This window comes from Peromyscus maniculatus, chromosome 1 (assembly GCF_049852395.1).
Source record: "Peromyscus maniculatus bairdii isolate BWxNUB_F1_BW_parent chromosome 1, HU_Pman_BW_mat_3.1, whole genome shotgun sequence".
Lineage (NCBI taxonomy): Eukaryota > Metazoa > Chordata > Mammalia > Rodentia > Cricetidae > Peromyscus > Peromyscus maniculatus.
Genome location: NC_134852.1, coordinates 164,591,607 through 164,698,541, shown reverse-complemented (window position 1 = coordinate 164,698,541; position 106,935 = coordinate 164,591,607). Strand labels below are relative to the sequence as shown.

The 106,935-nt window shown below is 41.0% G+C and overlaps 5 protein-coding genes and 2 long non-coding RNA genes across 18 annotated transcripts; 3 read left to right on the top strand and 4 right to left on the bottom strand.

Annotated features, from left to right (window-relative positions):
* Window positions 1-21,940: 21,940 nt before the first annotated feature.
* On the bottom strand, window positions 21,941-35,784 carry LOC102923488 (glycine N-acyltransferase). Of its 5 annotated transcripts, none has more exons than XM_042261222.2 (7): window positions 35,645-35,782; window positions 33,746-33,807; window positions 30,758-30,852; window positions 27,518-27,625; window positions 26,149-26,275; window positions 23,232-23,403; window positions 21,941-22,453 (listed from the first exon to the last, which is right to left on the bottom strand). In XM_042261222.2, the coding sequence occupies exons 3-7, from the start codon at window positions 30,836-30,838 to the stop codon at window positions 22,051-22,053; spliced, it is 891 nt and encodes a 296-aa protein (XP_042117156.1). In that variant the 5' UTR covers window positions 30,839-30,852; window positions 33,746-33,807; window positions 35,645-35,782; the 3' UTR covers window positions 21,941-22,050. The 5 variants fall into 5 exon arrangements, with proteins under 5 accessions (XP_042117156.1, XP_042117147.1, XP_042117150.1 ...); XM_042261213.2 differs by lacking the exon at window positions 33,746-33,807 and adding an exon at window positions 33,148-33,224; XM_042261216.2 differs by lacking the exon at window positions 33,746-33,807 and adding an exon at window positions 30,948-31,138 and having other exon boundaries at window positions 35,645-35,781.
* A 140-nt stretch (window positions 35,785-35,924) lies between these two features.
* On the top strand, window positions 35,925-38,839 carry LOC143270466 (uncharacterized). The gene is made up of 3 exons (XR_013047637.1): window positions 35,925-36,025; window positions 37,013-37,099; window positions 38,396-38,839. It is a non-coding gene; the product is annotated as an uncharacterized LOC143270466 (long non-coding RNA).
* Window positions 38,840-39,488: 649 nt separating this feature from the next.
* LOC102923175 (glycine N-acyltransferase-like protein) lies at window positions 39,489-68,135 on the bottom strand. 3 transcript variants are annotated; one of them, XM_015990079.3, is made up of 6 exons: window positions 67,985-68,135; window positions 55,070-55,165; window positions 51,080-51,187; window positions 46,340-46,466; window positions 45,178-45,352; window positions 39,489-40,396 (listed from the first exon to the last, which is right to left on the bottom strand). In XM_015990079.3, the coding sequence occupies exons 2-6, from the start codon at window positions 55,145-55,147 to the stop codon at window positions 39,994-39,996; spliced, it is 891 nt and encodes a 296-aa protein (XP_015845565.1). In that variant the 5' UTR covers window positions 55,148-55,165; window positions 67,985-68,135; the 3' UTR covers window positions 39,489-39,993. The 3 variants fall into 3 exon arrangements, with proteins under 3 accessions (XP_015845565.1, XP_006996815.1, XP_015845563.3); XM_006996753.4 differs by having other exon boundaries at window positions 67,930-68,102; XM_015990077.3 differs by lacking the exon at window positions 67,985-68,135 and adding an exon at window positions 63,989-64,412.
* LOC107400015 (uncharacterized) lies at window positions 64,523-67,304 on the top strand. Its single transcript, XR_006063672.2, has 2 exons — window positions 64,523-64,956; window positions 65,458-67,304. It is a non-coding gene; the product is annotated as an uncharacterized LOC107400015 (long non-coding RNA).
* Window positions 68,136-69,715: 1,580 nt separating the features above from the next.
* Dtx4 (deltex E3 ubiquitin ligase 4) lies at window positions 69,716-72,588 on the bottom strand. Its single transcript, XM_076563265.1, has 3 exons — window positions 72,418-72,588; window positions 71,484-72,199; window positions 69,716-70,227 (listed from the first exon to the last, which is right to left on the bottom strand). The coding sequence occupies exons 1-3, from the start codon at window positions 72,586-72,588 to the stop codon at window positions 70,113-70,115; spliced, it is 1,002 nt and encodes a 333-aa protein (XP_076419380.1). The 3' UTR covers window positions 69,716-70,112.
* Window positions 72,589-78,963: 6,375 nt separating this feature from the next.
* LOC102922666 (serine protease FAM111A-like) lies at window positions 78,964-88,662 on the bottom strand. Of its 6 annotated transcripts, none has more exons than XM_042261262.2 (4): window positions 88,435-88,662; window positions 84,937-85,017; window positions 84,312-84,422; window positions 78,964-81,843 (listed from the first exon to the last, which is right to left on the bottom strand). In XM_042261262.2, the coding sequence occupies exons 1-4, from the start codon at window positions 88,513-88,515 to the stop codon at window positions 80,092-80,094; spliced, it is 2,025 nt and encodes a 674-aa protein (XP_042117196.2). In that variant the 5' UTR covers window positions 88,516-88,662; the 3' UTR covers window positions 78,964-80,091. The 6 variants fall into 6 exon arrangements, with proteins under 6 accessions (XP_042117196.2, XP_076416538.1, XP_076416542.1 ...); XM_076560423.1 differs by having other exon boundaries at window positions 84,312-84,520; window positions 88,435-88,480; XM_076560427.1 differs by lacking the exon at window positions 88,435-88,662 and adding an exon at window positions 87,432-88,427.
* LOC143271173 (uncharacterized) lies at window positions 88,581-101,391 on the top strand. Its single transcript, XM_076563260.1, has 4 exons — window positions 88,581-88,588; window positions 88,621-88,850; window positions 99,609-99,691; window positions 100,116-101,391. Exons 1-4 carry the CDS (start codon window positions 88,581-88,583, stop codon window positions 100,137-100,139), a joined length of 345 nt encoding a protein of 114 aa, XP_076419375.1. The 3' UTR covers window positions 100,140-101,391.
* The last annotated feature ends 5,544 nt before the right edge of the window (window positions 101,392-106,935 follow it).

Below are 106,935 nucleotides of genomic sequence, written 5' to 3'. Positions count from 1 at the left end.
TGGGAGCAGCAAGCTAGGAGGAAAGATTAGCTACTTGCTTTTCAGCCTCTCTGAGCCAGCAGAATTGCACCGCAACCTTTGAATCCTGAGTTCTAGAGAGGGGTAACGAACTGGCCTTGAGAGAGCTGGTGCCTGAGGGAACAGAATTCCCAGCGACTGCGGTCCGGTCCTTGAGGCCACCCGCTGCTGGTAGCTGAGGAGTTGCAGTTGCTGATTAGGACAGCAGTCGCTTAAGGGGCAGCCACTGTATGTGATGGAAAATGGCAGGGGAGAATTGCATTCCAGTCTTAACTTTCAGCCCAAGGACCACTGGCCCTAGCCCAACTCTCCCAAGCCAGATTTTCCATATCTACAAAATAAAGATGATAATGTATTCAATGCTGAGGTATTGTTGTCTAAATTAAATAAGACATGTATTTTCTAAGTGAAGAAAACACTGATGTCTGGCAGAGTTGCGTGATTCGTAGCCATGTTGCCATCAGCAGCAGCAGCAGCAGGTATTAGAACGGAACTTTTGCTCTTCTTGAGAGCTGAGGAAAATTTGTAGTAATATGTAGGGCATCAGGTGTGGATAAGTGATGAACTCTCTTTTCTACACAATCAGTCCAGTGTTTTCCTTATGTGATCCCCAGGATTTGTATTCCAAATGAGCCACTCTTTTTTTTAAATATCTTCTTGCATATCTGTATTTCAGCTTGAGTACATTGTCTTTCTCTTGCTTAGGGTTGCCATGACTTGGTTGAAACACAAACATCATCAAAAGTTGAAAGGTCATAGATTGTTTAAGTTCATGGCTTGTTTTAGTGAAAAATCTATGTTTGAAGTTTTTATTTGAATCTTTTCTAATATGAACACAATACTTTTAAATATTTTTCTTTGAATTTCAAGCTCTTAGAGATGTTTCTAACCTCTACCAACTTCGGCTTCTTATTGTTCATCTCCTCCTCTTTTCAGCAGCTCACCTGACAAGCCTAGCTGCATGTAAGACTTAATAGCACAATCACTTTCTAAATATATTAGATGCTACAACACATAATAAGGAACTGGTATGTGTGTAACTTGTGAGCATATAAGTGTGGTAGTATATGTATAAAATAGATAATAGCATTCCTTACTTACGATTAAGACAATTGATAATCTATGAAATTAAGTAGTATCTCTACAGCTGTTATAAAGTGTCAGGATTCAATATTAAAACCAGTTTCATCCTATTTACTTTTACTTATATGGATAGTCTATGAATAAATGTCTGCACATAAGGGAAAATAAAATTATGGCATTAAGGAAAAACTTTTAAAATTAAGGTCAGGACTTTTGCTTATTTATTTATAATGTTTTAAAATTAAAAGTTAATCATTTTACCTTACTCTTTTGATGTCCACCATAAAGTTGGTACTGGAGAGATGTTTCAGTGGTTAAGAGCACTGAGTACTCTTTCAAATGACCTAAGTATAAATTCCATCACTCACATGACAGCTCATAGTCATCTGTAACTCCAGTTCTATTAGGTCCAATGACTTTCTCTGGCCTAGACCAGCACTTTACACATGTGTACACAGACATAAGTACAGGCAAACTATCCATATACATAAAAATAAATAAATCTCCAAAAATAAGTCTCCAATGAGAAGTCAACATTATAACAAATAAAATCAAATCCCTACCTGGCCAGCCAGTGCCTCATCTCTGTTTCACTAGGACTCTTAGAAAGCAGGGCACTGATAGCTCATAACCACCATTCAGCTCTCCAGTGACAGAATTTTAATGTTTGCAAGACACACCTAACCCTGTGTTTTAGAAAAGGGTTCAGGCTCTTGAACTCTGTGTCAAATGACTCATAGGGGTTCTGCTAATACTACTTTTGTATGAGCTGGACTTTTCACTAAAAGTGGATGATGAATATAGAAGCTTACCTTGCTCCTTGAAGAAGACTGACAGTCAGTTCTAAACAGCGTGTTTGCAATGAGAAGTCCTTCCATGGAGTAACACATGGGTATCATCAGAGGGGCTCTCTGGCACGGAATAAGCAAAAGGTGATGAACTTTCTAAAGCAGCAAAAACCAGAGAAAAGACACTCAAACACTCCAGCCATGAGATTACCATGCATTCCCTGTGTCCATAGAGGGCTCTCTCACTTCCTCTGTACTTGTGAAAGAAAGATTATAGCATTGCCTCTCCCATATAATACACAGAGTTGTGTCTGCAGAGCACAAGTGGAAGAAGGCAGACAGAAGAGCTTGCTAACTGGTCACTTCTCTGAGCCTGTTCAGTCTAGTTTTTATCTTGGGTGTTTTTCTCAACCATGGTCATAGATTCCTAGGCAATCTCTGGGTCAGAAGACAGCCAGTGTGTATGTGTGAACACCAACATTCAGATGACTGAATGATGACCAAAGGTGGCTAGTGTGCAGTCTGGTCTTCTAAACTAATGTTGGACTTCAGAGAACAATGTATGTAAACTAGTTGGGCATTATTGATTCACTGAACTCTCTGGGGATGTTCTCCATGAGGATATCTGTAGGTCCTCATTTCACTGTTCTAAGAAAGAAATACACTCCCAGCTGGGACCAAGCTAGAGGATTTAAATGTGTCTATACATGTATTTCACCCATTATTTCTTCTTTTTTTAATTAATGTATAATTTATAAACAGCAATAAACTTTTTAGTATATAGTGTATACAATTTGGTGAAAGGTATGTTCATATAATCCTACCATGATTATCCTTATTACATGTTTTCAAAGTTGTCATGCTCTTCCCCCTGCTTGCCCTGGAAAATACTAAACTCTTTGTCCACACAGTTTAATCTTTGTTACGATGGCTTTACCTAGACCCTGGGAAATGTAATCATTAGTTCTAGTCCTATAGTCCTTTCACTTAGAATTTTATATTTGTGGTCTGTTTGTATATTGCCTTATCGGTGGATAAATCTTTTTGTAATGAAGTTATATTTCATAATATACATTTTACACATTGTTCCTTCCATTCATCAGTTGTTTTCAACTGATGTGTGTGTGTTGGTTGTTTTTATTGTGGGGTGTGTGTGTGTGTGTGTGTGTGTGTGTGTGTGTGTGTGTGTTATGACATAGTCTTTCTATAGCCCAGACCATCATTAGCCTTCTGGGTGCTGGAATTGCAGACAGGCACTACCTTTTTTTTTTTTAATCTGTTTCCTCTGTTTGCTGATTGCAAATGAAGCTAGCCAAACTTTACATTTTCCTAAAGCTTTTTCTTATGAACACAGACACTACTAAGAAATCCTTCCTCACTCATTATGTGAAGCCAGCATTTCCTGAAACCCACTCCAGTCAAAAATGTCAGGGAAATAAAATTAGAGAATATCTCTATTTAATGTACATTTATCAATACAAAACAATAAAAGAAATTCATCAGTGCTTAAACATAATTTCTGTGGTAGTTTGAATGATAATGGTCCCCATAGGCTCCTATATTTTAATGCTTAGTCATCAAGTAGGGAAACTGGAAAGGATTAAGAAGTGTGGCCTTGATATAGGAGGTTTGTCACTGGGAGTGGGCTTTGAGGTTTCAAAAGCCCAAGCCAGGTCCAGTCTCTCTCTCTTCTCTTCTCTTCTCTTCTCTTCTCTTCTCTTCTCTTCTCTTCTCTTCTCTTCTCTTCTCTTCTCTCTCTCTCTCTCTCTCTCTCTCTCTCTCTTTCTCTCTCTCTCTCTTTCTCTCTCTCTGTGTCTCTCTCTGTCTCTGTCTCTCTCTCTCTCTCTGTCTTTCTCTCTCCCTGTTGCCTGAAAATCAGGATGTAATGCTCTCAGCTACTACTCAAGCACCATACCTGTCTATATCCTACTATGATGATCAGAGACTTACCCTCTAAAACTATATGTCTTTAAGTAAATGCTTTGTCTTATCAGTGTTCCCTTGGTCATGATGTGTCTTCACAACAATAAAACAGTAACTAAGACTGTAAGAAACAATATTTTATTCCAAGAAATTTATAGGTGCTTCAATATGTAAAAGTCAATCATGTAAAAAAATGAATTAATATAACGTAGAGAAAAGAAAAACTGAGTAATCTTATTAATGTATGATAAATGTAAGCTGTGTCAATGTTTTCTTTCATGATAAAGTTGGTTAGATAACTAGTAACAGATGTGACTTTCACAAACTATAAAACAACTATTAAATCTCGTAGTTAATGTTATACTCATGAGAGACCTTGGGTCTTCAGCAAGTGAAAAATGTGCTGTTAGCCACCGGCCATCTCTCTAACCCCATTTGCAAAATTTAATGAATTAATGAATTACCAAGTGTGACATTTCTGAAACTAGAAAAGGGGAAAGGAGGAAAGTCTGTTATCTAAGTTTACCCACAAGATAAGTGTTCTTGTTTTTATCTGTTCTGCTCAAAATTGTTCTTGAAGCATCTACCCCCTCCAAAAAAACCTTAAAAGACAATTAAGAAGGAAGTAATAAAACTACAGCTATTTTTAGATTACATGATTTTTTACTCATTTTTGTTGTTGAGAATTCCATACGTCTTGTTTTCATCAAATGCAGCCCATTTGCTGCCTGATTTCTCTCCTTTCCCCTCCACCACTTTCCCCTATCAACTTCATGTGTTTTTGTTTTTGTTGTTGTTGTAGTTGTTGCTGAACCCACTGAGTCCTCTCAGTGCTGCCTGTACAACATGGGTGTGGTGATATTGTGTTCTCCAATATATTGTGCATCCTAATCAACTTATCTGGGGTCAGAGAACAGAACAGCCACTGGATATAGAGGCCAGAAAATGGTGGCACACACACCTTTAATCCTAGCATTCTGAAGGCAGAGATCCGTCTGTATCTCTATGAGTTCAAAGCCACAATGGAAACAGCCAGGCATAGTGACACACGCCTTTAATCCCAAGAAGTGATGGCAGGAAGCAGAAAGGTATGTAAGGTGTAAGGACCAGGAACTAGAGCCTGGTTAAGCTTTTAGGCTTTTAGCAGCAGTTCAGCTGAGATCCCTTCAGATGAGGACACAGAGGCTTCCAGTTAGAGGAAGCGAGATCAGCTGAGGCATTGGCAAGGTGAGGTTAGCTGTGGCTTGTTTTCTCCAGTTTCTCCAGTGGAGAAACAAAAGAGTTTTCTCCAGTCCTGCCTGGCCCATGGTCAGGACAAATCTCTCTCACTTGCCAGTCCCACAGCCACTTAGAACCAACCAAGTAAACACACAGAGACTTACATTGTTTACAAACTGTATGGCCGTGACAGGATTCTTGTTATCTAGTTCTTCTATCTTAAATTAACCCATATCTATTAGTCTATAAGTTGCCATGTGGCTTGTGGCTTACTGGTACCTTACATCTTGCTGTTCATGGCGGCCGCTGGCAGCATCTCTCTGCCTCAGCCTTCCTGTTCCCAAAATTCTCCTCTCTCCTTGTCCTGCCTATACTTTCTGCCTGGCTACTGGCCAATCGGTGTTTTATTTATTAACCAATCATAGCAACACATTTAACATACAAAACATCCCACAGCATTGTTCTGTCCTGATATTTCAGTGTTTACCCCAGGTTTATTTTTATTTAATAAGGCTGTTTAGAGATTTGTGCTACACATGGGTAGAAGGCTACCTGCTGGAGTATAGTTAGCTTCTCCAGGCCATGCCCCTGAGGATAATTGACATTCATCTCTCCATCAGCAGCCATCAGCTACCAATAGCTCCTCAGCTCCTCTCCCTTCAGGGCTGGCATTCTGGCTGGCTTAATTTTGTGCACGTAGTCACAGCTGCTATGAGTCACTGTGTGCAATGGTGTTAGTATATCCTGCAAATACTGTTTTGCTTGCAGACATCAACTACTCTGGCTCTTACAGTCTTCTGACCCAACTTAGGCGATGTTCCCTGAGCCTTAGGGAACAACAAATGTATATTGAATTGCAATGGGAACTTACGAGCCCAAATAATTTGAAATAAGAGTAACACAGGGTGGTTCACACTTTCCAGTTTCATAAACTATTATGAAGCTAAAGTAATCATGACAGTATGCCATCCAGACTAAAAACAAAGAAATAGAAAACTAAGCAGAACTATAAAAAAAATAAGAATCCATGCACGGTGGACTACTTAATTTTTTATCTTTAATTTTTAATTTACATAGTATACAAAGGCAGCAAAAATAAAAACGGAAAGAAGAAATCTAATAGGGAGATACTTGTATTAACGTTACATTAAAATAAAAAATAGGCTGGAGACAAAGCTCAGTTGGTGAACTGCTAACAGTGCAAACACAAGGATCTGAGTTCAATTTCCAGCACCAACTTAAACAAAAAGACAGGCTTATAGTGGTCCATGCTTTTCACACCTGCACTGAGAAGGTAAAATCTGACGCATCCCTGTAGCTATGTGTTAGTCATCCTAGCCTAATCAGTAAGTTCCAGGCCAGTGAGAAACCATGTTTCAAAAAACAATGTGAGTAGTGTAATGAGGCACAACATTCAAGGTGGAACTTTGTCCCTCATGCATGCTTACACAACAGCTCACATGTGTATACACACAAGTACCCATATGTGTATTGTACATATACAAATATACAAAAACAGTAAAATGAAACAAAAAGCATAAATTTCAATATGTCAAAAATATTTCATTCATTCAAATGTTTCCATTACTCTGGTTGACAAAATTATACATTTTGAAATAATATATAATAGAATTGTCAAGGATTACTATTTTGTTGTGCAGCTTTAGGTGTTTCTTTTAACTGTCTATTCCTTTTATTTTATTTTTGAGATTATAATGAAACCACATCATTTCTCCCTCCCCTTTCCTCCCTCCAAGCCCTCCCATATATTCCCGCCTTGATCTCTTTCAAATTCATGACCTCTTTTTCCATCAGTTGTTGTTACATGCACATATGTACATGAACATACATATACATTTTTAAATATTTCCTGCTAAGTCATTGTAATATTACTTGTGTGTTCATTTTCAGTGATGAGCATTTAGTATTGGATAACCCCTAGTGTGCTCTTCCCTGTGATGACTGTTTCTCCCACTCTCAGCAATCCTTAGTTGCCTGTAGTTCTTTGTGTACGATTGAGGCTTTGTGGTCTCTACTGGCATGTTTATTATTGTTGTTCTTGCTTAGCTACTGTTTAGACAGTCACGTTGGTGAGACTTTTATGAATGAAGCTTCTGATATTACTAGAAGACACAACCTCATGGCAAATCCCCTGGTCCTGGCCTTGGACTGCTGGCAGTGGTCCAGAGGGTGCCTGGTCTGGTCTACTCTGGTGACCGGTCTAGCAAATACCCTAACTGTCATCATGGAGCCTTTGTCCAGTGACTGATGGAGGCAGGCGCAGAGATCCATGGCCAGGCACCAGGCTGAGCTCCAGCAATCCAATCGATTGAGAGAGGTGGGATTCTGCAGGTGGGGGACGTGGAGATCATGATAGGAAGACATGCAGAGATGACCGGCCACACTAGAGGAAGCCAATGAACTGTAGACTAGGGGCTGTGGAGCCCGCATGGGACTGGACTAGGGCCCCTGAATACGGAAGATGGTTGTTTGGCTCGCACTGTTTGGGGTCGCCCAGGCAGGGGGATCAGGATTCATCCCTGGTGCATGGGCAGGCTTTTGGGAATCTGGTGCCTGTGGTGTGACGCCTTGTGAAGCCTTGGTGCAGTGGGAAGGGGCTTGGACTTGCCTTGGCTGAGTGTGCTGGGCTCTGCTGGCTCCCCATGGGAGACCTTGATTTAGGAGATGTGGGGTGGCTTGGGAGAGAGGGCTGGGGGTGGGAGGAGGGAGAAGGTGGGATCTGTGGGTGATATGTAGAGTGAGTAGAAAATTTCTTAATAAAGAAAAATGAAAAAAAAAATCCCCTGGTCCTCTGAATCTTACGATCTTTCTACCACTTCTTCTGCAATGTTCCCAAAGCCTTTAGGAGTAGGGATTGTTTGTAGATGTGTTTTCTGGAACTGAGATCCATAACTGTATTTTGATTGGTTGCAGTGTTCTGAATTGGTCTTATCTGTGGCAAAAAGAACTTAACGAGGCAAAAGAACTCTACTTATACCTGAAACTCTGGAGCTAGGAGCCTCCAATGAGCGATAAAATGTGACATTTGTCTTTCAGGATCTGGGTCACCCCACTCAAAACTACTTTTTTCTAGTTCCAGCCATTTACCTGCAAAGATAATGATTTCATTTTCATTTACACCTGATCAGTATTCCATAGTGTATATGTACTACAGTTCCATTATATATTCCTTACTTGATTCCATTTCCTAGCTATTGTGATTAGAGCAGCAATGAACACGGCTGAGCATCTGTGGAGTAGGATGTGGAGTCTTTTGGGCATTCTCAAGGAATGGAATAGCTGAATCACACAGAAGATTTAGTTTTAGTTTTTCTAGAATTCTTCACACCTGTTTCCATAGTGGCACCAGTTGGCAATCCCACCAACAGTGAACTTTTTCCTATACCCTTCTCAGCATTTGTTTTCAGTTGTTTTGTTGAGCTTTACCCTTCTGAATGGAGTAAGGTGAAATCTCAAAATTGTTTTGATTTTTATTTCCTTAATGTCTAGGGGAAATGAGGGTTGTTTTTTTTTTGCGTTGTTTATCTTTTTTCCATGTTTAGACTGTTTAGACTACCTTTATTTACTACATTCTTCATATGTTTTATTTTTTTTATTTGAAAAAATATTCTTTTCATACAACATATTCTGATTACAGTTACCCTCTCCCAAATACTGCCAGATTCTCCCCACCTCCCCACCCACTCAAATCCATACCCTTTCATGTTCTCTCTCCTCAGTAAACAAACAAGCATCTAAAAAAGAAAAAATAACAATGAAAACAAGCAAACTTAAATAGAACAAAACAAACCTGCAAACAGAAAAAATGGAGAGCCAGAGAAAATGCACAAGAAAGACATATAGACATAGAGACACACACATTAGCATGCACAGAAAGCCCTTAAGAACACAAAATCAGAAACTATAATGCATAAGCAAAGGATCGTACGTTAGAAAAAAGAGAGAAAGAAAAAAAATATCCAAGGCAATTAAGGAAAAAAAAAACTCAAAAATGCCATTGAGTTACTTTTGTGTTGGAAATCTACTGCTGGTCATAGGGCCTGGCCTTAAAATGGATTTGAATGGTTTGTGAGACTTCATTAGATAAAACTAATCTTTCATTTGTGAGGTGGTTATCAATAGGAGACAGCTTCTGGGCTAGGAATGTGGGTTTGTGTCCATGTCCACTTTTTGGAAATGGATCCCCACCAGGCCAAAACCAGTGCCAACCCTGTGCATGCTGCGTCAGTCTCTGTGAATTCATTCGAGCTTTGATAATGTTGATTTAGAGGGCCTTGTTTTCTTGATGTCCTTCAAGACCTTCTGGCTCTTACACTCTTTCTGTTTCCTCTTCCACAAGTTCCATGAGCCCTAAAGGGAGGGAATTGGTGAAGATATGACATTTAGTATGTTCTAGGATCTCTCATTCTTTCTTTGCACAAAGTCCACTTGTGAGTCTCTGCATTTATTATCATTAGGTCGTTAGTCCCACAAGCTTTGTGTCACTATTGTGCTAGCGCATCTTGTAGATCAAAGATTTTGTAGCTGGTTGGTATTTATCTTTCTCCTTTAGTGACATGCCTTTAGGACCATGAACACTACTAGTCAGTAGGAACTAAGGCTCTAGGTTAGCAATAGCTTGGCTTCTCCATGTTCAATGAGTTATGTAGGTGTTGTCTTCAGCAATATGGCCTTGCCATCAATTTGTGGAGAGCAACCAGTTGGCAGCCCAAGTTGTTTAGGGGTTTCCATGAGACTCCTTTGGCCAATAACTTGATTAGCTGTAACCCATTCCTGGAACCGGTAGCTTCATTTAGTGGTGAGAGATGCCTACTTGAGGCTCTGTCTTCCCTGTTATTTGATGATTTCATGTAGATCACCTTCATATATGCATATGTTTTAAGATGCTTCTACTGTATTAGGTTTCCATATGAACCCTAAAATAGCCCTTAGTTTTAACTGTCCTTCCATATGACCCCTAAAATAGCCCTTAGTTTTAGCTGTGCCTCCCCATATTCTCTCCCTCACTCCTCTTCCTTTCCCCCATGTTTGATCCTCCCATTTCAGTCCTCCACCATCAACCCATAATTATGTGTTTAATTTCCTCTTCCTAGATTAGTGCAATCCTTCTCTTAGTCCTTTACTCTATGCCTAACTCCTCTCCTTAGAAATCTGCTGGTCACATTGGCCAGAGAACCAGGTAGGCAACTTTCACTCTCCTTTTGTTCTCCAATTCCAATTCCACAGTCTCATCCCCTACCTTGTAGCAGATCACCTTTAGGGGCCTATCTTCCCTCTCTTCCACCATTCCCTGTGGATTCCACAGATCCTCGTGGCAGACTCAACTTTCCTCCCTCCTGTGGACCCTCTTGCCCCACACCCTGCTAGCCCATTCACATTCTTGCATGTCAACTTCCAACATAGAACCAAGTTCTATCTGGGACCTCCTCCAGTGGTCACACCTGGCAAGGAATCAGAGGCATCCCTACCAAATAACCCACAGGCATCACATGATCCTAAGATCCAGGGAGGGCAACAAACTAACAACCACAAAAATCCACCCAAAAAGGCAAGGCCAGTGACAACATAGAGAATTACAATTATCACAAACATTTAGAAATCCTAGATGTGTAAGAGCCAGCATAAAATCACAGTCAATAATAGTCAGGACAATATGTCTCCACTAGAGCCTAGCAACTACAGTACACCATGAAAATGTAATATGAATGAAACACAAAAGAAGGACTTCAAAATAGCTATTATGAATGCACTCAAGGACCTTAAAGAGAATATTAATTAGTCCATTAATGACATCTATAAAAACACAAACAAACAGTGGAGTGAAATGAAAATTGTTCAAGACATGAAAGTCAAAATGGAATCAATGATGAAAACCCAAACTGAGGGAAAACTGGAAATGAAAAAATTAGGAGCTCCTCACCAACAGAATACAAGGGATGGCAGAGATACAACTACTGAAAACAAGACAGAAGAAATGGATACCTAAGTTAAGGAAAATGTTAAATCTAGCCGGGCGGTGGTGGTGCCCACCTTTAATCCCAGCAGTCGGGAGGCAGAGCCAGGCGGATCTCTGTGAGTTCAAGGCCAGCCTGTACTACCAAGTGAGTTCCAGGAAAGGAGCAAAGCTATAGAGAGAAACCCTGTCTCAAAAAACCAAAACAAACAAACAAACAAACAAACAAAAAATGTTAAATCTAAAAAACTCCAGGTATAAAACATCTACGAAATCTGAGACAATGAATAAAACAATCTACAAACAATAGGAAGAGAAGAAGGAAATGAAACGCAGGTCAAAGGCACAGAGAATATTTTCAACAAAATCATGGAAGAACATTTTCCTAACCTAAAGAAGAAGATGCTTATCAAGATACAAAAAGCATACAAAACGCCAAATCAACTGGAGCAGAAAAGAAATTCTCCACAGCACATAATAACCAAAGCACTATGCTGTGGAATATTCTCTATGCTCAATTACTCTATGCAGAGTAAATGTGTTACTCTGATTGGTTAATAAATAAAGTACTGATTGGCCAGTAGCCAGGCAGGAAGTACAGGCAGGACAAAGAGAGATGAGAATTTTGGGAACAGAAAGGCTGAGTCAGAAGACGCTGCCAGCCACCACCATGGGTACCAACATGTAAGATACTGGTAAGCCATGAGTCATGTAGTAAGGTATAGATTTATAGAAATGGGTTAATTTAAGATAGAAGAACTAGATAACAAGAAGCCTGCCATAGCCATACAGTTTGTAAGCAATATAAATCTCTGTGTGTTTACTCAGTTGGGTCTGAGCAGCTTCAGGACTGGTGGGTGAGAGAGATTTGTCCTGACTGTGGGCCAGGCAGGACTGGAGAAAACTTCAGCTACAGCTCTAACTATACAAAACAAAGAAAGACTATTAAAAGCTACAAAGGACAAAGACCAAGTAACATATAAAGGTGGACCTTTTAGAGAATAACACCTGACTTTTCTTTTTTCCTCTTTTTATTAAAAATAGATTCTTTTTTCATACAACATATCCTGATTACAGTTTCCCTTCCCTCTGCTCCTCCCAGTTCCTCCCCCATCTCCTGCCATCCAGATCAACTCCCTTTCTGTCTCTCAATTAGAAAAAGGAGGCTTCTAAGACTTAACAACTCAACATAACAAAACAAAATATAAGATCAAGTCAAACCCATCACATCAAAGTTGGACAAGAATCTATTTTCAATAAAAGGGAAAAAAATAACTGAGAAGTTTCTGTTTTGTTTTGTCTTTTGTTTGTTTTGATTTTTGAAACAAGCTGTCTCTATGTAGTCCTGGCAGTCCTGGAATGTAGATCAGGCTGGACTCAAACTCACAGAAATCCACCTGTGTCTGTCTCCCACATGCTCGAATTAAGGACATGAGCCACTATGTTCTGCTGAAAGCTGTTCTTAAAACCTAAAAACTTCCAGGCCGTGGTGGTGAAGACCTTTAATCCCAGCACTCAGGAGGCAGAGCTAAGCAGATCTCTGTGAGTTCAAGGCCAGCCTGGGCTACAGAGTGAATTCCAGGAAAAGCACCAAAGTTACACAGAGAAACCCTGTCTCGAAAAACAAAAAGAAACAAACAAAAAAGCCTAAAAACCTCCAGACTTTTTCAAGACTTGCCTATGTCACAGCCTCTAGACATCAAGCGCAATCACCCACCATGTGGAGGGGCACTCTGCTACACTGGGAAAGCACAATGTGTTTGTACATTTAAAAAAGAGTAACACCTGATTTTCAGTGGAGACTCTAAAAGCCAGAAAGGCCTGGGCAGGTGTTCTACGAACTCTGAGAGACATAGGTGCCAACTCGGACTACTCTACCCAGAAAACCTATCAAGCACAATAGATGGAGAAAGAAAGACATTCCACAATAAAACCAAATTTAAGCAGTATCTTTGAAAATCCAGCTCTAAGAAGGGGTGCCCAAATAAAAACTCCTACCTGAAGAGGTTAACCACACCCAAGAAAACACAAGGAATAAATCATCTCAGACCAGTAAATCAAAAGAAATCTATGGGACTGATATAGTAAAAATGACCAGGCTGCCAAAAACAATCTGTAGATTGAATGCAATCCCCATGAAGTTTCCAACACAATTCTTCACAGGACCATTTTCAGGACCTGAATTCTCCTTTCTGCTTCCTGATCTGCCCCAGTGTGAGCAAGCAGCCTCACATTCCTGCCACCACAGTCCACAGCGGCTCCTTCTGCCCGCCCCCGCCACTAATAGCAGCTCAAACCCTCAATCCACTAACCAAAACAAACCCTCCATCCTTTAGTCTTGTCAAGTGTTTTATCACAGCGTGAGAAAATTAACCAGTACAGAAAACTATCCAGAAAGTACACATAACTACAGAAGAAAAGAAAATATTTGCAAATCACTTATCTGGTAAAGATTTAGTATCCAGAATATATCAAGAACCTCTACAGGTCAGCAAAAAGGAAAAGTCAGAAAACAGGAAAAGAAAACATCAAAACCTTAAAAAAAAAAAAAAAAAAAAAAAGGCCTTGAGAACTGAAGCAGGTAAATCATTCCCAGGCACAAAGGACCCAACTACACCAATGTTTCAAAGATGTCTGTGGTGGGATAGGGAAACTGGAAGTCCACACAGAAAACTTTTCCTGGGTCCCTCTTTACCTGCTGACTGCTTTGCCTTATACTTCTTAAATACACTCCTTCAAAACCAAAAGCACAGCTATTATGGGATAGGTCTTGTGGAAAACAACTTGGCAGTTACTCACTAAGGAAAATTAAGATATCATATAGACCTGCCACTCCTAACTATATGCTCAGTGATGTAAAAGAACTCAACATAAATTTCTATATGGTGATCATGTTTATTCATCACCCCAAAAAGGCAGGTGAAATCCATGTATCCATCATCTGGTAGCAGATAAACCAGACTGTGGCATAGCACACGGTATGGTGCTGTTCAGCCATAAATTAAGCAAAGTGCTAATGCATGCTGCACTGCTGGGGAACCTCAACGTGTAGTTATGCTTGATCTCAGCCAAAAGACCAAGAAGTGATTTAAAATAAGATTTAAGTCAAAGTAGCCAGAATAAAAAGTGGCATGTTTTGCTAGTCTTATCATACACAAGATAGGTAAATTTATAGAGGCAAACAGATCAGTGATTCCCAGGAGGAAACAAGTGTTGCTGATTAGCTGCTCTGGGTCTCCTGTGAGGCTACTGAAAGTGTTTTAGACTGTGTACATAGAATAGCTGGACATTTCAGTGTATGCAGTAAATGTCAGTGACATTGAAAACAATAAATTTTATATTTTGTGGATTTAAAAAAGAGAGGCAGAGGGAGGTTAGCGAGACATGAAGAGGGAAAAGCAACGGGACCAGAGAGCTGAAGCTCAACTCTGCATACTAAATGACGAGGTAGGCATGCTGGAAACCACCTAAAGGAAGAGGCAAGGGCAAACTCCTCTAACTCGCCTCTAGAGGGCGCTCTACCTGCGAGTCTCTGATTTCATCAGGATGAACTCAGGTTGGAAAGAAACCAATTGTGTGTGTGCATGATTTTATGGTAAAATAATTATATAGCTTACCTTTTTAAGTATACTATTCAATAGTATTGAACATCTGTACATTGTTGTGAACAGGATGCATGTATTACTGAGCTCCATAATAACCAAAATCAAATACTTGAACATTATACAATATATTAGAATACTTAATGTTTCTTATATTTATTACCAATACATATTGTCAATTTGCATCCAATGTAGGCTTTTATAATGAATTCAGTCAAGTGTAAATAAATAAATATGAAGTAATTTCCCAAATTAAATCACCTAGCAAACTGACATTATTGTGATGAGTGAGAATTTAGATAAAAATACCTCAGCAAACTGAAATATTAGTGGTATGTCTTGAGTACCTCTAGAAGTATACAAGCATATAAAGCATGATACACTCTAAATCAAATGGTTACCCTATTTAACGTCTGGACTCAGTAAACACTTACTTAGAATCTACAATGAAACAGAAATTCTCATCCCCTAGGGATTATATTGCAAAGACAGTTGATTTAAAAAAAAAAAGTCTTCCTTAATTTACAATCTAACTGAGGGAGACAGATAATAAACAAATGAAAAACATGGAGTCTAGGAGTTGTTCTAAGGAGTATGTAGAATACTGGGGAGGATGGATGATACACACGGAGAGTGACTGTTTTATAAGCTGTTCAAATAGGGACAGAGATGGTGACTTCTAGAGAGCTAAATGGAGGCAGGGGCAGGAAGTATAAGGACCCTGAAACACGAGCTTGCTTGGAATTTTAAAGAAATATCAAGGAAATTAGTGTGAATGCAGTGAAGGATTTGGTAATTAAGTAGCTACAGTGCAACAAACTGTAATATTTTCAGAAGGAGCCTTCCTCAGGATGTGTAGAGACCCACAGAGGTTTCCTAGTGAGAACTTATTATGAGAATCTGAGCTTGCTTTACCCAGCAGGGCTGCATAATGGGTTGATTTGACCACAGGTGTGGTTACCAGGTGTTTAGAAGGGTCTACACTTGGCTGTGAGGTGTGCTTTGATCAAACAAGGGAGAGGTCTTTTGCCCCGCCCCTTGGCATTGTTATAAAAAGTCCTTTTGAATAAACAGAAAAGTCCGTTGGGTATTGACCCAGGTCCTCCAGAAGCTATCCTGTGTTTCTTTCTTCTCTTTGCTATCTTTCTATCTAATATTTTCTTATTCCTCTCTTCTTCATAAGAACCCTTGAAAATGTGCGAGCTGGCCTCCAACAAGGATATCAAAGCACTTTACATTTTTCAAAGAGAGCAATAGATAGCACTATTTTTTTAGGTAACCAGAAATAATTCATTTTTTTTATTAAGAAATTTTTTATTCATTTTACATACCAATCAAAGATTCCCCTCTTCCTTCCTCCCAACTCTCCAGCCTCCCCCTCCCACCCCACCCCACATTCCCTCCTACAAGAAGGTAAGGCCTCCCATGGGGAGGTACATTTAGTAGAGGCAGGTCCAAGCCTCTCCTCTTGCCTCAAGGCTGTGTGAGGTGTCCCATCATAGGTAGTGGCTTCAAAAAGCCTGATAGCGCTATTGTTATGAGTAAGAAGTTTTGTTATTGTTGTTTTTTTGTTTGTTTGTTTGGTTGGTTTTTGTTTTGTTTTTTTGTTTTGTTTTTGTTTTTTGTTTGTTTGTTTTTTGAGACAGGGCTTCTCTGTGTAATCTTGGCTGTCCTTGAATTCACTTCATATACCAGACTAGTCTTAAACTTGGAGATCTTGGAGATCCACCTGCCTCTGCTTCCCGAGTGCTAGGATTAAAGGCATGTGCCACCACTGCCTGACTGTTATGCTTGTTTTTTAAGACAAGGTCTCAAGTAAGGTAATCTGATCTGGAGTTCACTGTGTAGCAGAGGATGGGATGCTCTTGAATTCCTGACCCTTCTTCTGACACCTTCCAAGAGCTGTGTGGCTTATGTCACCACATCTGGTTTATGTGGTGCTGGGAATCTAACCCTGTCCTCATGCACCCTAGGTGAGCACTCTACTGACTAGGTCCTCAGCTTCAAGGCATTTTGTTTTGTTTTGTTTTTTTCAAGACGGTTTCTCTGTGTAGCTCTGGTAGCCCTGGAATTCATTTTAAGCAGCATAAGAACCAAGTTGTCCTATATCAATGAACTGAAGTGTTTTTCTTTTATTCTATCTTATCTTTTATGTCTGGTTGTTTGTTTTAGACAGGATCTAACCACATAACTTTGACTGGCCTAGAACTCACTCTGTAGAGCAGTCTGTCCTCAAAGTCACAGACATCGCCTGTCCTTGCTTCTTGTGAGCTGGGATTAAAGGCTTGCTGCACCACACCCAACCTTTTTGAGAAATTCTATGTGGACATGTTGGTTTTATAAAATGATGAGATCAGACAGAAATAATAGTTTATATAAGAAGCATAGATTATGTGACTCCCAATAAAATGTGCCCCAAAAGTACATGTTTTACTTGAAGTACATCACCCATTTGGGTATTTTAAAATGGATTTTTGGCCAAAGACATTAATATTAGGGGGCTGGAGTGATGGCTCAGTGGTTAAGAGCCCTTACTACTCTTGCAGAGGACCTGAGTTTGGTTCCCAGCATGCATGTTGGTGGCCTGTATCTCCAACTCCATGGGTTCTGATGCCTCTGATCTTTACAAGCACCTATACCCATGTGCTTGCAAACACCCCCACAAAACTGTAAAAAAAGAAAAGAAAAAGAAAAGAAAAATCCTTAAGAATAAATATTAGATCAATAAACTATAAATTTCATACTGTAGTTAACTTTCTTAAGTTATTTCTGTTACAAACCAGCCACTTCCATTTGTCTCGGACAAACTTCCCGCATGCATGTGTTCTACTCATTGAGCCACCTCTCCACCCCCAATAAGATCTTTAAGTCTGTACTTCTAAACATGTTATGTGCTAGGGGAATCATATGTAGTCATTTATTCCTCTAAACAACCCCATTAAATTGGTTGTCATTATGTCTATTTTTATATTAAGTAACTTGCTAACAAAGAAATTGAATAATTAATTCCGAATTATGCAGAGTCCCAGACAAAGCCAAACTTTAGATCTAATCAGAGTGTTATTCAATTAGACAATGTTAATGAATTTGGAGTGATTTTTTATTTTGCTTAATTATTGTTTCCATTCCCCAAGCCTAGTACATGGGGTGACATAGTAGAATGTCTAGTATTGTCTATAGTATTCATTAAAAATGGATGTCTAGTATTCAACAGATAAAGTCTAGTAAGTAGCAGATAAAGGCTGCATTTCCGCCACCCACAAACAGCAAGGCCAATCCTGAAGAAACACAGCTTTTGGCATGAAATTTATGGCTCTGAGAATAGCTGCATTCACACAGATGGGTACGCAGTCTCATTTTCTTCCCGGGAGATATTGGTTCCTTATCTAAGCCCCTTGCACTTCATGTTATCCATCATCAAAATGAAAGTGGTCTGAGACCTGCCTCCAGACCTTATTATAAGAGTTAAATTTGATAATGCATGACCAATAGTGTAGTGTGTGTTGTGTGTTTATCACAATGCCTGCCAGTGTTTGTTGTGGCAAACTTAAGATATGAATATAATGTACAAATCAGGATGAGGGTTTTTTTGTTTTTGTTTTGTTTTGTTTTGTTTTGTTTTTTGTTTTTCAAGACAGGGTTTCTCTGTAGCTTTGCACCTTTCCTGGTACTCGCTTTGGAGACCAGGCTGGCTCACAGATCTCACAGAGATCCGCCTGGCTCTGTCTCCCCAGTGCTGGGATTAAAGGTGTGGGCCACCACCACCGGGCTCAGGATGAGTTTTAATAGTCTCTTATTATTTTGTCCTTTTTTTTTTTTCTGGAGCTGAGGACCAAACCCAGGGCCTTGCACTTGCTAGCCAAGTGCTCTACCACTGAGTTAAATCTCCAATCCCTAAATAGTTCCTTCTTAAATTTAGGAAATTATTGACATTATAATAAAAATGACATTCAGCATATTCAGTCAGTTCACTGGAGGTGAATCTGCTAAACAGCACTGGTTTATGCTAGTTTAACAGTCTCCATAAGCTGGAATGGTGCATTTCCTCTCCAAGAAAATAATTTTCATGCTAATTTATGCTAATTATTTGAGCAATAGTCTCACCTTCTGAATTATGGCTTTTATTCAGCGTAATAATTTCTTGTCATGAGGTACTGTGCTATGCTCCATGGGATGTGTAGCTCCATTCTCGTTCTCCATTCCTAATGACTAGATACCTGGAGCAACATTCCTCCCTCTACCCCAACCTTCCACTGATTTATGACAAACCAAATGTCTATAGGCATTATCAAATGTCACCTTGGTAAAAAAAAAAATGGCTCTGAACAATCACTATTAGAGTAGAAAACTGTACAAATATTTTATAAATCTGTAGTGTTTTACATATTTGCAACATATGAAATGATTTCCATGCTAGAGCAGTACAGTTTAAATGTAATTGCACTCTGAGCCACAGCTGAGATATGATAGTAAAATATGACATACCATATCTATGCTTTAAATATATATTATGAATTCTGGCCTTTATAAGCCTTTTAAAGTATGTACAAATTTTAGACTCCATACTGGTGAAGAATATCATGAAGATTTTTTTATGGGGATTACATTGATTCGGCAAATGGCTTTTGGTAGAATGGTCGTTCTCACAACATTAATCCTACCAATCTATGAGCATGGGATGTCTTTCCATCTTCTAGTGTCTTTCTCAGTTTCTTTCTTCAGGGTTTTAAAGTTTTAAAATCACTTAATTACTGTAGAATGTAAATCTCACAGAAATCCTTTTATACAGTGATATATCCTGAGAACAGTGTTTGGAATATACATATAGTGTATTGCTTTTGCCACATCCATTTTTTTGTGACTGACACTCAAATTAATGCAAGAGCACAGGAGGAATTTCCACCAATCACATGACCAATGGAAGGAACAAAATATGACAATTAATGACGGACATTGATGAATGCCTTAGTGATGTGATATGTCGTCTTTGTACCTGGCATGGAGAATGCCAGGTACATGGAAAACAAGAGATCTGAGACTGTGCCTTTGACCTGGAAACTTCCAGAGCAAGACAAGCTGTGGAGAACCAGAGTTAGTGGCGCACTCCCGCAAGCTCAGTACTTGGGAGGTAGGGACAGGACTGTCATTAATGTAAAGTCATCCTCAGCTACATGGTGAGTTTGTGGCCAACCTGGGCTGTGCAAGGCCAGCTCAAAAGAACAACGGGGGGGGGGGGGGACCAACCAAAGAAACAAATCAAAGTGAAGAAGCTTAAAAAGAGAGACGGGAAAGATGTAAAAGGCTCTATTTCAGTGTGTTGGAAAGCTCAGTCACCCTTAGAAGGATAAATGTATATAAGTTTTACAAAGCAGAGTGTAATATGAATTTCCATCCATAGTCCTGGGGAAGAAATGCTCAATATTTTTCTAAACAAATGGCTCTGAAAGCATGGTTGCTATACTGACAGCAGCAGAATCCCTTGAAAACTTACTAGAAATGTAAAATCTAGGGGTCTTACCATGATTATTAAGTCACAGAAAGTATGTATGAAGCCCCACAGTCTGACTTATAAGAAAGTTTCCCTCCCTCCCTCTTTTCCTCCCTCCCTCCCTCCTTCCATCCCTCTCTCCCTTCTTAGCTTGTTTTCTTCCCTTAATTTGTCACAGGGTCTCCATCTTCCCAGAGTAACCTTGAATTCCTAGTTCCAAGGTAACCTGTCTTGGCCTCCTGAGTATCTGGGGCTGCAGATGTACACAGCACCTGGCTACTATGCCGGGTGCTTCTGATGTGTCCATAAATTTGAGGACCACAACTATCAGCCAGTGTTTCCCAACCAATGACCACTTAGTCTCCAAGGAACATTAATATCTGCAGATATTTCCAGTTATCAGAAGAGTGATGGGGGACAGGGAGACAGGTCAGTTGATGCTGTGCTTGCTGTGTAAGCATGAAAACCTGAGTTTGGATCCCCAAGCTGGGTACATCCAGCAATGCCTGCCTGGAATCACAGTGCTGGGCAAGCAGAGCTAGGAGGAATCTGGGGGATTGCTGCCCAGCCAGTCTAGCTGAACTGACGAGGTCCAGGTTCAATGAGGCACAGTCTCAAAAAGGTGGGATGGAGTACAACAGAAGGCACTCTCACCACCATGTGCACACTCTGCATGCACACGCACACACACACACACACTCACAGAGGTGGGGGAGATCTAGAAAAAAGAGTGGTGCAATGTTCTATTCACACCTCATGTGTAGGGACCTAGCAAACATCCTAGCCCCTGGAATATGGGATCATACAGTGATACTTGTCCACGGTGCCAAAACTGAGAAACCCTTAACCTCCAGTGTCTTCACTTCCCAAGTAATTAAACTTCAGCCGTTACTTTGGACTTGGTGGTGTAGGACTGGATCTCCACTTCTATGACGTAACACCAGGGTAGAGATGGAAAGGAAGGATGTCACCTTCATTACAGAGCACTCTGCTGTCCAGTGTTGCTACTGGGACAGAGAACTGTCCTAGCAAACATGTTCCAACTTAGGAGCTCTCTCCTCCTGCTCCCATTAGCAATATGCCTTCCCATGACATAACTGTCTGTGCTTAAGAGTTCAGGCACCAGAAGTAATGTCATAAGTTGAGATGGGACAGTAAATGTCCTGGCTGGTCTTCTCTGCCCTCAGCTCCTACCTGGGTGCATCCATATTTTACTCTCCATAACTTACCACTTGCTCTCCTTAGCATAAGCCATATAGCTTATGCTTGTGCAACCAACTGCACACTCTATTTACTCCTAAAGGGTTTCAATAGGCTGGAAAGCCAAGTCTTTGAAAGCCATATTGCATCATTTTCTTGGAACTAAGAAGGAACCGGAAAACCTAAGTAAGGCTTTCCTTAATATCTTCCTTTGCTATTTTATGTATATTGTGTTTAATCTGATAAACTATATGATCCATGCATAATGTGTTTAATATACGTGAAGCAGCCAACAGAAGAGTGCTACTTTCTTAAGACCCGATGAGGAGAATACACTTGCTGATCACTGAAGGAAAGGCCATAGGCAGAGAAGGAAAAGGCACAGTAGCCTGAAAACATTATCTTGTCATTGTTAGCAAGGTTAGCAGAAGTCTCCAAGTTGTGCACTAGGGCTTCCAAGAGGAACCATTTGGAGCTCTGTGCAGTTGATAAGGGAGTGTCATATAGATCCCAGAAATGTGAAGGGACTAAATTACATGAGTTCAGTACAGAAGGACATAGGCCAACTTCGAACTCAGGAAGAGGAACAATGGCAGGTCTGTCAGCCATTCACACTGCTTCCCCAGAGCACACACAGCACCATTCCTTTGCTTCTGGTTTCCATTTATTCTTTCTTTTTGGTCCCGTCTACTCTTTGTCCATCATCCAATTACATCCCCAGACCCACCCAGCACCATCTTGTGTTTGAGGCCATCTTCACACAGGTACACACTTCCATTGGTTCCAGGCACAGGGCATGGTGAGATGCTGCAGTGAGTAGCTCATTTTTTGCATAGCAGTATTGCTTTTGTCTGTGTGAGAATAAATAGGAAAGCCACGTTTCTTCATAATCTGGCTTTGTGAATAGACGACAAAGGAGACAAGACCTTGGGCCCGGTACTCAGGCATGGTTCCTCCCATTCTCATCTCTCCAGTTTGGTCCATTAGGGTCCAGGATGCAGGGGTCCCCTCAGGTCCCAAGACACAGGAACTTGGGAATTTCTTTATACAACGTTCGATGAATCTCTGGCTCCTCTCATTGCCACCAAAAAGCCAGAATTTATTCACCAAGGGAGCATGGGTAACATCCAAGGATGAAAGCTTAAACATGTCTTGATTGCTATAGAGGGTCCAAGAAGAAAGCAAAGTCTGTGAGTAAAAGGGTATGGTATGTTCCCACCTCTATTATCTTAAGGGGCAGAGCATTGGAGAAGCAACAAATGGAAAGTCCTGGAATATAGATGGCTTATGTTAGAAGGATAGAAAGGCCAGTGTGGCTGGAGGAAATGAACAAGAATAATAAATGTTAAACAATGGACAGAGAAATGTGGTCAGATTTATACTTTTACAGATTATTCTGATCATTTTTCATTTCCCTTCTTAATTTATTTAATAACTTGGTATGTGTGGATGAGTAGGAGGGTTTAGGTGTACACAGACTAGGGATCAGAGAAGAAGCTGTGGAGATGATTCTCTCCTTTCAACATGTTGGTCCCGGGAATCGAATTTAGTAACTCAGTTGGTCAGCCTTGACCATCAAAGCCTTTACTTGATGAACCATCTTACTGGTACTATTATAATTCAAACTTTTAAAAAGTTTATTATTTAATAATTCCATGAATCTATGTCACCACTTATATCAGTTTTAGGCACTCTTAATTACTCTAATTCTGCTGCCCTCAGTCTACTGAACCTCTTCCCAACAAGTTCCCCTCCTTTCATTTCCTTTATGTGTGTAGTGTAACCAACTGAGTTTTAATTAGAGTTGCTTGTGTGAGCATGGGTGGGGGTCACCTCCTAGAATGTGGGCAGCAAAGACCAGAGTGAAATCAGGACCAGGCAGTGGGGGTCGTAGGAAGAGGATGTGAGGGATATGCAGCAGCCCTTATCAAACTCACATGGCCTTGGGCTTGCCACTACCCGGTGACAAATTCTTTGTATCCAGCAGGGAAGGGAACAGTGTCTTGATTGTCTCTGATGCCGCAAAGAGGATGTTTTCTGAGTGATTGGCTTGGAAAGACTGAATGTTTGCAAGATTTTGTATTGCTTCATTCAGGCTGGACTGGGAACCTAGATGGGGTTATAAGAAAACATACAGTGAACTTCTAAAGAGAGAAGTCGTTCTGGATGGGAGCTCTCCAATGGGGTAGGAAGTGTGAGATTTGAGATAAAGCTTGATTACGGTCATGCTGCTGCTGCTGCTGCTGCTGCTGCTGCTGCTGCTGTGTGAATGACCATATAGTCACGGCTGTCATAATCTTCCCTGATTTACAAAAATGAAAACACGACAGGGGATGAATTAATTCATAGTCATTTTGTGAATGGACCGAGACTGGAACTAAATTTTTTAAGGCATATAATTGTATAGTTTTGAAAATCAAAGAAGATGAGCTATAAAATATGGTAGCCAGCATCTTCTGAGTCATGTCTCCATTGTGGTGGACTATTGAAGCAATGATTTGGAATTTAACTGTAATTCCTTGCATCTGTTCCCTGGAGCAGTCCCATTCTATGCTCTATCTGGCCAATAGGAATATAAACTTATGCAAGGAGAGGCTTAACAGTGTTAGACCTTGAGACTTTCTTTTTTTTACCCTAGTTACCTTGAGACCAACTGCATATAAACCAGCCTAGGGAGCTGGCCAGAGTCACATTGTACCATCATTACAATCAATAGCTGGTATTGACTGATAGCCAGAACCACCATCTACACATGTGAATGAGTCTATGGTGAAGCAACATATATTGAGTTCTCCAATCACCATATGATACATGAACAAATCTAGTAGAGACCAGTAATGAGCTGCCTGCAAAGCCCAAACTGAATTGTTGATTCACTTCATTATAAATTTTCTGTTACAGCAAATGTTAACTGGTCTATCCCCCATTCTAGTTTCATACTGTCACTGTTACAAAACACCATAATGAAACTCAACTGGGGACAAAGGGTTTATTTGCATTATACTTCTAGGTCACAATCTGTCACTAAAGGAAATCAGGGCAGGAACTCAAGGCAGAAACTGCAGCAGAACTGCTTGCTGGCTTACTCTCTGGCTCGTTCACATGCTCACATTTAACTAGTTTTCTTATACAGTCCAGGGCTACAGTCCAGGGCTACTTGTCTAAAGTGACCTAGGCCCTCCTCTATTAATTAGCAATCAAAACAATGCCCCACAGACATGCTTTCTAAGCCAACCTGATCTTGGCAGTTACCCAACTGAGACAACTCTTCCCAAGTGACTCTGTCTTGTGTCAAGTTGGCAATTAGGGCTAACCAGGACACCCAGTATTACATTAAGCTCTTCCTGTTCAAAACGCCGGTGTGGTCTTGTTTGTCTTTTACTCTTTTGGGCGCCCACCACCTAGCTCCCAAATAAATCACTCATGGAGGCTTATTCCTAATTATGAATGCCTGGCCTTAGCTTGGCTTAGTTTCTAGCCAGCTTTCCTTAACTTAACTTATCCTGGCTACCTTTTGTCTCTGGGCTTTTCCCATTCTCTTATTTCTGGCTTGCTGGTTGTGTAGCTGGGAAGCTGGCCCCTGGAGTCTTCCTCATTCTCTGGCTACTTCATCCTAGATCTCCAATTCTTCTTCCCAGGTTTCTCCTTCTATTTATATTCTCTGCCTGCAGCCTCGCCTATCCTTTCTCCTGCCTTGCTATTGGCCAGTTCTTTATTAGACCATCAGGTGTTTCAGACAGGCACAGTAACATAGGTTCACAGAATTAAACAAATGCAATATAAGCAAAAGTAACACACCTTAAAATAGTATTCTACTACACCACTGTCTTGTATTTTAAGAACTCCTATTAACTTTCATCTTTATATGCAGAGACTACGATCTCAGAGAGGGCAAGACACTTCTTAAGGATCAGATAGAGAGGAGCAGATAGATACCAACTTAGGGAGTCTGTCTCTAAGAGTATGCTTATCATCAGGATAGGATCAGATAGAGAGGAGCAGATAGATACCAACTTAGGGAGTCTGTCTCTAAGAGTATGCTTATCATCAGGATAGTTGTTATTGGTTACCTTAGAGGTACCCTGTGACACCATGAACTGTCAATATCATTACAGACATGGGATTCCAGAGGTGAAGCTGCACTCCTGCACCTACTTTTTCTAAGAATTCTGGACACATCTAAAACAATGCCACACATTTCTGGGAACAGGGATTATTATAATGGTTGGTCTCAGTTGTCAACTTGACAGGATTTATAACCATCTAAGAGACATACCTCTGGAAGAGTCTGGAACAAGATTGACTGAGGGAGGAAGATCAGCCCTCAAAGTGGTTCACACTTTCCAATGGGTAGGCCAGATGAAGAAGAGTTTGAGGGGAAAAACAGCATCCCCATATTGTCTATTGTCTACCTTCACTGTTGCCATCTTCTGCTGATATTAGACTTGGTCTCTTCAGCCCTTCCAAAGTAAGCACAGTACCCATAACTCCCCAGGAAATGTCTAGGCTATTAGCAACAAACTGAGATTGCCAAAGTATGGAGCTTTGTGGACCATGTAGCTACAGAGGTTCTCTGCCTCTCCAATGTGCATATAGCAACTCTTGGTCTACATAGTCCCTTTCATGTAAGCCAGGCTAATAAATCCTCCTTTATTATATATAAATATACATGCATTCTATAGGTTCTGTTCAACCTAAGAACTCTTTCTTATACTTTTCTTTACAAGTAGATTTAATGATGTGAAAGCATGGACATCTGGCTGAGGGCATGGAACTTGGCTGAGGAGTTGGGGAGAAGGGCATCTTTTGAGAAGAGACACAGAAGGAATTGATCTCATTTCCCATTGCTCTTACTTTGAATCTGCAAATGTTGTTTCCAGTTGATTACTTCTGGGGAGTCCAGGAATTCCTGACAGTTCTGGGGGTCTTTAGAGTAGATTTGGTAAGTATTGGTATAGTAATCAAGGTCATCTGCCATATCCTGTTATCATGGAGAAAGGAAAGATAATACTCATTGTTTATTGTTTATGATTGTAGTGCTAGTTTCATTGTACTTTAGTGTTTTAAATTTTATTTTATGTGTATGAATGTTTTGCTTGCATGAGTATCTGTGTACCTCATGCATGCTTGGTCTTAGGGAGGCCAGAAGAGGGCACTGGATCTCCTGGAACTGGAGTCACAGATGATGAGAACCATGTTTGTGCTGAGAATTAAATCCAGGTCCTCTGGAAAAGCAGCCAGTGCTCTTAACCGTTGGGCCATCATAGTCTGTGATTACACAAACTAAAATGGTTACAATGCCATTAGGAAAAGTACTGAGCATGTGTGTGTGTGTGTGTGTGTGTGTGTGTGTGTGTGTGTTGCACATGTGTGTAGTTATATGTGGAGGTCAAAGGAGAACCTTGGGTGTACTTCCTTAGGTGTCATCTACCTTTTTTCCTTGAGGGAAGGTCTATCATTGGCCTGGATCATGCCTAGCAAGCTAGCTGGCTGGTTAACGGGCCCCAGAAATCTACCATCTTGTCTCTCTGGCACTAGGGTTACAAGCACACACCACTGCACAAGACTTTTTCAAGTGGGCTCTGGAGTTCAAATTTTGGCCCTCATGCTTTCGTAGCAAGTACTTTACCCACTGAGGTCTCACCCCAGCGTAGGCAATGTATTATGATGGGGCCATTGCCATACATTTGGTTCAACACAAATTGAAATGTCAGTGTGTAGCATACAGCTATGTATGTACATATATGTGATATGTATAAACCTAGCTAATTAAAATATATACAGTAGTAAAACTTTTAGTATGAACACTTTACATCTCTCTCACCATTTTCAGAATAAAATATAGTTAGTCGCCATGCTGTGCAATAGATCTCATTAACATTCTTTCTAACTGTAATTTTTTTATCTTTTCATGAGTATTACCCCAATTCCCCACCCCACCCCATCTCTAGAAACTTCCATTATACTCTTGATTTCCATGTGATCAACTTTTTTTGAGATTATACTATAATTACATTTTCCCTTCCCTTTCCTCCCTCCAAAACCTCCCATATATTTCTTCCTTTCCTTTTTCAAATTCAAGACTCTTTCCCCATTAATTGTTATTACATGTACATATGTGTATGCATGTATATGTATCTTCCCAAATATAACCTGGGATAAGCTTTTTCAGATTCTACACAAATAACCCTAGAAGCATATTTGTTCACACCTAGCGCCTTACCTGCTCCTGAGGGCGGACAACCACTGTGTTAAAATCAGGCCACTTGTCAACTAGGGCCTTTAGGTTGAATGGGTTTCCATGGTTCATGTGATAGACAGTCCCATAAACCTGCAAAGAAGTGAGATTGTTAGTTTATTAAGAGGAATGGAAAAGCACTTTGTGCGATTGGGACAGATTAGTCCTATGAAATTGTGACACTTGGGGATGACAAAGAGCCAAGAAAGAATCTAGGACAAACAACCTTGCTATGGGATGTTCTGTATGGCAGATGTGTTGCTCTGATTGGTCAATAAATAAAACACGGATTGGCCAGTGGCTAGGCAGGAAGTATAGGCAGGACTAACAGAGAGGAGAAAAGAAAGAACAGGAAGGCAGAAGGAGTCATTGCCAGCTGCCGCCAGAACAAGCAGCATGTGAAGATGCCAGTAAGCCACGAGCCACGTGGCAAGGTATAGATTTATGGAAATGGATTAATTTAAGATATAAGAACAGTTATCAAGAAGCCTGCCACGGCCATACAGTTTGTAAGCAATATAAGTCTCTGTGTTTACTTGGTTGGGTCTGAGCGGCTGTGGGACTGGCAGGTGACAAAGATTTGTTCTGACTGTGGGCAAGGCAGGAAAACTCTAGCTACACAACCTCACACACAATTTTTTCCCAACTCAAAAAGATGAAATTTTTGTCTTCAAACATGAGCCATAACATATATAGTAAAATATTCAGACAAATAAAGTTAATGATTTTTAGGAACAACTTTCTTTATGGCTGTTCTATACTTCCACTAGGAGAAAGTGTGCACTTTAGTAAGTGACTAAAGAGCTAAGTATTCCTTTATAAGAGCTGAGAAGCTGAGAGAGCCACCTCACCTCACTCCATGAGCTCAACAAAGCCACTGGAAAACGCCTAGAGTTTTCTCAAAATGTTTGACTTCACTTTTAACGTAAGGAATAGAGAAATTTACATTTTAAAACTCTATATCACAGAGCATGTAAAAAAAAGTTTTTAGCTTTCAGATTTTCTGAGTAACTGTTCAACATAACAGTTACTCAAACTAGTTGTCCATAGCGTGTCAAATATAATTTCCAAGAAAATTTGCTTTCTCTCTGGGAGATTTCCTGACTCCTGTGGATTACCATCGTCCACAGAAGGTCTTGGTTTATATCTATGGGCTTTACTAAAATAAGTTTTTTGGGTTTTGTTTTATTTGAAGCAGATTTATTGGGTGGTAAATAATAGGATTGGTCCCTTATTAGCTTATTATTAATAAATAAAATAAAACAAGCTACAAATAAAAGAATGCTAAGATTTTTCTTCTTTATGAATATGGAGTAGCAAAATCTGCTAGAGAAAGAAGGAACTGAATCTACTCATCTTAAATGCATTTTGTAGGAAATGTCTTATAGAGTGGCACAAATCTGGAAATATTTTTCTTCTAACATACACACATGCATGCACATAAATACAAACATTCATACACTCACACACAAACATGGGTACAAACACAGAGAAATATACAAACAGATGAAATACATATGAACCATTTTACACACATATAGTCACACAAGCATACACATGCAAATAAGCACACATACATACATACACACAGAAATATATACACAAATATGTACATATACACACATACATACATACACCATCACAAACACATAACACACAGAAAACATAAACATAAACACTTGTACACACACATACATGCATAAACAATACACACAAACACACACATACATAGCACACACAAACATGGTTATACTTAAACTCCACTAGAGTAGACCTCACCTCATTTGATTAAAAAAAAAAATCAAGGTACCCTGTCTCAAAAAACCAAAAAAAAAAAAAAAATCAAGGCTCTGAATCCACCATTAGAGATGATTTTATACAGCTCAAATGTAAGTATTTAGATCTATCTACATGGTTCAGTCAACCCCAGAATCTCTACTCAGTTTTACTGGGTTTTGGAGAAGAGTCAGGAGTCAAGTCCAAAATATTCTGATATGCATTAAGTTCAGAGCAACAGACCCATTTCTAACTTCAAGCATTCTCAAATGGTTCACTTTTCACAGGGCAAGCATTCTTCTGGAATGAACTGATTAAACATTAATATGTACTGTCAGCTAACTGTGGAGGAAAACCCCCAGGAATCTCAAGGGCTGCTAAGGAAGGGCTCTTGAAAAGAAGCAACAGAAAAACTTCAGTCAGCAGAGGGCAAAATCCATGTGTGTACATGACTTGTGTTGCAACTAATTGCTGGTGAGATATGAGGAAATAGCTGCCCCTCCATATTCTCACATTTTATTTATGTATTTTATTTGTGGGGCATGTGTGTGTCACATCATGTGTGTGGAGGTCAGATGGAAGCTTTTTGGAGTTAGTTCTTTCCTGCCACCAAGTGGGATCTGGAGATCAGACCCAGGCTGTCAGGCTTGTAGGTAAGCACCTGTCACCTGAGCAGTCCTGACTACCATAACGTTTAAATTGCTTCTTTATATTTCCACATTCTCTTTTTTTTTTTAATGGAGGTAGAGTCTCACTGTGCCTGGAACTCACTATGTAGACAGGATAGCCTTGAACTCACAGAGAACCACCTGCCTCTTGACTTCCAAGTGCAGAGATTAAAGGTATACACTACCACACCTGACTATATCTCCATATTCTTAACCACTGACACAGATACAGTGGCAAAAGCTGAAAAGAGGTGATGTAAATTAACTGGTAGAAAATATGAAATATGAAGTGCGTGGTTCAGAATAATATCACATAAGGGCTGTGAAGATGGCTCAGTGGATAAAGCGCTTAGCACACAGGGTGCAGACTGGAGTTCAGAGTTCTGATCCCCGGTATCCACACAGAAGCCTAGCAGTGCTGACAGCCTTCTTGTAATCCCATTGCTTGGGAGGCACAGGCAGGGGAGTTTCCTGGACAGCCTGACTAGCTACACTAGCTGATTTGGTGAGCTTCAGATTCATCAAGAGACCCTGCCTTGGCATAAAAGGTGAAGAGTGATCAAGAAAGACACTAAACATCAACCTTGGTCCTCTTCATGCATGCACGTATTCTATTCATACATGTACACACCACACACACATCACACACACACACACACACACACACACACACACACACACACACACACACACACACACACACACACAGAGTGAAGCATAAATGTTAAGCTCTTTTTCACATCTACTTTCTCCTGCTGCCCTCAGCATTTTCTGAGGTCACCTTTAAGGATTCAGGAAGATACTTCCTCAAGGATTTCTCCAGCATCTGCAGCATTTGTGCACCTTGCAGTGGGACAATCATGAGGACAGTTTAGCCTAGAGGAATAATAAATGGACATTCATTAATGACAGAAACAAAAGTAGCCAGTTCTGTATGATTAGCCAAGTCTCCCCTTCACTAACATCCTCACCAGCCTTAAGGAAACACAGGACTTGAAGGAAGCACAGGAATCTCTGTCTGACCTTCTCCGTTCCTCTTCTCACCACTGGATTCACATTACATTAACAAGTGCATTTTAGTCTTTTGAGTTTCCAGTGTACCAGGATCTCTCCTGTCATCTCCATGAATGATGTTACTCAGGAAGTTGCTTAGCATCTGTGCCTTGGTTTCATAAAAGATAGGTGGGATGATAGCATCATCTGGCTCATAGAATGTTTGTGGGGCTGAAATGATTGACCAACATGCAGTGTGTTCGGTAGAGTGTTGGTCATATAAACAACACTCAACTGTGTTATTTATTCCCCTGTGGGACCAGACTAGGCCCTCTGCATAAGGGAGACAATTCTGTAGCTTGGTCTGTTTGAGGGGCCCCTGGCAGTGGGATTTATCTCTGGTGCATGAGCTGGCTTTTGGGATCCGTTTACCTACAGTGGGAGGCCTTGCTCAGCCTTGATGCAGGGGGCAGAGGCTCGGTCCTGCCTAAACTGAATGTACCAGGCTTTGCTGACTCTCCATGGGAGGCCTTATACTTGTGGAGGAGAGGATGGGGGGAGGAGGCGGGGGCAGGGAGGAGGTGGGGGCAGGGAAGGCTGGGGGTAGTGAGTGGAGGGATGAGAGGGAGATCTGTGGTTGGTATGTGAAATAAATAAAAAAAAGTCTTAAATTAAAAAAAAAAAAAAACTAGGCTGGGCGGTGGTGGCACATGCCTTTAATCCCAGCACTCGGGAGGCAAAGCCAGACCGATCTCTGTGAGTTCGAGGCCAGCCTAGGCTACATACAGAGTGAGTTCCAGGAAAGGCACCAAAGCTACACAGAGAAACCCTGTCTCGAAAAACAAACAAACAAACAAACAAACAAATAAAAAAAACTAGGGAAAAAAAGATAGGGACCAGAAAGATGGTTCAGCAGTTAAGAATACTTGTTGCTCTTCTGGAGAACCCAAGTTCAAGTTCCCAGCACTCATATCAGCTCACAATTGCCTGTAACTCCCAGCTCCAAAGGCTCTGACACCTTCCTTTTACCTCCATGGGACCCACACATGTGTGGCACATAAACAAACACATTTAAATAAAAAAATAAAGTAAAATAAAATGTTACTTATCTACAAATTGATCAAATCAGTCATGAAACACCCCAGGTTCCATGTGTGGGAAGGGGCACAACTGATGATGAAATTCACCTAAGTGTAAGCCTTACTATTAGTAGAAAACTAACATATCAGGACAGTGACTTGGCATAAGGATAAACAAATACGTCAGTGGAATAAAATCAAAAGTCCAGAAAACGGACTGGATAGTTGTTGCGAACCAAAGTTCCAAGAAAAAAAAAAACACACCTATATCAAATACTCTACAAGGCTGGATGACTAATCAGAACTCTGTGACTGTGGAGAACTTAGATATTGTAGATTCAGAGCCAAAATCGTGGCTAGCTATCTTCAGAACCCTTAATGGCCACACATTTCTCACCTCTGTGTCGGATCTAAGATTCTTTTGGTGTTTCAGCTGTCAGAAAAACCTTTGGGAATGCATTAACTTATGAGACTACTAACATCTGCCAAACCCAGAGCTAAGACTGTCATCAGGTAGCATGTGAGACCTACAACAGAGATGTCCCCACTTTGCCGTGACCAACCTCCCTGATGTTTCTACCCACATACTTGGAAATTGCCTTGATTTATGGTCTCCTTTTGTTCTGTGACTATAGAACTTCATGAGACCATTTCTATGTTGGAGTGTGCTATTTGGGGTAGCCTGAATCCATGTTCCCAGGTTGTGGATACATATTTGACTCAAGAATAAATTCCCCTCTTATTCCCTTTGAGATGACCATTTTGCATGGTCATTGTGATCACTTGGTTTTCTATGAAGACATCTAAGCCGTGTGATGGAGTGTGACACTAACTTCTCAGCAGCTGGTGCAGACTGCTCTTGTTCAGCAGGGAGGGTGACTGCTGTTAGGCTCAGGAAGTGAGAAATTTCCCACTGTGGGTTTTAGAAGAAAGAGTGAATCAGTTTGCCCTAATACTGGTTTCTGTCACCTGGGTCGCTTATCTAGACCAAGATTCCTATTCTGTTTCCCATAATGTATTGTCTTAGATTCCTTTCCTGTCACTGTGATAAACTCTCAACAACAGTAACTTAAGGAAGAAAGGGTTTGTTTTGGCTCACTGTTCAAGGCACGGTCCATCATGCTGGGAAGGTCACAGCAGTGGGAGCTTGAAGCAGTTGGCCTCATTGCAGCCACACTTAAGAAACACAGAAAGGTAAATACATGCATGGTGCTCAGCTCTTTCTCCATATGTACAGTCTAGGATTCTCTGCCTAGGAAAATGGTTCCACACACAATTAAGATAAGTCTTCCCACATTAATAAACATAATCAAGATAATTCCCATAGGCATACTCCAAGGCCCATCTCCCACATGATTCTAGATTCTGCCAAGTTGACAACACCAACCATCACATTTAAAAGTTTGAGAAAACATAATGCTTTAATAGAAAATTAACATCAGACAATGCCATTATATGGCCGTAATGGAGTCAGACCAAGAACAGAACAACAAACCTAACATCCTATCCAATAATCAAGTTTCAGCACAGACCAAAATAAGCATTATCTCTAAAAGTAGCCAACAGCCTTGTGCCAGGTAGCATATCCAGTTCTCATGCAGCTGTTACTTGTACACGTTCCTGCTCCACCCTGAATTCCGGCAGGACACGAACTGGAGGCATAGCAGTCCCCTTGATTGCTTCTGCACAGCTCTCACCTCAAGCCCCTCTCACACACTTGCTGAGGGCACACGGTGTTCCACCATGGCTTGCTGTTTATCTTGTAGGGACAGAAAAGTAACCCAGTTTCATCAGATTGCGGTTATGTTCCCGGCAGGCAAAGGGTAAAAGTTTCCAACAGACTTAATCACTAAAAAAAATCCGGTCAGCCTATTCAATTTGACTTCCCGAATCTAAGCATTACCCCCTTTTTGTGTGCTCCCTCAGCACTGCTGGTTATATCGGGAGTTACATGAGAATAAAATGCCATGTATAGCTTTATGTTAAATCCGTGGTGCGACAAATTGCTGAGTTCCCTGAATGGTGTTATTTAGAACCACCTTTTTAGGATGTACAGAAACTAACAACCAAGCATGGTGCCCAATAAAAGGGATAGGTTTAAAGCTACCTATAGTGAGATTTCCCAGGAAGCCTGACATGCTGTAGCCAGTAGTACTGAGCAACTTCTAAGTGGACTCTGGAGTTGCTGACCCTGCCATGCCAGGAATGGAAATTAATCTGATGAAAGCAGATTTAAAAGAACAGAACAGAATTTTATAAAGCTATACAAGCACAAGTACATGCTAAATACAACTACAATGTTTGTAAGTGGGGGAAGGAAATGTAAAACACAATCTAGCAAAGTACAATAACTCTAAAGCATGAACACAGTAACTCCAGGCATGATATACAGTGCATGTGGGCATGGGGGAAAGTATTAAATCAGAACATACAGGGCATAAAATAGCTTCCAAGTAGCATGCAAAGCATGAGTTTAAAAGAAAACATAGGTAAATTCAAAATTAGACTGTGATAATAGTCTTCAGATGCAACCTTGAACATAAGTTTTGTTTGCTATCTGATTAATAAGTAATATCTTTGTGTTGTGTATTCTTGCTACCTTTCTGACTTTAAGTGTGATAACCCTCTTACCAGTAGTAGGCAAAGAAAACTATCTATCTGTAGCACAACAGAAAAGACTGAGCACAATAGTGCGGTACCTCCACACAGTAGGTTCTGTATTCACCACTTCCAAAATCCACAAAAGCTTTCATTTACTGCATAGAAGTATCCAAGAATTTTTCATTATACTTGATAAACTACCTTTTACAGAATACATGCATGCTATGTATTTCTTCAGATGAAATTACTATTTTTCCCTTAGGCATTTTTGGTACATATTCTGGGAGTCACTCAGTATAATCATTTTGATAATCACTTGAGAGGAGGAAAATGTTGAAAAGCAATAATGACCTTTTACAAGTTATGTTGCTTTGTATATTTAAGATATACCATGTGGTTTTATAGAGCATACAAACACATACAGTGCATAGCTTTATATTAAATTTGTGGGTACGTGCATGTGTTTATGCTGCCAGAGTGAAGCAATTAACATACTCCATTATGTCAATAGGTATTGAGAATTTTGTTTGTTTGTATGCCTGGCAAGCACAGCTGACACCATGGGCTGGTGAGATGGCTCAGTAGGCAGAGGTGCTTACTACACGAGCTTGGCAACCAGAGTTTGATCTCCAAAGCTCATATAGAGGTGGCAGGAGAGAATAACTCTTCCAAGTTGTCCACTGTCCTTCACAAGAGGGCTGTGGTACACATGCCTCCAATATAGATAGGTAGGTAGATGATAGATAGATAGATAGATACAGGCAGGCAGCAGGCATGCAGACAGACAGACAGATGATAGATAGATAGATAGATAGATAGATAGATAGATAGATAGATAGATAGATAGATAGATAGATATTTTAATGAACAGCTAAAACCTACTCATTGCCTATGCATCCCACACAATCATTTTATGACCTAAAGTTCTTGTGTTGTTCACTTGGCCTCTAGACTTTTTCATCCTACATACCTGCTACTTTGAGACAAATCCTCACCTGGAAAGCTGCCTCCACAATCAGTCTTTGTAAAAATGGACTTCTGGGAGGTGAAAGTCCCTTCTGATGCAGCAGGCTCAGTGGGAACCTGAAGAGTGAGTGAGCTTTGGTATGTCTCTTCCAGAAATTAACTGAGCTGAGGCTGGAAATGTGGACCTTGCACTAAGCATGTTTACAAAAACTTCTTGATACCAGCTCTAGTGAAATCTAACCCTTCCCTCCTTCACTGGTCTCGTGCTGTAGGAACTGGCTCTGCAAGATAAGGCTAACATTTGCCCTCTGAACTTCTCTCTCTAAACACCACCTTGCTCTTTGCTCCGCTTGCCATTGGTATGCCAGCCAAAGGTACAGTAAGCCAGCAGAGTAGAAAGGGACAGTTAGGTAAGCAATACCTTCTTCCTCCCCATTTTTACCACCAAATATCAGCAAGAGCACAAGGCGGGAGGCCTGATTCATAAAGCTCAATGACATATCTCTTTTTTTAATGCATGGCATAAAGGGAAATGACTTGCCTGCAGTGTTAGAGCAGTAAGAATCCCCTTTTCCATGGTCCTTGATGCCACTGGAGACCATGTGGGTGTTCTTGGTCTGTGCCCCTTCAGGAGGCCACATTGATGTCTGTGGTCTGGATTACCACCAAAGGCCATGTGGATGCCCGTGGTCTGAGCTGCTGCCTGAAGTCATGTTCATGCCCTTGGTCTGTGTTGCCACTGGAGGCCATGTCAATGTCCATGGCCTGTGCTATGGCCAAGGGTCATAATGGTACCAATGGTCTACTCTGTGCCCAAGGGTTGCTTTAATGTCTGTGGTCTGAACTGCACCAGAGAGCATGCTGAGTGGTCCATGATGATGGATGATGGAGGACATGTGGATGTCTATGGTCCCTGTGCTGTCACCAGAAACCATGTATAAGTTCATGATCTGTGCTGTCACTGACTGTAAATGTCAAGGAAACTTATTTTGCCGTGGTATCTATGATTTCAGACTCACAGTTGAGAATGAGAGACATAGAAGGCTTCTGGACAACCTCTCTCCCCTATACCCACCCACCCCCCAAAAAGAACAGTCTAGACAGGAAGCCATTGAGGAGAACTCTTAATCTCACTTTTATGGAGACAGAAACTGATGGTAACTGTGTTGAAGACAGAGAAGTATTCAGTCTAGATAGCTTGTGTTCTTTTTTTTAAAATTCCACAAAGGGGCTTCATTATGATATTATCATATTATATAAGATACATTTTTACTTTCCACGGTAGTAAATGATATGCTAATTTGCTCCCCATTACCCTTTCTTATCTCCTCTCCTTTTACCCTTTTTTCTCTTCTAAATCTCCTAAAATACCCCTCTTTCTTTACCCTCATATCTAGCTTCCACATGACAGAAAATACTTGATATTTATCTCTGTGAGCCTACCTGTTCCACTGATGATCCCATCCAGTTCTATACATTTTCCTGTAAGTAATGTAATTTCATTCTTCATCACTAAACAATGCTCTGTTGTACATGTATGTAACATATTCCCTTTATCCATTCATCTATGGATGGCTACCTACCCCGATGCATACCCTGGCTATTGGGAATAGAGTAGTGATAAGCATAGGTATGCAGGCATCTCTGTAGTAGGCTTTGATTCTCTAGGTATGTCTCTTGTATTGATGGAACACATGGTGTTGTTTTTAATTTCTTCTAAAAACATCCATATTGAGTTCTACAGTGGCTAAACTAGTTTACATTGCCACCAGCAGTTTATAAGGGGTCCTTCTCTGCCTCATTGTTGTCAGTATTTTCTGTTTGAATTCTTAAGGATAGCCATTTTGACTGGAGTGAGAAGGAATCTTCACGTAATTTTGATTTACATTTTCTTGGTGGCAGAGGCTTTTCTTTCTAAATTGACAACACATATTAACATTTGCTCCACCTTTCTAAAAACAGACAGGGCTCATTGAGAAGGTATTTTCATGCCAACTTTACTATGTGAAACAACTATGGAAGGATTTTGACAGTCTCTGCGTTCTTGGGATCAGTACTATTTTCCCAGCTAGTCATGAGTTCTGCTAAGGAAAGAAGAGTGCATCAGGATCATGATGGGGAAACATGCAGGGATGACCAAACAGGAAACTCATGAAAGTGGGATCAATGGCTGTGGAGCCTACATGGGACTGGACTAGGCCCTCTGCATGACAAGATAGTTGTGTAGCTTGAGCTGCTTGGGAGGCCCCCTGGCAGTAGGATCAGAATCCATCTCTGGTGCATGAGCGGCTTTGTGGAGCTCACTACCTATGATGGGACACCTCTTGCAGCCTTGAGGCAGGGGGAAGGGCTTGGACTTGCCTCTACTGAATGTGCCTCCCTATGGGAGGCCTTGCCTTCTTGTTGGGGGGAATGGGGAGTGAGTTGAAAGGGGAAGACTGGGGGGGGCGGGAGGAGGGAAGAGGGGGATCTTTGATTGGTGTGTAAAATGAAGGAAAAAATTTTTGTAGTTAAAAAAAAAGAAGAGATGCTCAAACTAGAGAACCAGAGAAATGAGTAGCTATTACCTATGCAGAGAGACAAAAGAGCTTGTGTGTTCCTTCAGTCAATGGACTGGTACTGTGCAAATCTGCACATATTCTTCTCTGTCTTCCTTTGGGATTCTGCATTTTCTTGGCACATTAATTCTCATTCCCATCTCTTGTGATTTGAAGCCATTGTAACTAACCTTGACTTTCTCCAAAACAAGCTCCACTGAATTGTTTTGTTACCCTCAACAGGGTAAACCTGTGGATCCCATAAATCACAAAGGCCAACTACAAGAAAGGAGTGGGGTCCTCCCTCACCCCAATTATAGAAGCAGACCCCTCCTCTTCTGTCTTCTTCAGCCTACTTACTTAAACATGTGGCCAGTCAAAGGACAAGGAATGTGTCCAGTCTCCTCTTCCCATGGACAGGTCTCTTAACTTCTTTGATGCTTTGGAGGAAGATGTGTTGGATTGGGGATAAAGGCAGTTGGAGGCCGTGGAGGCAGATAGGGTCAATATATATTGTATATATGAATGCAATTCTCAAAGGAAAAAAAACCTGTTGGCATGGATATGGGAAGGGGTAACTGTTCTGCATGGTTGGTAGGACTCTTGATTGGTACAGTCATTATGGAAAACTGTATGGATATTTTAAAAGAAATTAAAAAAAACAGAATTATGTTATCTATAAATCCTTCTTTGGGGCATGTGTACAATGAAGACCACTGTCTTTATTTCATAAAGGCAAATTCTTTGTGGGATTATTCATAAATTGCCAAGATAGGGAAATACCTAAATGCCTGCTGATGGACAAATGGATAAAGAAACTCTGGCATGAAAAAAGTGTGTATCACAATATAGTAATATTGTCCTTTACAAGAACAAGTTCTTATCATTTTCCACAAAGTGAATGAACTTGGGTGATATACCAGGTGAGATAAGCTGGATAGAAAAAAAACTAACACATAAATTCACTTATATATGAAATTTAAAACAATTTTTAAAAGCACAGAAATAGAGAACAAAATGCAAGTTACCAAAGTTAGGGATGAAGTGAGAAAGAGATTATGGGTATCAGAGGATTACAAAATTTCTGACTTGTTACTAAGAAAATCTAGAGATCTACTTATAATATTAATATCATAGTAACATTGAACTGTATATGAGATTCATATTAAATGAGATTAGCTACTCAATGTCAAATCAAAATATGGTAAATATGTGAAGTGATGGATTTGTGAATTTGTTTCACTATAGAAGACATTTTTATTATCTATTGTTATTACCAAAGCCTCAGGTTGTACACATTTAAATTTTCTTAAAAATTAGTCTTTCAGATACCATATCCAACTGCTATCATATATTTATTCATGCAACATTTAGCATGGTTATTAAACAGAAATCAAAGGTCTACCAGTGAAGCAATCATTTCAAAGTACCTGTTGATGAGGCGTACTCTAGCTTCTAAACAGAGGAAAGAGGGAGAGAGAAAAGCATACACTATTGACAAGTCAGCACCATACCCCGACACATCTGATCATGGGCAATAAGCCACATGAGGATAGTAATGTGCAGCTGAATAGAAGTGCCACTGACATCCAGAGTGTAGAAAACTGAACAAAGCCAGTAGCTCAGTGGACAGGTTTGGCCATGCTACATCTGCTGGATCTGAAAGGTAACATCAGGGTGGGGACTGTGGTATACTGTTGGCCATTCACACTGCTTTCCCAGAACCCAAGCAATGCCCATTCCTTTATTGTTCATTACAGTTTGTGTTTTACCTATGTCCACCATCCACTTCTCCAGTTTATTACAGCCTACCCAACACAGCCAAGTGTTCAGCACCAGAGTTACCGAGGTACACAATTCCACTGATTCCAATCACAGGGCATAGGGACATGGTGCAGAGTATGACTCATTTTCTGTATAATTTTGTTGGCTCTGTCTGTATGATTATACACAGGGTAGCCAAGTTCATCCATAACCAAAGTCTGAGTATGAATGATGTGGGAGATGAGACCTTGTGCCCGGTACTCAGGCACAGTGCCTGCCATTCGCATTTCTCCAGTTTGGTCCATCAGAGCCCAAGACACAGGGGTTCCTTCAGGTCCCAGGAGACATGAGCTAGGGAAGATCTGGATACAGCGCTCAATGAATCTCTGGCTCCTCTCGTTGCCACCAAAATGCCAGAATTTATCCACCAAGGCAGCATGGGTAACATCTAGTGATGAGAGTTTAAACATCTCTTGGTTGCTGTTGAGGGAAAAAAGAAAAAGAAAAAGAGCACCCCTAAATACCATGCACAGTGATACATTTGTCCCTCCCCACAAAATCCTACTGTGAGGTATGAGAACTGCAGTGATGGCGTGCATCAGCTTGGCAATGTCTGGTTAGTCATGTGACAGTAGGCAGATAACATAAGTTCATGCCCATCTGTCCCCCTGTTGTCCTCTTTAGAAGGGATGGGTTAATAACTATTCTATCAGAAGACAGAAATTAATACTATAAGAGATTTTGTCTTACAAGTACCCAGGACATAAGCAACATAAGCAGCTAAATCTTCACAAAAACTCCGTGCTGTTCTAGACATTGCTGTGACCCACCTCCCCAAAGGAAATAGAGCATGTGACATCATATAGATAGTAAAAATGGACAAATAAAGAATAAGTACTCTAAAGCACATGCTAGCAAGGAGCAAAGCATGACTTTAGAAGCATGGAATCGTGTGTGTGTGTGTGTGTGTGTGTGTGTGTGTGTGTGTGTGTGTGTGGTGTTGGGTGCTTTTCTCAATCTTGCTCAGCCTCACTCACTGACCCTGGAGTTCACCTATTCACTAGCTGTCCACTGATCCCCTGTGATCTTCTTGATTCCACTACATCAGCACCAGGATAACAGGCATACTATCACATATGGATATTCTAGGGATCTTAACTCAAATATTCAGGCTTGCATGGGAGGCGCTTTATAGACTAAGCCTTCTTCCCAACCCTCATATCATGAAACCTTCAATACTGGTATCTGAGAGTCTTTGGCTGCCATATTGAATAAAAGGTAAAGTGGAAGTTCAAAGGGTAAACAGCATGGCATGCAGATAGCTCCTTCTATGGAAACTAAAGTGTGAAGACTCCTGCAATGAGGTAAAAATTCCTCTCAGTGTGCATAAGCAGAGGATCCAGACTCTGGTCACAACCATGCCCTTCACCATCCTCATGGTGAACAAGCCACTCCACCATCAGAGCCTATTCTCTGTCGTGAACCATTAAAATAAAAGTCTCCTGGGACCCTAGGAGGGATATACAGATCACCTTGGGATGGGGAGACAGAGGAGATCTGGATGAATAAACTGGGGATGGGGGGGCAATAAAGGGTAGGGTATGGGGGATGAGAACATGAGGGAATGGGATGGTTGAGCTGTCGGAGGGACGGAGTGGGAGAGCAATGAAAGAGATATCTTGATAAAGGGAGACATTATGGAGTAAGGGAGAAACCGAGTGCTAGGGAAATTCCCAGGAATACACAAGGACAACCCCAGATTAGACTACTAACAACAGTGGTGAGGGTGCCTGAACTGGCATACCCTTGTAATCAGATTGATAAATACCCTAATTGTCATCCTAGAGCCTCATCCAGTAACTGATAGAACCAGATGCAGAGATCCACAGCCATGCACCAGGCCGAGCTCTGAGAGTCCAGTCGAAGAGAGGGAAGAGGGATTACTCAAACAAGGGGGGTCAAAATCAAGATGGGGAAATCTACAGAGACAAGTGAACCAAGCTCAAATGAACTCACAAACTTTAGACTGACAGCTGTGGAACCTCCAGGGGACCAGATTAGACCCTCTGCATATGGTAGACAGTCGTGTAGCTGGGTCTGTTTGAGGGGCCCCTGGCAGTGTGACCAGGATCTATCCCTGGTGCATGAGCCGGCTTTCTGGATCCCATTATCTATGATAGGACCCCTTGCTCACCCCTGATATAGTGGGGAGAGGCTTGGTCCTGCCTCAACTGAATGTACCAGGCTTAGCTGTCCCCCAATGGGACAACTTACCCTGTTGGAGGCTGGGGAGGGGGGTGGGGGAAGGGAAGGCCGGGTAGTGAGAGGAGGGATGAGAGGGGGATCTGTGGTTGGTATGTAAAATGAATAAAAAAATAAAAAAATAAAGAAAACTCCAACTCAAACAGACCTTTCATGCAGGGAGGAGGGGCTTGGTCCTACCTCAACTGAATGTACCAGGCTTTGCTGTCCCCCCATGGGAGGACTTAACCTTTGGGAAGAGGGAATGGGGGGGTTGATTGGGAGGGAAGGAGGGGAGGGGAGCAGGAGCAGGGATGAGAGGGGGATCTGTAGTTGGTATGTAAAATGAATAAAAAATTTTAAATATAAAAAAAGATCTCCTGTCCCGACTGTCCCCTGACAAGTGGACCCAGTGCTACTGTGGGGGAGGAGGCACTCTCTGAGTTCTAATGCCCTTTACAGTGTGAGCAAAGTTCTTCCAGGCACACTGAGCCAGAGGGCCCATGGGATTGAACATCTGCGCATCAAGTTCCCATCAGTTTTCAGTGATGCTCTGTGTGACCCTGGAAATCACTGGAGGAAAATACATAATTTGTGTAGACGAATTTCTAAATGATCTTATTAAATAAAAAACACAGAGCCAAATATAGAGGTGAAAGCCTTAGATCAGGGAAATAGGAAAAGCCACCAGCCAACCTTACCTCACCAACTCTGCAGCTTCCAAATGGTGTCACTTCCTGTCTACTCAGGCTTTTCTGCCCTATCATTGGCTCTCTTAACCCAGCTACCTCACTTCCTTTTCCTACACTGCTCTGTCACTTTCTGTCTGTCAGTACAGACCTCCAGGTCTCTATGGTTGGTACTGGGATTAAAGACGTGTGTCACCACACTTGGCTCTGTTCCCTAGTGTGGACTTGAACACACAGAGATCCTGCCTGCTAAGTGATAGGCATGTGCTATCACTGCCTGACTTCTTTGTTTACTTATAATGGCCCTTTCCTCTGATTCTCCAGGCAAGCTTTATTTATCAAAGCACAAATAAAATATCACCACAAATTTGCCTAAATGTTCTCAATTGGAAAACATTTCCTCCGTGAAGTTGATTGATTAAACACATATTTATTAAGAACACACATCAATTGACATGATAACATGGAAGTGGGAAAAAAATCTCATTGGGCCATACCTCTAACGAACTATAGGAAACTAACAAATTCTGAGAGCAGGAGAAATAGCCTTCCCCAGGGATGAGCCTCCTCATTAGTTTTTCAACCAATTGGTCAGCCATGAAATCATACACCTACAAGTAACATTAAACACACTGAGCATGTTGTATGTTTGTGAGTGAACATACACACATGCATAACAATAAAGTTAAAGAAAAAGAGTCCATAAGTTTGAAAAGGATCAAGGGAGGCACAGGATGAAAAAGGGGAAATGATGTGAGTATATTTTCATTTCCAAAACCAGAACTTAAAATATGTTGGATACCATTCTGCCTATTGAGGATCTCTCTCTCTCTCTCTCTCTCTCTCTCTCTCTCTCTCTCTCTCTCTCTCTCTCTCTCTCTCTCTCTCTCTCCTTCTCTCAACAACATAAAAAGAATTCTTGCATAATCTGGGCTTATGCAGGGTCACTTGGCTCGGCCTGGGAGGAGGGGACTGGACCTGCCTGGACTGAGTCTACCAGGTTGATCTCAGTCTTTGGGGGAGGCTTTGCCCTAGAGGAGGTGGGAATGGGGGGGTGGGCTTGGGAGAAGGGGAGAGGGGCAGGAGATTGGAGAACAAGGGAATCCGTGGCTGATATGTAGAACTGAGTTGTATTGTAAAATAAAATAAAATTAAAAAAAAAAGAATTCTTGCTCTTTTTTTCTAAATATTTACATTTATTTATTGATTGTTGGGGACATGTGTAGAGGTCAGAGAACAACCTGTGAGAGCAGGTTCTCTCCTTCCACCATGTGGGTCTCAAGGACTGAACTCAGGTTATCAGCTTTGCCCCAAGGGCCTTTGTCCACTGAGACATCTCACTCACTCAATATCCTTACCCCTAAGGAAATCTAAATTTTCTGGCAGGCTTCTAGCAACACATAGATATATGGTTTTATTTTTTTAAAAAAAGCTGATTTCAGCTAATGAAAACACAATAAAGGAAATAAAAATTAGTTTTCATAATAATTGTAAGTGGCTTTTGATGAGGTGCTCTGAAAAGAAGTATCAATGGGAATAAAAATGAGACTGTGAGAAACTAACAAAGAGAGAGGTGGGGAAGTATGTGAAGATTTGAAGGAAGGACATTTCAGACAAGCAAAAAGCCAATGCAGTGTCCCAAAGGCATGTGTGAGCATTTGAAAATCAAGTAGCAGAAGGACAGAGCTGCTGGAGGGAGGGAAACAGAGGGACAAGATGATGTCCAACACCGGATGAGTACACACATGTCTTATGGGGACCAAAGTGAGTTGCAACTTGACTCAAAATGTGCTGAGAATTAATTGGTGACAGGATTATGGAATTAAGTGCTTACTTCACAGAAAGCATGGAGTCCTCGGTCTGCTCCCCATATCACATGTTTGTTTAAAACTGGGTATAGAAGTACAAGTCTGTAATCATAGCTCTCGGGAGACGGAGACAGGTGGATTCCTAGACCTGATTGGCCAGACAACCTGTCCTAATCAGACAAATCCCAGTGAGAGTTCCCGTCTCAAAAAGCAAACAAATAAAACCAGAAAATGGATGGTACCCAAGGGAACCAGGACCCTTTGACCTCCGCACATGTGTACACATACTTACAAACACATCTACACACACACACACACACACACACACACACACACACACACACGTACAGGCAAATAACCCCCCTGAAAACAATTTTTAAAATTGTGGCATTTGAGAATATAGATCATACAGTCCATGTTATGTTTCTAAAGCAATTGTCCTGGAAGTAGGCTGTGTAGAAAGGTCAGGGAGCTACATTAGTAAGAGATCTGAGCAGAACAGAGTATCATCAATCCAACTCACATGCCTCGGGGTCTGCCAGGTTTATTATGTAAGTTCTCTGTATTCTCCATCAGGAAAGGAACCAGTTTCTTTGCTGTCTGAGGCATCATGTAGAGAATGGACTGTGATCTCTTGACTTTGATCAGCTTAGCATCTGCAATGCTCATTATAGCTTCATTCAGGCTAGACTGTGAACCTAGAAAGGAGTGAAACAGGGAACAAGTAACTGTCCATCTAGGTCAAAGAAGTAGTCCAAAGATGTACACAAAATTTCGTCAGAAAACCTTGCCTCAAGTATGGCTCCTTTGTGTCCATCAATAAGTTATTCCATGGACATATTTTCTCTCGTGTCCAGCAGAGTACTAAAAATCCTCACTATGGCCGGGCGATGGTGGCGCACGCCTTTAATCCCAGCACTTGGGAGGCAGAGGCAGGCGGATCTCTGTGAGTTCGAGGCCAGCCTGGGCTACCAAGTGAGTTCCAGGAAAGGTGCAAAGCTACATAAAGAAACCCTGTCTCAAAAAACCAAAAAAAAAAAAAAAATCCTCACTATGTCTCTATGAACAGGAGCATATCTAAGTAATAGCCAATCTTGTTTGAGCATGTTTTATGCCCAGGCATTAATCTTACACTTTATTCATTCCTCTCACTGGTTGTATGTTTTAGTATCTTTTAGTATCAGAATTTTTACATGTGAGAACACTGACTAATGGGAAAGTCATCTGCTCAAGAATCACAACTGGAGGCAGATCCGGGAAGTTCTCTGTGGCTTTAACTCCAGAGGGCACGTTTGCAACCACACTAGATATAAATCTTAGTGACCTGGCAAGTGATCTGTGTCACAAGCTGTCATTCTTGTTCCAGGAACAGAAGGTCGGAGGCCAAGCTCTGTCTCCCATCTAGTTGTTCTGAGGGCTCCTGAATATGTCTTCAAAATACATTCAGCTAACCAAAAACTACCTACTCACTGCTTCGTCTATTAACACCATAGCCTGCAATATTTGAAACTGGTTCCACCAGAGAGGCAGTGGGAGGCAGACCAAGAAATGTGCATTAGGTTAGGTTTCTGAAGTTTGCAGAAAGAGAAAAAAGGTTGCAGGGTGAGGTGCCCAGGATGGAGAGTGATCCTACAGATGTGCATGCAGGAGGTCCCAGCACACAACACACATTCCTGTCCCCTTACTTTGGATCTGCAGATGTTGTTTCCAGTTGATGATCTCTGGTGTGCCAAGGAATTCCAAACAGTTCTTAGGATTCTTAGAATAGATCTGGTAAGTGTTGGTATGGGGGTCAAGGTCATCTGTCATCTCCTATTTGGTTGGGCAACACAGAGTAAATACAATTGACTACGCCATGTAATTTCAGTATTTTTTTAGAATTCCATTACACTTTTCCTATTATTTTATTCTTTGAAAATTTCATAGATATATACAAGACATTTAGTCACATTCACCCCACTCCCTCCCTCCAACTCCTCAAGACCCCCCCCCAATGTATCTCCTCTCCAATTTCACTTCCTCGTATTTTAAAAACAGCCATTGAGTTCAGTTAATGCCATCCAGATGTGCATGTATTTGGGGTCACCCATCAGAATATGGGTGACCTGCCGGTGGCCACTGCCCAAAGAGAAGTGGCTCTCCTTCCCTAAGCAGCCACCACCTTCAGCCAGGGCTAGGGGTTCAGGAACTCCTTTCCCATCCTTGCTGGAATTTTCAAACTTATTTATTGAACTTAAGCAGAGATGTTTTCTTCAAATGTCAGCAGCATTTCTTAATTATTAACATCATGAAATGAAGTAAAAAACTCCACTCTATGGAAAAAATTTATTAAACTTTATATATTCATTATAATTCAAAATCAACTAAAGATGGTTTATGAAACATTCTTAATTATTAACATAACAGCACTTCTTAATTATTAACATCATGAAGCCAAGTAAAAAACTCCACTCTACGAAAAAAATTTATTGAACTTTATTAAATTTTATATATCCATTACAATTCAAAATCAACTAAAAATGGTTTATGAAACATTCTTCCTTGAGCTAGTAATACTCAGGAAAAAGAAAAACGATACTGTCAAAGGCCTTATAAGAGTAAATCTTCTTGTTCCAAACAGCCTCAAAACAAATGTGTTTTTTCTTTCTCTGTGTGTGTTCAGAGTGTTTATGTAAGGATGTGGGATGTACATGGAGGTCAGAGGGCATCTATGAGTGCCAGTCTTCACTTCCACCCTGTTTGAGACAGGGACTCTTGGTTGCTGATGCCAACACAAATCTAGCTGCCTGTCAAACTTCCAGGACTTTTCCTGTCTCCCAAGTCTCACCTCTCTGTAAGAATGCTGGGTTTACACACATGCACTGCTATACAGAGCTTTATGGGGCTTCGAGGCATTTGAACCCAGGTCCTCAAACTTGCACAGCAAACCATAGATACATTTTTTTAACACAACAATATTGAAATTGACCAGATGAACTGTGTTTGAATTTATATATATATACACAATAAAACCATACAAAAATAAAACATGGTGCCTTTAAACTGTAAAGCACAAAGCACCATTCTTCAGAAAAGACCTGTTTTCTGGCAAAATCACAACATAATTTGTTCAAAAAGGACTGAAGAACAAATATTCAGCTAGGGCAAGCTCGACAGAAAACAGTGCACAGAAATGCCCTTGCAGCCGGACAAAACTACAGCTTACAATCCATCTTATCAGTACATTTGAAAAAATATGACTCATTTTTAGATTTTAAGTAAATTAAAATTTAGTTTATATTGTAGGCTGTTTGGTGAGGTTTTTTAATAAATGCTATTGTGTATGTTTAATGTACATGTGATATTATGAAACACACACATAATAATAATAATGTTTGCTATACTGAAGCCAATTAGCAGACCTGTTGTCTCACATAATTACTATTCTTTCTTTGGAAATAGTAGCAAGAACTTTACTAATTTAGCAGTAAATAGAGTAAAATTGTATGTTGCGTGTTAGATCTTTGGGCTTCTTTAGTCTACATATCTGCTTCTTCAATGCCTTAGGTATGTACCTCCTTGCTCATCACTATCAGTTACATGGTTTTTGGTTTTATTAAGATACACAGAAAAACCTTTTCAGATATATAGAAGAAATTTTAATTCACATGAAAGTAAGATTATAATTATTTCTGTGACTGCCTATTTCACTTACCACAGTATCTTCCAGGTTAACCTATATTTTAGAAGACAATAGGATATCCTTCTTTTATTGCTAATAGTATTTAATTTTATACTTATATCAGCTTTCCCATTCATCTGTCTATGGGTTCCAGGGTTATTTCTTATGTATTACAAGTAATTTTCCAATAAATATGGCAGTATAGACACTTGCAGCATTGATTTTTATATCATTTCGATACATGCCCAGAAGAGGATCAAATGACAGTTTTTATTTTTGAATTGGGGTACTTTCCTCCTATATGTAGACTATTAAGAAGTTTCATCCAAAAAAGAGTATTAGATTCTTTCAAATAATTTTCTTTTCATCGACTGACATGGCCATGTGATGCTCTGATGGACCACAACTGCTGGCTTGCATGTGCTAAGCCAGCCTTACATGACAGTGTGTCACATCACTTAACCATTGAGGATAATGTTTTTGATGTAATTGAACTTGCTTTCTAATATTTTATCTAATATTCCATTAATATTCATGAAAGGAAATTGCCAGCAGTTATCTTATCTTCTATGGATTAGTATGAAGGTGATAGTGGCCTCACAAAATACACATAGAAGAATTCTTCTAGGTCTATATTTTGTAATAAGCAGTAATAATCTAGGCATGGTGATGCATGCCTGTAATGCCAGAACTTGGGAGGCTGATGGAGGAGGATGAAGAATCTGGAACAGCCTGGGCTACAGAATGAATTCCAGGCCACACCGGGCTGGACAGCTCAGCGCTATCTGACAAACATCAACAAAACAAAACAGAAAAGTGAGTGCTGTTTCTGATCCTTTTTGGGCTGTCTGTAGTACTCAGTAGTAAACCATTTGGTAATATGCTTTGGTTTGTTTAGTTTATTTGATTTTTGTAAATTTTTACACACAATATATTTTGCTTATATTCTGTCTCCTCCCAGATTTTCCCCACCTCCTTACTCACCTAACTTCGAGTTCTTTCTCTCTCTCTAAGTAAAAAGCCATACAAAAAAATGAAAATCAAAACAAATAAATGAACAACAACAGAAAAGATATAACAATTATTAAAAACAAAAGACATAGAATCTGTTCTGTGTAAGCCAAGTACCAGGGGCCTGCCCTGGTTGTATACCCAGTGACATGCTATTGGAAAATTGATTTTTTTTCTTTCCCAACAAGTATCAGTTACAAGTAGATCCTTGGCAAGGGATGGGACTTTGTGTTTCTCCTTCTCCATGCTGGGGTTTTGACTGATTTGAACTTGTGCAGGTCTTGCATGTACTGTCACAGTCTCAGTGAGTTCATATGTGTATCTGCCCTGCTGTGTGTACAAGATGCTGGTTCCTTGGAGTTAGCCACCACCTCTGGTTCATGTAGTCTCACTGCCTCCTCTTTGAATAGAAGAGGTCTGGAGGTGTTTTATTGCTTCTTCAGTTTCTATCTGTTATTGGTCTCTTCAGCCTTTCTATTTGCTTCTCATTCAGTCTTTGTAGTATGTATCTTTCCAAACACTTATTTGTAACTTCTTGATTACCCAATCTTGGGCATATAAATATTCACATTAGTTCCTTATGACTCAGTTCATTTATGATGTCTGCTGTGGTATCATTGCTTTCGTTTTCCCTTTATTCACTTGTGTCCTCTCTTTTTCCTTAAACTAGTTAAGAGTTTGAAAATTTTGTTTATATTTTCAGAAAACAAACTCTTTTTATTCTTTCAGTGGATGTTGTATTCTCTGGTCTATTTCTTTTCTGATATTTTTTATTTCTTTCCTCCAATTTTGTATCTAACATGTTCTAGTGTCTTAAGATATAATGTTAACTATTTATTTAGGATTATTCTTCCCACATAGAATTATTTTTGTTCTGAACTTCCCTGAGAACTGCTTCTTTAATATGGAGTTTCAGAATACCATAGTATGAAATGATTCAATCTAAGCTTGTTCAGATGTGTTTTGTAGTTTAGTGTGTGGTTTATTCTGGAGAGTGTTTTCAAAGGTACTAGAAATAATATGTTCTGCTGTTGTTGGAAGGAAAGTCTGGTGTGTCTGTTAGGTCTGTTTTGTCTAAAATTTAATTCAAATACAGTGTTTTCTTAGTAATTGCATGCCTTGTTGACTTGTCTACCTCTTGTTGAAAATAGGGTATTGATGTCTTTACAGTTATTGAATTGATATATATTATTCTCATTGTGCTTTGTATGTTTCTAGTATTCAGTTCTAAGGGAATATATGTTTACATGATCATTAAATAATAGCCATATTGACCTTCATGAAAATTCTTGACTATATGTCTAAGAATTCATACCCATGGACTACTCTTTATATCTGTTCATATTCAGTGTATTATTTTTTATTAAAGTGAGTGAAATCTCTTGTATGTATCTCATAGCTGGGTCTTATGTTTTTGCTTTTTTAAAACCATTTATCTATTCTTCATCTTTAGATTGAGAAATTTAATCAATGTACATTTGAAGTTACTATAAAATAAGAGTGTATAACTGTCATCTTGTTACTTATTTCTTCTTTTCTGATCTTGATCTCATGTTATTTTCTTCATCTCTTATCTCCCTTTGTGGTTTTTCAGTTTAGACTCCATGTGCTTATCTTGTTTCCATCCAGAACAAGGACTCTGGCATCACCAGGGTCTATCTATGTTTCTCTGGAGCCTACATATATCTAGGTTCATGATAGACACACAGGAATGGTAAACTTACAGTCATACTCATTCCATAATATAACTTACCTGCTCCTGTGGACGGACAATCACTGTATTAAAATCAGGCCACTTGTCCACCAGAGCTTTGAGTTTGAATGGGTTTCCCTGGTTCATATGGAAGACAGTCCCATAAACCTAGAAATTTCAACAAACTGAACAGTCAGCTGTTCATAGGTACAATAAAAACCTTATACAGAGGGACAGTAAAAAGCCTTGCTTTTGTTGCCAGAATGATATTGATTTCTATGAAATTAGTATGTGTAAATCATATGATATGTAGCCCAATCTTTAAGTAATATTTTATTACTCAAAGTAGATAGATTCTTAAACAAAATCATGAAACTATTATAATAGTTAAATATGCAGATACAGTAGATTATTAATCACTTAGTCTCACATCATAGAATCTGTCCCATACATTTCTATTTTCTGCCATATAAACATATGCCCATATAATTTTATAAACAATGGAATTTTCTAATGTATATGAATTTCACATATACTGTACAAAGACATATTTCCATGTCAAAGATATAAATTTACATAATAATGTTTAATATCTTCCAAATAGTTAATATTTGGGATCAATTACATTTGACATGTGTGATAAACTATTCAATATTCACAGTTTAGAGAAATAGACTGTTTCTAGCTACAATACACACATATTTCTGCTACCTGAGACTTCAGTGAATATTTATTGGAAATAACTACAAAAATATTGACTTCTTGATTCTACTCACTTTGTATGCAAGCACACCAGCACCTGATATTATTTAACTTCTGCAATGTTGCCCAATGAATTTTTTGGTCAAAGAATTTTAAACCTGGACCTTGAACTTTGCCAGATACCTTCCCTGTTTCATCAGAGGAGCAGTGATATAGAATTACAGGAAACTTAAATGACAGCTATATAGGTTGTCAGAGAATCTGGGAAAGTTAATAAAATATCATACTATTCATGTTTCTTATCCTCCCAATCAATGTAATAATGGTACTATATACATTCTCTCCCTGTTTTCCAGAAGAACACAGATATACCAGTGGTTAGCAAAAGAAAATGGAAACCAACAGGAGTCTCTACCTACTGTTTTGGGAGCTTGGTGTTTGGTGGGAATTTTTGTTTGTTGTTTTTGTGCTATTGTAAATGACAACTATTTTAATTTTTTTATTCCAAGTATTCATTAATTGCTAATGTAGACAAATAGAATTGAGTTATGCTACTTGAATATTGATCTTGAATCCTTTAACCTTGTTAAACTTATGTCCAGAAGATTGTTTTGTGGAATCTTTAGGCAATTGTGACTTCTGAGAACACACTACACTTTACTGCCGCCCCCCACCATATGTATCACTTTAAATCATTTTTCTTGAATTACATTCTGGTTAGGTCACTTATGTTTCATTAAATAGGATTAAGGAAAGTGCTTTGTCATAGTATTGTGTTCCCCAAAATACTGTGCACCCTAATAAACTTATCTGGGGTCAGAAACAGAACAGCCACTAGATACAAAGGCTAGAAAACGGTGGCACTAACACCTTTAATCCTAGCATTCCAGAGGCAGAAATCCATCTGGCATCTCTGTGAGTTCAAGGCCACACTGGAAACAGCCAGGCATGGTGACACACGCCTTTAATCCCAGGGAGTGATGGTAGAAGGCAGAAAGATATATAAGGCGTGAGGACCAGGAACTAGAAGCATTTGGCCTGGTTAAGCATTTGGCTGATTAAGCTTTTAGGTTTTGAGCAGCACAGTTCAGCTGAGAACCATTTGGATATGAGGACACAGAGGCTTCCAGTCTGAGGAAACAAGATCAGCTGAGAAGTTGGCCAGGTGAGGTTAACTGTGGCTTGTTCTGTTTCTCTGATCTTCCAGTATTTACCCCAATAACTGGCCTCAGGTTTGATTTTATTAATAAGAACTGTTAAGATTCCTGCTAGAGTGCTTAATTATCCATCTAAAGCAAAACAAAATATTCCATTTCACTGCTATATAGAAAGATCTTAATTGTACATTATGACTACATGCTTTTTGTCAAATTGAACAAATTCTCTTTTTTCCAAGTTTGCCGAGTTTCATATTTATCAAGACTATTATATTTTGTCAGACATTTTTTTCTGTACCCATTAATAAAGATCAAGCTAGGTGTGGTGGTGTACACCTGTAATGTAGGTAGATACTCATGGTGTTGAGGCAGGATGATGATGAGTTAAAGGGCAGCTTAGACTACTTAGCGAGCTCTTGTCTCAAAATACAAAAAATAGAAAGTCAATCATGGTGGCTTACACCAGTAATTTCAGCATCTTAGAAACTAAAGCAGACAATTACCATTAATTTAAGGCCAGCCTAAATTACTTGTAAGTTGCAGGCAGTTTGGGCTATGTTATGAGATTCTGTCTTAGAAAACAAATAAAACACCAGGCGGTGGTGGTGCACACCTTTAATCCCAGCATTCAGGAGGCAGAGCCAGGTGGATCTCTGTGAGTTTGAGGCCACCCTGGGCTACGAAGTGAATTCCAGGAAAGGCACAAAGCTACACAGAGAAACCCTGTCTCAAAAAACCAAAAAAAAAAAAAAAAAAAAAGAAAAAAAAAAGAAAGAAAGAAAACAAACAAAAAAGGATCATATGACTTTTATTCAATTGTGTATTGATATGGTTATTGATATTCAATTTTTATTGACTGAGCATGGAATCAAATCTACTGTTTAAATATATCTTGCTGTCTTTGTAGTATTTTTGAGGACTTTTGTGTTTATGTTAATGATGAATAGACTTCTATAGTTTTCTATTGATATACAATTTTGGTTTTGTTACCAGGGTAACTCTGGCCCTATAAAATGAATTTAGAAGTATTCCCTGCACAGGTTCTTGCACATGCAAACAAACACTTTTACCATTGAGCTGTTTCCCCAGACTCCAAATTCCATTGCTTTTAAGAATATTACTTATGTACTTTTAAGACATTTAATGTGATTTTAATGTAATTTACATTTAATATAATTTAACATGTACTTTTCAGAACATTTAATGTTATTTCAATATTTAAATTCTAATATATATTCTAATATATTGTTTATCTATATTAGAATTTTACATATACTCTGTCTTGTAAAATGTCCTATGAACACTCGAACAGAATGTGGATTCTGCTATAGTTAACAAAAATATTCTGTAAGTGGTAGTTAATTCAGTGAGTTCCTAACGTTTCTCGGGAATTCTCTCCATTTATATGCTTTCCACCACCTCTGTATATGAAGGAAAGAAGAGTATTAACCTTAATTATACTTGTGAATTTATTTTCCTTTTAGTTCTACCAACTTTGCTCTCATGCTGAGCCTTCATTGCAATGAGTATAAATTCCAGTGGATTTTATGTCCTCTGGATAAATTAACATCTTCACCATAATACAAAGATATTCCTTACTCTTAGTAATATGCTAGTCCATTTGCTATATATATATTGTTTGTTGTTTTGTGCTATTGTAAATATTTATATATATATATAATTGGGAAAGCTATCATATACAAAGTTATTGACCCATTTCTAAAACATAATTTCTTGCTTACCCAAAATTGCATGTAATTCTTTGAGAACTGGCAAAACAGGAACTGACTTATTATTAGTTTTGAGAAAAATCATGTGATTAGCTTCTTCTTAGATGTCATAGGAAAATATTAAACATTAATATTTTATCAACCTGTAACTCTGGGAAACACCCAGTGTTATATAAACAGTTCCTGTGTGAGCACAAGGGAATGTCCCCGAGTCACCAAAGATCACCTAGAGCAAATCACCACCTTGCCACACACTATGGTGTGGTCTAACAGGGCTTCAATTTCCTCTTCAGTTAAATGTGTACAGTATGCCTCCCTTGCCTCAGGGTGATATCAACTAAATGTTAAGCCACAAAGTGAATACCTGACCCAGAACACAGCTCAGTAAAAGTTCCTTCTCTTTACCACCTTTTCCCTAGACATTTAATAGTCCCTTTTCCACAAGAATGTTCCATGTTCACCTTTAATGACTCAGGAAGGTATTTCCTTAAGGACTTCTCCAACATCTGCAGCATCTGTGGGCTTCGCAAATGGAGCATCTTAGCAGCTACCTTATCCTAAAGAAAGGATTAAGAAATAAATGTCAAAGACATCCGCTATGAGATGGTGTCTTCTATATGTGTGGTGGTTTGAATAAGAATGGCCAGCACAGGCTCATATATTTGAATCCTTAGTCATCAGGGAGTGGCACTACTTAGAAGGATTAGGAGGTGTGGTCTTGTAGGAAGTGTTGTGGTGGTATTCTAATTGTACTGAAATGTGATTTTAATTGTATGTTAATAAATAAAGTTGCCCGGGAGTCAGAGCTATTAGAGCCATAGACAGAGTGTGGTGGTGGTGGTGGTGGTGGTGGTGGTGGTGGTGGTGGTGGTGGTAGCACAAGCCTTTAACCCCATAGATCTCTGTGTGTTCAGGGATACAGCCAGCATTGGAGACATATGCCTTTAAGACCTAGAGGGCTGTACATACAGTGACGAGGCAGTCACGTGTTTGGGTTTACAATCAATGAGAAGGCAGAACAAAATACTATGAAAAGACAGACACACAGGAAATAGCCCCTTTCGGGAAGCTAGGACCACCGCAGGAGGAAGGGTGAGATTTTAGCTCTGAGCTCTGATCTCTTGGCTTTCTCTTTTACATTGGTTCTGTGTTTCTTATTTAATAAGACGGTTGGTTACATCTACATCTGGCACCCAACGTGGGGCAAGACTTTCCACCTAAAACCTGAATAAAAGATTTTAAAATGGAGCTAAAAACAGCTTCCTAATTGTCTCAAATGACCGGAAGCTGCCGGTTTGAGTTACTGGCGGGTTCCTGGTGTGTGTGCTTGACCTGCAGTATGGCGGGAATGAGGCCTCTGCAAGTGGCACATTAAGCTGCATGGTGGATTTAGCCTTCATTAGTACAAAACAAAAAGAGGTTTCTGGGCTACACGCTGCTTTGATAAAAGCATAGACCCAGGATGGCTCCCAGAGCTGGTGGAAAACATACCACCACCATGTTGGGAAGTTGAAGTGGGTGCAGCGCCGTTTCAGGCTTAAAAGGCTGCAGTTTAATGCAATAGGCTCAAGGTAATATAAAAAATAAACCACATAAAGATGGCTATCACACAGAGAATCTCGATTATGTTCTCTTTGATATTCGTAACTGAAGAAAAACATTTGATTGCAAAAGCTGTTGAGTTATGCCAAAATGTATATTTTAAAGGTAACTTGACTTCAAAATTTGGATGTAAGGATATGTTGCTTTGGAAAGGAGGCTCTGCTTTTGTTTCTACAGAAAGCCAGAGGCTATGGATTTGTTCCAGATTAAGATACATCAGGTTTGACCAGCCAAGACCACCTGAAAGATCTCCGATGACACCATGGCCCAGATGATCCAACATCCAGAATCGTTTCAAGGCAACTGGTTCAGACGATACAGTCTCATGGACTACTCCATGATCCTAAAATTTTCTTTGTGTCCCCATAAGATACAGTGCCCCCCTCCAGCAGGAAGTAGTAAGAGAAGCTACACCCAAATTCCCAAATATACCAAGCTGGCTTTGGAGATATATAAAAGTTAAAACCTTCCTTTTTAAAAAAAGAAAAGGGGAAGTGCTGTGGGATGGTCTGTATGTCAAATTGCTCTGATTGGTCAATAAATAAAACACTGATTGGCCAGTGGCCAGGCAGGAAGTAGGTGGGACAAGGAGAGAGGAGAATTCTGGGAAGCGGAAGGCTGAGGCAGGGAGACACTGCCAGCTGCCACCATGACTAGCAGCATGTGAAGACGCCGGTAAGCCACCAGCCACATGGCAAGGTATAGATTTATGGAAATGGATTAATTTAAGCTATAAGAACAGTTAGCAAGAAGCCTGCCACAGTCATATAGTTTATAAGTAATATAAGTGTCTGAGTGATTATTTTATATGTGGATTGTGGGACTGCGGGTTTGGTGGAACCTGGAGAGAAGCCCTCCAGCAACAAAGTGTGCTACTGGAAGTGAGCTTTGGGGTTTCGGAAGCCTAACCCACACCCAGTGGCTTGCTCTTCCTCTTCCTGCTGTCTGTGGGTCAGGTTGTAGAATTCTCAGCTTCTTCTTCAGCATCATATCTCCTTGAATAGGGCTCCCCACTGTGATCACAATGGACTAAATCTCTGAAAATGTAGGCAAGACCTAATTAAATGTTTTCCTATATAAGAGTTGCAGTGATTATGGTGTCTCTTCACAGCAATAGAACACTGACTAAGACAATGTATGACAGGGAAGCTGTACCTAGCTTCAACAATATGGTTACCAAAAGAAGACCTGAAAAAATGGCAATGTCAACTGACATGCCAGTGTAGATAGGGGAATTCTCACAAGGCTTCTCCCCTAGATGAAGCTCTGCAGGAGATCAATGGCTGCTAAGAGAGGAGGAATCAGTCTTCCCCAGTAATGAGACTCCTGATAGGTTACCCAATCCCAAGAGGTCAGCCCCAAACAGATATGAACAACACTAAATAAACTCAACAAGTTGTAATTTATAAATTTCCGTGTGTGTGTGTGTGTGTGTGTGTGTGTGTGTGTGTGTGTGTGTGTGTATACATGTAACAATAATCAAAGAGTAAAAGTGCATGACTTTATAAAGAATTGTGGTGGGGCACAAGAGTTGGAGGAAGGAGAGGGAGAGGAAATGATGATGTAAATATAGCACTCACACAAGCAATTTTCAAAAACTTCAAAAAGATAGGTGAGGGAATGAGAAGAGTTAGAAGGCATGCAGACACAATGAGCAGTTCTAGTTCACAACTTGAGCTATATTCCTACTGTTTCATGGGTGCCTCCTGTAGCTAGAGTTTTCCTGCCTTGCCCACAGTCAGAACAAATCTCTGTCACCCACCAGTCCCACAGCCACTCAGACCCCACCAAGTAAACACAGAGACTTATATTGCTTACAAACTGTATGGCCGTGGCAGGCTTCTTGCTAACTGTTCTTATAGCTTAAATTAATCCATTTCCATAAATCTATACCTTGCCATGTGGCTGGTGGCTTACCGGCGTCTTTACATGCTGCTTGTCATGGCGGTGGCTGGCAGTATCTCCCTCACTTAGCCTTCCAGTTCCCAGAATTCTCCTCTCTCCTTGTCCTGACTATACTTACTGCCTGGCCACTGGCCAATCAGTGTTTTATTTATACAGAACGATATCCACAGCAGCCTCCTATACTAAACTTTTCACTAAATGGAAGAAAAGATAGGTGCTTCCTTGTGAAATGATCATGAACATCACTTTTCAAACTTTAAAAATATTTCTGAAGATTTTGCTTTCGTTTTTTTAGCATCTAAAATTCTAGAAATAAAGAGTGTATGAAGTTAACAAATCTATGCCTGAAATATATTTGGATACCTTTTGGTAGGTGTGTGTGTGTGTGTGTGTGTGTGTGTGTGTGTGTGTGTGTGTGTGTACGCGCGCGCGCGCGCGCACTGAGGGATAATGCTTTTGTACACTGGTTTAATAAAATGCTGAATGGCCAGTAGCCAGGCAGGAAGTATAGGCAGGATAAGCAGACAAGGAGAATTCTAGGAAGAAGAAGACTGAGTCAGGAGATACCAGCCAGCTGCCCAAGGAGCAACATGGAATGGGATGCAGGTAAAGCCATATAACATGTGGCAATGTATAGATTAATAGTTATGTGTTAATTTAAGATGCAAGAGCTAGGTAGTGAGAAGCCTGAGCCATTAGGCCATATAGTTAAAAATGATATAAGCCTGTGTGTGTTTATTTAGGTCTGAGCAGCTGTGGGACTGGCAGGTGAGAGAGATTTGTCCTGACTGCAGGCCAGGCAGGACACAGGAAAACTACAGCTACAAATGGTACCCAATGTGGGGCAAGAATTTTCATCCAAAATCTGAGAAAGCTTAAAAAATAAGGTTCTAAAATGGAGCTAAGAGCAGCTTCCTAGTTGTGTCTACCAGAAAAGCTGTGATATAGAGACACTGAGGCCTGCAGGCTTGAGCTATAGAATGTCAGGTTCAACAGCATATGGGCTTACGTGCAGCATGTCAGATTCCTGCCTCTCTACACAGTGGCATCTTCAGGCCACACAGCATGGTGGATATAGCTTTTGCTAGTACAGAAAAAAGGGGGGTGGTTGGGGCTACACACTGCTGGATGGAAGCATAGACCCACTGCCTCCCAGAGTTGGCAGATAGCATGGTTTCCCCAGAGCTGGTGGTAAACATAGTTCAGCCGTGTTGCAAAGCTAAGTAAGATGGGTGGAGCCAGCAGCCAACGCTTCCATTTCAGTACTAGCCACTGCAGTTCAAAGCAATAGATTCACAATAAGGCAGATTCAGATGGAATAAAACTTTAAATTGTTTACAGTGTGTGTAAAAATGTATGTAGATTTGAAAGAAAGAGGAAAAGGAGGTTAGATAGTAAAATAAAGAAATAGATAGTTGTAGAAAATGAAGTTTTGAAAGTGAAAAAAAGTAATAAAACATAAGCCACATAAAGATGGATATTACATAGAGTCTGGATAATATTGTCTTTGGGATTTTTTAATTGCAGAAAGACATTTGATTGTAAAGGCTACTCAGTTAAACCAATATGTATATTTTAAAGGTATCTTGACTTCAAAATTTGGATCTAAGGATATGTTGCTTTGAAAAGGAGGCTCTGCTTTTGTTTCCACAGGAAGCAAGATTTTGTTCCAGATTAAGATGCATCAGATTTTATCAAGCCAGGCATCCTGAACCTTAACAGATAGTACCTATCAACAAAGGTTATAGCCAGTCTTCCCAGGACTTGACCATTATCTTTAATTTTCTCAGGATCCCCATAAGACTACCAGCACCCCCTATCAGCAGGAAATAGCCTCGAATACTATGCCCACATTCCCAAAAAATGGATTATGGATATTTGTCTTTGTTTAGAGATTGATTACAAATTGTTATTAAGTCAATATCTTTCTAAAGAAAAAAGGAGAATAGGATGTAGATATGATAGGATGAAAGGGTAAATGATTGAATATACTTTTAAAGAGCAGCAACTTGCTTAAAATGTTTTACATTGCTATAGATTTTAGTTTATTGATACAAATTTAAAGCCTGTGTGTTTATTTGGGTCTGAGAGGCTGCAGAACTGGCAGGTAAGAAAGATTTGTCCTCAGGCCAGGCAGGACATAGGAAAAATTCAAGTGTGTGTGTGTGTGTGTGTGTGTGTGTGTGTGTGTGTGTGTGTGTGTTAATATTAGGTATTGAACCTAGGTCCTTATTTATACTTGCCAAGTACTTTACCACTAAGATACATACACTGAACACTTGTGGATTTGAAACAAACTGAAAAGGATTAAGATGGATGGGTTATCTGTGTCACTGGCACATGATAAATGACGTCATGGTAAATGAGATAGTAGCCTTTAAATCTAATGCAAAGCACCTAGCTCTATGCTTGCTCATTATTCACCAACATATTTTAATACCTTAATGAAGCACATTGTTTCTTGATATCAGCAACAAAAAAGAAAAACAAACAGTGTTTCTTCTGAGCTCTTCCCTGTGGGTTATAACGATGCTATAGCATACCATTACCAGAGTTGACAGTGTGTTAGAATGAGAATTTTACATATAGATGAACAGTTTAATAGGTAGGTGGATGGATGGATGGATGGATGGATGGATGGATGGATGGATGGATAGATGGATGATACAGACAGATGATATTCTTTAACCTTGACCCATTTATTTTCTATATAGAAGGATTAGCAATAATTTATGTATGATAAAACTCCAGAATTTTAAATTAATAATTTTATGAATTTTGGAAATGTTTACATTTGTTTAACTAGCACTATAATAATAATGTAGACTATTTCCATACACTCAAAATGTTCATTTCCATCAATCTCTTTATCTGACTCTCTGACCCAAGAAATCATCAGTAGTTTTCCAACACTATAATTGTCCTTGAGCAAAATGTAAATTAAATAGAATTATTTAATATATACTTATATATTAAATCTATACTGGAATTGTGTTGTATTTGTCAATATATGAAGCATTTAAATATATTTTTGACACTGGTTTCTCTTAATAATCAAATCCAAATGTTTTTTTTATATTTCAGCAGTACAGTTTTTTTATCAGTGGATAGTATTCATGTATGCATGAATCAGAGTTTCTTTATCCTTTAATCTTATGGACACTTGGTCTGTTATGGTTTATAGGCAGTTATTCATATAATTATTATTCTAGTAAATATACACATTCATGAGAATGTTTTTATTTCCAGAACTACATGGTATATATTTGACTTTGTAAGTAATTGCTTATCTTTTTTCCAAAGTGAATGTACAATCTTACATAATCATTTTATAATCAAGAACCATCAATGCAGTATTCTGAAGCCTTAGCTCCACATGGGAAAATACACAGGGCTCATTACCAAGGCAGGTCAAAAGGTCAAGGACCACATATATTTTAACAGATCAATTTTCCAAGGGATTGGTAATGCTGGATTTTACCCAAACAAAAATAATTTTACCCAGCAAAAATAGTGGTTAAAGAAATCCTCCTAATACAAATTAAGAGGGGTGGATTAGGGGGAGGGAAGGAGTGGAAAGAGAAGGGGGCTGCAGTCTGAATGTAAAATTAATTATTTAATAAAAAGAAAAAAGAAAATTTCCCAATCAAATTTGTATTTGGTAAATAGCTCACTAGAAGGACCATCCATCCCATCTTATATGGGCCCTCCTTGTACATGCAGGACAGGGATAAATACAGACCATCCAAATCCCCATTCTTTGCTTCATAAATGATGAGCTGAACTCATTAATCAATCATAAAGTAATTATTCACTAAACAGATCAAATTTCTCTACTTCTCCCTGCTCAGCATATAGTACCCCTTACCCCTAACAGTTCTACCAAAATAAACTGAACTCAGATGAAATGTTCTCTGATCATTAACAGACAATGCTGCCTGTTCCGTGTCCTTGCACAAAGTTCTCTCTGACTCTGCTTATTTCTTTGCCACAAATAACTAAAATGTTTGTTCTCATTGATCTGTAAGAACAAAGTTTGTGTTAGCCAACTTGACCCAACTTCAGTTAATTTTGCCCTCATCACATGACTGAACTTTGGCCCACTCTCAGCCTGGGTCAACACTCCCACACAGAAGCCTCCTCCTTGCCATGAGGACTCTCCATAGGCTGGTTTTTCCCACTGAATAAGAGAACACCTCTTCCCTACCTCTCAGATGTTTGTAGATCATAGGGTCTACCACATCTCTATTGCAATCGTCCCAACCTCCTACAACCTGTTTTGCAATAATCCTGTACATGACAATTCTCCTCTCCCTACCTAAGCCTTGAATTATTTCTTCTTCAGTAAAAAAATAATAATAAAAAATAAAAAATAAAAAGCTACAGCCTCATTATAAGTTTATCTTGTGATTACTAGCATAAGAACCCAGGTGTCTGCCATGTTCATCTATTCATCCCTTCACATAAAAAATCATGGATGAAAACTTAATGATTATTTTTGTAAGGAGTCAACTTTTTGAAGTTAAACAAAACTATTTTGAAAGTCCCTTCCTTTCATGAAATTTTATAATCAGAGTGGACCACAGAAAAGGTTTTGAGTGTGTGTGTGACCTATGGATACCAGAAATTGATGTTATCTTCTCACCTTTTCTCACTCTTATTTTCTTTCTTTCCATATGTGTATGAGTACACATGTGGGTATGTGTATGTTCACATCTGTGTTTGCATACGTGTGTGAGTACAAGCACAAGTGTCTGTGGAGACCAGAGGACAGCCTTGCTTGACACAGGGTTTCTTGCTTCTTCCTGGTGTATCTGCCTGGCTAGCCTTGTGAGCTTCCAGGGTTCCTCTTGTCTCCTCCCATCAGTTTTCAGTTGGCATGTTAGGAATGCCTGCTTCGTGAATCCTGGGGACCTGAACTCTGGTCCTCATGCTTGAATTATAAGTACTTTATCCACCGATCCATTTCTCCAGCTCCTGGACCTTAACTCTTTTTTTTTTTTTTTTTTGAGACAAGTTCTATAAGGAAGTTTATCAGTTCAACTATGAGCCCCAGTGATTTTTCCCGCTTCTTCCTTTCCTGGAGTAGGATTATAGGCACATGCTGTTGTGCCTGGCTTCTGACATGAAGACCTCATGCTTCTGCAGCCAGTTCTTAATCAACAGAGCCATCTCTCTAGCCCCAAGAAGAAACATGTGGACGTAAAATTGGAACATCAGAGGTTTTTTAAAGCTCATTTCAATTCACAAGGCAGCAGATTGCTGACAAGTATTTCAATCTCCTCCCAGATCTGAATCACTGACTTCTCTGTCATTCCGGCCATGTGTGTTTAGCTCCACTAAGGAGGAAGCAAAATACACCACTGAAGAAGCTAGAGTCAGCAAGGACCAGTAGAATTTGTCTACCCCTTTTGAGTTCTTGCTTGTGCCCTTTCCTACTTCATGTCTATTTTCCCTTTTCCCAAGTGCTTTCCCTGTGTGCTCCAGTCTCCAGCATCAGACAGGAAGAGGCAGCCATGTAGAAACTGCTTAAGAAGCACCTGGTTACATAAGGCTACCCTGTAACAAATTGTCAGCTACTAGTGTTGTAGATTTTGTCATTTAATCAGTTTCCTCATTAGGGTGTGGGGGTTGCATGCCATGGTACACATGTGGAAGTCAGAGGACAACATATGGGAGTCAATTTTTCTTTTTCTACTTACTTAAGTTCCAACTCAAGTAACCAAGCTCGGTGGCAATAAATTTCACCAAGTGAACCATTTAATCAGCCTCTATTTTGAAATAGCCTTTGGCATAGAATGTTTTCTGTTATCTGAAAATGTCATTATTATTTGTTCTAATTACAAAGTAGTATTTGAAAACTATTCACTTACCTTTTCCCCAGTTCTAATATCTTCTTGAATCTTGTCCCATCTTGAAAGAAACCTAAGGGTCTGATTGCATACTGTGTATGATCTAAGTAATACAAAGTGGCATTTCTGCATTTGGCCCACTGTGTCAAATTGAAATTATCAAATAATGGAATTACAACAGAGTGAAATGATCAAACAAAGCCTGTAACCAAGGACCATATCACATGTTCTGAGCATCAGAATTCCACAAAAAGGAGATGCTCAGTTGCAGATCTGTTAGAGACCTTAAAGAAGGCTGCATAAGAACCACTGAATAGAGCAGGCTGTTAGAAAACACACTAGTTACCATGCTCCATGGAACCACTTGTTAGGAAATAGGAAGAAAAGTCATCTTGTTGGACTTGAATAGTAGCTAGACTTTGGTGTGGGGTTTGCAAAACTCCATCATTCAAGACAAAGCCACCTTTGCCCTAGATCATTTCCCTCTCTGTTCCTTCCACTTTCCTGGCAATTATAAATGGCCCTTGGCCTATTTTTGGTGTCCATGAACTTACTTATCAGTGTTTAGGGAACTAGTCCCAGATGGCTCTTTCTCCATTTATTTTGACTTCCAACTCTCTGGTAACATAGGTTCAGGGACTTCCATTCTTTAGTTTGACCCTTTGGAACACTGGTTATTTGGATGACCCAGGAGAATATATATCTGCATAAACAGTGCTTGAATAAGTTTGCTCCTATTGTTCCAGTGACCAGAGATCTCACTCTGTCTTTTGATCTCACTGCTTTAAGATATTGGAAAATATTTGGACTAATGAATCTTCCATGTGTGATCCCTTTACCTATGTTTGTTCATCAATTACATATGGGCAATGACAGGCTTTTTCACTTATTCTTGAGCTCTCTATGTAGAAAAGTCTTTTGTTTTTTAAACTCTTGCCCAACCACAGAAAGTCTCCACCAGAACCACTGAAGCAGAGTCACACTCAAAGGTAGGCTTGGGAACATTCACTTAGTATTGTATTCTTTTTCAGTGCTGGTGACAGAACCCAGGGCTTTGTGTATGAGTTCCATCACAGAAATACATCTGCACCCCTTCTAAGTGATTTTTCTCTTTTCATTTTTTTAATTATTTGAATTTTATGCTCTGTATCTTTCACAGTGATTTTTCTTTTAATCAACAAGTTCAGGTCTATTAATCTTATCTGTGGTCTCTCTTTAACACAATACCATGCTATAGTGCCCCTGACTTTTATTCATTTCTATTATTATTATTATTATTTATTTTTTTTGGTTTTTCGAGACAGGGTTTCTCTGTGTAGCTTTGCGCCTTTTCCTGGAACTCACTTGGTAGCCCAGGCTGGCCTCGAACTCACAGAGATCCGCCTGCCTCTGCCTCCCGAGTGCTGGGATTAAAGGCGTGCGCCACCACCGCCCGGCTTAATTTCTATTATTTTTAACACCACCTTCCATGCCTTGTTTTGAATTTCTAGGTAAAGGTGGCTTAGTGTAGCTGATAAAGGGAGAGAATCCAAATAAGATACCAAAGAAAGGAAGAGCTTTGGAAAGTCACAGAGAATGTGACAGGATGCCTGAAAAGTTCAGCGATGAAGATGGATCGCCATTGATTAGAAGCAAGTGAACATTGCTACAGATGCACAGATCCCTGGTAGGGGAAAGAAGCAGAAGCCACTTCCTAAAGGTAAACCAGGTGAGAGGCAGGCAGTTCTATATTGTGGACAAACTAACAGTCGTCACTGGATTCAAATCCAGTTATGAGTTTGGAGGAGACAAATGAGATTCAGAGAACAGCATCTGGATGCTGTCTTGAAAAAGAAGTTATTGCTAAAAGCTGAGAAACTACGGGGCCTGAAGTCAGGGGTGTAGCTACTCAAGCCTTGTGACAATGGAGTACAGTTGTCCTTTGCTGCTGGGAACTCCTGTAGATGTATCCTCAAATTGTTCTTCTCCTCCTAAATGCCCACCGCATTGTCAGATAAAAATTGACAGCTCATCAGAATACTACAGTTCCTAAGAAAAAACTATAAGTCATCTGAGTTGAGGTCTAGGTCTAACAAATTGACAGCTGGATGAATGCACAATTTTATATAAATGTACCCCATATTCCTCGTGGATAAGAGATGATCATAGTATTCAACTCCTACATTTTTATAGTAATTTAATGAGTTAATGTCTGTAATGCATGAGGACAGTACCTGAAACACTGTAGTGCTCTATAAATATTACCATTACGATCAGGAACTAACAGTGTAGTGTGTAATCAGATTGAAAGTTGTGTAATATGTGTCAACATTTCAGGTTTAGTCACTGGACAGACCTAAGAGAACCAATATACTATACAGGATATTACTTCTCTGACTATTGAATGATATTAACTTTGGCATCCAGAAATACTACTTAGAAATCATGAATATAAGAGGGAGAATAAATCACAAAAACATGACTTTTTATTTAGTTGACAACTGTCAAAGTCTATGAAATGAAATAATTATGAAGTATTTATATTAATCCAAGCATTTATTTGCCCACTTCATTTGATGTAAGGATTCATTCTTCATTCACCACAAATATTTATGACCTCCCTCAACCAATATGTTGAAATTCTAACAGCATTGTTTATATACTGAAAGGCAAGACTTGGGGACTAAGTCTCAAGGACACTTCTTACACAAAGAAGACACCATCCCTGAATCAGAAAACAGGTTGCCCTCTGAACATCACTGCTGGCTCTTTGCACCTCCCAGCATCAAGAAGTGTCAAAGTGAAGCTGCTACTGTTTATGAGCCAGCTCTCTTATGGAGCTTGGTTAGAGCAGCCCAAAGAGTCTAGGACAAAGTAGCTATTGGAGGCCAACTCCTGAAGAGAAGGGGGATTTTTACCAGATAGCATCTTATCCAAGACCCAAAAAGATGCATGGTAGTAGAAGAGTAGCATTCCAAGGGGCCAATTTGACATTTCAGCTAGAAGCACCTCAGAAATTTCATGCAAATCAGAAGCAAAGTGGAGTTTGATGCCAGCACACAACAGGAATAACAGTGAGTATTGCCGACTACATTTGGAACCAGCTTCTGCATGTGTGCATCTGCACCCTGCAACAGAAACACGTTATTCAACTAATACAGGGAGAAAGGGACCAGGTCCACATCGGAGAGCTGCCAGTGCTGGCCATGGCCAAAGTCCTCTTGTAAATGGGATTTGAAAACTCCTAATGAAACCATTTCAATATTTGGAATTTATCCAAATAAAACAATTCATGAAGAAAAATTCTCTATAAAAACTGTACAAAACACAGATATGTCACCCTATATGTACATTCATAGATGTGAAATAAAAAATATTTTAAATTAGTAGTCCTTAATAATATAGTTGCATTTTAGAGGAGTGTTTTAAATATATATTTTTATGGTTTTGAATAAGTAATTCACATTTTCTAAGTGTTAGTATATTTTTCAGAGTGATTTTAAAGGGAGAGCCACTTATCTGGATATTAGCAATCAAAAAAGTCTGACTACCTTAGTATATTAGAAAATAATATTTGTATTTCTTAGTATATTAGAAAATAATATTTGTATTAGAAAATAATATATATATATATATAGTCTTAAATAAGTACCACCTGAATTAGCACACTTCCTCCCAGGCTCAATTACATTTTCTGTCACAGACCTACAAATAGCAAGCTTTCAGTCTCTTTGTATTTACCAATTGATAATAAGCTCTGCCTCCAATCAAGAATTTCTCACAGATCCCAGCAAATTGCTCCATATATGACAGTTGCCTAAGTTTTACTAAATGAAAAAGTTATGTCCTTTCTCCCCAGACATACTTTTCATCACCAATGAGCTCTAACAATTGCTTTCCACATCCAACAGGAATATTTTGATGCATCCCCTTCAGTAGAGAGCCAAGAGATGAGAAGTCCCTGAGTTTCTCCTTGTCCTCACCTGCAAAGCTGTCTCCTCTCTCAGCCTCTACAGAAGTCAGCTGGATGAGACTTACCCTCAGAGTACGGGACTAAGGGGTGCTTTGATCCAGTTTCTAGGAAGCTGTTTAGTGAAGTTCTTACAGCAAACTCAAAACAGGGTGAGAGCAGGCCCCTCCCTCTGGAGTCCTTGTTCCAGAATCTGCTCTGTAACTGGGAAGTTAGCAATGTACATTTGGGGCTCTTTCCCAGAAGACTGGACAACTTTCTGCTTCCACAAATCTGTCACTTGGAAACTGAAGCCAGCCTACCAGGATCGAGGGGATGTGTGGGTATACACATGCAACAGAATATTATTTGGCTATAAAGGCATAAAAGCTTGATGTGTGCTATACTATGGAAGAATCTTGACTACATTGTATTAAATGAAATAAGCTATACACCAGGTGAGAAATGTATGATCCCACTTTGGAGATTGGTGTAGAGTAGGCAAATTCACAGACACAGAAGGTAGAACAGAGCTGAGGAGGTTAGAATTTATTGATTAGTAGGTACAGAGTTCACATTGGGGAAAGATAATATAGGTTGGGGTATAGATATTGGGGATAATTGCAAACTACTGTGAATATATTCACATTACTACAGTGCACAATTACAATAATTAAAACAATGTTATATAGACTTCAGAACAATATATTTATATATCTGTATGGATATATGTGAATGTGTATATATATATATTCATATATAAGTATGTGTATATGTGTGTATGTACAGAAAACAAAGAATAATCTATCTCTTTTTATCAGAGACCAGGTTATATTCGTCTGTGAATCTTTATCGTCTTTTTATTAGCTTCATATAAATACATTTTATTTTCCTCAGAGTAGCTGAAGGTGATCATTGTTACTTCAATATAAATGTGTGTGTGTGTGTGTGTGTGTGTATGTATGTTTTTCTGCATATGATGGAGTGCTCATGCCCCATGAGTGTATGTATATATATATGGAAGCCAGAGATCAATGTTGAGTGTCTTCCTCAATGGCTCTCTACCTAGTTTTTTGTATCTGGAACTTTCCAATTTGGTCAGACTAGCTGGGCGGCAAGCCCCAGAGCTCCTCCTGTCTCCCTCCTCCTAGCACTGGAATAACAAACATGCATAGCTTGTGTCCAGAATTTAACTGGGTGCTGGAGATCAGAACTTAGGTCCTCTTAATTACAAGGCAAGCACTCTACCAGCAACCAGCTCTCAAGTGTCAAGTCTGAACTAAGTAACTTCAGCAAATGTTCTACTGGTCAGTGCTTTGAAAACTGCTCAACCTTGTAGTGTCAGGCAGGATCCAGAAACTAAAGGCTGCATAGCAATTTCCACGCTTCACTTGCCTCGTGGTCCTTAGCAGAGCAAAGTTTGGATCGCTTTCCAGTTTTACTTTTACACAGTATTATGAGCACTATAAATACCTCACTGAATTACAAAAACTTGAACTCAGTACCTCTGGGTTCAAAATTTGATGTTGACATCTCTTAAGTGAAGCCATTGAAAAATGATGTCTAGCAAGAAGTCTGGGTATTGGAGGTATCTGAGAACTTTGCAACTATGTCTCAAAGGGAGGGGGAGGAGAGGACAGGGAAGGGAAGAAGAGGAGGGAGGGAAAGGAAAAATATTTTTGGACTTAACTTAAATGCTTGCATGATAGTCAGAATTTTGACACAGAAATTCCGTGATGTATTCACATTTTTCTGTTTTGGAAATTTAGGAAGCTTCCAAAGTCTTACTATTTTATTAAAGAAAAACCACATGACAGGTATCTTTGTATATACTTCTCAATTTTTAATTAATAATTGACACACAGAATCAGGTTTTATTGTACATTTCAAGATAAAATTTATTTTGATTCTCCTCACCTGTGTCTCAATCCCCCTTGCCCCTCACTGTACCCTTACACAAGCCCCCCAATCCAATCCACACTCAGGTCGCTTGTGGTCGCCCCCTGCTTCTTCAACACTTCCCTTCCCTTCTCATGCTCTCTTTTCTGTTTTCAGAGACTGTAATCACATCCACCCCAACTTACATACATGCAGACATACTTTATAAGCTAGGATCTGAACTATGGGAGACAACACGTGCTTTCTGTCTAAATCTGGATTTTGTAATTTTTTTTGCTAATTCCCATATTCATTCATTTTCCTGCCAGTTACATGATTTTATTTTATTTCTTTTCTTTTTTTTTTTACAGCTGAATAAAATTCCTTTGTATATATGCACCACTTCATTATCCATTCATCTGTTGGGTTCATCCAGGCTGGTTCCGTGCCGTTGCTATTGTGAATAGAACATTAATAAATGTGGATGTGCAGATATCTCCGTAGTAGGGTATACAGTACGTGGGTACATACTCTAGAGCAGCCTAGCTGGGTCACAGGAAAGTTCTACTTTATTTATTTATTTATTTATTTATTTATTTATTTATTTATTTATAAGCATGCTAATTTACATAATGGCTGTACTAGGTTGCACTACCTCCGGCAGGGACGAAGCATCCCTCTTTCCTCACATCCTCACCAGCATTTGTCCTTGTCCCTTTTCTTTGCCACAGTAATTGTCACTGGGGTGAGATGGAATCTCACATCTAGTTTCCACTTGCATTCCCCTACTAAGAATGCGGAACACTTTTTAAAATCCTTGGTGTCCATTTGTTTCTTCTCTTGAAAACGGCTGTTCCTTTCATTAGCCAATTTACTGACTGGCCATTTGGGGGTTTAATTATTGCAATTCTTTATATATTCTAGATGTCAATTCCCTGTCTAAGGTATGGCCGATCTTCTTCCATTCCGCATGCTGACTGTTCACTGCTGTCTGTTCCCTGCTCTGGGAACAAAGGAAGCAGCTTCCCTGGCAGGCATCCCAGAGCCCTGTCCTTCCCCCTCCTCTCTCCATCTGCTCTGGCCTGTTGCTTCAGTGCTTGGAGGATACAAGTAGAGGCATCTGTGGATGCCACCACATCCAGGGTGTTCCAGCCCTGGAACCCCTGGCTCCATTCTCTCTTCCCAGTAATGTTCCTGCACTTCCACACACTAGACTGACTGTAATTAAGCCAGGGGAATCCCTCTGCTCCCCAAGTCTTACACCCAGGAGCAGGCAGTGGGAAAGCTGGGTCCATAGAAGAGAGCCAGAGACAGTAAGGTTAAAAGGGACATGTGGTAGCCCCAAGGGTGCCTGAGACAAAGCAGGGTCAGCCAAGGTGTGAGCAGCCAAGGGGCTCCACAATGTCTTGCTTGCTAAGCATTGCTTGGGGGCTGCAAAGTCCTAGAGTTCTTGCACAAAGGGCTACTAGGGGCAGAAAGGGGGTCTCCTGCTGCTAGGCTGCAGCTGGGTTTGCACAGTCAAGACACTTGGATCAACTACTTGGAAGGACATTTATTTGGTGGTCATGGGATCCTGAGAGGATCTAGGGAAGGGAAGCACTTGCCCTCATCACCAATCGCTGACACCAGTAAGAGAAACTGCCCACGACCCACGACCCACGAGGGTGGTAGCTCCCGGGAAAGACAAGGGATGTGGGCTGGGCGGCTCACCCGTGTCTTGGCGGAACTGGTTCATGGACTGCAGGTCGATGATGTAGGGCGCCAGCCGGCTGCCCCCCGGCTCGGGGACCCGCGCGCACCACCGCCTCGATGTGGTGACTCACGGCCGGGCTGTAGGGATGCCAGCGGCCGTACTCGTTCAGCCATTCCCACACCACCACGGCCGAGGCCAGGAGCATGGCGAGCCCGGGGCCGTGGCGCGGCGCTGCCCGCCTCCCGGGCCCGGCCTCCTGCGCTTCCTCCGGCGCCGCCGCCTCCGGGCCTGGACCGCGCCCCCCGCCCCGCGCCCCGCCGCCGCGGGCAGCCTCAGCTGCGGCCCATGGGGGAGTCCGCAGCCGCGCAGGCACCGGGACGCGGACCCCGGGGCCGCCCGCCTCCGACCGCGTGCCGCCGGGCTCCGCCGCTGCTGCCGCTGCTCCGAAGGGTCCAGCGGCTTCATGCAAAGGCCCGGCCCTGCGCACTCGCCGCCCCGCCTTGCAAAGCCACCCGGGGGCGCGCGGCCCGAGCGACGCTGCACCCGCCTCACACCAGTTGCGCCTGGGGCTCCGCGGGCGCCCGCGTGGATCGCGCTGCACGGTCACGCCCTCCGCCCTCTCTCCGTGCGGAGCGTAGCGACCGCGGGGGCACAGCTCCCCCTCCCTGCGGCTCCGCTCAGTGATTTCCGGAAGGAGTCGCCCCTCCCCGGCAGTGCCCCAATTTTGCAGCCTCTAACTTTCTGTCTTTCTGTTTTCAACGTAGTGCCCCAATTTTGCAGACTCTAACTTGTCCGTCCGTTCGTCTGTTTTCGGCATAGAGCGCCTACTTAATCCGCGGCGGAAGCTTCGAGGCTCGCGTCCCCGGCTCGCTCACGCACTGGCACACCCACACTCGCACATACACGCACGCACAGCCTCCAGCCCTCCCTCCTCATTATGCCTGCTATTACCTCATCCTCGCCTGCATCCTTCCTTAGCTGTCCGTCAAGGATGCAAAAGACACGCCCCCTGGCCCCTAGCACAAGCGCCCTAGAGCTTCTTCGCCCCCTGCTGGTCAGAGTCCTCACGTGCATGTCAAAAGCCGCACACTGACCATTGAGAGCCAATGCTGAGGGATGCATGTGTTTATGGCATAAACTTTATACTGTCTATGTAGAAGTCAGAGGAGGCTGAGGTGTTGTACTGGCTGCTTGGAAAGTGAATATGAAAGAAATAAATAGACCCTAATATCTGTATCCACCCGGATACGTACATTTATAAGAGGGGTTTAATAGGAGCTACCCCAGACACTATTGACTATCAGATAAAAAGCTTAGTGCCAGGTATGGATTACTTCTTTTAGAGCTGTACCACAGAACCCGCAAAACATTACAGCTATTCTCATAACTCTGGGTTACTCTCCAGAACTTGATAGGGGTGTTGATAAAGATGTCCCATTTAGGACTAAGAATTCTGCTTTATTCTGAACACATTGACCAAGTATTTGTCTCTGCATTGATTAATACCCACTTTAAAAAAAAGCTTCTACATAGGTCTAAGGGCATACATATAAATATTTAGACCACAACACTGTTTAGGAAATAACAATGGCAGCTTCTACCCTAGGACCTGGGACCTAGCCATTGATTTGGGGTTGGTTTTCCAGTGTGCTTGCGTACTTTCTCCCTTTTACTTAGTAACAAAACTCAACATTTAGTCGCTACCTCTTCATGAGTAAAACCTAATATTTTATATATTGTATTATTATTATTATTATTATTATTATTATTATTATTATTATTATTGTCATTGAGAGGAGGCACACATTATGGTGTGTGTGTGTGGAGGTGGGAGAACAAGTTTGTAAAGCCAGTTCTCTTTTTCCATCATGTGGCTCCTGGCGTGGAACTGAGGTCATCTGGCTTGTGTGTCAAGCTCTATGAGCCACTGAGCCATCTCGTGAACAATGTTGCCAATACACTTCATTTTAGTGTTCCTAATAGGGGTGTAGTGATCATTTCTTGTGCTTTTCATGTGTGTGTATGTACATATCATGTATTGATGACAGTGATGTTTAACATTTCCCTACGTGACTACTTCCATCTCTGTATCTTCTTTGGGAAATGTTTGCTCGTGTATTTGGCTACTTTAAAAACTAAAGTTTGAGAACTTTAAAAATATTATCAATAAAAATCTTTGGATACATGGCTTGAATATATCTTCAGACAAGCTGTAGCTTCTTTTCATTCTTCACAGGGTTTTTCACAACTTTCTGGCTTCCATTTTCCATATTAAATGTAAGAATTGTTTGGCTGCCTCTCAGACCTGATACCTTTCCCTTTGTTCTTATAAGGCTTTTGATTTTACAATTTATAATGTAGATCTATGATATATTTTAAATTAATTAAATGAAAAATAACCCCCTCCCTTCCTTCTCCTTCTGCCATGGCTTGGAGAACTTATTGCTCCAGTGTGGTTTATTGAAAAGTTTCCTCTGAATTTCTTTGGTCAAATTTCTTTGTCAAAGTCAACATATTCCTGTGAACCTATTTCCTATATCCAGTTTCTCTATTCTATCTCACTGATCTATGTGTTCACCCACCTAACCATAATGTACACTGATGATTCAAAAACTGTATTGATGATCCATATTGAGTTATTATAAATAGGACTAATTTAGAGTAAATAACATTGTTTTAAAAACCAAATTCCCATTATTTACTGCTGGTAAATAAAAAATAAACTATTTTTATTGCCTGTTAACTCTATAATCACTCTAATTTCCACTATGGGCTAGATGTATACATCTCTCTAGAACTCACATGTCGGTACCTAAGACTCAAGGTAATAATATTAAGAGACTGAGCTGTCAAGGGTGACATTAGTGCTCCCCAAAAGGTCTGATCCTTTTGTCCTTCCATATTCTGCCATCCCAGGATGGAACCAAAGAAACCACCATCTTGGAAGCAGTGAGGATTCACCAGAGACAAAATCAGTCCTTAGATCTTGAACTTCCTAGCTTCCACAGCTATAAGTAACAAAATTTCTACTATTTGAAAATAAGTCAGACCAGGGCAGGAGAGATGGCTGCTCTTTAGAGAACCCAGGTTCAATTCCCAGAATCCACGAGGGTACTCACAATTGTAACTCCAGTCCCAGGGCATCACATAACTCCCTCCTGGCTTCATGGCCCAGGGCATACACATGGTGCACAGACATACATGCAGTCAAGACACCCATACACATAAAAACAAAGAAAAATTTAAAAGAACCCTAGCCTAATGTGCTTTGTTATAACAGCAAAAAATGAACTAAATTATTTATTCATTAGTCCCAGGGACTTTTTGTGACTTTTGTTAATTATTTGGGACTTTTCAATAAGCTACCTAGATAACCATGTATTCTGCAAAGAGACTTTTTCTTCCTTTTTAATCCACGTGTTATTTGTTTCTTTTTCTCTTATTATGCCAGCTAGGACTTCTAGTATGATATTAAATTGGAATGGTGGCAGTAAGCACCACTGTCTTGTGTTGGATCTCAGCAGGGATGCATTTAGGTTTCCTACCACTAATTATCATCATAGATGCAGGATTTTTAAAGTTCTTTATCAGCCTGAGAAATTAACCCCTATTTCTAGTTTGCTGAGAGTGCTTGTGAACGAGTGTTCAATTTTGCCAAATGCTTTTCTATATCGAGTGATATGATCAAACATTTTTATTTCATTGCACCCCTCTGCTGCTGCCCACTCCATTCCCCTCAACCTTATCGAGCACTTCTCCCAGGACTGGCATCTTCCAGGGTGTCATGGCCAAAATCTCCCTTTCTTGGCTGTCTGACACCCTGTCTGTCATGCCGTCCTGAAGTGGAAGTGGATGCAACTGTCAATGAGCTATCAAATATGGTCAAAAGAGTAATGGGAAAGGCTCACATCCATCACTTGAATCACATCCCTTCCTCCCTCCCTGATCCAAAATCTACCATGTGGCATGCATCCTTCTTCCTGGTGAGGTATGGAAGATTTGACAGTCTCCCTCTATCACCTCTGGGTAAAGGTCCTGATTACCCATGGATTTGATCCCTTCCCATATGAAATGCATGCGTTCCAGGGCCTATATTCTGTTAGTGAAACTGGAGTGATAAAGAGAAAAATTGCCTTCAACAAGGCAGCTAGCTCTCATGATTTTTTGTTTTTGTTTTTGATTTTTTCTGTAAAATCAGTAACACTAAGACCATACAGGCTAAACTCTTAAACTATTTAAATTTAAATTTCAGGGCTTTTTAAATACTTTCTTTGCTACTTAATATCACTTGAGTCATCCCCAAAAGAGTATGCCAAGTGAAGAAAGCCTCCTTGTGTCCAGCTGTCCAGTGTCCACAGGCAAAACTGACCATTCTTTCCAACAGGCTTCCTGTTTGGAAGAAATGTAATTTCCGGCTGCGTCCGAAAGGGGGCGATGTTGTGCTAGGAGATGTCCTCTAAGCAGGCTTGCAAACTAGGTCTCACCACAGCTGGGCTTTCCCACCCTCCTTTACAGACTACACATAGGGCCAGAGGGCAATCTACATGTCCAAGTGGGACAGAGGTCAAACAAGGTCCCCTCCTGCACTGAAGCACCCAAAACTACCCATTTGAATCCACCCAAAGGATCCTATTTCGGGTTCCCTTTCTTTTCCTTCCCCATCGAAAATCCCACCTAAGCTCCATCGGTTGAATCTTACTTACTGCTTCCCTCCCACTAACAGAACCGCAATGAAAATCAGAGGCTTATCCCGTAGACTCCTGCCCAGCAGCCCCGGGAAATCAGTGACGCTGGTGGGGGATAGCTAGAGGAGGACAGTGGGGAGTCAGGGAGAGGAGACTTGATGGTCAGCACCTTTTCACACCAGCCTCCGTTTCTCTCCACTCCACTATCAACTGGCCCTGGTGTCTTCCCCGCCCCTCATGCTGCCCCCACTGTTTCTGTCAGACTGAGCCGACATGACCACATCAGCACTTTTTCTCTTCATTGGAAAGGGAAGGGTATTGTGGTTTAGTTGAATGAATTAAAGCAATAACGTTGAGCCCCTCTCTGAATTCCCCCAAACATGGATATACAATTATGCATGGCCTCCAGAACCTCGTTGGGATAGAAAGGGGTTATGTCTGTCTTACGTTTTTTTCCCCCAAAAGCAGCTGAAGATGAAATGGAGAACGAGTGGGTTCAGAGTTAGAAAAAGAGACCACCTATGTGATTTTATCTTCGGTTTTGAATAACTGTTTGGTTTTAAGGGAATGGATTTCTAATGTTTTGGCTCACTCAGAGCTGTGTACCACATATTATTTTTTAAGCGCTGACACGATTTATTTCCACATTAGTAATTCATGTATTCAGTAGCCGTAGCTGCATCCCGTTACTGCGGAGCCATGGGGCTTGCTCACCCATGGTCACGCCCGCCCTTCCCTCCTCCTCTCCAGAGAATAACTTGAGTAACAGTGAAGAACCATGTGTTACTAGCTTCACCCTTACCTCCCATAGTCAGACTTACTAACATGTGGATCAGTGGGGACTTTTGATCCCCTTCCTTCCCCCACTGTATTCATTTCTTGGTTGACAGAATTTGCTTCCAGATCCCAGGGAATCCTCTCAGTGCTGAGCATGTAATGGAAAGGGCAGTTGTTTATAGATTACAAGTTGATGGGCTGGGGAGTTGGTTCCAGGGTTATGAGCATTTCTTCCAGAGGACCAGGGATTCAATTTTCAGCACCCCCCATGGCAGCTCACAACCCTCCGATTATAACTCCAATTCCAGAGGATCTGATTATCTTTTTTTGTTTGTTTGTTTCCTCAGGCACCAGGTGCATACCTAGTGTGCAGGTATGCATGAAGACAAAACACCCCTACACATAAAATAAATAAATCTAAAAAAGATTCATAGGTTGAGAGCTGAGAAGTTAGAGCATGGCCTTGTTTCATCTCAGATAGGAATGAGTGTAGCAAGCAACCCACTCAATCCTATGTGCAAATGACAGAAAGCATTACAAGGACATGATTTGAGAGGTTTCCCAACTAATTTTAGGGAGAGAATATGGGATCTTGTAGGAAGCACAGCTTAGAGTAAGCATTGAAGAAATCAAGATTGCCAATCACACAGATCTATTTTCTTCAGTGAAATGAGTGAGGCCTGGTCACCTGGAACGCTCGAGTGAAAGTGGCCAGACAACCTAATGATCCTTTGCTATTCTATCAGAAGCCAGCCTCCACCTGAATCCCCCCCCCCCAAACCTGAGAATCATTTAGGAACTAATCATTGGTTTATCTCTCCATGAATAGAATGTATCCTTATGAAAGAGGCACCATGTGCTCTGCAACCTCCATCAGTAGAATACATCCTTGAGCTTACTAAACATTCTTCCTTCCCAGGTCCTAGCCCTGAGCACTCTTTCCCAGTCAACAGAACCTATTCTTATGATAAAGGTGGGAATCCACAAAGATACCCCCACAAAAGACCGCTGGCAATGGCTATAAAGGTGGGAATCCACAAAGATACCCCCACAAAAGACTGCTGGCAATGGCCGAGAGACAGCCGGGACTGACCTACTCTGGTGATGGGATGGCCAAACACCCTAATAGTTGTGCCAGAAACCCCATCCATGGACTGAGGAATCTGGATGCAGAGATCCACGGCTAGGCCCCGGGTGGAGCTCTGGGAGTCCAATTAGTGAGAAAGAGGAGGGTTTATATGAGCAAGAATTGTTGAAACCAAGGTTGGATAAAGCACAGGGACAAATAGCCAAACGAATGGAAACACATGAACTATGAACCAAAGGCTGAGGGGCCCCCAACTGGATCAGGCCCTCTGAATAGGTGAGACAGTTGATTGGCTTGATCTGTTTGGGAGGCATCTAGGCAGTGGTACCAGGTCCTGTGCTCATTGAATGAGTTAGCTGTTTAAAACCTGGGACTTATGCAGGGACACTTGGCTCAATCTGGGAGGAGGGCACTGGACCTGCCTAGACTGAGCCTATCAGGTCGATCTCTCAGTCCTGGGGGAGGCCTTGCTCTGGAGGAGGTGGGAATGGGGGTTGGGCTGGGGGGAAGGGAAGAGGGGCAGGAAGGGGGAGAACAAGGGAATCTGTGGCTGTTATGTAGAACTGAATAGTATTGTAAAATAAAATAAAATAATAATAAAAAAAGGTCTCAGATACTATAAATAAACTATAAATGGAACATTTTGTAAGGGAATTTCTATGTAAGGGAATTTCTGAAACTTTGTTATAAGAACATGTCACATGGAAATTTTTCCCCCAAAATTCTGTTTAAATATGTAAGAAAATTAAACCATGGCATCAGACTCCAGAATTTTGATCCCGTCTGACTGACCAAGTCCAACTGCACCAAGTTTTCATTCTAAATTCTTTGAGGTTCATTTCCTTGTCAGTGGTAATACCTGCAGTGATTGCCCCTGCACCCCCAGAACCTGACAATAACGAGGATCTTTTGGCTGGCAAGTTAAAAAATGCATAACTGAAGACAAACAGCTGTGGAAACCACCTTTATGACTTTATAACATTGATAATGTGTATTTGGAACAAACCAATGAGAGTGCCGTACAAATAATCTTTACTCTTGTTCTGTTTAAAATTTCATAACTCACTACAGACACTACACTTTTTAAATTTTGGTCCCTCTGTACTTCCTTTGGGAAAGCTAGACAGAGCAGGGGAAACAAAACATTACACAATAGCACTAGATGTCTACAAAGTAAGGGAAATTGTGGACTCTCCCATCATCTCACCCACTCCTCCCCTTCCCTGAGATAATATAAGACCTTTGGCTGTCTTCAGTACATAAGTTCTCCTTGATTTTGATGGTTGTGAGATTGCTTCCTGACCACACCTTCCTTTCTCTTCCAAGGAGTGGGACTTGAGTGTCACACTGCTGAGAACTGTTCTAGGCTATGCAGCATCCTGCTGGCCTATTCCATGGTGAATCCTGTGAAATAGAAACCATCTCTACCAGTGTTTGCTCTCCATAACTCAAGTCCAGGAACTCCCAGGTGCCCACATTGTACAGCAGAGACCAGTTCCCTTGCCTGCTCAATGACTTCCACACCGTTCCTTGCGGGTTCATTCCAGACTCAAGTCTTAAGCCAGAAAGCCAGAGCAGAAGAAAGGCAAGTGATTTCACAGACCTCTCAGGGCTGAAATACCTATGACTCAGTGACCTGGTTGAGCTCTGGTCGGCAGAGGACGGTACAGTTAGAACCAAATAAAGCATGCTTTTGAAATGGGTTCCAGTTGCCAGGAAAACCAAAGACTCCTTTTCCCTCACTCTCTTTGGCCCACAAGTCCAGTTCCATGATCTGCACTTTTTCTGATCTTTGCATCTCCTGACACTAAGTCCCCTAAGACCTGATTTGTACTTCATCTTCTTTTTCATGTTACTTTAAACAGTCAACTCAAATGGTTTTCTGTTGTTGTTGTTCCTGATGTTTGTAAACTTTGAAAAGAAATGCCTAGTACACAGGAAGTAATCTAGAACATTCCTTTTTTTGTGAAATCAGTAATTCTGAAAGTTCATAAAACATTATTGTCTTCAGAATAACACCATAGGCAATTCCCTTACAGTTGGAAAATAGATTTAAATCCTCTCCAGTCCTTAGGACTATGGGCTCGGCATTTCTTCATCTTGACAGTTTCCAAAGATTTTATTATACCAATATTCATCTTGCTTAATATCAGCAATAATGGCTTCCATAGTAGAACCAAACTCAACAATATTGAAAACTCCACGTTGGTCCTCACAAGTGAAGCCAGCAGTGTGCATGGCCACCAGTGAACCATAAGAATCAAACACTGGGGATCCAGAAGACCCGAAAAAAAATGTGGTGTCATAGGTAAGCACATGAGGGTTGTAAAGCATTTCCGGGAAGCTTCTTCTTTTGTTGTACATATGGACAAAAGACTTAGGAAAACAGGCGTCTACTGCCTCTCTTGCCTGAACACTTTCCTCATATTTTCTTTCTCGATTATCTTTAGGGACCACTGTACAAGCATCAGTAGACTTCTTTTCTCCATCTGGATGGCCAATGATATAAATCAACCCATTAAGTGGCGCACTTCCTATTCCATTATACAGTCCGGCAGGTACGGGTCCTCCATTTTCCTCGAGTTCCAGGACAGCATAGTCAAGCTTTGTATTAGATATCTCAAACCAAGGTTTAACATTAAAAGCACTGTCTTCTCTTCGTGGATCCTCTTCATAATCAAAGGTCACTTTTACACATTGACTAATTATGCTTGCCCACTGACTTGGATCTACACCTTCCCCCATGATGTCAGTTATCACATGCCGACAAGTGAAAATGTACAATCCTTTAAAAACAAAGCAGGTAGCAGAGCCCTCATTTCCATTATTGTTCCACCTCAGGTACCCAACTGAATCACTGACCCGTGAAATATGTTTGTGCACTTTAACGGGAATAGAATTTTTTGTCAGTTTCCCAAAGTTTTTTTTATGCATTTTGAATAAGGAAAATTTCTTTTTTCTTTTTTCGCTTTCTTCCTTGATATATGCTCTGAGTGTTTCTCGTTGTTCTTTTAATGTGGGGTACTCATCCACAATGTGTTTGTTTACTTTTTGAAAGTTTCTGTCCTCTAACTCAGAATTCTGAGTGACAGACACTGCCCTCGGGTTGATTGTTTGTTCAGTTTCAACCTGAAAGAGCTTGTCCTCCAACTCATCAACTGGCTGGGTGTTTGCTATGATGGTGTCCAGGTCACTAATGAGTTTCCAATGGTCACTCTCTACAAAGGAGTAAAACCTGCCATCCTTCATCAGAGTGTCCTTGATGGTCTCTCCTTTGATGCCAAAGACACAGAGTTTGTTGCCCTGTTTGTGAAGTTTTCCACATTTCAGAATCTTTTTCCTCTTACTCCCAATTGCATGAATGTAAAATCGGACATAACTGGTAGATGGTAGGTTCTGTGGTTCAAACAATCGTTTATTTTCTTCTGGCTTACTTTTATATTGAGAAAATGTAATGACCACGTGGCTGCCTTCTGGAAAACAGCAGAGGGGCATGCCGAGGTTTACGTACCCTTCGATTCCTTTTATGCCGCACACCAGCATTTCTTTGCCTTTTTGTCTTTTTATCTCTTCTTTGACAGCATCAAGAGTGTTGAGTGCTGCATATAAGCTACTTGTCTCGCCTTGTGTGTGGTTATGTTTCATGTTTTTGTTTTTCCTCTGGTTCACATCCAAGGTGACGGTAATTGTCTTATTTAGAGGAGGAGTCTGATCTTGTCGGATTTTCTTGGCTGTGCGATCCTGGGTGTTGGTTATATCTCTTGGTGTTTTTCTGGAGTCCACTTTTGCTTGAGAAATATCAGAATTATTCTGCTCTTCTTTGGGGACCTAAATATAAATTATGGATATCTTATAACTCTGAAAACTCTAGTTCTGTGTCCATTTTTAATGTCAACTCACATAATTCCTCTGGGAAACTCAGTACCAATTTCAAAAGTAGAATTAAGCCAGAGTTCATCTTGGAATCCAAAACACAATCTCAACTTCCTATCAAACCAGTCAGAAAAGCTCCTGTTACACATGGTGCATTTTTCTAACAAATAAGAAGGCAGACACAAGTGTTATCCTGACACTCAAAGGTCTACCAGCTTCCCTATATGGTATTCCAAGTCATTTTTATTATTTTCAGCAGTATATATTTTATCTTATTCAAGCATAAAGTGTATTGCAATAACATTTTAAAGCTGTTTATTTATCATTAATTTGTTTTTTAAGATTTATTTATATGTATATGAATGTTTTGCCTACATATATGTGTGTGATCCATGTGTATGCCTGTGGTGATATTTTATTTGTGTTTTAATAAATAAAGCTTGCCTGGAGATCAGGGGGGAAAAGCCAACCATTTTAAGTAAACAAAGTCAGGCAGCACACACCCTTAATCCCGATCACTTAGCAGGCAGGATCTCTGTGTGTTCAAGTCCACACTAGGGAACAGAGCCAAGCATGGTGACACACGCCTTTAATCCCAGTACCAACCATAGAGACCTGGAGGTCTGTACAGACAGACAGTGACAAGGAAGTGAGGTAGCTGGGCTAAGAGCCAATGAGAGGGCAGAAAAGCAAGGCATATAAAGGCACAGGTAACAGGAAGTAGCTTGCATTTAGAAGCTGCAGAGTTGGTAAGGTAAGGTTGGCTGGTAGCTTTCCCTATTTCCCTGATCTCTAAGGCTTTCACCCCTATATTTGGCTGTGTTTTTTACTTAATAAGACCATTTTGAAATTCGTCTACACATGCCTGGTGTCCACAGAGGTCAGAAGAAGGCGTCAGATCTACTTGAACTGGAGTTACTAGTGTTTATGAACCACCATGTTGGTGCTAGAAATCAAACCCAGTTCCTCTACAACAGCAACAGATGCTTGATAATTTGTGCTTAATTTAATAATTTGTGAGGCAGAGTCTTGCTATGTAGTTAAGACTTCCCTGGAATTCAGTATGTAGCCCAGGTTGGCTTCAGACTCACAATTTTCATAGCTCCTTAATACTGTGGCTCACAACCTTCTGTTCTCTGACTTTTGAATGCTGGGATTACAGCACTGTGCCACCATGCCTGGTCTGACATGTTTAAAAGGAAAAGAGACCAGGTGTGTTCCTCGAGCGTACTGTTATGGAGTAGGATAGAAATAAACAAATCTTGGCTTGTCATGGATTTTCTAGCTATTTGGATGCCTTGCTTTCTAGAATCTGGACACAAAGAAACAAGAAAAAGGCTTTAACTTTGCACATCAAATGCCTGACACTTCTCAACTCTCTTGATATAATAAAGGAACATTTTAGTCTCAGAGGGCACAATCATTTGTCATATCTTAGTAAACTTGCCCAAGTCTTCATCACAGGCTCAAGCAACTCTCTTTTCCTCATAAACAAATTGGAACCAACCTTCCTCACTTGACTATGAAGGTGATGGTAAGAATAATTATACAAAATCCTTTGTAAAGTGAAAAGTACTAAACAAATACAGGCTGTTATGATTCAAGGGACCAATCATACTCAGACATTTTAGTACTATTAAGTAGTATTAATTTTGTTTGTTTCACAGATTGCTATGGTATATTACATTTGATCTACTCAATTAATGTTTCAGATATGATTACAATACACCTTTTTTTTATTAAACACTGCTTTTATTTAACTAAAACCTATATTACAATTCCCCATCTTTGTTGCTATTCACCAAAATAAATAAAGTGGATAAGAAAGATGCTAGAATATGTCATTGTCCCAATCTTTCTTGGCAGTAGATCCTGTACTTGGCAGTAGACCTAGGACCCATTGTGGCTAAGACAGCTATTAGTATATTATGGTGATATTTTATTTGTGCTGAAATGTGATTTTATTTGTATGTTAATAAATAAAGTTGCCTGGGGGTCAGAGCTAATAGCAAGCCATTTAGCAGAAGTCTGGCAGTGGTAGCACATGCCCTTAATCCAATCACATGGCAGGCCAAGTCTCTGTGTGTTCAAGGACACAGACAGCATGGAGACACATGCCTTTAATCCCAGTACCAACCACAGAGACCTGGAATTCTGTGACCAGGCAGTGACGAGGAAGATCATGTAGTTGTGTTTAGAACCAATGAGAAGGCAGAACAGAAAGGCAATAAAAAGACGGGTCACACAGGAGAAGGTCTCTCTCTCAGGGGAAGGACGGCAGCGACTGGTAAGCTAAAGGCTATTCGCTAGTGCTCTGACCTCTTGGGCTTTTAACTCTTTATTTGGCTCTATGTTTCTTATTTAATAAGACTGTTTAGAATTACATCTACAGTATGTCCCACAAGCAATAATAATAGACATACCTGAGAGAAATAGTCATCGATTTTTGCATTTTTCCTTGCATTGAACGGGATCTTCTGTGATCTGCGCTTCTTCGAGCTCATGGTGACTTTGAGATGAAACAGGTAGTTCAACTGAAACACAAATTCCAAAATGGTTTAAGTTGGGTTGGGAATTTAGTTTAGTGGCAGGATGCTTGCCCAGCAAGTGTGAGCCCTGGTTCAGTCTGCAGCTAAAAAATAAAAATACAAAAAGATAAAGATAAAGCAAAAAGAAAAACGTGGTTCAAGTTATGGCAGTATCTACACACAGAATAAAAGATGAACTGGGTCCTGTATCCCATCTTTCCCATTCAGCTCTGGCCTTGCTTGTCCCAGGATGGTAACCTTGCAAGCTTATCCACGAAACATAATCACCCAAACAACAAAAGCAGAGCATCACGTGTACCAAACACGTAACAGAAATAGTCTGTATTAGCTAATCCCCATGGAAAGCAGGTTCTACATAGATTTTGATTGGGGGAAAGGATATCTTCGACAAGGGAGATGAGGTATCCAAACCCACAGCTTGAAGTAAGCAGAGAATTCAAATGCGGATATCCTTATAAGGGGTTTGCAGCTGGAAAACTCAAAACTATGTTCTACTTACAGTGATGTTAAAATCTTCTCTTTGTTTAATATAGAGATGATAAGGGCAGGGAAATAGGCAGAAAGAGAACTGAGCAGTGCCCTGAAAACAAAAGAAATAGAAAAGAAGTATCAAAAAGAAATCTGGAAAGTTTATCCAAAATGACAGGAGCATTTGATATTGCTTTAGGCCTTTTGTTTGAAGTGGTATTTTCCCCTGCTGTCTCTGCAAAGAGAAAGAGCAGTTTAAACGCAACACTGAACCCTCCAACAGTGCCAACTATCACTAGAAGGACATGCACACAGAGGGCAGCAAGCTCTTCTGTCCTTCAGTACGTCATCGTCAGAACAATGCCCAGCATGTGGCAGACCTCAACACTTCAGTTATAAAGACACACTCAAAGAATGAGTGGAGTTGGCAGTGACCTGCAAGGCCATGTTCTAAGTGCTTTCCACAAGCTGCCTCTCAGAATCCTCCAAAGCTTGCTTAGGTGGGTATTATTACTCCTACTTTACTCATAAAAAGCTTCAGTTCTTTCTAGAGAGGTTAAACATCCATTCCAAAATCACAAAACTCCAGTGAGTACACTTTGGAAAATTTGTATTATTGTTTTCTAACTGAAAAGACAAAAAGAAGGTGGAGGAAGGAAAGAATCATATAATGAACTTCCAAATACCTATCATATAGCAAATAATTTTTTTTCTCCAATTTATATATCATTTTTCTTTTGAGATAAAGTCTCATGAAACTCAGGCTGGCCATGGACTTTGAACCCCTGATCCTCTGGCCTCCATCTTTCTGCTCCCTGGATTATAGGTATGTGCCATTTCATCTGGTGTATGTAATACAAAGAATCAAACCCAGGGCTTCATGCATGAAGGGTAAACACTCCACCAACTGGGCCACATCTCTAACCCTACAGTGTCCTTTTAACTAGGAAATGGCAGAGACATGGTAAGATTTTAACATTAAGTCACTTTCTGTCTCTACAAGTTAAGGGCTTTTTCTTATCAATTTAGTCACCTCAAAATGCAATTGAGATACACACCACACCTTTTAAGTTTGGGGGCTTTTGTTGTTGCTGCTGATTTTTTTTCTTTATTTTGTTTTTCTTTAAACCAAGTCTTGTTTTGTAGCCCAGGATAACCTCAATCTGGCAATCCTCCAGCGTCACCCTCCTCAGTGCTATGATTTAAGTGAGCACCACTACACTGACTTAATTATGCATTTAAACTGTTTCCCCCTAGAAAATAATCAGAAGAAAACATAAAGGTTGTCTGCAGATGGCCACCCTTGGCTTGCTTCTTCTCTCTGATGTATAATTGAAGCACCCAGTCAAGTGGGAGCCATCTAAAGACTGTGTCCATGGTCTTAACCCCTCCACTGTGGAGCCTGAGCCCTAGATTTCTACCAGTAACTCCTGCTAATGAGCGAAGATGGAAATCTACTGGCCTGCCTGGGCCTGGTTTCCTGTTTGTGAAAAGCAGCAGCAACTGCAAAAGAGACAAGGACATCCCATAAAAGCATGCACAGCAGCGTCAGTGCCGACGAGTCTGCGTGATCACACTGCCACAGAGCTGCATGACCCTGGGCACACTGGCTGCCTTCTGCCTCTCCCTCACCCTGAGAGGAGTGGTAGAGTCATCTTCAACTGTTGTGAAGACCAAAAAATACATAATTCCGACAGTCTTCATACAACGGCCACGCGCGCTAGACTGCTCAGTGAACACTGCGCTAGACTGCTCAGTGAACACTACTGCTAGTGCCGCTATCAATACCAATGTTTAACCACGAGAGCACTCCTTGGGCTGTGGAAAATGAAACCGGTTGATAACTTGAGGAACCGGACTAGACTATATGATCTCTGCAGGTAGAAATTCATTGTTGAAGTTCCTGGTCTGTTGATGACTCATACTATGATCCATATAAAATAAATAAATAAGGTGAGCAAAAAGGAATATGAATTAAGCAATTATGAACCATCCCATATCTATCCCATACAAATAATTTCGTGTCCATGCTGGGCCATGTTATACTAAAGTGTGAAGAGCCTGGAGTTATCCTCCACCTAACCACATGATAATCTGAGAAGACAAACTCCACTGAGTTGATGAGTTGATGAGATTTGCTTTCCTTCTTCAGTAAAGCAATAAACCAGAACAGCCTGTACAATGTCCCTCCTGGACAGTTCCCTGGAATTTCTCTTTCTCGTCTTCTTCCCCTTTCTCTCTCTTCCCTCCTCTTTCTTTCCTCTGGCCTTTCTCACCCTCCCTCCCTGCTCCCCAATCACTTCCTCTCCCTATCCCCTCCTCCCCCTTCTCTCCCTCTCTCTCCATTCTTTGCTTCACCTGTCTTAAGGTCTCTTTCTTTCTGCCTAGTCACATGCACATTCTGCCCCACTTACCTTTCTCTCCGAAAGGCTATCCAGAGTCAAGAGCCACAGCTGACCTAAGCCTCTCCCTACACCACCATGTCATTCTACCATTCAGTGGCAAGAAGTAGCCCCTGAAACAAACCTGGGCTCCCTGGGTCCTTCAGATGGGTAGCACCTCTGCCTCTGAGCCCAAGGGCTTTCCAGCCTTAGAAGCTTTCGAGGCTCCGGTGTGTCTAAGTTTGGACTCCACCTTGCAAAGAATCACAGTTTGTTGACAGACCTTCCCTTGCTCACAGCCAGCACATGCTACCCTTGAATCTAGCACTCGACATTAAGTCTGCTCTTTCTGAGGGAAACCCTCTTAATGCCCTGAAGGGATGGACACAGGGTCTGATAGCACACGTGCATGCAAGTTATACCTTTGAGGATGCTACTCTAATAATAATAAAGACAACTGCTACTGTCTAGTGCTTGGCAGAACATTCTGGGTTAGTACATTGATGATGATGGAAACAGCAGACAAACAGGTCAGGTGAATGTAGTAGCCAGCTATTTGTGTATAGAAGGCTTCCACGGTACATGCTAGGCATGCCTGAGGAAGAAATCAATATTTGTCACTTACTCTGTGTATTTTTATTATAAAAAGAAACAGATTTAGGAAATGTGTTGATGAATATTTGCTACACACAACATTCTGACATGAAAAAATTATATAATATATTATTATTATTATTATTATTATTATTATTATTATTATTATTATTATTCCCAATTGCTGTTTCCCAGCCCTTCAATCCTCCAGGCCCCTCTTCCCACATTCCCTCTCCTCCAGATCCACTCCTCTTCCGTTTTCCCTTTAAAAAAAAAAAAAAAGGAGTGGGATCTCCCAGGGATAGCTTAACAAAATTCTTTACAGACCTTGAAAGGACAATACTTAACTTTGTATGGAAAAACAAAAACCCAGGATAGCTAAAACAAGCCCGTATAATGAAAGAACTTCCTGAGCTATCACCATCCCTGATTTCAAGCTGTAATGCAGAGCTATAATAATAAAAAGCACATGGTATTGGCATAAAAGGAAACAGGTTGATCAAAGAACTCGAAAAGGAGAGCCAGAAAGTAATTTTAAGGAGATTTTTACTCACCGGCTCTTCCCACGGGTCAGGACCTTCCCTCCCGCAGCTGGAATCCCGCGTCTTTTTGAGGAACCGAAACCAGCCTATCATTATACGTCATTGTTCACGGGGCGGAGAGACTGCGGATTGGTCCTTTCCAGGACCAGCGACCGGCTATGCATCAGTCCATTGGCCGCGCTGAGCGCGGTTCAGGAGCGAGCGTTCCCGCCCTCGACGCCAATGGCTGCCGGGTACAAGCAGCCAGGCGGCCATAGAGTGGGCGTGGAGCTCCGCTCTCCAGGGGTCCCCTCTTAGGTATGCTGACTGGACTGGGCGGGAAGCAGAGGAGCCAGGACTCGGTGAAGGGTTCCCGCCCGGCTTCAGGGAGCTGCGCTGGTCCAGCGATTTCCCGCCGCCGGGGAAAGGCAGGAGAGCCCAGGCAGCAGGTACTGCTTGCACCCAGGCTGCTGCGGGCAGGAAGTGGACGAGGGAGGAGGAGGAGGACGCTTGGAGGACCCAGGGACTTTCCAGGGGGCAACATCCCTACACGGGACCAGCTTCAGTACTTGAACAATCAGGAAGAAGCTGCTGATCCTTGGCAAAGACAGATGGGTCTTTTTATCTTAATTTTCAGAAACGTATTCCATTTGTTTGCTATTTATTTATGTATGTTGTGTGTATGCGTGCGCATGCCACGTGTCACAACTTTAAGGAATTTGTTCTTTCCTACCATGTGGGTCTCATGGATGGAACTCAGGTCGTCAGACTTGGCAGCAGATGCTGAGCCATCTCAATGGCCTAATAAATCAATTTTCCAGAGGTACATCGTTGGGAGCAAATATTTATCACCCGTAAATAAAGATGGTGGCCACTCCAGAAATATGCATCTCAGATATGCTGTTAAGTACTCATCATGTGTCAGTCTGAATTGAGATGTGATTTTAGCTCCTCTATGTGTGTGTGTGTGTGGGGGGGGTGAGGGTGCAGGCCAGCCTGGTCTACAAAGCAAGTTCCAGGACAGCCAAGGCCACATAGAGAAACTTCTCTGTCTCGAAAAACAAAAACAGATGAACAAAAAAAAAAAAAAAAAAAAAAAAAAAAAAAAAAAAAAAAAAAAAAAACAAAAAAACATTTAAAGGAAAAGCAAGAACTAGCTCTTCAAAACACACATTGATCATATGTGAAAAGGTAACATTAGAGATTAGGAGTCAGTTAGCCCTTCTCCTACCACTCACTATTCAAATTGTTCACATCTCTCTGTCACCACAAACAGTACTTCAGTAACATATGCATACAAATATCTTAACATCTCCACAAGTTTCTCGAATGATTGATTTACAACAGGAACATTACCCAAACAAGGAGCTGTGTGTGTGTGTTTATTTACTGGTGCAAGATCTGTCTCAAAACCCATTGGCAGTTTTTGCACTTTGCCTTAGTTCATGGGATGACACTTGTGCTCCTGTCCATCAAGCTGTCCTTCATCCATCAAATCCAAACATAGATCGCTGTCTCTGTGATACACTGCCCAAGCAGAGGCAAAAGTGCTTTTCTGTTTCCTCAGAACACACCTGCACCTTTCCTTACTGAAGCTGGCCTGCTCCATTGGGATGGGGAAGCCTCTTTCAGGGGCTCGTGAAGGAGTCACTACTGAAAAGCATTGATCTTACCCCTTAATATTCCATTATTTCATCTATTTCCACCTAACCTAGCTATGTGAGGGCCTTTGCCAGGTTCTTTTGTTTGGTTGGTGTTGCCATTGGATTCTAATGGCTCCCTTGGGGAGGGGGTGAGAAGGCAATGACTCAGACACCGGGAATCAGTTGAAAGCAAATAACAAACTCATTTATTTAATAACAGGGAAGGCCTTACATACCCTCCTCCCAGTGCCCAGTCTATGTGGTCGTCCCTCATTGGCTGGGCACAATCAGGAACTCTGACTTCGATTATTGCTAGGTCCTCAGGAAGACTTGGCATGATCAGCAACTCTTGACAGCTCCTGTTGCCAGGTCCTCAGACAGACTCCAGGTTGGCTCTTAAGGAGTATGTTATGTGCATGCCCTGGCTACTGGTCTGAGCCAATTTCCTCCACCCTATGGGCCTGTCCTACTACAGGTTGGATATTTTATTTGTTTGTTTTTTGATTGGACAACAGAAAAATAGCCCAACACCCTTCACTTGGCCAGAAATATTATAGGCATGCCTAGGGCTAATGAGATATATCATTTCAGAGGAATGTAGAAGCATGCTTCTTTTGAAGGCCAGGACTGTCTCCAGGGATATTAGACAACTCCAACAGCCCTATCTGAGCATCAGCTGAAGGGGAGGTATCCTTGGTAACTATTCTCTATTCTGTCACTCCTACAAAGTTGCAGAGGGTTTGCCTCAAAGGTCTCAGAGGAGAGCTAAGAAAAGGCAAGCAAAGCTGAGTTCTGCTCCAGTCCTAAAGGTTCTGACCCAGCTACTAGCCCAGGCTGTCCACGACACTTAGCTTTACACTTTAAGGGGAAATGAAGACTGACTCTTAAACTATGACACATCAGACTAATTTTTCTGAACAATGTTCCTTGATGATAAAGGAGAGGATACATCAGGTGCTTGCTGCTCAGCAAGCAACCAAACTTCAAGATAACCAGAAAGCTCATGCGCACTGAGTGCCAATAGAACTGGACAAATGAGAACCACAAGCTGGCAGAACTAGACCACACCCAAGAAACTAGAAGGGGTGGGGGGGTAGGAGATAGCTCTCTGAGGATATGTGCCTCGATTTTCACCAGCCTGCAATGCAAGTACACTTCTCAGCTAATGACCCAAATGACCCAAATCGTCTCTCTTTTTCTAGCCTTTTGTTCATTTTCATGTTTTCTTTCCTCACATGTCCAGTCCTTGTTCCTGTTTGACCCTCTCTGGACACTCACCATTCACTGTTATCTACTGAAAGCTAGTCTTTTCGAATCAGCTTTTATCTTTTAGATGAAGCTGATTAAAACATGCATATATATAATATATACTACACACATACACACATACCAGCTCCTTCCTCAGACTTTGCATAACAGCATTGAAGACTTTATCACTCCAGTTGCTCACGTCAGAAACCCAGGAATCAACACTGAGCCGTCATTTCCTCTCATTTGTGGACCAGTTCATCCATAAAGAAATTCTTTCTGTAGGCTGTCTCTTTCATTTAAGTGCTAATTCCAATGATGGCCACCACCTTGGAGAAACCCAACATCTCTGGAACTGCAAGACAGATATCTAGCTATCTGCCCTTTTAAACATCTAACTCCAGATTTTGTAGTCCACATAGCTGCCAGAGTGGTTTTTAACAATGTAAGTCAGTTTATATTATTACTCAACTCCACAGTCTCCCTTTAGGATAGATTTCACACATGTGATAAAATCCAGACTCTTCGGCTGTGGCCCGCTAGATAATTTGCACAGGTGTGGCTAACATTCCTGTGTATGGTTCTTTCCAGGGATTATTTTATGTACAGAAGAAATGAAACGACTTCAAAAACATTGTCCCCCGCCGTATCTAGTTTTCATGATTCTTAAATTTTTACCCATTCTACTATGAAGGATCACCAAGATCTCTGCTGAGCAATGATTTCCCTCTGCTACTGTTGATTTGGTGTCACTCATGTGGCCACTTGCCTTGGATTTTAGGAATCACACTCATTTAAGAATATTATTACAATTCCCCATTATTTTATTTTTAACATTCTAGTATGATTTTGGCAATTCTAGTTCTACAGTTAGTCTCCCCAAACCCTGCGGAGTGTGTTGCTAGAGTTTTCCTGCCTTGCCCACAGTCGGAAGGCCAGAACTTTGGCCAGATTGTAGCTTCACTGAGCGTTTTCTGCCAAATTGATAAAAGCACCCCTGGTGATTCCAACACCACCATCAACTTCTGTCTATGAGTGATCAAAGTCTTGTCACCCTGTCACCTTGACCAACTACACAAATTCTCCTCTTTGATCAACACCTCAAAAGTTAGGATTCTAAGTGAGGAGCATTCATTGTCTTCTTACCCACCAAGGAGCCCACCAGTCCCCAACCAATGTTCCAAACCTGTGATCACACAGTGGCTACAAAAACAAGACTAAAAAGAGGTGAATGTGAGAAAGGGAGTTGTCGGAAGAAGGTAGACAAGAGGGAAAGAGATTAGGGGGAACTGTGGTAATCAGAATGCACTTCAAACTTATACAAGGCTGAAGGAAGAGCTAAGAACTGACCTTCCAGAGGACCAGGTTTGATTCTCAGCATCCACAATAGCAGCTTAGCACCGTCTGTAACTCCATTCCCAGGGGATGGAAAGCCCTCTTAAGCCCTCCTTAATCACTAGGGACAGACTTGATGCACAGAGATACCATGAAGACAAAATGCCCATATGTGTAAAGTAAATAAATATTTTCAAATATACTTGAAATTATCAAAGAATCAATTCAGTCAAAGAACTTTAAATATATTCTAAAACTAACCATATTTGTGGATCATTGAAGGTATTGAAGATAATTTTCATATTTAAAAAAAAAATAGCACCCAACACAGAAACACTGGCTATTCAAGTTTTCAAACAATAAGGTGCTTTGTCAACTCCATGTTGGATGCACTTTTTTGATAACATCAGTTTGGGAATTGCTCACTCTGGAGCTTTCTTTAGAACTATTCCACTGGGACAGAAAGACAGTCTTGACCTCCAGGAAGCACTCTCAAGGGTTGTTCCATCTGCATCATGCTGCAGAATCTGAACGCTAAGCCACCAGGCATCTCCCACTCCCCACAGTGCTGGTTGAGTTCTTCTCAGGTCTGTGCAAGGCTGCCCCACAAACCCAGAACTTCCAGGGTGGAAAGGAGACACTAGGATATGAGAGCACAAAGTTATCTTGTGATACAGAAGTTGGCTGTGTACCGACTCTGCTGGCAATCCTCTGGCTCATGCTCCAAACATATCCGTGTTAGATAACAGATCAATGCATTGGGCTGGATCTATTTCTATTCACTAGTGTTGCCCTGTGTAAAGGGCCATGTTCTCTTGCTTCTAATAATGAATAATGTCACATTTTGGGATACTAGGTCTTTTTTTTTTTTTATAAAACTATATATTTATCTTTGTTCTAGTATTTAAAGGAATACTGCTTGATGGATTGCTTGGCAGGCTCATGCTTAGCTAGCTTTCTTCTACAGCCTAGAACCATCTGCCTATGAAATGACGCTACTCATGATGGGCCAGGCATTCCTACATCAATTAACAAGCAAGACAATCTCCCACAGACATGCCCACAGGCAGTCTAGTCAGTTTCTCCCTCAAATCACTGGGGGCTGTGTCCATTGGAATATCCTTTGTCCTCTGAAGGTTTGCCTTGAAATTTGTTAGGCATGACTAGAGCATTCTTTAGTCCATATAGGATTTGGTTATGATTAATTATGGATTTTTAATATGATGATGCTTCCTGGAGGCCAAGACTGACTGTCTATGCCTTCAGGAGGCATCAGCACCCTGACATCCAGGAGCAACCAGGAGATCTTTAGATAGCTCAATATTTTTTTTTGTTTTGTTTTGTTTTGTTTTTGTTTGTTTGTTTTTTGAGACAGGACCTCTCTGTGTAGCCCTGGCTGTCCCGGAACTTGCTATATAGACCAGGCTGGCTATGAACTCAAAGATATCTGCCTGCCTCTGTCTCCCAGTGCTGAGATAAAGGAGCATGCCACCAAGCCTGGTTGGGCTGTGGTTTGTTTGTTAAATGATACTCCTTCCCAGCCTCTTCCCCCAACAATACAGGCCCACATTAAAACAAAACAAAACCAAACAAACAAAAAGCCTTGACACAGACAAGCATAAGGACATCCTGTGACCATGGCACCATTTCTTGGCCCTCTTTTCCCAGTTTGCCAACACCTAGTATTACAGAATTCCCAGTGATAAATCACTCCCCACAGTTAGGGATTAAAAAAAGAGAAGCTCCTTATAGCACTTGTCCAGCTCTGGCTAATGTTCAAAGAGGAGTTAGCCTCACATAGAAGATTTTACTAACTTATGTACACCTGAGGCTTATGCATTCCATGTACAACATCATTCCTAAATCTCTTTGAGGTCTCAGCTCCAGGTTACACTTAGAACTATTTGAACAGAAACAAGTCTGCTCACTTGGGAGATTTACACAGCAAAGATATTGCCAGAATCATTTCCCAAATACACCAGTGTTGCTTTTTTCATACAGCTGTTACCGGGGTTCATCATGCCCACCTGGCAGATTATTGTTGCAGGAATCTTAAAAGTTCTTATTAATAAAATCAAACCTGAGGCCAGTAATTGGGGTCCATGCTGGTAGATCAGAGAGACAGTACAAGCCACAGCTATCTCACCTTGCCAGTTCCTCAGCTGGTCCTGTTTCCTCAGACTGGAAGCTTCTGTGTCCTCATCCCAATGGCTCTCAGCTGAACTGCTGCTTCAAAGCTTGAATGCTTAACCAGCCAAATGCTTAACCAGCCAAAATCCTCTAGTTTCTGGTCCTCACGCCTTATATATCTTTCTACTTTCTACCACCACTCCTTGGGATTAAAGGCTGGCTTTCTGGGATTAAAGGCGTGTCACCATGCTTGGCTGTTTCCAATGTGGCCTTGAACTCACAGAGATCCAGAGGGATTTCTATCTCTGGAATGCTAGGATTAAAGGTGTGAGTGCCACCATTTTCTAGCCTTTGTATCTAGTGGCTGTCTGTTCTCTGACCCCAGATAAGTTTATTAAGGTACACAATATTTTGGTGAACACAATACCACCACATCTCCTCTCTTTTTGTCTAAAATTAAAGAAAGCTTATAACTAATACAAGAAAAACTATCTAATAAGTATATACAATATATACAGACAAAAATTACATTAATGATGTCTAGTCCATTAACATTTGACAGATTCAGATAAAAACTCCATTATATATATTAACAATGTCCAGTCCAGTAACATCTGATAAACTCAGACCAAAAAAATTTTCATTACTTATCTTATTTAAAACAAGTAGTTCCTTTTTAAAAGTAGATTCCATAATCCCCTTTTTATCTTATCATATCCATATTTTCTCTTTTTTCTTTTCATAATACATTCAGTAGTCTACCTTTTGTCATTTTTATATCTTCCCCTTTTTCTTCAGTGTAGATTCAATGATCCACCTATTTATCCTATTATTTCTTTACCTTTTTTCTCAGAGTAGATTCGATGATCTATCTCATATCTATATTCTCTTTTCCTTTTTGCTTTCTAGGGGTGAAGATATCTTTAGGGAATCTTGAAAAGAAAATTTTTGGGTTAATTGTCAAGTCCTGTATCATTTGTCCACTCTCTGCATAAAAGGAAAGTTCAGGGCTTGTTTCAAGTCCTTGTTCAAGTAGTCTGTCAGGCTGGATCATCTCAGCTAGCCATCTCAAATTTGTCCTAAGCAGTTTGTAGTCCAAAGCAGATCTTTCCGTGGTGTTAATCAGCTTAATGGCTTTACCATAGTCCTTTTGAAGATTTCAAAGTCGCTGTTAGGTGTGGTCATGGTTCCATGCAGCCTTTTTTTTTTTTTGTGCCTCCTCTGGTTTGGAGCAATCACAGTCTGATAAATGTCTGTCTCTTGGAACCATGAACATTCTTCCCTAGAACAGAAAATCTTCACAGCAATTTCTCCCCACCATTTGTCTTGCCAAACTTTTCCGAACTGACCTTTGCCGATGCTTTCTTGTAACACGATGGTCCTGGCAATTCTTCTCTGAACCAGCAGCAGTAAACCCTTCGTCCCAGGTAGCAGCATCACCGCAGTCACCAACATGATGAGAAGGAGCTGGCAACGTGGAGCAGTAGCCACTGCTTCCATGGTCCCACCACTGATTGTGGCTCAGTCCGGGCCAAAGCTTCTCCCAAGCCTCCTAGGCCGGCCTCAAACTCGGGATCTTCCTGCCTCTGTCTCCTTCAGCAAATCCTACCGGTGTGTGCCACAACAACCGGCTGAGTGTAACTTGGGCCTGATCTGGGGCTCACAAGGCCACAGGCAAACAGCTTTTTCATGAATTCGTAACACGAACGTTGGGCGCCAGATGTTGCAGGAATCTTAAAAGTTCTTATTAATAAAATCAAACCTGAGGCCAGTAATTGGGGTCCATGCTGGTAGATCAGAGAGACAGTACAAGCCACAGCTATCTCACCTTGCCAGTTCCTCAGCTGGTCCTGTTTCCTCAGACTGGAAGCTTCTGTGTCCTCATCCCAATGGCTCTCAGCTGAACTGCTGCTTCAAAGCTTGAATGCTTAACCAGCCAAATGCTTAACCAGCCAAAATCCTCTAGTTTCTGGTCCTCACGCCTTATATATCTTTCTACTTTCTACCACCACTCCTTGGGATTAAAGGCTGGCTTTCTGGGATTAAAGGCATGTCACCATGCTTGGCTGTTTCCAATGTGGCCTTGAACTCACAGAGATCCAGAGGGATTTCTATCTCTGGAATGCTAGGATTAAAGGTGTGAGTGCCACCATTTTCTAGCCTTTGTATCTAGTGGCTGTCTGTTCTCTGACCCCAGATAAGTTTATTAAGGTACACAATATTTTGGTGAACACAATACCACCACAGATTATACTTCTTCTGATAAGAGCACAGGAGACTTAATGGCAGACCATGACTTAACAATGGTTGTGAACCCTTGAGCTGCCCCTTAGAGGCTTATCCTTTGATAAAGAGAAGGGCTTCATGGCCTGTTGGAAGTCAGGGTTAGACCCTCTTGTTATGAGAATGGAGCCTAATTGGAGGTCAAGCTTGGTGAATAAACATTAGCAGAAACTTTCTCAGCAAACTGAAACTTCAGCTATGGCACAGAATTCTCATTCTCACAGTTTCTAATAAGTGTGGTGAGAACACTACTTATCGTTCAGTCGTATTGTTCGCAGTCTTCCTTTAGCTAGATTCCACTTTGTGTAACTTAATATTTCTATGCAAATTCACTTGTAAATCCTTGATAGTACTTCACTTTTACTACTTCAAGTTTCTCCTGTATCCATAGAGCCTCTGGCTGGGAGTGATTTGTGGTCAGCACTTCCTGGTCAGGGGAAAATACCTATTTACCATCTCACCTGCCTGAGTGACAGGACACACATAAGGCTTAAATTATGGAGTGTACTGCCCACATATGCTCACATTGTCCATCACTAGGTAAAAGACTATCTGTCAAGCAGGGTAAGGACCCACCCTGTTCCCCTCACCCATATTGATTCCTCGCTCTACCTAAACTTATAAAAAGAATTCAGCAGATAGCTTGTTTATGTGTGTGTGTGTGGGGGGGGTTGTTAAAGGCAGGGGTAGCCAGGAGGGGCCAGAGGGAGAAAAGGGGAGTGATATAGTTCTATTTCAACTAAAACATTTTTTAAAAGAACTATTACAGGGGGGAAATTATATAATTATATTGTAATCTCAAAAAGTAAGAGGACTTTTTTTTAGTTTTTAGAAAAACAAACAAAACCTAGGGCTCTTGAGTTCCTTGTTTGTCATAGCCTTCTCCAGCCCCATGAAATGTATTTCTGGCTTTTACTCTCATCGTTAATATTATAAGTTTATAATTTTACTATTTCTGCACCCGTGTCTTGTTCAATTCTTTGCTTGAGACGAAGAACCCGGACATCCCAACACAGGACACAGGGAGACAGCACCTTGGTACCAAGGGTGGCACTAGCTGGGCGTAGTGAAATGGTGTCTTTGAGAGGTCAGGCTTTGTGAGTGGTCCTTAGGCCTCTGCAGGTGTTCCCTCAAGGAGGATTGTGGGACCCTGAGCTGTAATGTAAATGATTTTGCTCCATCATGCACTACTGCAGTGAGGGGCATGCACTGAAACCTCAAAGACTATGAGCTAAAATAAGCCTTTTGTCTTTGTACATTAACCATCCCAAATGTTTCGTTGGAGTGAGAGCAGTCTGACTGCCAGAAGTCCTATGCTACAAAGGCAGAAGCTTCCTGAGTGTTGCACTTGGTTCATCAGTGAATTCTGGACTGTTCTAGACTGACCTTTGGGAAGACAGTCCCCAGCTTTCTATGAGCCTCGGGAATTTCCTCCTCTGACTCTTCTGGGGGATTCTTTCCTGCTTTGTCACACTTACTGCCTGATTAGCAGTTAGTTAACATTTCAAGAACTGTCCTCTGAAAACCTCCTAGGCTCTCCATGTAGATGCAGTTCTCTCTGCTTCTCTGTCCTTCCACCTGCACAGTGGCTTCCCAATGCAGGCGAGCTGCAGGCTCTGACTGTTTGCTCTCCCTGAGACCTGCCTTGGAAACTCTGTGGGGTGAGTGAGACAGAAACAGGACTGTGCTCACGTCTTTTCTTTCCTGAGATCAGAGGTGACTTCCTTGTTCTCCCTGATGTCCAGAGTTTGGCCTGTCCCTTTTTTAAACTTTAATTATTTGAGGTGAGAAGGTAAATCATTTTACCATTTCCATCTTAGACATGGAAGTTTTATCGATATTTCTTAAAATTTCTCTAATTCCTGTTGGACTGCATGTTATCTGATTGTTGGTCAAAAAGGATGGGGTTTGAGTCTATCTCTGGTCCTGCAAGGAAACAGGACATTCTACACTCCTCAAAGAATTATAAGTTATAAATACTGAAGACTCCCTTAAGAGTTAATCCAGTTGACCTGCCAATCACCTGGAAATTTAAAAATAAAAAATGTCCCTCAAAAAGTTGTAACTTCAGAGTCATGACACAACCGAAGACATGTTATAAAGATGAAAGAATAACTATCCCTTTAAGAAGATATATGCCTAGGGACCCTAGAAACTCTCCCCTGGATGCAGTTGCTTGCTCTTAAGCCTGCCCACTTTTTTTGAATTCTAACTCAGAAACACTCCCTTTTTCAGACACAGAGCCACATGCTGTAGATTGTGGGGAAACTAGGCACTCATGAGGAGCCACACCCAAATGCAGCTGCTCACAGGCTTTGGTTGCTGCTCCAGAAACTTCCTTGATTTCTCACTCAGAAAACACAACTTCCCAACTGCCTCATGATCAGCCCTGGCTGGCAGCTGTTCAATGTCCAGATTACTTGCTCTGATTTTTCTTTAAAACACCAATAAAACAGCCCTTCTGACTCTGTTTTTAAATTATTTTATCTAGAGGACTAACACCAGCAAGAGGCTAGCTGCATTCCCTGATAACAGATGTATCCTTTTCTCTTGTGTTGTTTTAAATAGATTTGAGGCAATCACACCGCATCTGTGAAAACAAAATCATGGTGTATGAGTTAGCAGTGCAAAAGGAGCCTAAAGATAACCAGGTAACTAATGAACAACACATTTATTTAAAAAAAACCACTAGAAATACACAAAGACAAAAAACAATACAAGTAACATTTCCTGAGGAAATGTTATATGCCTGGGGGTTGTATGTGTGTTATTTTACTTTTAGATTAAAAGTCATTACATTTTGTGCTCTTAACTACTGAACTATCTCTCCAGTCCATGAGAGCTTTCTTTGTCCACTAGTGGAAGCACAAACTGGTACAAACATTTTGCAAAATAATTTGGCAGTGCCTAATAAAAGTGAGCATCCGTTGGTCCTAAAGTCGGGTGATTTTAAATTTATCCCTGAGACACCTTGTAGTACAGATGTACCAGAAAGCAATTCTAGAATATTGATAACAGAATTTGCCACAGATTTTTGTTGGTTTGTTTGTTTTTTGTTTTGTTTTGTTTTTTCAGGGGAGACACCAGGAACAAATATAATGTACACACACAGTTCATTTCTTCAATGACCAGTTGATTGTCAATGGGTAAAGACAGCATGGCAGCCATGAGAACAAAGCTCCAAGAGCAAGGGACAAATCCAGAAGAGTGCGTTCAAATGGATGACCATGTGCAGGTTAAAGGCAGGAGACACTAAACTGTGTCCTGTTTATATTTTTCCTGCATGTGTACATGTCCCTTAAAAATGTTAGATAGGTAGTGATCATTTTAAAACAAATCCGGGCCCAGTGGTTGTCCTTTTAAAGGATGGACATTATGGAGACTTCTCGTGATTTGTTTTATGTTAGTGCTGAAGCAGGGTGGTAGACATACATGTTTATTATTACTACATAAAATATATGACTTGTAATATGTCCTGTTTACATGTAGAAATATGTTTCACAGTTTTAAAATCTAGGTGGGTGAATAATAACACCATTGTAAGTTTCAGGGGATGCTCATGATGCATCCTGCACCCACCAATCTGATGTCCTAAAGGTTTACAGTGTTTGATCGCTTGTATTGAATGTCTGCACTGGACTTTTAACTCTCCTTGACAGTTAGCCTCTAGTCGGGCTGTTCAGATACTCAATGGTCTTTCCATCATATAAGAACTATAAACCTAGCTCTGAGGTCTTGTTTGGAAACTCCAGAACTTTCTGTCTACTATGGATGATGAATGAGCAATTTCTGATCTTTCAAATTATAGAATTCAAACATAAGAGAATGTGGTTTCTTTCAGACAAGCATATAATCTTCTGTGCCATAGAAACTCCATCCTGTCTGATAAAGGTGTCTTCAATCATATTACACCACAGTCCTCAACACGTGCTAAAATGATGTCTAAATTTCTAATTGATACAACCGTGGTCACCCTGAAGTAAAACGGAAATGTGAAAAGTAGAGGTACATCCACTCGTGTCCCCTCTTTTTCATTGTTATTAGTTTTTATGCTGTTTTTTGTTTAACTTGATGCCAAAATGTTATCATTTCGACATACGATAAATCTAAGTATTTTATTATCCACGCTTTTCACACAACATTCTTTTTTAATACAGTGGTATACATTTACATTTTCATCATATCATTCACACTAACATGGCACGTGTTTAACAGCTTATTTGAAATGTATTAATATATTTCTAGAATGCACACCCTTTTCTTCATCGTGGCTGAAACCTCTGTACTCACTGATGCACTACTGGAAAATCGAGTTATGACATGGGTTTGGCTCCTGCAGGCATCTATGGCTTCTCCCTGAGTTCAGGACCTGAAGTTTGCTCCCTCCCGCCCCGCCCCGCCCCGCCCCGGCCCAGCCCCGGCCCCTGCCCGGGCCCTGTGGGGAGTGTCGCCTTCTAGGGCTCAAGTCCCCCACTTCCTGCAAATAGCAAGCCACAGTGGCTTCCACCTGCAGCAATAGGCAGCGCTTTCAGACCCGGTCTCAAGACTTCTCCTTCTTAGCCAAGATAAGAGATCTTGTCTTCCAGGGCTGTGTTCTGTGCCTCTCAAGCTTCTCGAGCTTTGTCCAGTCCAATATACATCCCGCCACCCTCTACCCCTACCCCCCTTTCCACTAGATTTTAAAAACAACAGAACAGAGGAACCTAGAGAGTAGAAAGCCACATGGATCCAGTGAGCTGCCTAGTTGTGAAAAAGGGTCCAACTCATGATGACAAAGCACAGCTCTGGGGAGTGGTGGTGGTGGTGGTGGTGGTGGTGGTGGTGGTATGAGCGCTCACTGGGATTTGGATCCAAACCCACTCCTTCCCTCCACTTTACCTGGTGGCTCCAGTAACCATTGGTCTTCAGAGTAAGTTGCTAAGGAGTAAAGACCAACTCAACACCTCTGCACCATGCCGGCTGGGCAGGATTCCTTCAGCTGGTCCCAACCTACAGCAAGCAAGAGCACAAGTGTAAACAGTTCTGTTCGCAATGGCCTTTCCTTTTAGGCGACTTGCTGCTTTAGTTCTGGAACAGACCTGGAGTTTGGGGAGAATTAATTGGCGGTGAAATGATGCAAAAAGACCGCACCTTGATGGTGAGAAAGATCCCTGCACCCGAGTGAGTGCTCTCGTTCCTGAACAGGGAGTGGGGCTGCAGTCTGCAGTTCTTGAAGGAGTAAAAGAACAGAAGCCAGTCAAGCTACGTGGGGGGTTTAAATTGTGTTTCATTTCATGGTGTTCAAGACAGACCTTGTTCTCATTTTTAAAACTGGAACCAGTAAATCACTCATTTTATGAAAAACGTCTCAGACTCAGTTCCCAGTGTCTGAAAGCTGTGTGCAGCAAATATTCACAAATGTGTTTTCTTGACTGTGCTACATTTCAGAACGAAAATATGCCTCCTGACAGATACTGGTTTCCTTCGCAGACATGCCCAGCATTTAATAGAACAGAGCCATCTACCGGGAGAGCTGGTTCCTGCATTAATCATCACCATAAATGTACTTCCCCAGGAATGTTCCATCAGGGACTAGAAGGTTGTAGTTCCCTCAAGACCCAGCCACTCTTTATAGAAAATAATTTTAAGTGATTTTTGAACCATGGCCTCAATCACTTCCCTGTCTAAGATACATATCCCCCATATATATATATATATATATATATATATATATATATATATAGAGAGAGAGAGAGAGAGAGAGAGAGAGAGAGAGTTTATTTCACACAGTATTGCAATAATTTAAGTTATAGGCTATTTTTATGTGGCTGAATTTCTCTACAGTTTCTCTCTTATCATTAACCAGCATGACTACCATGAGGTTAGCTCTAAGAATGCAGAAAATCTAAGATGGGAAGAGTTAGGTGGGACAGGTAAGGCAGAAGAGGCTTGACAATTTTAAAAGTGAAAGAAAATAAGCAATTAGATATCACAATGAAGCACAATGAAGGGGGAAACCCCCAAACAAACCTCTTCTCTAGAGAGCTTTCCTAAGGGCAGTCTCCTAAGGGTAGATGCTTCTTTCAAGCACTTCTAGTGAGGTGGCACACTCTCGCTGGCTACACTGAATTTATTTCTGTGAGAATGCTGAAGCTTCTTTTTATAAAGCCAGACCTGAGCAGGTGTGTGTGTGTGTGTGTGTGTGTGTGTGTGTGTGTGTGTGTTAGCCGTGAGCATTAGTGATACGTCGGTGAGCATATGGGATGACTGGGTGCTCAGGAAGGTGGTCCGTGCTTAGGGGTACAAGCCTTAGCTCTGGAAGAGATTGGAGACCCTTGACAATGGAGGCAGAATTGCCACCTGGACTTCCCCTAGTGGCTTCATTTTGTGCTTCACCCAACTGCTCCCCAGCCCCAACCAACCACATCCTGCCGAACAGAACCTCTTCATACAGTCACACTTTCAGTTCCCTGTTTTACCGTATAGAGACATTGTTTCAATCAATGGAAACTTCTGTTATCTGGCCAGCCCCTGGTATGATGTAATTGTAGGGTTTGGCTTTACAAACCCTACCCTTCATGGTGAAGACTCCTTTCTGCTGTCACCTGCTAGAAAATGAAGGATTCTTAATCTGACTTTCACTGAGTGGCATTGCTCTGTGTCTCCAGTGGCTGTACCACCACCCTGTAGACAGAGCAGGGGGCACACACACGGGTTTATTTACAGTAGTGCTTCTTGTTCTGTCTTGTGCTGAGAGAGCAAGGTGGTGAGCTGGAAACCCGCTTAGATCAACTCTGACACTGGCTTCTGGCAAGGCTGGCTGAAGAAAACCATAGAATGAGAGAAAACAAGCTGGCTAGAGAGGGCAAAAGATAATACGAGAGACGGCAGGAAGTGGAGGGGGAGGAGGGAAAATGGGGGATGAGGAAGACGTGGGGAAGGAGGAGCAGAGGGGGGGAGAAAAGATGGAGTGGGAAAAATCAAGTACTTCATTCAGAACAGTAGGATCTGGCTTCTCCATTTATAAAGTAGGCTGGGCAAGGCTTCACGTCATATTTTGGTATAAAATGATCCAGAAGAGACACTGGAAATGATGTGTGAGGAAAGGGAAGTGTTTTCTTAATCTCTTGATCCTCGACACAAGGCCCCTGGGTTTTATCTCTAACACTGTACAAACTGGGCATGGTGGCACGCACCTGAACCTTGACTTTGTAAAGATTAAAAATACCTCATGCAGGTAAAATCTTCAGGCAATGGTCACGTGTGAAGACTGCTCAGTGAATATTACAGCTGGTGCTGTTATCAATAGTGATACTTAACCGCAGGAGCACTCATCAGGTTGTAGAGACCTGGGAAAACGGAAGTCAGAAATTAGGAACTAGGCTATGCACTTCACATCTCTGGAGGCAGAAAGTCATTGTTTAGCCAGTCAGACCTCTTGAAGTCCTGCATCTGCTAATGACTCATATGGACAGTTGTTTAAAAAGTGAGCAGATAGAAATAGAAATTATGCAGCCCACAGGCTTACATGTAGCTGAAAGCTTTCCTGGTCCTGTCCGGCTCCCGTGGCCCCATGGTCCACAGCCGCTCAGACACAAGTAAACACACAGAGGCTTACATTAATTAAAACTGCTCACCCATTAGCTTGGACCTACCACTGACTAGCTCTCACACTTTAACTCAGCCCATTTCTGTTAATCTATATGTCACCACGTGTTCCATGGCTTTACCTGTGTACCATTACATGCTGCTCCCTGGATGATGGGCTGGCATCTCCTGACTCAGCTTTCCAGCCTTCTCACAATTCTCCCTCTTTGCTTCTTCTCCTGCCTATACTTTCCTGCCTGGCTACTGTCCAATCAGCATTTTATTTATTAACCCATCAGAGTAACACATTCACAGCATACAGAGCGATATCCACAGCACTTATATGCAAATGGAAAGTAACAAGGGGGCTCAAGGGGAGCCCCATGAATGTCACTGAGAAGGGGAATAGACTACACATTGCCAGTGGAAAGGGGGAGTGGTCTGGATGGGGCTAGAGTGAGGATGGAACAGGTGGGATCAGGTGGGGGGGAGATAAAGGGAAAGTACTGCGAGGGACAACTGGAATTGGGGTGTGGAGGGCATCTCTGGGGCAAGCTAGAAATCTAGTGTAATGGAAACTCCTAGGAATCTATAAGGGTGACTCTAGCTATGACTCCAAGTAATAACAGATATGGAGCCTGAACCAGCCATCTCCTGTTACCAGGCAAGACTTCCAGTGGAAGGATTGGGACACCAACCTAGGAACAAAACCTTGAATCACCTACAATTCGCCCTGCCTACAAGATGTGCTGGGGTAAAAGAGGCACAGAAATTGTGGGAATGTTCAACTAATGACTGATCCAGCTTGAGACCCATATTATGAGAAGGAGCCCGGGAAGCTAGGACCCAGAGGCTGGATAGCCCACAAACCTAGGATAGAACCAAACATGACTAAAAGAAAGAAAAAGCCAGTGAAATGATTCCTAATGATATTCTGCTATACTTACAGATTGGTGCCTAGCCCAACTGTCATCAGAGAGGTTTCACCCAGACATGAATAGAAATAGATGCAGAGATCCACAGTCAAGCATTAGACAGAGCTTGAAGAATTCTGAAGAAGAGAGGGAAGAAGAATTGTAGGAGTCACAAGAAAACCCATAGAATCAAATAATCTGGGCTCATAGGGGCTCACAGAGACTGAACCAACAAGCAGGGAGCCTGCATGGGACTGACTTAGGCCCTCTGCACAAATGTTACAGTTGTGTAGCTTGGTCTTCTGTGGGACTCCTAACAGCAGGAGCAGGGGCTGTCTCTAATGCTGTTGCCTACATTGGGATCCTTTCCTCCTGCAGGACTGCCTCATCCAGCCTTAGCAGGAGAGGAGGTACTTAGTCTCATGGCAACTTGATATACCATTGCTGGTATCAGCTTCCTTTTTCTGAAGAGAAAGGAGGAGGAGTAGATGGGGATTTGGTGGTGGTGGGGACTGAAAGAGAGGAGGGAGGGGAAACTGTGGTCAGGATGTGAAAACAAAATAAGAAAATAAAAAAATAGACAAATAAATAATAAGAATAAATGATTTACTAATACACTTGCTTAGAAATCTTAAGTTATACACAGTAAAATTTACTTCTTAAATTAGTAAATGATCACTGCATCCAATATAACTGAAAGATAAGTAGTATTCTCACCACATTTTTTAGAAACTGTGAAAAAGAAAATTCTGTACCACAGGTGAGATTTTGTTTGCTGAAAAAGTTTCTGCTAATGTTTATTCACCAAGATTGACCTCCAGTTAGGCTCTATTCCCATAATAAAAGGAGACAACCCTGAACTCCAACAGGCTATGAGGCCCTTCTCTATATCAAAGGACAAGACTCTAAGGGGCAGCTCAAGGGGTCACAACCATCATTAAGTCCTGGTCTCTTATCAGAAGAAGTATATGTCAGGTGGGCATGATGAGCCGAGGTAACAACTATTCAGAAAAAGAAGAAAGAGAAGGAGAAAGAGGAGGAGGAGGAGCAGGGGGGAGGAGGAGGGAGGGAGGAGGAGGAGAAGGAGAAGGAGGAGAAGAAGAAGAAGAAGAAGAAGAAGAAGAAGAAGAAGAAGAAGAAGAAGAAGAAGAAGAAGAAGAAGAAGAAGAAGAAGAAGAGGAAGAAGAAGAAGAAACCAAAACTGGTGTACATATGAAATTTTCTGGCAATATCTTTGCAGTTTAAGTTTCCCAACTGCCTAAGTGGCCAGACTCACAGTCTCCTGCCTCTCTTTAAATTGTTAAAAGTGTGACTTGCGATGGGGACTTGAGAGATTTAAGAATGACAGTGTATGTGGAATGCATAAGCCTTGGGTGTATATAGTTAGTAAAATCCTCTATTCCAGGCCAGCTCCT

Coding starts and splice junctions, on each gene's coding strand:
- LOC102923488 (XM_006996754.4), bottom strand. CDS start 30,838: ATGATTGTCCCACTGCAAGGTGCACAAATGCTGCAGATGCTGGAGAAA. Junction 26,276..27,517: donor TTGTCCGCCCTCAGGAGCAG/GTAAGGCGCTAG, acceptor CCATGATAACAG/GATATGGCAGATGACCTTGA. Junction 23,404..26,148: donor ACAACATTTGCAGATTCAAA/GTAAGAGCAATG, acceptor AACCCCATCTAG/GTTCCCAGTCCAGCCTGAAT.
- LOC102922666 (XM_042261262.2), bottom strand. CDS start 88,515: ATGATAGGCTGGTTTCGGTTCCTCAAAAAGACGCGGGATTCCAGCTGC. Junction 85,018..88,434: donor CTGACCCGTGGGAAGAGCCG/GTGAGTAAAAAT, acceptor TTTTGTTTTCAG/GGCACTGCTCAGTTCTCTTT. Junction 84,423..84,936: donor GAGAAGATTTTAACATCACT/GTAAGTAGAACA, acceptor TTTGTGTTTCAG/TTGAACTACCTGTTTCATCT.
- LOC143271173 (XM_076563260.1), top strand. Junction 88,851..99,608: donor CAGGAGAGCCCAGGCAGCAG/GTACTGCTTGCA, acceptor TGTTTTAAATAG/ATTTGAGGCAATCACACCGC. Junction 99,692..100,115: donor AGGAGCCTAAAGATAACCAG/GTAACTAATGAA, acceptor TTGTTTTTTCAG/GGGAGACACCAGGAACAAAT.
- LOC102923175 (XM_015990077.3), bottom strand. CDS start 64,099: ATGCAGAAATGCCACTTTGTATTACTTAGATCATACACAGTATGCAAT. Junction 45,353..46,339: donor ACAACATCTGCAGATCCAAA/GTAAGGGGACAG, acceptor ACTCCTTTCTAG/GTTCACAGTCTAGCCTGAAT. Junction 40,397..45,177: donor CCTGGCAGACCCCGAGGCAT/GTGAGTTGGATT, acceptor TTCCCTCAACAG/CAACCAAGAGATGTTTAAAC.
- Dtx4 (XM_076563265.1), bottom strand. CDS start 72,588: ATGCATCCCTCAGCATTGGCTCTCAATGGTCAGTGTGCGGCTTTTGAC. Junction 72,200..72,417: donor AGGATGCAGGCGAGGATGAG/GTAATAGCAGGC, acceptor ACAGAAAGTTAG/AGGCTGCAAAATTGGGGCAC. Junction 70,228..71,483: donor CCAGTTCCGCCAAGACACGG/GTGAGCCGCCCA, acceptor TATTCACAATAG/CAACGGCACGGAACCAGCCT.